The following is a 135,057-nucleotide window of genomic DNA, read 5'->3' as shown; positions in this document are numbered from 1 at the left end:
ATTAAACGCGATGAGTGGTAATGGTGAGACTCGGATATCTCCGAGGATCTGGAAGCTTGACACGGAAAAGGCGAACATGTCATGCTTCTCGACGGCCTCGAAAAGACCAGATGGCCGCCCGGAATGAGCCCAAACGGCTCGGTGGCGCCCTCTGGAAATTTTCCCGATAAGCCCTGCCAGTGCGGTGCGACTTTGTCTGTATAAGCCATCGCCGCAAGCTGCGAGGCGTTCGGACTTTCCGTACACGGCTTTTCGAACGCTGTTTCCGACGGGAATTCTTCCCTTCCGGAGGGCGAGCGACTCAACGATTATTATGCTCGGCCTGCAGATCTCGTTGAGGAGGAGAGGTCGTATTCGACGCAAATGTTCGTCGCTCGCTTCTCAGGATCTGTTCAACGATGACGTTGACGGCGGCAACAAACTTGGGCTGGGACTAGCGAGCCGTCCAAGCACTTAGTTGAGGAGGCTGCATATGCATGACTTGCCATCTGTGAGAGGGAAGACTGCCGCAAGGCGGTCGGCTGCTCCCATAGGCCAAGGTTACTGGACCACTATTGCTCAGCCGGCACGTTCCATTATGGCGTGCGCTCGCTCTCAAGCACAAGCGCGACTCAACCCACGACTCACTTAAGAGTTCCAGCGTCAGCAGCTAGCGGTGTTTTGCGTCAAAGACTTGCATTTATGTCTTTCTCCCACTGCCGACACCATCATCAGTGAAGCCGCTAGCGGTGCTGCGGAACGTCAGGCCAGTGGGTCATCATGCAAGCGGCGCGAAATTTCCCCGAAATATTCCTTTCTCGGGCCCGAGGGAGACATCCGCTCCAAGCGTACCCGGACAAACCGATGCGCGGCGCGTTCAAGCACGGGGTCGGCTGGTTTCCTGTTACGACGGTATCACTAGTTACGGTGGGCAGGGCTTGACCACGTCAATGGCCATGGCTCAATGGAAATATCGGGACGCTTCGGGTCAGTGAAAGACTTTTGGCTCGTGGCCAGATCACGTCTTTCCCGGAAAGCATTAGGCCTCTATGAGGCATGTCGTGCATTACGGCTAAGTATTCTTTTACATAAAAGAAGCGAGCGAGAGAGCGAGCCAGCGAGTGAGCTAGCTAGCTCGCGAGACGACTGACCAGCGAGGCCAGCGAAGCAACCGGAGTGCGAAAGCGTTCCGTCGACGACCGCGCATCCTCGCCTCGACAACGTGACGAACGGGTCCGCCGAATTCAGTCGGTCAATCAAAAAATTAAAAATGTGTGACTCCCCATCGGGCTAGGAAATGGAATTATATTGATCCCCATCGAGCCGACCCGAGCCCCTTGCGTTCTTCGTCGCTGAGATAAACGGATATAAGGAATATGGCGGCGATATTCCCGACTGAACATTATCTGCATACCTTCTCCTTCGACATCGGAGGGCTCATTGACGTAGAGGCCTGAAAAGACTTCGGTGCTTTTGTCTCCGATTTCGATAGCCTTGATCTCTTCGACATCCCTGACGCTCCGGGAAAGCGATCGTGGAACCCTTCCACGTCCGCGACGATTGGGTCGACTTCCATCGCAAGCAGGCGGCTGAAAGAGGCAGTGCGATTTCTGAATATTGACTCGTTCCGCAGGAGGTGTCATCTTCGGCACCAGAACGGAAAAGAATCAGATGAACTCACGATGTCGTCGCAGCCTCCGGACGGTTTGTGGCAGAGTCTCACATGGCACTGGTAGTAAACCGACTTCGTGTAGGGGAACTTGTGAGCGAGGAATGTGGACGTCGCTTTCGTTGCTGCCTCGCTGTACTCGAATCCAGGCATGATTTCGCGATCGATCGGGCACCTTGGTTTGAGGATTTATTTTCAATATTTGAAAGTAGGAAGGTTCAGAGTTTCGGGTACTCCATAAGCAGTCGAAACCCAGTCCGAAATTCGGAGCCCGCGAGCGTACCCTTCATTGTTGACTAGCGGCTGAGCTCCCCAGCTCAATCCATCCCGGACAACGCAGTTCGTGACTCGGATTCCGTAGGTTGCTGAGCGAGGAAACGAAAGTAAATACGGCTAGTGATAAACTGAACCGGAGTTCGCTCCGTCGCTCCTGGAGCTTTGACAAGCGAACTGTATCGTAAGTCTATCTATAGGAGGCTCGAGAAGAGAAAAGTCGTCCTGTCGAGCTCACAAAGTGACGAAAACATCGAATTTCCTCTGGATCTCTCCTTTCTCCTTTGTTGCGACGCCACAGCTGGGCTTTTTGATTCAATGGCAGGACAGATACAAAATAGCGACGTCCCGAAATCGAATTACACTCGACTCCGGTTTAGAAGCAAGACTCAGGGAAGAAGTATCTCGTCGACGGCCGATTTCGAAATTGAAATCATCCTGCTCCGTTCAGTGGCATTCTTCAAAAATAGCTTTCAATGACGACGGAGGCGGTAACGGCGCGGCGTCGGCGGCGTTATCTCCGTTAGTGCGTTCATCCGACATTGCCATTCATTCATTCGTCCTCTCATCCTCCACATGCCGCGTGGTGGAGGGGATTTCTTTCATTTCCTAATGCAACCCTCGCAGAACTCCCATACTTGATTCAGACTCTAGATGGGCCGAAATTCCGCATGCTCGTCCTTTCGTTGTATCGATCATCGGCCCGGCTCAATCGAATTTCAGTCCTTGAAGCTTGTTTCGTGCGACATCGACGCTCGTCGACAATAACGATTTCTTAGTAGGTCAGTCGAGGATCCAGACTGGTGGAGGGGAAGAAGCTTATTCACACTCACGATTAGGCTCGATGGCGATGGAAAGCGTCAAGGGATCGCCGATCTTGACATTTTCCGCGATGACTTCGCGCTCCGAATTCCCGACATAAATTTTCATATGGACATCCGGTCGAACCTTCTTATCGACTGACGTTTCCTCTAAAGTGCTGCAAACGGAAATCAATTTCTCAATAGCACCATTGAGAGCCGCGTTCGGAACGAATCCTCCTACGTGCGATCCAAGGGACGAGCATTCGATGTCGCTGCTGGTGAGGGTCGTCGTCTAGAGCCAAGGTGGCTCGGTGACACGTTTGGATTCTATCGACGAACGACGACGGGACTCGGCATCGATGATAGCCCCCGTCAACATAAGAGGCGCACGAAAATTCCACGGAAACTACAAGGACTACTCACGTATGGTTGTGGGTGCTCTGATATTTGCAGCGAACGTGGAAACCTTTGCCTTGGTTCGTTACGACTTTCTTGTGAGGCTCCACGATGACTGTGTTGAAATACTCGATGCCCCCACGGACATCTGTGCTCATCGTATTACAACTCCTCAGGGGTAATTTGTAAACCTTCGGGGAAATCGAAACCAATATTAAATATTCCTGACGATGATGAACCTCCTCGCGGAGAGAAAAATCCACGGCCGATGGGGTGTCGTCGTGCGTCCGATCCCGTGTAGTATCGGTGGCTTGCGACGTGTGTCGCGCTCAGTCAGACTAATTGAAAATCAATACTTGCTAAAAACGTCCGGACAGCGGCTTGAAGCGTTGTCAATCGAGTGAGCTAGCGCATGGCAGAGGGAAAAAAGCACTTACAAGATTCCCTCCGACATTGTTATACTGGGCCATGCAGGAAGAGTTCGTCGAGAGTCCTTTGGGATAGATCATTCCATTGAAGTTTCGCGCCCCTCGCAATTGGATTGTGATCGCGTCGGGGTCACATTCCACTTCGATGTCTTTCGTTTTTTGTGCAGGATCATGCGTTTTCAGGGCAGTTTCTACGAACAGCGAGGGCTCTTCGGTCACCAGGACGTTTTGGAAACAGCTTGCGGCAGTCACCTAAAATCGAAACTTCCATCAACTCGAGTTCGACCGACTGGTTCATTCAATTCTCTATGTGCAGACCATTCCCGTCGGAGTCGCATCTTGGGCAAGCAGATATAACACAAAACACTTTTCGATTCGGGAGATAAAGGAGAAGAACGAAACGCTCCAGGGCTCCAAGGAGAAAAAGCAGGTCAAAGACCATTGAAAACCAATACCTACAACGCGGAGGAAGGAGGAGGGAGAGACGAGAATTTCATTTAGAAACAATGTCTGAGTCGAACGTTCCGCTTCTCTCTTTTTTCTCCGAGAGAGCCCCGACCTCGCTTGGGACTCGACTTCGTGCAAGCGCAGAGTATTTTGCCATCGGAGCTACCGACGGGAAAGCGGTGGGTCAGATTTTTCTCAAGATGAATTTCGCGGATGTCTTCAGTAATAGGAATGTCGATCCTTCGAATTCGCATTCCAACGGGAGTAGGGGGCGTTGAAGGACAAATTCGAGACGTTGTGCCTCTTTGGCCTCGTCCCTTCCGGGATCCGATCGAGAAATTGTTGCGCGTACAGACTCGCATGCAGACGGCGAGGAGACGAGCAGCAAGTTGGGAATGGCGGCAAAAGAAAGTTGTGCCTATGGATGCTCCGTTGATTTGGCACGACACGCGGTGTGGCTTTTAAGGTCGGCCCGTCAGGCAGGTCTGTGATGTGAGATGGGACGTGACTTTGCCGACGGAGCTTCGGGAACAGTTAGAAAGAGGACGACAAATCGTTGTAGCAAGAAGACCTTTCCCAGCGATGCGGCGCGAAAGGCTCACGGCTTTCCTCTCGCGTGCCCTGGCCGGACTACCTCTTCGTTGGATCGACCTCGCAGGAAGAGGAACATCCCGAATGACCTAGACCATCGGAATCGGCGGCAGATTTCGACAAAGAGCTCGCTTCGAGTCGCAGTAAGCTCTGGAATCGTCTGAGCTCGTTACCAACTCCAGAAAATATTCGGATCGATTAGCAAAAGAATCCCATGATTCCGAATATGCGGGCGAATCATCTGGCGCTCTAGTCTCGGGCTCAGAAGAATGTCGCGTGGGTTCGAGAGCGAGTCCGTGCTCTCACGTCACCAGATAGAGTTGCGACGGTGATTTCTCGATTTTTCCGCGCTTTCCGAGGCGTGACCGTCAGATAAGGCCGAGGGTTCTCCCACGATTCGCTCTGCGCAAGTAAAGTCTCGACAACTGAGCGTTCCGTCCGGTCAGATCGCTGCCCCTTCACAAGGATGGCCCGCGTTCATAAATTAAACATCGCCCAGAGTCAGCTCCGGCCATTCATTTGCCATCGCGGCGGATGGGAACTTTCGATCGATGATAAGCTCATGGCCTGACGGTATTCGTTGAAATAATGGTTTCGGGCGCAAGGGCTGCCCGTCGGACCACTCAGGCAGCGACGCCGCGCCGCGTTGACCACTTTATTGCTGCGCTAAACATGTCCAGAAAGAGCTGATTTGGGAAGTTTGCGACCGAGCTTCTTGCGGACTCAGCGGGTGCCCCAGTGCCTTTTCGCTATGAGTTCCCGAACCACATCCTCGCGCGATTTTTTTAATCTTCAGCATTTACATGAGTGGACTTGGTCTTGACGATTCCAGCTGAGGGTCACGATTTGCGAGAATGATAAACTTTCCGGCTCATTCCTTACATGTTATGTGTAATCTTGCCCTCCATATTCGACACAAGCCGAATTGCCGATCTCCGATCAGGCTGTGCTCCACACCGAGGGGGCAAACTCGGGGTCGACATGCAATCAGGATTTTTATGCGCTAACGTCGTGTTATGGTCAGTCCATTGGGCCCTTTTCTCTCGAGAAATATTTCAGAGATTCTATTCGCATCTCCACGCCGGCTACCTGGGGAGCTCTCGAATTCCCTTAGCACCCAACCCCTGAACTATCCGATCTCCATGGGTCCGTACAGCACATGGATTCATTTAAGTGTTACAAACGTATGCCGATCGCCTCCGTAGCTGAGAATCGACTCGTATTGAACGTTCTAATTTGATTCGTATCTTCATATTTTGGCTCGACCTTGCGACGGGGCTTCTTCCGACTTGAATCCGAACACTGTTTCGACTCGAGTAGGAGAATGCTTCCACGGCGAAGGGGTAGAAGATCCTCGAGCTCGGAAGAGTCCGATGGTGCCCTTCCACTCCTTGGCACGAGCGTCATGCTGGAGAGCGGTACGATGGACAGGGAAATCCCAGAATCCCACGTTCCGCGCAGAGACTGAGGCTGAATATCGGATATTACAGGTGCCGCGTCTCGGACTGTGGAATCCCGGAGCCGAGCTCATTGCCGAGCAGGTGATCTCCATCCTGTCATAGAGCGTTTGAAGTTTTCAATCATGTGTCAATAGTCATGAGAATGTAATGGTTCGATCCTCATTGGAATCTAGCGCCAGCTGACTTCTCATTCAGTGGAGTTATGACTGTTGTGATGGCACTTCAAGAAGTATTCTTAGTCAAGGTCGGGACGAGGAGGCGTGGGCTGGGCCAAAACGACGACTTTTCGGAGTTTCTTTCGAACCATCGGACTTGCTCCCAGAAAATGGTCACGTCATCGAGTACCAGATGGAGCGTCGGCATTCGTCAGAGAAACGCCGATCCCCTCCGGCGAGCGCTCAAGGAGAGTGAGCTCATAGGTGGCCGCCACCAAGTGCTACAGAGGTTGATATGTATGAGCCGCTGCGCGGGCCCTCCGTCCACGATGGATTTCCACTAGAAAATTTCGAGATACACACTGAAGACCATCGCATTTTAATTCAGCCTCGACCTGAGCCTCCCTGCGACTCATTCCCCTGGAACCTTGAACTCCCGATAGAAAAGGTGACGGCTTCACATTTGACGTCCCGAAACAAGCGGGGGCAGCGTTGCGTGGCCTGATCATCGCGGCTCTATGATACATTAGGACTGAGGACCGAACCATAGTCCTGAGAGTTCCGCAAGGCCACCTCTTCTCCCGCTGGTGTGCTTTTCGTTTACCGGGGGTATCAACAAGTCTCGGAACTTCCGAATCGAGCGTTGAGCAACCGGGGAGACATCGCTTGTCGCGAGCGTACCCAACCTCTGCCAAACTTCCCTAGGCTGTCCGCGAGTTCTATGATATAGCTGCCTATCAAGCCCAATAAACGGGCTGCCTCCGCGGTCGATGCCGTCACCGATTATGATCGGCACTCCCGCATGCTTGGATAATCATCATCTTCGATGTACGCACGTTGACTTCTCCTTGGAGAATCACGGGAAGGGATCGAACACCGTGATAACACTCCCTCCGACTCGAATCAGCTCCGCGATTCCATGGCATGAGCAAAATCGAATTCACGGATGTGGGGAAAGCGCGCATCCTGAATCCGGACTGGATGAACTTCCGCGCCTCTCTCTGAGTCGGCCCTCGAGGAATCTGGTTGGGACACAAGCGCTCATCCTACACCTTGGCGCAGTCTCTCAATGCACCCGCTCGTGTCCGCTGTATGAGAACTCCGATTTGCTGTTATTTTTGTTTTCTGATAAACCCACGCACCTCACCGAAGTCTTCGTCGCTGACTACAGCCTTGAGGAGAAAACCCGCGCAAATTCCGCGCTTTCCGCGTAGCCACACAGACACTGAGTCAACGCTTCCCTGTAGAAGGTTGCGTGCTATGCGCTAGTATTCTACGCGAGTGAATGATTGGTGCCGATGGGTTCGAGAGAAGTTCTCAGGTTTCCGGGGAGCCCAAGCACAGCTCCAGCAGATGATGTCCGGGATTGTTGAAGACCCTTTCCGGAGGGCTTCGAGCCGGCGACTCGCTCAGTACTACGGAGTCCCCGATCTCGAGAGCTCAAAGCCAACATCTAGCGCGGAGACCTGATTTAGGAATTGAATTGGCGATAGAGGCTCGATCCGAGATCCTTGCCGCTTGCCACCGAATCTCGACGAATCCGGGAGTCCGACGCTCAAGGAAAGTTTCTCGAACTCGGGCAAACCGTAAAGATGCCTATCGTACTCGTAGTGGTACTCCGTGGTTCCGGGAATTTTCCCGAAATTCAGGCGTCGAGCTCGGGCACTTTCACGACACGATCCGTATCCGGAGGTACTCAGATAAACCTACCACTGTCAGTAACACCACCGGCCACATGGCTGCTGGTTCTTCGGAGTTGAGCGGGGTATCCTTTGTCGAGTATTGTTATGACACGGTTGCTCTGAGAACTAGACACTTGCACCCATCGACTTCGCACCGCCAACTGGTCCCTTGCCGACTCGCTTTGCTGTCCCGTAGACACCACATCCCACAGAAATCAGCCTCCACTCGCGCGGATCCAGCGGCTTCGATGTTCCCAACGGAGAGGGCTACTTTCCGTCGCTACGCTGCATGCAAGAACATACGAGCGGTCTTCGTAAAGCCTGTCGCTGCATCCCATGCAGCGCCGGCTTGCAAGGCAGGAAGAAGGAACAACCTTGGCAAGGCAGTGGCGAATTCTGTTTCAGAGCATGAGTTGGCACTTATCGATTTCGATCCTTCGATCGTTACGTCAAAGTCCACCGAGTCAAACGCAATGCCGAAGAGTATCGCCTCAACAGTCGCACAGACCCCTGATAGAGCTGTAACAGTGTGCCGAATGTGGTCCGTGACGTAGCACAGGCATGTCGCCGTGGTATTTTTGAGGGGTGGCGTACCGCTGACGATTTTCTGTTCGGTAAAGGTTCGCGGCGCTGAAAGCGGCAATGCATGGCCCTAGGTCACTTTTTATAGCTCCTCGGAACAGTAAAAGAGAGAACCACCTCTTCGACGGTATTTACTGGGTGTTCCTCGCGAATTCTTCCGCCTTCACTCGAGCTACCGCTAGTAATCTTGCGAAACTTTCGATCCAATTCCATCGCTGGAAGGGTCTGCTTCTAATTTCTCAACCACGGATTCCAGACTTCCGATGAAAGTTACTTCATGGGAGCATGGTGTCCGAGTGTAATTCCTATTCTGAACTCAGGATGAAGGCTCGACGCTGAAACAAGCGCTAAAATAATTTTTCCGATATCAAGCTTCGGATACTTGTCAAAGGAGATCTTCTGTGCTCCAATGCTAGCACGTCATCTTGTGGCACCTACGCGAAGTCAAGCGCAAGCCGGCGAAGGACCAGTACGGACACTTTCATGAAATTTTACTCATGAAGCTCATTGACGGGCTGAATGAGTCAGCGAATGCAGCTCAAGAGTCGCTTAGCAAGCGGGCGATCCCTTTATCGTGTCGAAACAGTTGCGAGTTCTCGAGGAGCTTTTCTTCCCAGAGTATAGCGCTTCTGGGTTCGTCTCGTATCTTCGGAAGCTTCGTCGGAGCTAATGGCGATCCGGAATCGTCTGAATCACCCAAGCACGAACCTAGCGGCACCCGATGACTCTTCCAACTCATCTGTATCAAACGGTTGATCCAGAAAATACAAATGAAGTGAATTAAACTATCATTGATTTTGTAGCAGAAGCTCACATTGGCTGACGCCGGTGATATCGTGGAACCACGAAAAGTTTCCGCAGAAAAAACGACCCGCTATGTGCCGCCAGAATACAGAGTTTCGAAGCGGTTCCGTCTCTTCCTCTCCCTTTCGACACCCACGGTCTCGATCCAGGTCGTACCGATGTATCAGACAAGACGAGCACTCCCGGACTCGGAGCCGGATCCCGCGACGCTCACCGGAAGTTCCAAGTATGAATCGCGTTACTCATTTGTGGGGCAATCGAATTGACGGTGGGCGCTCAATGACGGATTGTGCGGAATGGCCGACTCCGTCTCTAAGCGGGGCATTCCAGCCACGCGCTCCATCTACGATCGGAATGTGGACATGCATAAGAGGATATTCGTCCGAGATGGCAGGAGGAGTATTCTCAGCTTAATCTGACGTTTAAAATTACAGAGAAAAGCCGTTGGGTTTAAATAAAGAGACAAGGATCGCAGCTTTATGCACGACATACTGTGACAGCCATCACGACTTATTTCGTAGCGGTGGGTTTCTCTTTGGTTTTTGTTTTCTTTCTGTTTTTACAAGAATGCACTTGTGAGTGTCTCTGAGAGTTGAGTGTTCGAGAACCACACTCTCAACTGAGTGCCATGGGGAAGTGATCCTGACTGGCAGGCGAGCTAGAAGGTCTTTCGAATGCACCTTTCGAATGATCGAACGCCTCGTCCTCACGATCCAGAAAGGGCGAATCAGGAGCCAACAGTCGCTTCGGAAGCACTAACGATTGCGGCATAGGTGGAGAAGGGACCAGAGGGACTGTCACCGATGCAGATGAGAGATGCTGAAAACGAAAATAATCGGCGTGAGGAAGCTGCTCCATACCCATGGGGGAAGGAGAGGTTATTCGCACGACCGAGAATAGATACAGTCATAGTCATAGTCATAGTCATAGAGTATCATCAAAGCGAGAGGTTTAGAATACTTATACAGAATACAGAATAAACATACAGAATTCACAGGTTTGGGATGCGAGAGGTCTGGGTTTCGTCTGTTAGGTAAAGTTTGCTCACGAGTTTCTCCAGCTTTCTCTCTCGAATTCCGCCACTTCATCCGACGATTTTGGAACCAGATCTTCACCTGCAAAGTCGAGTTAATCTCAGCTCTCGATCGAGCATGATACAATCTCGGGAATTGAGGGCCAATCACTAACATCCGCCGATCCATGAAGATCTGCACCGGAACGAACAAAAAATTCCGACTCGGGATCCGCGAAGTCTCATTGTCGGTATCGATGAATTTTTGAGACTTGCCTGCGAATCCTTAAGTCCTAGCTTTTCGGCGAGCTTCCTCCGATCAGGCTTCGAAATATACTTTTGTATTTGAAACCGTCTTTCTAAACCTGAACGCTGAGCGTCAGAGAATACTGCGCGTCTCATCATTCCTCTTCGAGGTTTACCCCGAGACGCTGTCCAGGGAAACGCCGAAGGAGACATTACGAACGGATTCCCACCTGAAACATAACGGAATGTCGAATTTTCCGGATCTCCTCGTTACCGGTGTGGAGACGAGATAAGTTACATTCAATATCTCGATCGTATATGCTCTAAGCTTTCGTGAGGAGATCGATCGACCGATGATCTTGGGAAAGGATCGTGGCGACTTTGGGATAGGTCAATGTTCGGTTCAAAAGAGATATTCTCACCAGTGGTTGACACGGGACTCCGGAGACCTCCCGAGGAAGCACCTTGCATCATATTCGTCATGTAATAAATATTGTCGAAACAGGGCACGATATCTGGAAGAAAAGAGCGAACCTTTTGACTGCAATTCGGAGAAATCCATTCCCTAACCGTCTCGAAGGAGATTTCGAGTCGAATTGAGGGCGACAGAAAAAGCCGGAAAACCGAAGTCGCGAGGAAGACCGTGATCTCTCACTTAGCGTGCAGAGCTTCGGCAGATTCCCGTAGGTACCCACTCGTGAAAATATCCGGCCTGTTTGATCGATGTCAATGCCGAAGGAGAGCAATATTTCGCTGCGGTTTGGGTGAGGCAGCTGCCGAAAGCAATATCTCCGAACACACGGTTGCGAAGCTCACTGCGGTCGGTTGCTTGCTTGCTCGGCTAGCTCGCTGGCTGCCTATGAATGAGCTGCGGTTGTGGCGTCAACGAGCTTATGATGAGCTCAATGGGTTTTCGATACCACCCCATGTACGTAGGCTCTCCGCTACGGTCTGCTCGCTTCTTCCGAATTTCGAAGACTCTGCCGCCCTACTTACCGCCTTCCGTCGACTTTTCCCGTCGTCGTCTATGAAGTGAATCGCTTCTCGGAATCTCTACATCCGTCAATCCCTCGTCATCTCTTCGAAGTACCGCAATCTCGAGCCGCGCATCTGCGACGACTCCTTTTTTCTCCCGTTCAATTGTCTATCGCTCTTCTCATTCAGGCGCTCCAAAGGGTATCGTAAGTTTTTTGTGGGCGATGTCTGGAGTCAGCAAGCCACAGAATCAAATAGCACTTTAGGCCTCATCATATCTTCCTCAACAGGACCGAAAAAGCGGACGGAGGCGAATCTTGAGGGGGCCTAATCCTTTTCTGATTGTTCTGCTTTTAGAAACTTTGTGCGCCTCAAGCTAGTCGGTCCAGATTATTATAGATAGTTCGACAGCCTTCTGCCGAAAGTCCCCCGTTTTTGTAAGCTTCTGTTCGAGCCTCCCCGGAACGACCCAAAATATTGCGCAGATTTCTGCAAGCAATGTCGCGACGCCCGATCCCGGTCCGCCGCAGGTGCTCGTTGGCGGCAAAACGGGAGTTAGTTAGATCTCTCCCTCGTTTTTTCCGTAGTGCCCGCTCTTTGCACCCCTCGCCTGTGTGCTTGCTCCCCCATCCGGGTGGTTGAACGAGCTGCCAAAGCTAGCAGGAGCTCATTCTGCGGCTGCTGTGAGCTCGAAGAGTAGCACGGGGGAGGGAGGAGCAGAACGAGGAGATCTAGGGGCACGGGAAACCATTAACCTCTGCCGAGCTGTCAGAAGCAGCAGCAGAGCCAGGTTCACCATAAATAGTCGAGGAACCTTCTTTTGCTTTGAATCCGCGCCCGCGTGTCAGAGCGATGTTTTCGGAGAAGCAATTGAAGAATCGATCGGTCTTCTCCGAACACCCGGCTTCCGGAATTTCGGGACTCCGCCGCTGAGAACTCGACTCATATTGTGGCCATTCGGAAAAATGGAATATGCGAGCCTACGTACAGTGGCGAAGAGGATAAGAATGAGGAGCTGTTCCGTAGATCTCGGGAAAATTATTCATCGGAGCTGTTTAATCTCATATATGGAGTGAGGAGTGGAGTTATTCTTCCCGTTCCTCTGCCGCTCCCTCCGGCTGCCGTGGTCGCGTGATCGAATGATTTGACAATGGTGTACTAAAAAACACACTCAACCACCACCACAAGCCGCGAGTTGTGTCGAGTGAGTCAGGGAATAATTTACGTAAGTATTCGCTATTCAATCCGACATGCTACAGCTGTTGGCATCTGCTATAGACTCTTTGGTTTAGCGGTTGTGGTGCCAGACTCGGTGGTGATGGTGGAGGCCAGGTTACGTAAGTAGAGAGGCACGTCGTCACAGCTGGCGAAGAGCAGCCGGAGCAGGATCTGCATTTCTATGGGAGGACATCTTCTTTGAAAATCGCCCGCCCGCCTGCCCGCCAGCCAGCTCGCTCGCTCGCTTGATCACCGAGCGGGGGTGAGAGGGAGCGCATTGTCAACGCGAAGACCAATACGCATCTCCGAACCGAGAGCTGGAAAATCTTGGCCGCTTTTCCTCGTCCGCGCGAGATGAATCAATTGCGCCAGAATGTCTGGACCTCATATGTCACCGACGGAGTCAACAGCTGGAGGTTCCGGCCAGTGGAGAATGAAGCTCGGCTAGAACGGGATCCTCGAACCTCAGCCGAGGTGTCGTCCCAAAATCGACGTAAAATTCGGAAAGCGTTCTCGGAGGAGGGACCGAAGTCTGATTTTATAGTTTTCCCGGAAAATCGTTCGAGGGGATTGTACAAATATTCTCGGAACCGGAGCCGTCCCGTGCAGGGCCCGTTTCCAGCAGTTGGGGATCGGCCCGGCGGCAAAGACTCGTAGCGAATTCAGAACCGATTGGCTGCCTTATCGAGTCCAGTGTTCCGCGGGCGCGGTCGGATTCAGGCAAGGTGGTTGTGGAGCTTGGGGGCGAGCGAGATCAGAAGCCGCTCAGAGAGCAGCGAGCGGAAAGCTCGCGAGCCTCCGTGGTGTAGAAAGGTAGAAGAGGAGAGCGCTTGCTCGCTCGCTCGCTTGTATATTAAGCACTTCAGTCACAGCTGTGGCGAGTTAATGACTTGCGGAGCTGATAGCGAGCGAGCAAGTCGCGTTCGTTATGTGGCGTTATGAGCTGCATGCTTGTCTGCGGCGCTGGAGGAGGCTACCCGCTTCAGCTGCCTCTTTCCAGACTCAAATTTTGCGGAGCTTCCCCCAGCCTGTCAAAAGTAGGTACTTCTCGAGCTCTGCGTCGACCAATAGGCCGAGCGAATAATTTTCCTTCCACGGAGAGTTCTTGACAGGAAGCAGAGTCAACTTTGTCCCTCGAACATTCTCCGGAATTTGTCGCAGTAGAAGAATTATCATCCGCCGAGTTACTTATTGCCAGTGAGCGCAAGGCCTCATTGTCGGCGTTTCTGAGGCCACTCAGCGAACGCTCCGAATAAAAGAAAATCTCATCAAATCTGTGTTGTCACAAGGCGAATGACTTTCGGATGAGTTCTACCGAAGAAGAAAGCCTAGCGGCGACGATGACGTTAAGCGCTGCTTGTTGCCGTAAGAAAAATCACTTTGTTCCTCTTATAAACGTTTTGACCGAGGGCGACAGGATGGCGCCTCCGTTCCATTCCTCTCTTCTGTGCTCTTTTGGGGCCGGTCGTTCTCGACCGACGTTGGAGCTCGTACGAGTTGGTGGAATGAATCCTCGCGGGAATTTTCCGTCCCCCAGATCATCTCGAAAGGTCCGAAGCAGATATTCCGTCTGCTTCTGCTTGCCGGAGTTGGAGTTGCTGATCCGGAAAGATCCGAACCAGGAGAGTCGGATCCTGCTTCCTCGAACACTGTTGAGCTCGTAGCGAAATCACCACTCGCTTCAGACCACGGACGCCAGAGAAGAACAAATGTGTTGGAAGCGAAAAACCAGCCATAAATGTAGGTACTACCGAGCGAATTTCGTCTACACTCTTCACCTACAAACTAGCGTATCAGCTGTTTCCCTCCGTGGCGAGATTGTTTTATTGCTAATCTCTTATTGCCTACGGAGCGGATCTGACGCATTTGCTGAGCTCCTATAAAGCACCTACAAAGCCTCTACAATTGCCTGCAACAGCCCTCAGCGATTGTTCTCTAGCTGGCGGTCGAGCTCCGCCTACGTGCCATGAATTTCTCTAATGGGCTCTGGTCGATTCCGCCATTCAATCAATCCGAAATCCGGAACCTTCTCGCCACAATTGAAATAATTATCGCTGACGACATGGGGTTCGGATGGTCCGAGAAAGCACAGCTTGGCGTCGGTTCGTAGGACGAATAGATGTGTCGATGGGATTCTTTGTTCCCGATACGAATTGATCGCCATCCACACTTCGGATAATATCGTTTTTCTTTTTCTCTCGTCGCTTCTCGAATCCGATACGGTCGCAGTCTCAAACAAAGGATTTGGAATGCGAAAGCTTATCCTCTATTTTGAAGCGATGGTGATGGCAATCATCACTAAGATCGCTTTCGCCGGACGGCGGATCGAAGCGCCGCGCCGCCGGTGTCGACGGCGAGGCTGGAACGGCAATACATTGGAAACATCTATCCCTCTAGCTAAGTATGTCTGGCTAGCGAGCCGGTCGTATCGTTGGCTGGCTCATGTCATTCGATATTCTGACGCTGGTGTGGTTGCCACAGAAAGGGGTAAAGTGGTGGCGCCATCGAGACGCCTATGTTGAAAGAAGACCACCGGAGGAGTCCAGTTTGATGCTTTTGCTTCTGCGGCGATCTAGAGTGATTTGAGAATTTCACATGGCTACATCGAATGCCGTTTTTAATGGAGTACTCGGTCCGTACATCATCTTTATCATGGCTCGAATTCCTGAAAGTCACGGAATCGGAACACAGGACGGTGGCGGAGCGAACTCAGACGAGGTATCATCGATCCCAAATTAAGGAAGATGAGAATGAAGCGGAAGGATCGTTGGAGTCATGGATCTGGATAACAGGATCTAATCGAGAAATTTGAAATTCTCTCGACGGATCAATCTCGGGATCATCATCTTTTGTCATAAATCCGACCTGAGGCGACGTCCGGAGTCTCTGCCAACCCATGAAGGTCCATTGTGACCCAAACACGAATCAGCGGGACTCGACTACTGTAATTGTTTCAGTGACAAATCGTTTTACACCGCTCTGCTGCTGGAGTTGTGCGGAGCTATCGACGACTTGTTCTTCGTCACTCTGTTTGAGGTTCTCTATCAAATCGAATCATTCCTTGCTCCATTCTTTCCCTCCTATTGCTCATTCGTATGGCGTACCACGGTCTCCGTCGACAACAGCTGTTACCCCGCCCCACGTCTTGTCTCATTCGCGCTCCCTCTGCTCATGCGTCGCAGCCAACCCGTGTGCCTGCCCGCAACCTCACAGCGCTTCTCCCAATCATTTCTTGCCCGGTAGCCGTTTCCCCCTTGCTTCTATGAATGTTGCTCTTTCGACTCGGGACTTTCAAGTTCCCCTTTAGACATCTGGAGCGAATTCGAATTCGCTTCATCTGAGGGCGCACGGAAAATCCATCTCCGCAGACATGGGCGAACACCGACATAGAAGGGATCGACCTGAGAGTGGAAAAGGTATAAAAACAAATGTTCCGGATTAATTGCCCCTTGACATGAATGACTCGGGTCGCGACGGTGTCGACAAATCATATCGGATGACGTCTCGACGAATGCTGCCGAAAAACAACACCGGTCCGACCTCCTTTTTTTGAGGCTCGACGCGACGATTCGGGTTCCGTTCAACGAGTCAGACTCGTGTTCTTTGAGTCAGAAGCAGTCGAATCTACCATTCGCTGCAAAAGGTTTTCCTAACAGAGAAATAAAAACTGATTCCCTTCCGAGCGGAGAAGAGGCATGAGAAAAATGACGGCATTATAAGTTGGAAACGCCGGTGGTCTCGAGGATCGACGTTCGGAAATCGGTCCGGAATGGCAGCGATTTGTGTCGTTTCAGAGACCAGCAACTGAACCCTCAGATTTCGAGTCGACAAGAACATTTCGCCGCAAAGCAGCAGCAGCAGTAACGATCCGAAGGGGGTCGATAAGGATACCGGAATCCATGATGAAGCGAAGAGCTGTCGCGAACATTTGTTCCATCGATCCGTTTAGAGATTTCCATCGATGAGGGGCTCTCGTTACTTCTGCCCACAGTGACTAGAATCCTGCCTTTAAATTGTCTACCGTCACGCAACTTCTGATCGTTCCTCAACGTATTCGGAGAAGTCAGAGAGCCAGACGAAATGGAGAGCGAGTCAGAGCAAAGAATGGATAATATCTTCCCTCTTTTCCGTTTACGCACTTCCACGCTCGATGCGCGCAGCGAGCAAGCAATAAAAACCTCCGTCATCGGGTTTCATCGAGATGATAAGTCACGGCAAGGAATGCTTGTAGCTCGTCTAGGGTTTCCCGTTTCATGAATGTGTTGTTGCTTTCCGTTTCTATCGTACGAATCCGACATGAACTCGGAAGAGACCGAACAGAACTCGCGAGACTAGTCGCTACGCGTCCTGAAAATTCCCCCGAGCTCCCTTTGTCGATTCCGGAGCCGACTGCGCTGATCATCGAGATGAGGAACTCATCGCACTCCCGACTCCAATATCCATGACGAAGTTCTCCCTTACTCTCCCGCGAGCCTTGACCAGACCAAGAATTCCCAGCTGCCCGCATTCGGTTCCCTCGGGTTCCTTCGAGCCATCTCCATGTTGGCGCGCTTTCTGACAACACGGGACTAATAATTGTAAGAGGTCGACTCGGTCAGATCCGGCTCATCGCGATTGATCCTGATCAATCGATGCGCACGAACCGGATAGTTCATTTGCATTCCGATTGGCGCCTTCGTCCGCAGAAGCTGTATATTCCTCGCGGCCAACCTATCGGACAGTCTCACGGAAATCTCAAGGGTAGACCCCGAGAAGCCGTGACAGACTCGCATCCTCTCGACAGATGAACGTCCCTACGAGCCGACTTCAAGACGCTCTCGCACATCGACGGCCCCGCCGATTCCACTGATCGAGCACGTCGAGTCCGTTCCTCTAAGATAGCGATTGATTTCTTGCTTCGACAAAAAATAGGTTCCCTTGTGTTCATTCAAGAGAAGAGCGAATGTGGCTCATTGTCGGGGCAGTAGTCTCTTCAGGGGGAGCTCTCTTCAACCTGTGCACTTCCGGAGGATTTGAGCGCGTAGTCCAAGCTCCCTGTGAAACCCATGCTGATTGCCCACTCGTCCTCAGCGTGAAAACAATCAACACATCATTGGTCCGAGCTGACATCCACCCGATTTTCAGCGGCGGAACCGATCCGGGTCGAGCATCTCTCGAAACTTGCTTCGTCAAACACGTGGAACAGAAGCACGGATTGCAGGTTGAGGATGAACAGATCGACAGCCTCCGGTTTTTGGCAACGGAAGCGTTTGTTCAACTCCCAGAATTATCTAAAGTGGAGGATTGTCAGAATGGCTCGAAGGGTGAGGAGGATATTCCGTACGTCCAATTGTTCCAACCAGAGTTCGAGCACTCGAGATCCTCTCTATTCACCGCCTTATATGCACCAAGCTGCCTAGCGGGCCGAAGTTTTCGCTGACCGTGCCGCAGAAGGTTTTCCTTCCCGAGAAACCACTCGACGTCTCGATTGCTGCGCTGACTCAAACACGGTGGAGTATCCAGATTCGTTGATGATGATGATGATGATAGTATTCAATGGCGTCAGCAGTCAGGGAAGCAATCGTTTACCGGATGGAATTCGGTGCTCACACCATTCGAGAGAGAAGGCATTTAGGTTCAACCTCTTGCTCAGAGTGAATTCGCCCCATCGTTAGTGTGCGGGCCAACTGACCGAGCGAGAAGCCAGCTGTCGACTAAACGTTTAGACACAGAACAACACTCGACAACGATCTTTCGACTAGAGCTTTGGGTGCTTGCCGTTTATTTATGCTTGTTCTTGATTTCTCCATAAACTGTTCGATAGAGAAACCATGTTGTTGGCAACGACGACGGCAACGAACAGTAATCGAGTGGGCTCAGATCTCGGTACACGTTCGTTGTTCCTTGAGGGTTTTTCTTTGTTTTTCCCTTGCTCTATTGATCTCGTCCAAACGACTATTCCCTCGATGGCTTTGCTTTATGAGTCTGCCAACGAGCGAACGACCATGGGAGAGATTTTTTCCTCCGAAGCGAGACACTGTGGAAGGAGCGGTTGCTCTTTCGAGAGTAATGAGAGAGTCCTGCCTCCGTGACAGACAAATGAGCTTTAAACAGTTTTTGCCGTCGCTCGTTCTTCGCTTCGCGCGCTTTATCAAAAGATACGGAGCCGCTCACTCTCGGAACTGAGAACCATAACAATAATTCTTTCGCCGACAGTGTTCCAGCCCGCGACGAGATTCCCTAACGAGTATTGGCGATTAAGATGGTTTTTCCAGTATCTCCATTATCGCCTGGATGTCGAAGATCGATGCAGTTTTCCGTGCACGGCTTACAGCCAGGAGTAGTATGAATGCGGCAGGAGGATGTGGACATTCCCCGAGCTGCGAGGTCGAGCAGATTCTGATGGAGTGGGAAATCGTGGAGCGACTCAGGTTCAATCCCGAATCTCCGACTCTCTACTTCACTCAAGATGACCTTGAACTTACTTCGCCTTCACAGTGTCGCTCTCAGGCATAAGGAAGATACGATGTCGATTTCCTGAATGGAATCCTCTTCTCCCCGAAATTCCTCGATCGTTAGTCTTCATCCCCGGAAGATAAGGGGAGCCAAGATTGCGCGAAAGACACGGATGCGGATTTATTTAGAGAGCATAAGTGTGCGAGTTCACATGCGAGGCTGCCCAGGGAAGAGCGAGTCGCGGAAACAGGAGCTGCAGATCGTTTCTGGGATCTTGTTTGATCTGGTGTTTATCTCATTGCTGAATGAATCTGTCTGTCGACTAGAAGATCGATTCGCACCGCCTTCCGATCGCTTTCAGACATCCTTCTTGTGTCGCTCGTTACCTCTCGCACCCGCTATGACCCGAGTTTTCGATCCATCTATCGTTCCGGCTTCGCTCGATCGTTCGGCAGCAAATCTGAAGCGCGTACAATCGATCTCTGACAGTTTAGGCAAAGGAAAACAGGCCGAGCGAAGAGTATACACGCTCGTCTCCTCTTCTGCCTAATTTCCAGAATCGAGTCGTCAACTCCCTAGTGCATAGACTTCTACGCCAGCTCTTACAAGCTGTGTATATTTACGAGAGACACATCCGACACACGAATGACCATGACTTTCTCGAGTCTCAGAACGAACCACCATCCATATCTACGAGAATTTGACCTTTCGCGTTCATTGGGAGCGATTCGAGTAGCAGTCACCAAACAATAACAATGAAGGCTTCTCATAGCGCGATGCTGTCTATAAGTCTATCTACTCTGCGAATGACAATTCCTCCATTGTCAGCCGCGGCTAGAGTGACCGGGTGGTAGTGGTCAGCGGTGAGTTGTACATATGTGCCTGTGAGTGCTTGTTCGCTCATTAGTAGATCGAGTATACGATCAATGAGCCGACAGAGCAATTTCACAAAGGGTCAGAGCGATGCTCCCCTGGGCTCCGATTGTAGGACCAGCTGCTCCCGAAGCGAGCAGTTCACTGGAACTCCCCGGTTCCCCTTGAGAATCAACAGCTTTCCACGGGGAGACCTCGTGCGAATCCGAAAATCCGGCGGGGAACTCGGAGCCCGCGACAGTTTGGCCGACTCAGTTCGCTGACGTAATCTGACGGGTTGTGTGGGAGCTCGCGTGAATCTTCGGCAGGTGTCGTCATCCAGATGGATCAGATATTCCCTCCAGCCCTCGGTCAGTGAATAATCGCAGTCTCACATCTGCCAACTCCGGCCCACATATCGCTCGGATGTCCATCGAGTTTTTTCTTGCGAAGAAGGCGGCAAACAATAATGAATACTACGGGGCCAGCCGTCACGAGTTGATGGGCACCACGAGCCCAGTCACCTGCCCAGTCCAGCATTCGGCGATATGCAATGGAATACACTCTTTATACATAGTGCAATTGCTGTCTGTCACACGAAGGACTGCTGCCGCAGCTGCCCTTCCTGGCACGAGGCAACTCGGCTTGCCATTCCCGCTAGCTAGCTTGCATGCATGTACGATCCCGCGTGTCGGAGAGTGTGCTCAGTGGCGCGCTCGCTCTCGGCTCCCATAGACGTTCATGGACTGGTGTCAAGTGCAGATGTCTCCGATGGAGGGAGCGACACACGAGCGCTCTGTACTTGAAAGCCGCTAGCTTGATATAATTGGATTCACTGGGGGAGATTGTTTTGAATCAATCTGGTTCGCCCAGTCAGCCTGCCGAGGCTCAACCATGCGCCAAAATCGTCGCTGCTCCACCATCGTCTTCCGTTTCGCCCTCGTTCTACAACTTGCGCCATCGACAGGACAGGGCTCACGGCGACCGTTCACGCGTTTCGAATGAATGAATGGATGGACCATGTGATCGAATGCCTGTCGTGGAGGAATATTTCCCTCTGGACGCGGTCCTTGGATCCATCGGAACTTGCCGAGTCCTAATTTTCCATTCCCGTATCTTTTGTGGATGCCGGAACGAGTGCTATCTCGATCGAGTCTATTGGGGATATAATCCTGACGCCTAAAAGTCCCGAACCTTTCGGCGATAGTCAAGTCTGAGTGAGGGGCTGCTTCGTGCCTCATACGCTCAGATGATCAGCGTTCCACATGCCCGTGCTTAACGGCTGTGCTCGGCGAAGTAGGCTCCTGATGTATGCATAAGCAAGCTGTCAACAGCGGCGAGCACTGCCGCTCCATTGCCGCTGCGACCACCGTTGCACCAAATGTGGATAATCAGTTCCAGGATACGGTATGAATACATATCGAACGGATGAACACATCCTCCTCCGAATATTCATCCCCCGCGCGCTGTCGTCGTCTAGCGCTGCCTCAGCCGTCTCGAGTGGAGTCTGGTCCAGGTCTCGCGAGGGGGTCTTCCCCCCGCGCGTCTTCCCGTACCGAAACCAATTTTTTCTTCAATCCACGCGCAATCAGAAAGCGTTCCGCGTGGTGAACCCCAAAACTTCTCGCTTATCAGAACGTTCGACCCGCGGTAGTGTTTCAGATTTAACAGATTTGAATCGGCCCTCTCGATATAGATGTACTCGGTCGAAGCTGTCGGGAAGGGGTAGAATCACTGTAATCATGAGGAGTCGCAAGGATGAAGGAATGTATGTACCTAAGAGCGATGCCCTACGTACCTACCCACTCACTCACTCACTCACTCAATCGGTATGCTCCGAAATCGGGATGCTCCGAAATCGGCAACCCTCCTCGTTCCATGATACCAACCCCGAATTCATCGGTGGACCTACTGAGCGAATATCATCGCTGATCGCAGGATTCAATAATCATGGGACAGAAGACTGTTTCGATTCACAATCAGCAAACGGGATCTGCCATTCGCTCCTCCGCAGGACCAGGCGGATCGAGCTCCGGAACGAACCAACGAAGCCGAGTGTGCGCATGATCGCGAGGTAGGTCGGATTGGCTCGTGGATCGGTGGGCGACCGACCGGCCATCGGAGCGACTGATCGACCAAGCGAACAAGTGACTGACTTTTGACAGAGCGACGGTTATCAAATGAACCCCCTCGTTCGATGTCGGACGAAGTGAAACAGTGGATAGCGAAACCAGTTCACCCTCTGGAGCCGCTCGCTGCTCAACCGGGGAGATGATACAAGTGTGAAACGTGTTGCCACCTTGGCGGCAGCTGTAGCTCACTTCGTTCGCTCACTTAGCCTGTCGCACTTAGAGAACAAGCTCATATAGAGCGATAATGTGCTCGACGAAGGCCGAAGCGATCGAGTTAGTGAGCCCCGACCATTCGTGCACCAATCGGTGCACAAAACGACTCTCCGAGCAATCTGTTCTCGCATCAGTGTCCAGGCTAGAGTTCACCTTCAAAAGCCTGGGTTTCGGCTCCGGTATTCCGTTCACATCGCATCCAGCTACGGAGCTTCCGTGAAACTTTTCGTACGGTTTTCGTGATCCGCGAGCTTGGGAAAAACTGCAATTCGATATAGGCATGATTCACTCACCTCCGGGGGGGAACGGACACAGGGGTTGAATCGGGAGCTCAAAGGGTGAGGGACTCCGTTCCGCTTTCGGAAAGTCGTTCCTTTCGAGGATTGCATCGATACTGAAGTTCAAAGGCTTCGGTGGCGGCGTTTCTTCAGCTTCTGTTTTAGTTTGCGTGGACGACTCGTTCCTGTGGTGTTCGAGAATACGAGCCATCGAGAACATGGTCGCCCTCCGCAACTCGATTGGTTCCGTCTGATGAAGGTGACGATGATGATGGTGTTTGAGCTCCAGGGGCTCCTCGACATCGACGCTATCGCTATCGGAACTTGCGTCCACATCTGTCATCGTTATTGCACGTCTTTTGCACGTCTCCCACTTTTCCGCACTCTCACTTGAACACCTGCGGCCACCGACCGGGAACAACGGGGTTGTTCTGGACGCGCGCGCGGAACTTCCCAGCTGACCCTGCTACCGATGGGTCGAGTTATAGAAGGACGATTTCAGAGGTTCAGAATGAAGAACCGAACTTCTTCTCCGATCTCTTTCTAGTTCTTCGGCTGCCACCAGACTATTGCACAGTCAGAAGGTTCCTTCCTCCTCCCGTTCCGCTTTGCCGAATGCAGCGGTTACGCTTGCGGTCAGTTTATGGGAGATGAGATGGCGGAGTTGGCCGTGGTCGTCGCTCGGACAGGAGTCCGGTGAGGGTCACATGCCGGATGACGACGACGATTTGAACTCGTTCGAATTGTCTGTTCCTCCTCTATCCGACTGCACTGGATAGGAAAATGGCTCTCTGTGGCACTGTTTGCGCGGTTGAAACGACGATTAGCGCTCGCGAGAGACTCGAAAGCGAGAGGATGGAAGTCCCGCCCGTGGGTGGAGCCATAGGGACCCACAGAGGAGACAACATGTCTGTATTATGTATTAATATGCTCCCTCTCAACGGCCCCCTCCGACGGGTTGGCTGGTTCCCTCGCTCGCTGCCCTGCAGCCTGCACACTCGTTCGAGAGGAGAACCTGACGAGGCGAAAATCTTGACGCGCGTCGACAACCCCCGGAAGTAGTTCCATCAAGCTAAACGGTGGCCCTCTAGCGGAGCAAAACGACTTCGGCTCGGCTGGGGTTCCGGTCGACTCGGAGCGCTCGTATCTCCATATAATATTATGATCCCTGTATGCTTCTCTCGGCCGTGTCCAAAAGCGGCGGCGGCCACGGCGACGACGCACGGCTCACGGCGAGTGAGCGCATGTGTATTTTCAGAGGTTGATCATATCAGCGCCTGCGGAGAACTCAAGCTCCCGAGCTTGTTCCCGCCGCTACCCCACCGGGCCTTCCCTGAGGGCTCGCAGATGCTGCTGCCGCCGCCGCCACCACCACCATTGTGTTTAATAGTTAATAGAGCGAGCGAGAGAGGAAGAGAGGGATGGCGACAACAACGACAATGACGGCTGACACGGCGGGCCGGCCGATAATATTGTCCTCGTCATCTTGTCGTCGTTGTTGTTGTCGCCGCCACCGCCAGTACCGCTGCCGGGAACGGTATTCGGGTCCACCGCACAAAATCAATCATGGCGACGCGGCGACTCTTGGGGGTCTTCACAACACGTGTAGTGACCACGGAGGAGAGTGGGTAGCCGCAAATAACGACACGCGCAAGAGAAAACAATTAGCACGCGTCGCTCATCCATTCATCGACCGATTTCTCACCTGCCAGCCGTAACCGTTTCTCTGTTTTCTCCAATAACAGTCATATTGTCTGCTCGGGTGATCCACGGCCACAGAGCAACATCCAGCCGAGTTGACGCACCTTTTCTCGACTCGATCCTTTTGACTATAATCGAGTGCCTGGCGCTCTGTTTTTTCACTGATCGACCGGAGCACCCGCCGCTGTAGCTACTGACAAGAAAAATACCGAGGAAAAACGTTCTGGTGCACATGAGTGCTTTTCGCCTGAATCGTTCACGAGGTGAGCGTGTAGAACGAGTTCAGAAATCCTATTCTCTCCGCTCATGATTCCTCTGGAGGACAGATCCTGAGTAGAAAGACTAATGGCTCGGGCCGGGTGGTCTCGGATCGTTTGTACCAGATAGGATTCCGAAAACTCTCTTGGAAAAACAATGACCCGTCAATGCTCGCTACCAGGTCGCGGATCGTGGAGCGTCGTTCCGCCATGGTCAGGAATTTTCCCATGATTGAGCGCTCCCTGGAAACATTGTTGTTTTGCTCTCGAGCCCGAATGGATTTCCTCAAATTGTGGTCGCATTAATTCGCAGAAAGCCCTCTGTCTGACTTTATGACGGTGGGAATGTTTATCTGATGCTCGATCGGCTGGGAGCGTGTAAGGGTGCCGAATACAATGAACCGATAACCTCGTGAGACCCAGGCATATTGATCTGACTGTATATTCCTCTTTTCCCCCGAAACTGCGACGATTTTCCGGTGGGTTCGAAGCCTTCCCCGCCCCGTAGGCAGCCAGAGCCATGATCAGCTCGTGACGATCTCTAGAGTCTTTTCTTTGCGAATCTCAGAGAAATCTTCATCTGTGAGTTCTTGAGTCCACTGCGGGATTCCCAGACGAACGTCGCCGGAGGATGAGAGAAGCGAGAGTTGCAGGACTCTGCGTGTCCCGAGGCAGCAAGTCCAATAATTGCGAAGGGAGACTCCAGGACTCTCGAATCGACAAGAGTTTGCGCAGCGAAATCACCGTGCTGCAAACGACAGCTTTGTGGCCAATTGACGGATGACTGGGTGTTGCTATAGGTTTCGATGGCCGCTTCTCTCGATTTGCTCTGTTTGGTCCTGGAGCTGCTCGAATTGCTCAAGTTGTACCAGCTCATACGGGCCGTGTGTACAAGCTATGTCTCGGACTCTCTCTTTTTCCGGGACGGTGAGCTCGCCGTTCTACTCCTTCGAAGCAGTTCCTCGAGGAGGGGAATAACGGCAACGTTCCAGGGTTCTCATCGAATAAAATGTTTTACCCCATGCTCTCGCGCCTAGCAGAGCTTCACTCTGTCACATTCGCCTCAGGTGCGCTCAGCGATCGACTCCGGGTCGCCAGTTTTCGAGGGTTGCCCGATTCCATGATCCGATATGTGTAGGTCCCCGAGCTCGCGCTCTCGAGACCCGCGGGTGACATTCCATTGGCTCGTATCGAGCTCTAAGGAGGATCTCCCATCATACCCTCAATCAGGGCAGTCACTTTTTTCTCCAAATTTTCCGCGGTCGGGGAAAACTCGACCCGAAATTCCTGTCGGGCCCATCATCGGCGGCCGTCACGGATCTCGAGAGGAACAAATCAATAGTTTTATTCAGCTCACTCAATCAAGCAAGCATGGATAGATGACCAATGAATCCGGAGTGGCCGAGTTGTTGTTGTCCGATGAAATTTTAGAAGCCACATGTTGCTCTTTAGGCCGAAAACTCCAGAAACGCCGGTTTGTGGAGTTCACATACGGTTCTTCGACCGCGCGCGACGTATTGGCGCCTCACGGCATCGCTGAACGTGTCGATTGCTAGCTTTCTAACCGGGGAACTGTTCGGCTCTCGGGCCGGTTTCTAGTTCGATGGTCAATTCGTTTCGAAGCCAGTTCGTTTCCTTCTGTCATTCCGTCTCGGTGGCGGGCGCGCCGCCTGTCTGACTGGTTGTTATCCGAGACAGCGTCTGCTCCAACCGAGGAATTCCCGCCCGAGTCGTGGACTTGCTCTACGGTTGGCTCGGAATTTCGATGCGAAAATTCCAGGCGGTTGTTCTCGGCTCGTCTTCATTCATATGTGCCTCGCGGCGACCACGAAACAGGCTCGCCTATGCGCTATTCCATCGAAGGAGCAGAAAGTTGTTGCGCTTTGAGGCGAGCCGCCCAATTATTCCTCGTGGAGGACATCGCCGATTTCAGTATTCCTCCACGGCTCGGACCCCCGACACGAATTCAAGAAAAATGATTTATCTAGATCGGGGTCGATTATGCAGGACGAGGATCATCGTAGGAGAATATCATCGAGGTTTCGAAAAGGATCGAAGCAGAGTCGAGTACTGCAGGGTCCTTGGGTAGCTATGCCCCTAACGGCATGCTGATGATGTCTTATTGGTTCGGGAACAGAACGATGAAAGAGAGATGAAGAAGCTTGAAGTATCTCATCTGTTCGATTCTCGCCGCGACCGACGGTTGAAGCTGGTGGTGGTGGTTCTTCTTTTCCGTCTTATTTCTCGGCTTTGAATGCTGAATGGCTGGAGAAGTGGTCCCCTCTGTGATCTGCTTCAATTCTGTCCATTGAATCGTCGTCTCAGCTGTCACCCGCAGAATTGCTCTCGACTTCTTTCTCATCGTGGTCGTTGTCGTCGTCGTCTTCGTCTCGGTAGTCGTCATCCTCGTCGTTTTCCTCTCAGCCAGACGTTCTTCTAGGAAGCATCTTCTCTGACTGGGAGCCCAAGTGATCCCTATTAAGGCGATCACGGCCTTCCTCTACGGAGGAGGGCCGTAATCGTGAAACATCCCGTCCTGAGGAAGCTTTCTCCCGTAGAAGTCGCCTCCTAGCCCTTGCAATGGAACCGGGAAGAACTCCCGAGGATATACAATCCTGCGTAGATCAGCGCCGGGCTCCTCTGCGGAGCATGGAGGGAATCAGAATTCAGAGCGTGACCTCTCCTTCGTCAATCTGTGCGGAGTAATCTGCCCCGTCCAACTATCTCCATTTAGTGAAGAAAAAGTCCACAGACTATCGCAGAACTCCAATTTATCGCTGAAAAGGTCAGGGGAGCGCTCAGAGAGACTCCGGGGGAGCAATCGATTCCGATGCGAAGTTTGATAGCCAATCAGGGCTATCTATACAAGGAGCGGATCGTTCCCCCCCACAATGATTCAATTGAGTCCTGGTAATTGTTCTCCGCCTCGAACAGCCGGGGCAGCGGGCCAAAGCACGACGGCCACGCCTCCGCTCTCGTCGTCCGCCGCCACCGCCGTATCATCATCTCCTTTTCCACAGAGTGTTGAGAGAACAATTTATTCATCTATTAACATTAGAATCAGGCCCAATTTGATAATCGTTGAACCTATTATCCGAATAATGGAGCACTTCCTCTCGGAGCGGTGCCTCCTTTGATGAGCTGCTTTAATGAGCTCTGACAAGAAATCATGTTCGCTCGGATAGCTCGCAGATTCCAACCCTCGATTAATCTCGTCCGGCGTGCCCCAATCCCTGAGTACCGGTCGCTCTCTCAGCTGGAAAACCGAGTAGTCAGAAATCACTCCAAGCAACGGCAGGCGTTTATATTGCGCGAGGTGAATTATATCCCCCATTCAGAGGGGATCAAAACGACGCTTTTCGCACCTAGTCGGTGGAGAGGAACGCGTTCGTTACACCGTTCAATTGGGAGGTATTTCGCGCGAACTCGGAATAGAGTCAGCATGGCGATGCAAAACAGGACGTGAGAAAGGCATTGAGCTGAGTTAACCATCTCGAGTTCGTCGAGTGCGTCGTTCTTTTCGTATGGATCTCCCCTTGCGCCCTGTCCCTTTACTCAGCCATTCTGAGGTTTCCTGCGGTGGAGTGGCGTCATCTGGCGCTGACATATGCACCCACCCCTGCGGTCCCTTTTGCCCCTCCCTCTCGGTCTCTCTCCTAGTGTTCCCCTGCCCGCCCGCTTGCCCGCCTGCTATCCGCCAGTTGGGATTCTCCCTCCTCTTGTGCACCCCCACCCTCCCACATAGAGTGGAGGAGAGCTTTTAAGAAACGATTAAAGTGTTCCTCCGTTGGTTGCTCTCGACGGCGATGACGACAACAACGACGATGACGACAGCGACAGTTCCCTTTCCTTGCCCGGAGAAGAGAGACGAGGCACCGAGAAGAGGGAAAGGACTTAAGGGCCTCCCATTTCTCCAATTCCGGTCTCGTTTCCCACCCGATGAGCCCACGATGGCGGGCCAGCCCTCATGCCTTCCTTACTTGCTCGCTTGCGGAAAACGCCCAGTCAATTGAACGGTCGAAACGAGAGGTCATAGGTGAAATGGAAAACGAACGGAGAAGACGACAAAATGCAAACGATGCCGTCCGAGCTCGCTCTACACTGCACGTCCGCCCGCCCGCCTGCCTGCCCGACCATTTTGCGCGAGCAGCCGGCCGCCGAGCCGGCGGGACGCGGCCAACCGGGCCGCCCACCTGCCTGTTCAACCGTTTGGACGGCAATTTTCTTGCCCGGGGCTCTCAGCTATACGCACGACGATTTATGGCAGGCTACAGAATCTGGCTTGCACTCATGGTCTGAGCAAGTCCATTTTTCAAAAAGCGCCAATAGCAGCTCGCGTCCGGGTGCGGAATCAACTCGCTCCTCAGCAGTCTCAACCACTGCCGTGCGCTTGTGTGCGCGACGGCTCGGGACGGAATTGCCTCCACCTTCGCACTCGCACACGAATCGTAATATTGGTCCGCGGCGGTCAGGACCTGTCACAGCTCCGAATTCGCCTTTGCATACTGCAGAATGCACTCTCCCGGCAGTGCATCAGGGTCTGTCCGCTCCATTCCGTTTTTCGGGATGATTCATGGCCAACAGAAAGTCTGAATTGACTCCGAACGATAAGAGTCTACGTTTTTCCCTCGGAGAAATGGGGAGCCTTCAGCTCACTTGGACTACATCTTAATCTTTTTCGCAATCACCGTGGCTTATCGTGCGTCATTTTGATCACTCCTGGGATCAAGTGCTGGAAACAGATGGAACGAACATCATTCAATCGACGTGAAGCGACAGAACGTTCAAGATTCCGTCGACGTTTTCCTCCGGGACCTTGCGCAGCCAAGATTTGTTCTGCTGTCGCGATGACCTGATAGGGATCGATCGCGCCGAAGTCCACGTACTACAATGTACCACCTTCGCCATATCCGACTCTGCGCCACACCCGGATCAAAATCTGGCGAGAACCCGTCAGATTTGAGCGACTTCTCTTCGTTTTGCATACCAAACGTATTCCGAGCGGGAACTACATACATATGTGGTGAATTAGATGCTTCCCCCAAGGAGTATATTTTCGTGCTTTCGTTATTTCTCCTGCTTTCCAGCACGGTCGATGCGCGTCAGGTCGTTTGCACGTCTTTGGGTCAACCCAGAAAAATGGAACGACGCTCACGACAGTAGCGAGAAGTGAATTATTGTCCTGCGATCGCAGCTCTTTGTCTCGGAGGCTATCCGAAAGTGATTATGCTAATTTGAGTTCGAGTTCCCCCGAAGCCAGGGGGCGAACAATGCGCAGCTCGAACAGATTTTGACGATGGACTTATCCGCATAAATTCACGAGGTGTGGTTTTCCAGTCCATGAATTGTATTCAGGTCCCCTTCATTCTCATTTCTCCCAGAACTCCTCCTCGGAGTGACGATGGAAGCCCCGATACATCTTTTCACTGCAGTGGGGAAACAAAATTTTGAACCCTTCGTCCCCGGAAATTCCTCAGCCGTGGATCGTGGCTCTCCGCAGAACATGATGGCTCTAAATGGGGCAAACCTCACGGAAAATTCAGTCGAATAGAAAGCTCTGGAATAAGCTTCGAGGATTCTGAGCAGTGAGCTTCGCTCCCAAGGAGACGTCGCTTGGCAGACTTCTTACCGCACCAAGAGAAAACATGAAAATTCTGGGGCAGTGCGGGTCGAGACCTTGATCCCCTTATGCTTTGAGCATCGCGGCTGCATCAGAAGCGAAGAAAATACTGAAAATACGTATTCATGGATCGTGCAATCAGCGATGGGTGAGCCGATCACATGCGAGAGCACGAGTTAATCAGAATAAAGTATTTAGACAGTTACATAGTTGGGGCTCTGAATATCTTGCAATTAGCAACTAACACCTCGCATAATCCGAGATAATTAATCCATCTGCATATAATCGAGCTTCTAGGAACGTGATCGACTCCGTTTATTATTGGGACTGGTGAGGAAACCGATGAACATTCCGCCGTTCAACTAGTCCTCCCGATATTCGATCAAGATTACATCTAGTTTCGCATCATCCGCAGCAGCTCTAGTCCTCCAGAGGAACACTTCATGATGATCGCCATCAATCTAGTTTACATAAGCCAAGATTCTTGTGGTGGGGTGAGCTTGCAGGAAAGTCCGCCAGCGAGCGAACGCGCGAGATCTGCTCGGTTCGTTTCTTTCTTCGTTCAATAAGTGTCATATGGAGGTGACGGCCCAATTATCCCCTTCCCAGACCCTCGCTCCGCTCGCGCGGCTGCCACAGAGTCCCCGATTCTCCGGCTCGGGTCCTCCGTCGGTGGCTCCTCGAGCAGCCTCTCCCTCCTCTTTTCACGAGGAAAAAAGAGGAGAAGGAGCGCCTCACACGTGACAAGCGGTGAAATTGAAACTACCGGAGCCTTAGTGGTTCGCTGATTGCTTCACTACCTCGATGCTTACTGATGCTTACTTAGTGCTTCGACGACTGACGAGATCCTCCCGCCGCCGCTTGTCGAGACCACGAAATGAGCGACTGACTTCATGAACGATCGATTCAGGCGTGTTGTTGTCGCATCAATGAGCCTTGTTGGTGGCTCTAATCGTGTTTCCCTCCGAAGACCCGGGGAAACTGGATTCCGTTGAATGTATTCCAAATAGATGAACAAGTGAAAACCTCGCTCCATGGGTGACGTTTCTTGGGTCAGCAGAGCTCCCACAATCTCTCGTGGGAGTCGGCTGTGTCCCAGTTAGAGCAGACAGCGAGCCCGATGTGAGCCAATATCAGAAATTATATCGCCCAACCAGAAATCAAGGAGAGATGTCTGCTGCATCACGCCAGAATATCCCGCAACCGATGCTCCATAAATAATTTGTCAATGAAACCAAATAAACAAATCGTTCCTTAAATTATCCGCATTCACATCTGAATCGGGAAACTCGACCTTCACGGCCCCACTTCGTACCTATGCAGAGCCGGTACCGTACCAGACGATCCAGCTGGATCATCATCGAAACACTATTTGTATCGTATTCAATGCCGTTAATGAAGCATCGATAGGTCATCTGCGATCCGAAGATCAGAGCTCGCATCGGAAATTGATGGTTTTGGAACCACTCTGATCCTTTCGATTACCTACAATATCTGATCTCGATTTCCAGCTTAGCGAGCAGAAAATATAGCAATGGGGGGTCAGTGGGCATGAGATTCTTTCCTTGTTCTATTCGTTAGATCGGACTCGAATGGGGGCGATGGAACCGAATTCCGAGCGTGCACTGGAGGATGCTCATGCTGCACGAGCACAGCTCGAAAAAATGTCCCCCGCGAAAAATCGGAATGCATGAACCTGAACGAGGATCTCAGGGAGGGGGGATGTTATCTCATTCCGAGTACGAACCCAGCCTTCAACAGCTGCAGAAGGGGGAAGAATTTAACCGTTGCAGAAACCCAGGACGAGGGTCGGCGGCAGGTACAGCTATCGCTGGAAACAAACATGGAGAAGTCCGAATCGCTATTTCGAATACCTCGCTCGACAAAGCTCATTCCATCTCTGCCAAAAGCATCCACTCATTTAGCTATGTGTCTCGCTTCCCGAGCTGCAGTCAATGCTCGGTCTCCCCACAGCGCCCTGAGCCCGAAAAACGGTCAAACTCTGGGGTCCGATTCGGTTTCTCCATGGAGAATCCCATGGCAGCCAGCCGGCGAACTTCACCGTACTGTACGGCACGGGCCCCAATGTCAGATCCTGGACGCAGATTCCGAATGTCTACTAGCTCCCTCACTGAAGATATGAAATGCGCTTCCTGCAAGCCTTTTCCGAAGCTCGGTCACGATTTTCCGGAGAAATTAGTTATCCTTTCGGTGCTACCCGCTCCAAATCATCTCTTCGACACGGATCAGTGGAATCCAGAGCTCATTGCAAGGCATTAATACAAGAGAGTGGCGAGCAGCGGAGTCGAAACTCAATCAGCGAGAGGGTGATCAAACCCTAAATCCTCGTTCCAAGAGGGTTGAGTTTTCGCGAGTAAACCACTGCTGCCATTGATGGTTTCAGATCCTTCCTTCCTTCCTTGTTCTGTGAACACATCTCTCAGAATGCATTCACTCACTCTTTTGACGCGGTCGTCCCGCTCTCGTTTGCAATGAGCGAGTGTGACGGCGAACGGCTGATCTTGACACATTAGCCTAAGGCTGCTGTTACAATCATAAGCCGCTCCGGTAGTCTTTGCTTGATTGGCCCCTTGTTGGAACATTTTCACCCCTTCAGCTCTCATTCAGCGGTCCGAATAAAATTAGTGCATGTCGGCGTGGCGTGAAAACGAGCAAACGACCGAGCGACCGAGTGAAAACGGAAGACCATTTCAAATGCATACATCGCCGGCTGACGATTAATTAATCCGAGAAACTTTCGTTGAGCTAGCGACTGAGTACGGGCGGGACAAAGAAAAAATGAGCTAGGAGTCATACGCATGAAAATCGCTCCGCTTGAGTTGAGAACCGAAAGCTTGGAATAAAACTTAATCAAGGTCTACCGATGGCCTGCTCGTTTTCGACTCGGGGAGAGGAAGAAACCCCTCGTTCGGGTCGGAGTCAGCCGGACACCCTCACGCACATAATATCCTTGAATGAAGAGCAAAGAGCTCGCTTTCCTTGGTGTGCCAAAGATGGATGCCCAAGCGATGGCTAAGATCAGGAACACAATCTGATCTCTTGGAATTCCGAAACCGAGAGCTCAAAGGCCCTTCGGATTCCGGCGTAATTCTGATCGTGATAATTGATCAGAACTATCAAACTCGCCGCTCATTCGCAGGGTTTGATTGCAGGGATGGCACGAGAGATGTCAGACGGCATTGAGCGGCTTGCGCACAGTATTGTCGGGTCTTATAATAATTAATGCGATCGGTTCTGTTGTACGTAGTAGTAGTACTCCCACCACCACCTTTGTCGATGATGTGGGCAGTGATGGTGATTTAGGACGTGAGGTAATCTTGACCCCAGAAGGTCTATTTACAATCTCATCAATTCACAGAATATGTAGTTTCAATGTCAGCTATTTAAACAGTGTCTGACCGGGGCCGACAAGAGGGCGAGAGACCGAGCGTACCAGACTGCTGCCGCGTACAGCGGATCGGGGAGCGCCCACCACTGTGACCCCAATGACTGCGCGATACGCGCCATTTTCGTCGACAACGGTCCTTTATACCGCTGACCCACGATTCCTTTATTCAAAGGACTTTTATCCGAAGCTAAGTGTCTTCTTCGCATGTTCGGCCTTGTAGTCGTGGGAGCCGGAGTTTGTTTCGTTGAGCTCAAATGTCCGCTGTGAGAGGGATTCGATGTTCGCGAGCGATCTCCTGAGTTTTTGACGACCTAGTCGGGTCCGATCTCGCGAAGGTCGGCAGTTCGGAGAGTGGGGAATACAAGGATCAGGGTGATCATGTGAATGGCCTACCTTCCGTCTTCCCGAAACTTCATTCCGAAAGCGTCGAGGTTCGACAGTCCAGAAATAGATAGTCTGTCGCGACGAGATGACCCGACTAGAGACAACGAGCAGCCATGACCCCAGAAAGTAAACAGTCGTCTGATCCAGTTTCGGGGGGCTTCGAGGAAGGGCTCCATCAAGACAACTTTCTTGACGATGACATTACACCTTAAGGCCATCGTGAACAGGAATACGTCGATCCTGCTAAAGACGATAGAGTTAGACATTGGGAATGATTCACCGTAACGGTCGAACTTCCCGGCTGCTCACGAGAGTGGTCCGCCTGGAGCATCCCGGGCCGCTAAATGCTTTCACCGTGATCCCGTTGCTTCCGAAAATCACATCAGACGAGACAGCCCGCTTCAATCCGTTTTCCCACGCTAATCACAGTCTTGTGGCGCGAATGAGCGCTTTCACGCAACGGGGGAAGAACATGAAAAACGTTTCTTATTCTGTGACCACTTCATTTCTGACATCCACGACCTCGGCGTGAAGTCTCGTCGAAATGAGATCCAGGAGCCTGACAGCGAAAATGAGATAAAGAAGGTCTCGGTGACTGAGCAACACACAAAATGTATAAGCACGGTAAAATGACAAACTAAAAAGTAACCATGCAATCTGTCTTCGGAGATATCTCCGGACATGATCCCCCAGCCGAAAATGCCCAATTAGATTCCGTCGAGGAGTCGTGGCTCTCCGGACTTGAACATGTTTACGATATCTCCACACAATGGAGCAGAATCGGGCAGGGAGGGGCGACTTGCTGAAAAAAACTAAAGATGAAAAAGGATACTCCGGGCAGAGACAACAGTTTCTCCTCGATCTTATAAACCGTAGTACCGCCTCTACTGAGACAGGCAGCCCTCAAACTTAAGGCGCGCAGCCGCCGGGCACATGAATCCAGAGCGCTCCATGGAAATCCTCGCAGTTTTATTGCCTACAACTGCTAAACCAGCTAAGTATGATCCAAGCCGCGTGCCCGCGAATCATGAGGCGGAGCAAAAATCGTCTTAGAAGTCTCTGGGTTCTAGCCTTCGATGATGATCGGTACTTAATTCTCGTGTGCATATGACTCGCGCCAGTCAAATTAGCCCGCGAAGGAGCATGATCGGTTTTCTACACTGAATCCTTGGGGGTCCGCTGGTTCTTGGGTCTAATCGAAAGTGATGAGCCGTATTGTTCACCAGATCAAGCCATCTAAGCCGTTGTATCCAACGGCTGAACACACATTGTCGCCCATCAGGCTACCTTCAGAGCAGATCCCTTGCCCTAAAGGCCTTCAGAAGATCTGGACCCGGGGCGCGAGGGCAACTGATATAACCCGGCGCTATTCTGGACAGCATCGTACAACACACTCTTCGCAAGCTGTGAGGTGAGCTGTGTGTTCAGAACCAACAGGATCGTCGAAGCAAAAGTTGGCGCTCCGGAGTCTCGGTTTGAGGGCACAAGTGAACGTGAAGGGCATTCGAAAATGAAGTTCAGCCGAGCCGCGGTGTTGACGGTTTTGCTCATCCTCGGAGTATTCGTCCAGGATTCTTCGCAGTTCAAGAAGAAGAAGCTGAAGCTTCTCCTTGGAGGAGCCCTCGTCGGTGGGGCTGTTGGAGGTGTTCTCGGAGCCGCTCTCGCCAAACATCACCACCATCCAAAGATTTGGATTGTGAAGCACCACGAGCCGTGAGTCTGACGTCCGTCGAGTCGCTTCAGAGAAAACATCGAGAGACGGGATTTTCAAAAGTTTCATCCCCATTATTTTCTTTAGAGCATCGAGAAAGGAGTCGATCAGGCCCGGTCCTGTCGGGTTATGACGACGGCTCTAATTCTCGTCGGACAACTCGCCGAGTAGATTATCGCGGGAATCTCATTATTTTTCTTCCATCCTCAGGATCTGGGTCGTGAAGGATCACGGATGGCACGGCGGCTGGGACAACGGATGGCACAGCGGAGGAGGATGGGAATCCGGATGGGATTCTGGATGGTGGTGAAACTAGACTCGCGTGCGTTCTGCGTGAAACAGGAGGTTTCGGAGCTTATCGTTGAATCGCTGTATATTCCTGCTCTTACTTTCATTTTGTAAGTCGACATCGCTCACCAATTGTAAATAAATCGTTTATACACTGAAGAACCTCTGCTCATTCCCATTTTCTGCGCATACCCACACTCTGTGAATGCACCCGCATTCTGGTTTTTCGGAATCGTAATATCTCACGATCCATTGGGACATCAGCGATTACCATGTGCCGCTCAATCGCAGGAGACGTCTCCCCGCAGTGACTCCGTAGGAAGGGAGATACGATGTTACATTCGGATAGTGTCCCGTAAGAGGTGAACGCGGAATGAATCTCATTCTCGTGGGGAAACTACGCATTGTTCGAAGCACTTTCCCGATTTTAATCAATTGTCAATTACGCTCAGGTCTGAGTTACAACAGGAGAGAGTAACGGGAGCGGGATTGTCGATAGCTTACGGAGAAGGTGACCACCACTATCTCGAATGGCCTACCTCCAAGGTTACACACACTCAATAGGCTTATGTCAGAGTCATGATTAAGAAAGCTAGTGATTGTTGCATCTACAGATTATAGAGACATCACGAAACCTCCACTGGTGGCGACCTACGGTCCCGTTGAAGCGAGCGACGCGGTCTATATCTTGTTATGAAAGCCGGAAGACAAAAACCGACAACTTCACCTTCGATTTAGGATGAACGACCATCGTACCGCGCCGTGAGACTAGGCAGACCTAGGAACATCTCATTCCGGCAGGGAAGGAGATTCCCGGGAAGGAGGTTTTCGAAATCAAGGAGGAACTTCCGGGACATCGTCCCATTCTAGCGCCCGGCTTCCCGGAGGCGGATGGCGATATATGCTCACCGTCTCCTCTGTCAGCACTGGATGATCTGAGCAAAAAATATTGATCCACCATGCTGTGGCAAGGCATCATTTTGAGCCTTCAGCTATCCGCGGAAATCCACATTCAAAACCCGACTCCGTCATATGAAATCCCGTATCAACCCTCCATGCGAGACACTGAGCTACACTGGGACACCCGGAGACGGAAAGTTGGCAAAGAAAGTGAAGGATGGACGAGATCGATTGTCAGGTTTGCTCCTCCCGATGGAAAGACACCAGAATCATTCTGGGCGTTCAAATTCGATATATGGAGAAAGCAGTCGCACGGACTCCTTGGCTCCAGGAGGATTCGCCGTCCTAAGGTAATTCATTTCGCTGAAATATTACAGATATCAGTATTCTATGGAGACGGACTATCGCAATGTTTCCAAATAGCTCGGATAGCGGTTGTCGCACCTCAACGTGCCAAACTCCAACGATAATATGTACTGGGGAGTAATATATACGGAAACTGATACACATGGAAAGTGTGTATCATCACAGTACAGCTGATGCGTGCTGATACATAAATTAACCAATCTCAATATTTACACGTTGACAATCGTCAAATTGTTCATTCTCATAGTGAGTGAAGGATAATAAATCAATGAAAGTGGGCAAATGACAGAGAAGTACCACTAATTAAACAGGTACAAAATATGGGACAATATCATTGACATAGAGCTCCACAACTGGACAGCAATTCCCCCCATAGACTTTCATAGAGTTTTTCATTACGAATCCCCTTTCCCGAATTAGGTAGGAGCGGATCAGTCCATAAGCGCTTCTTTGCGCACATCTGATGGTCAAGGGCCGCTCTTCGGGACATTGGAAAGCCACTGCAGCTGGCTCATAATTATTATTGATATATGCAAGCTTTCGAATGATACAAATAACTGGGGTTATTACAGTTACCACAAACGCATGTTCCTGAGGAGCCGCTCGTCTGACAGATTACGTGGTGACACTCGTGCGTTGAGGATTTGACTATCACGTCACGGTTCAATCGGGGGTCGCTTCGCCCAAGCATCGTTCGTCATCGCCGGCGAGCGGAATAAGTTATGGTCGATCTCACCGATTTGTTCTCGACGTGTGCAATGTTGTTGGTGCAGGCTGCTGTCGTCGTCTCCAATCATTCCTCCTGGTTCCGGCTCCCCTCGACAAAGCGGAGGCCCCCGATCAACAGGTTTATCCGTCGGTTGAATGTGTTCGGGTGCACCCGAAGCACCCTCTTCACAAAATGTACCTATCCATAATGAATGATGACGCAGCAACCAAAGATTGATATTTGCCCTGAGTTCCGTACGCCCGAGTTCCGTATCGCACATCGTCTGGTAATACCCTCGTGCTAATCTGTCGGGGAAGAAGCGGAGTCCCAGAGCATGAAGTTCCCATTCTACCGGAGAGCTCGGAGAAATCGCGCTTCGACTGTCTCAACCTGGACGAGACAAAAATGCAAAACGAATGAGCGCTTCGGCGAATCCTACAGTCTGTCAATTTGGATCCGAAGATCGTTTCTCTAGACTCATTCCTCTATACATATTCTGAACGGATATATCATTCCTCATGTAATTGGCTCTCACTTCCGTACCTTGAACTCATACAACAAGCGAAATCGATGACCAACATCCTAGCAGATGATTGCAAGGTCGGGCAGTCTTGAAGATTCGATGGCAATCCGCGAAAGTAAGTATTCGATGATCTTCTAGGCCAACAGCGGTAGGAAGAATCGAACACTTTTTTCCAATGATGGCCTACGCACCTCATCAAAAGCACTCGTATCTTGGGAAAAGTGACTCAAAGGAGCCCTAGTTTCCCTGGGCTGTCAATTGCGATGTCAAATATTGGCTTGAAGCCGGCCAAGGGACAAAAGAGTCTTTTTGATCCGGGGCGCGTGGCTTACGACTCAGAAGCGCGTGGAGTCACGCTTTCGCGTCGTCTCTCAGTTTACAACGGATAAATTGCTCGACTTGTGAAACTTTCAGTCGTATCAAATCCCGTGAGACACGTATCATTCAAACAAGGTCGTCGATGGTTCTTCATCTTGTCCGATATCTCCGCCGTATGTGATTCAGGTTGAGTTTGATGGATCACCTTCAATTGAACTCGGTCTACTTTCCGCGGAAACCGTCGAGGATCGACGGCGATTCGATCAAGCGTACATTAAATCGCTGGTTCATCGCTGCTAAAGAGTTGACCATTTGGATGTGACCGGCAGCATCTTAGCTTTTGACGCGAGGCTGCTGAACGCGCGAAGCAGTTGAACAAACGAGTCCCCTATTCTCCACTGAGCATCGATGCTAGAGGGGGAGCGCATCGCGGAAATCCTATCCGTAGCAGCGGCCAGCCTGTCGATAGATCGAGATTTTCCCCTCACGATCAGCATGACCCCGTGAGCCCATCGATTTCGAATTTCGGTGACGCCATCGAATAATTCGAAACGAATGGGCCGTTTCCGAACAGCAAAACTCAAAATCGATGCATCATTGGCTGAAAATAATATGAATGATATTCATACTTAAGAACAATACCTGGCCGAAACGACCTTGAACACGATTTTCTATCAGACTCATTGAGGGGCAGACAGATCGCGGGCTCATCGCAGAAATTTTGTTGAATATTGATGCGACAACACTCATTCACAGCACGCCGAGAATATTCAATATGTCGATGCTCATCACACAGCATAACTTATCGGACGCGTCAATTGCGGTGGACCGCTTCACGGTGATGATCAGAAATTTATTCTACTAAGCCCGAATGAAGCAAGAGTAGGTACGAAGTAAGTCACAATGAAACACGACCATAAGTGAGCAGGGTCAACCGACATGGGTCTGATGATTGTGGGTCACTCAGGAATGCGCACGGAGGTATGTCTGACAAGCTATTTTCAGCATGCGGTCCAAGAATGCTCATCAAAAAGCTCATTGCAGGGTTTTGGAACCTCCAGAAAAAACAAATCCATCCCGAGACCGTTTAATGATCTTTACGTGTCAAGTCCGTTACGTGAAGATAAATGAAGCAATAAGAGAAGGTTCGCGTTTCTTGACCGGAGGTACGTATCTGTCTCTTTCCCCAGAAAATCAGGTTCTCGAAACATTTGAATCAGCCGCACTCCGAGGAAAACGTGAATCGAGCGATTCTCCTGAGCGGATCTCATTCGAACCCCGGAATGAATGCCCCAGGAAGGGTCGTGGAAACTCCCATGCAAGAAAGGAAGAGTTCATGAGATTCTGCAGCCGTCGGCGCAGTGCAGCGACTCTCACAGCTTTCTTGGTGATCGATGACACGGTTCTTGACCATTCCGGATTACGTATTGTGATAGTGTTTGATGAGGTGTAACGACGTCGCAGCTTCAGAAGACCGAATTCTTTTCATTTGACGGCTGTGGGCTTGTCCAATTGTGAGTGACCTCCCGCCCGTCAGAAAAAAGGAAACCCCGGCGCCGAACCTTCTACCCGCAGGCCAGATCATGGCGCGGTGCTGTTCCAGGCTTAATCTGAGCTATCCTTTGCTGAGCTTCTCCGGTCTTTCACGGCTTCGATGGGAATTGATTTCTCACAAATCGTCGCAGTGTTTTGTAACAGGCTCTCACGGACGCGATACCGAAGACTGGAATTGATATTTCAGCCTTCAGCTTTTGATGATTTTCCATTCCCACTGGATGCTTCCTGTGCTCGTCCGCGGTGTTGGCTCCGCAAAGAGACTCGCAATGTACATACCTCCATGTGTCTGTAGAACAGTCCTTATCCGTCTATCGCATGGAGACAGAGCACCCCGGCCTCTTCGATTGCGGCCTCCCATCGGGCCCAGGGATGTGGAAGGTTCCTTCGAGGGGACCTTCCCGCGGAACCCCCCTCGTCTCCGTGACCATATTTCGCTATTTGAATCTTCGACTCATCACAAGACCCGCAGACGGAGTAACCCAATATGGGTTCGGCCCAAAATCTCCTCGGGCCCCAATGAATGTGCGGCCCGATGCGATCAAGACTCGCAATCAGAGCCCTTCCCTCGCGAGAAAAACCTATCGTACGGTAGGGAGAACTTCCGGCGATCCGCCGAACCAGGGGACCTGTGCATGGAAGGATGCGACCGAGGAACGCAGGATATCCCCCGGGAAAACTTGGTCGGAGGCGAAATTAGCCCGCCCGATCGCCGTCACTCTGGATGCCATTACTTTGCTGCACAAACATAAACTGGATGATCCATGAGCTCTTCAGACGCTTGAATTCAGGGTCTCCGGAAAGAGATTTGTGTGCGGAAGAGGATTCGGAGGATTGGACGATGAAGGCACGAGATAGCAGGAGATGGCAAACCTTCCCCCATCATTAACGAACGCACCGACGGATTCCAGAGGAGTGTTACGTTGTATCGGAGATGATTCGATCACATTCTGGCACAGATGTTGGAAATCGAGCAGAAGATTTTCAAGCCGCTGCTCGTGAAACTCACTGACTGGAAGGCTTCAGTGCTCAAGGCGATGATTACCGGGAACTTCTCACGCAAAACATGATATTTTTCCAGCATTCAAGCTCATTCTCGCCTGTGGAATGAACTTGAGTGCTGCTTTCGCTTCGGATCGAAGTCATTGAGTACGAAAATAGGGACGTCATCTGATCATCGATTAGGGCCGGTCTCAGGTCCATTGTTGAAAAAAATATATACGCAACCGAAGAATCGTTCATTGTATTCTGTGCGAACGAAGTTTGACTTTGTATCAACGGTAGCGGTCAAGATCGTAAAACCTCCGCTGAAGGAGAAAATTCGAAAATCGAGTGAAAGTTTCGTTGGGAGGAGCGAAACGTGAGACCGCGATAGGTATCGTGGGTCGGACACGCTAGTAATATGTTCGGTCATCGTTTCCTACAATGTTCGGCGGCTTCATGCGGAACTCGAAAAAGATCCCCCTCCATGGAGAAAAAAAAACGCGCAGGTAGTGTCGACGCCTTTTACCGTAATATTGCGTGAAAACGTCTATTCCTCATCCAACCCCGAAATCTTAGTTTTCCTACAGCTGCAGTGAAATGACATCGAGTACATACCTTTAGCCTTTCCTTGAATTGCGTGTACCTTGATTTTATCTAAGAAGGGGAGTGCTGCACAAGTAGCACGTCGATCGAACTGAAACTTTGGTCATAGAATCCCCGCCCCGAGAGAAGTTCAACCCTAAGAGGTAATTCGCGTATGGCCACCTTGAAGGTGTTTAAATCAATGATTATCGAGAATTCGCCCTCAAGCATTGACTGTATGAGAAAACTGGGGAAGACTATGGACACCTCGTAGGCTTGAACTTCTCTCGGGGCGAAATTCTATGACCAAAGTTTCAGCCCCATCGGCGCCTTGCGTGTTCAGCACTCCCCTTCAAGTAAGCGATGTCATTCTATTGACGTTAAAAACCGTCGATTCGAGTATGACCTCAAGTCCCATGAATGCCTCCAATACATGTAGTTGGTGTTCAATCGAATTTATGTAGCCGTGCTCGATCCTCTCGGTTGAGAGTTCTTCTGACCTTCGTGATCCAACAATCGGGGGCTTCAGTGAAGTTTTAGGCCGAAGGTCTCGACAGAACGCGGAGGGTGATTAAAGCCTCCCAGATTCCAGATAGAACCGCTTCAAGAGTGTGGCCAGTGAGAGTTAATCCAAGCGGATTCTCGAGGAAAGGGAACAGCGTGGAATGAGGATGCCTCCAGAGGTCGGAGACGCTCATGATTCGGACTTGGATTTGTATCCATTCGAGTGGAAGCGATTATATCGGAGCATTCGACATGATTCGACTGTTCAGTGTTTATTAGTGAGGCCGCTCCGGAACTCCGCTGAATCGGCGGCTTGGAAAATCGGGGTATCGGGGTCGAAGCGACTCAATGGAAAGCTCCTCAACGATAGTATCGTCGTTCGCGACCGCAAAATGTTCGTGAACCGCTCTTATGCGGAGGCTGAGCTCACGTTGTCTGTATATTCGGAAGGGAGCGATTCTGATTGTTCCTTGAGAGAGTTCCCTCCACTGTTGAGTCGTGCGACTCGGTAGGAATTCGAGATTGGAATAATCTCAAAAAACGTGCATGGCGACTTCGATCTGATCTCCATCAATCTAAGGGAATTGTCCCCTTGATCGACTGTTCCTGCCCAATAGGTTGTATTCCGCCGGTCGAGCCCATCTGAATCTTCGCTACTTTTCTCAAATATATCGCACAAGCTCGATAGTTTCAGAGGAAATCCTGTATTTTTACACTGTCCGGGAGTATTCCAGGAGCATCCAGAATCGCTCCCAGAAAGCTTCAAAATCGCCAGGCATAACCACGGAAAATGAATGGCAGATACCTCCGTAAATTCTCTTCCCATCGGTGCATTCAACGATTGGATCCGTTCTGAACAACACGAGTTATCAGGTCGCAAAGTGCCTCGAATTTCGTTGCATGGGGGACATTGATTCTACCCCCTGAGTGGAATTAAAGACGTGTTCACGTCGAAATTCGCGTCAGGGATGAACATTGGGGAGCTCTATTTTCATCCACAGAAGCTTGGGAGCGGCACGCTCGGGGAAAGGCGGACTTTCGGTGATTGTCATCGATTCCATCATAATGACAATAGCTCCTGTATTCGTACAAGGGGGTTACACGATGCGAATTGCAACGGAATATGATGTTCCGGAAGTGAGTCAATCAGTCGACCCCGCTTGGAGTCCCATCGGGAAGGACCCATTGTCGGCTCAGCCGTCGTCTCCCTGCGCCTCGGTGGAAATGCTCCGAGATGAAGATGCTCCCGCCCCACCGTAACGAACTCGGTTCAGGCTCCTCAATCTTGATGGGATTCCTCTGAAGCCTCTGCGAAAGCATTGCGGGGAAACACTCGTGCATTACGGAGAATTGTGCGATAATTTCTGTGATGCGGGATGGCAGCCGGCACTTGGCGAATCAGCGCGCGGCGCAGAGATGGGTATGAATGACCGCCGCCATGAGCTGAATTCCGGCAAGCATTTGCTCAGGATGTCACTCCCAGCGAAAGACGCCCTCCCTCTTTGTCCCGTCTTTGCTCCCCAGTGCAGATCCCTGGCTGCCAGAGTTTCGGGCTATAGAAGCGATAACATTCCGAACGCCGGCCCCAGAATTATTCTGAAGGTCGCGCGGCTTGAGATGGCGAATGCTGGACCCTAGCAGAAAGCTTAAGCGAAGGAGTCCTCGCGTTTACCGCGATCGTGACGGTAAATCCGCCAAGTCGCTCCAGATCGACTTGGGACTCGGGGATAAGCGCGGATCGATGGAACTCGGCCTCCGTTTATTACGTCGCTCCTCTTACTCAATGGCTCGAAGGCTCACACACTTGGAGACCCCCCGCGAATAATTACTTCTATGTCGAGCGAATAGTTTTTCAGAGGGTGACTCCCATCCAATACAATGAATTTGAGGTTCTCCGGGCTCACAACTGGCCGCGCTAGGAACATTTGCACACGATCCGTGTATTCAAGGCAGTGGCAGGCTGGGAGTCTTTCACGGCATTTTTCCCGGAAATTTCGGCAGATATCAACCCCCATTAACTTCCTCCGGAGGACTGCCAGAGAATACCGGGGAAATTCACGGCATTCGGCGCGACCGCGCCAACTTCCCAGACCCAAGGGTAAGTCTCAGACAGGAAAAAACCTACTCCGTGCGGAACCGTTTATTTCAAGCAGATCATGCCTCGGAGTATCAATCAATCACCTGTACGGTATCGGTCGCGGCATGAGTCTTCCCCACGGTGAGATTTGAATTGGAGGACACAGCGGTCAGAGGAAGGATCCACACCGCTCATTCGCAATAGTTATGAATCCCAAGTATTATAACACTATAACTATCTATGGCAGCATAACGCCGGGACTTCTATTTCACCCTGTCACTGTATGTGTCACCCTGTGAGAGCGGAGCTGCTCGGATAAGACCATGCTCGGGAAATATAATGCTGGGCGCGCGATTCTGGTCTGCTTCAGCTGATGCTCATACCTGCGGAAATTAAAATTCTATCCCCAGCTTTTCGTTTTGTGCGATTTAGAAAACTTCTGAAATTTTACGTGATCATCATCATGGTATTTCCCTAGTGTCAACCACTGACCTGGGAAATCTTTACTGCGGTCTGCAAATCCCAATGAGCTCCTCAGGATTATTATGGATCAGATCTTCAAGGGATCGACAGCCGTGTCGTCCAGCTTGGAGAGGAGCGATAAGCATCCTTAAAGAGCTAAGTTGATCAAAAGCACTGCTCCCTATATCCTGCATCTTTCACGTGTAACGTCAAGGCGATACGCGTTTTGGAGACGTCGTCTGATCATGTCTTCCTCGTTTCCGTGTACACTGCGCCAAGTTCCGATCGGTTTGCCGGAGCAGGTTTCCGCCATTCACGCACCTCACACAGCATGTATAGTTTTCAATTCGTTGTTGAATGAGATGTCGATCTCACCTCTGCAGCGCGGAATCACAGTGTCGCCTCGGGGATTGCATAAGCTTTTCGATGCTCTCGGCGAAAGTCATCAGCTTCTACCGAAAGCCTGGCTGCTGTGAAGCCTCTGCTTTTTCAACGACGTGGTACGGGTTCTCTGTTGCAACGGCAATGATGAGGGTCATGCCCAACCGAATTCCGATTCTTCCACGAGGTTTTTCGAGGCCGAAGCCCTAGTCAACTGAAACTGTCATGAGCAGCGTTGCGTCTGATCCGGCCATTAAAAAAACTGAGCACTGAAGGACTGGCCGTAGTTCTAGAAGACGAGCGCTGGATTTGAATAAACTCAGTGCAGAGCATATTCCTGGCGGAATAAAAAATTCCATAGCAATAGGGACCGCCGCCCATCGGATCTTCAGATCTCAACTAGACGATTCCCCGCGAAGAGAGCACTCTCAGGCCGATGAATTCGCTATGAATGAAACATGAAACTTGAAGGGTGAGATACCATTTCTTATTTTCAGTATTTTCTCGCCAAAGATAAGATGTCAGAGAGAATACTCGATGGTCGTTACGACAATAAATTATATATTTAATGCTTACAAAAGGAAGCTAACATCACTTTGTCTACTATATGCTCAGTCTCTCATCCGACTGCTCTAAATACTCTTGGAGAATCCGATTCTTCCGGAGCATCCGCCAACGAACGGAATCGTTTGTGGTTCAACCTGACGGTTTTCTCATGCTCCCGACGACACCGCTCTTTCCAATTACGGAATCAATTATGCATCTATTTCTCCACGGAACGAGTCGACTCAATTGTGGTTGTCACGCTTCAGGAGAAGTTCACATTCAATTCATTTTTGACTAGTGCTGGAAGAGTCGTCTTGCGGAGATTTGCTGCCATTCGGAAATCGAAGTTATCCGCCTCAGAGACGTAATCAGAGCCGGCGTCGCTGCCGTACAATGAGCAGAAGCCCGCTACGGTTCTGAAACTATTTCGAACGACGGTGCAGCTTTTACAAGTAAGTAGCTCAACCGCGAGTCGATTCATCGAGCCGAGGCGGGCGAATCATAGAAATGGTTCTCGGAGAGGTACGCGGAAAAGAGAGAAGACTCTTACTCTCACCTTGATTATATCTCAAGCATAATTATAATGAGCATAGCTGCTGCATATGGCAGCACGGGTCTACAATTGCAGTACGAACCGTTCATATTACACATCAGACACGTATGCGGCAGAATTCAACTTCCCCTCCATGGTGCACAATCGGAGTAAGGAGGCGTGTTGCGGCAGCAGAAACAGCGGGCCATGGCAACAAGTACCAGATGGCGATGCCGAGTGAAGGCCATGCGTGAGATTGATTGACAGCTTAACTTCTTGTAGTCGACGACTTGGCGGAAATCAGAGGTGCAAAGTCAGGACGAGTCAGCCAACGAAATCACAATTAAAGGAGCGCTCGGTAGGACTTTCTCGACACGGCGGAAGGAAAATGATCCAGCGATGCGGTTCCGCCGAGAGTACATTGCAACTCCTTTCGGAACGCATATGAGGCTTATGAACAATGTGTCGAATGCTTTCGATCCCCACGGAGCGCTCGGCATTTGAAGCTGCTTACAGTTCACAGCGTCAAGATGCTCAGGCATTGTTCAACCCATGAATTCACACTTATCTGGTCGTCCTGGACATGAGCTTGGAGAATGACTTGGGGAAGCTTCACCCGAATATTCAATAATGATCGAATCGTTGATGAAAGAACTATTTCTATTGAACCACGATAGAAAGATGAGTGGAAGAAAAGTAATGATAATGATAAGAAAAAGATGAAATAGTAGAACAATATCACCTACTATGAAACAAGGTAAAGCCGGGATATGGAGGGTGATTGAACTTCGAGGCGTCACGGAAGTAAGTACTAAGCTCGATGAACTGCCACCTTCCATCGAGCTCAACCAGCATATCGGGTTGAGCTTGAGCTGCCCGCACTGGACGAATTCTCGGGAAAAGCGTTCAGTTCGATCCTCTCAATAGTCGCGTTGGGAGAATCACGGCCGAACGGTTGCTGTCTCGGAAACGCTTCGTGCTCGATCACAGACAAACAAAGATGAGAAATGAGGGAACGCGCGGAATCAGGTCGAAAAGCACGACTTCCCCCAGGGAGCGGAAGGAGCGGAGCTTAACTTTTTCTTCGAACAGGGCCAAGGTTTCCAGGAGGCGGTCGAGATCTTTCCTTCAGCCTCATGAAGTACAAATCTTGGGCGCGGCAGGAGGCTCCGCACGTCCTTCCCCTCTCCTTAAGCGTCCGAAAAACGATCTTGAGGGGTACTCGATATTGAGTATTGAATAAGAGCAGCGCACACGACGCGATACAATAAACTGATATTCTGCAGTCAAAAATGAGGATTCTCACAAGGCGCTTTCAGTGGGCGCGGGGTGAGTGGCATCACTCCCATTGTCGTAGTAGTCGTAGTAATAATACTGTCGTACGGGTGGTAGTATCGAGCTCGAGGCATGCTGGAATGAATGGTTGATGATGGTTAGCGTCGGACCCATCTGAAGGGCCCGGGAGGCGAAATTCGCATTCGACAGGAGATCCCACGGGAACATTTGCTTATTGCAAAAGCGAGAGATCACTCTACCTGGGAACTTCGCTCTGAGGCCGTTTCGTCGACATCGCTATCGTAGTCTTGATCCTTCGGGAAAGGAATTGTCCGTAACATAGCCAATTGGTCTTCCATCGTCAACTGGGTTTCATCTTCCGTCGTGGGAGAATCTGAGGAGCACGAGGCCAACCAGCCAACTCCACGAGGTGAGTTTCTCCGATCCTCGTCGCTAGGAGGATCAAAAGAGACTCGGACTTTCTTGCCCGGTGAACTATTCCCACTACCGTCCTTGAGGACTGAAGTCGCTGCAGTGAAAGCCGAATCGTCGGTCGCTTCGCCGATGTCCTCGCCCAGTTTTGACGCTGGAGCGCTGCTTGAAACTTCAGCTTCTTGTTGTAAATACTGAAAGCAGGGAGGAATCCTCTTCAAACCGGTCATCCAGGTAAGCAGGTCGGATCGGACAAGAAAGGAGAGTCGGACGGAAAATTGAACGGGAAATCGAACGGAAAATTGAACGGAAAATTGAACGGAAAATCGAACGAAGACATGCCATCAGCACATGGAGAACCCTCGAAGGCAGAGCATCGAGGAGATCCTAGATCGGCAGCGCTTGAGTTGCAGCCCCGGAACTTATCACAAAAAACGGTTTCCTCAAAGTCGTGTCCACCCCCGCTATCGAAGGAAGTCGACTTGTTGAAGCGGTATTGAACGATTGAAAATTAAGCACGGAAATAAAATGCTCAGCAAGCCACGTCACATGAAAGCGGCTGAGTGAGTCTCAGGGCGGATCCAGATCTTGCCCGCGCTTCAAACAAACAGGTGGATTTACTCACGAGTGGAACGTCGCACTTCTCCGTGACCTGCTGGTCGGAATGCGCACGTTCTATCACAGATGACCGTTTGCCCTGCGGGTCTCCGACGCAGAAGCCGGAGACAGAGCTCACTTCGCTCAGGGTTTCGGGCGAAGCGAGTGGAGCTCCTCGGGGGTTTGGCGCCGGGAAAGAGAGACCGAGGGAACTGATGGAGCTCGCGGGCCGCGGAGCCTCCGTCACCACCTTGACTCTTTGCATGGCACGCACCCGCTCCGCAATGTGCTCTTCGTTTTCCATAGGAGCTAGGGGATCGAGCACGAGCGGCTCGCCATGGATAGCCATGAGAACCTCGTTCCTGGCTGGAACAGCACGTTTCGGTTTCGTTGGGCCACTTTTTGTGAGGAGTTTCCTCAGCGCCTCCAATACTTTGTCTGGCATATGGTCCTGAATCATAGACGGTGAGACTAGAACTTTGTCGAAGTTTCGCGGATCCGTCCACAACGCTTGATATACAGGCTCTTCATCTGAGCCAAAACCTATTTTCCTGCAAAATACAAGGGAAGAGTTGATTCCCCTCTCCATCAGCAGCGAACGATGACATTGCCTATTTGATTGAATCGATACCTCATGTATGACAATTGATTCATGGGTTTCTCCTCTTCCAAGAGGAAGCACTCACCTCCATATACTTTTCTCTGAGCGCACAGACGTGTCTGAGGTATCGTAATTGGCTAAATTATTTTTAGGGTGAGATCGGATTATGTGGATGATTCTTCCCGGCGGGAAAAGGGGTTCGGAACAGTTGAGGGTGATATTCGACTCGGAATGCCGAAGACCGCTTCGCTCGTGTAGCATATGAGCCGCTAACTGATCTTCTTTGACCGAATCTCGTCCGCAACAAGAACAACACATCATTCCACCCATGATAATCTTCCACTGGAATCGGCGTCGAACAGTTAGACCCACGAGCCGTAGAAACTCTCTATCAGACATCGACCGCTTTCAGGAATCACGAGCGCGTAGGAGGTGTTTGAAAACAGTGATATTTTCAATACCCGGGTAGCTCCACCGGAAGAGGCTCATATCGATTCGGTGACGAGTAGGTACTTTACCTTAGGATCATCACTATGGCTAATAGCATTCATGAGATCACTCCTCAGAGCGTCTATCTGATGGAGTCCTATCCGGGGCACGACATCTTTGCCGAGCACGACTGAAGTAATGAAGCTTTTCGTTGCCTCGACTGCTGCTATACTCAGAGTGCCCCCCGGGGGTGAATACGCGTAACACACGAGATTAGGATAGGTTTTCTTCAGAAGAATCGACAGAATGGCCGCCGTCCCGGCGCCGAGGGAATGGCCGACAAGCACGAGGTCATAAGTCGACGTCCCACGGTCCTGAAAAGAGGAAAGTTAAGCAAGAGCGAGCAAGCCATTCCGAAGCCTGTTTCGCAAAGCAGCTACGTCAACGCTCTCCTCCTCGTCTCACATCAGCTGCCCCTGACCCTGTTACGCGCCAGGTTTCTTTCCGACCTCTGTTCCCTTCACCTTGCGTTTTCCCGGACGGCAAGCGACCATCATCATCATCGTCATTCGACAATTCCGCCACCACATCGTGAGGGGATGCGAATTCAGAACCGAGAGAATCTCAAGCCGCCTGGGTTGCGCTGCCTTGCGGAACCACGAGTTTATATTTTTCTCGAGCTGAGTTCGTGGCTCGGTACGTACCGAGCTGTAGCTGAAGGCGTAATTTAGGAGACCGTCTTCAATCAGCTTGCTTTTGATGTATTGGGCAGCTTTTACCATGCCTTTGTGTCCTATCCAATCCGGACGCGGGGATTCTATCGGTAATTCTTCTCCATCGGCATTCAAATCCGTGAGTACGTCCTGCAGTGAGAGAGTTCCCCTGATGCTCACGACCACCGTGCGCCGTTCATGGTCCAGTGAGATCAGAAACGGGGTCTCGTTAACCTGAAACATCGGTTGAACAGCGTACCAGTCAAATGTGTTCGGCGCTCGACCTCCATGCTGGGAGCGGGATCGGATGCTATTCGCGATGAGCTCAATTATTCACTGAATTCATTCGGCTTGATCCGCTCTGAAACTCACATTGACGTGATAGCTGACGTAAATGACTTGCACGTTGGGGTTGTTCTTCATGAGCATCTGATCGACAGCGGCGAAGTTGCATAGGCAACAGTTGTCCTCGATGACAATTGAACGATTGGAGCTCTCGGAATCTCGTTTCCTCAAACAGCAAAGGCATCGGAGCTGTCCCAGAAACGAGCATGCACAAGCTCTACCAACCCCGTTCGTCATGAGGTACATTGGCCAGCCGTAAACGCCCAGAGCGAATTCCATATAGTGGGTGATGGCTTCAATCTCTTCGCAGACCTCAGGTTCATTAACATCTAGGAAATGTGTCTGAGAGGTAATAGGGACTCCTGACAAAAACTGATACGTGTCGTTCTCAATTTGTTCTTGGATAGTTTCACGTTGCAAGCGTTGATATTTTCTCAGGAGAACTAAACCTGCTGCGACATCCGAACCCGAAACGTTCAGGTCCCTATGGTGTAGCAGCGACAGGGGAGCATCGAGGACGAACGGAAGCAGCGGGGGGAGAAAACATTTTTTAGAGTGGGGCGACATCTTCACATCAGCCGGAACACACTGTCTGACCGAACGGATTATCTTTCAAGGTGGGGATAAACACCGATCACAGGATGGCGTTTCATTGATACGATTCCAGTGTCCAATCGCTGGAACTGTATCTTGCTTACTAACCTGAAGAGATTTGAGAGAACCCGTGCGATCTCCATGAAGGAGTTGCCGTACTTCTCTGGCCTTGTGGAACAGCATCTTAGCGGGTCGCATGCTTTCGTCAGCGAATTTCTGTACTCTTTCAGTGCTAAGAAGAAACCCTCCGAGAAACAACAGAGAAGCCCTGGGAATGAACGGAACGATTCCTGTCAAATTCATGGCACTAGGGAGATCCCCAGCGTCGGTCCCATTGACGGTTTCCACCACGAATCAGGCTCATATATGCATTTATATTTCGACATCTTGGGTCATGAATCTTGTATGCGCTGCAGGATGAGCTCCGGTTACATCGAGTGAAGAAACCGCCTTCGCGTTTCATGCTCGTTTGTCCCAGCCTGAGCGCAAACGATTCAGAAACAAGGAGTCCTCGCTTTCCTTTCCGAAGTCTCTCTCCGAAGAAAACGACCGCAGACAGATCTCGCCGCATACAAAGATTGAGAGCGAATTACAAATCTCATTAGGCTAGGGGACCCAGAACGACCGCCCAAGTCACGATGAGGCTATATCGCGCGACCGTTTCGGAAGTTGAGTTTTCGCTCCGATCAGCGGCGAGCGACTCACTCAGCACTCGGGAGGAGGTGAAATCAAGCACCGAACAGTGCCGACGCCGTTGACGCGCTAGCTAGATCTCCGAGTATATCTAATTTGGAATTGGAAACGGAAGGAGGGGATTGAGCTCTGTCGCGTGATCAAAATTCCAGGATGGATGCGTACTTGGCGTTACTGGCGTCTCACAGAATTTCTGGCCCCGATCAGATAGCTAGAGGTAGATGAACGATGATACCGTGAGGAGTATCGGCGGAAGTTCTATGTTGCACGGATCGCTGATCAGATGAGGCAGATACTCATCGCTCTGCGCGGAATACCGGCTTCGTCAACATAAGCAAAGAAATGAGTTGCGTCTTCGTGGGAGAGAATGTAGAGAATGAGTGAGAGTCCGGATCGGAAGGGACGAATTGAATCGAGTGATCTCGCCGATCCGATCCCCTGAGACTTGCACAAGTAAGCAAGCTGCGCTCGAACTGGAAAGCTCTGCTCGAGAGACTTCCTCTGTCGTACTCATTATCCTCAGGAAGCATCGCCAGAGGAAGTATTGAACTCGCTGATCTCTCTCCGGGAGGAAGTTTCCGAGAATCGACATCTTCACCGCATACGTGTAATATATTTCTCGTAATGAAGCGAGAGCAAATCCCACGTGCGAATAATAAGGACGAATTATAAATCCCACGACCGAACTATCGGATTATCGACCTCCTAATCATCGTGAATCGCTAGTCTGCCACCTCGTCACATTCCGCCGGGGAATCATGTTCTCTGACACCGAGGGAGATGGATTCTCCTCAATAGAGTAGAGAGCGGGCGGGAGGGAATGAGCAGGAATGTTGACACCGAATCTCAACGAGAGCTCAATGAGTTGCCGCGCCGCGGCATCGCGTGGGACGTCGTCTCTCAGAGATTCCGACAGGAAACAGGATACTGTCAAAGGAACTTACTTGAGCGAGTATCCTGTTCTATTTGACTCATCCTCCGCTGTACCCTCTGTCCTCTTCCCGATCCACTCGAAGTCTTACGCCCATCTGGAAAGAGAAAATCATGAATCAGCAATCGATCTCGATTTTTGCTGGTCCAATGGATGCAAACAATTAGGCCATGAAATCCGAGGAATCTCTCTCGAGGACTTATTCCATCCTGTCGGACTCCCCTGGGAGAAATGAGTCGCGCCTTTCCCTCCAGGTCGGTCATTCAGAATAGAAAACCGATTACGTAGGTGTGCCGAGAGCCTTAGGCTGCGTCGCGTGCATGTCGAGCAAGAAATCATGAGGAAAAAGAGCCTCAGATTCAGGCATTTCATAAGCGTGTCTGAAGTGTACGGTAGACACGGAACGTAATGTTCAGAAAGCTCTTCGAAGAGCAAGCGTGGGAGTTTCGACGGTAAGTTCTCCGCTCGATGCGTTATCCAGTCATGCCCTCAAATATCGTGACAGGCTCTGTCAGGCCGTGAGATTCTCAACCGATACATGTGGCGAACCTTGTGAATTTAGCTCGTATAAATATTCCTGCGAGTACCCGAATTTCTCCCGCTGTGTACGGCAGCGGCGAAGTTTCCTTTTGACACCCACGCTCGTCGTCGGAGAACTTCCAGCGGACCTGCGGCGGATTTCAAGCGTACGTGACGAATATAGTCTGATATTCTTCTCCCATGTCTCGCCTGTTTCGCAAACTCATATGATGCCCGAACTCTCTACGAAAGGAAGCCGGCGCTTCCTTCGTCACCTCGGAAATGAACTGGAGGAGAGCCACCGGAATCGGAAAAAAAATCCCTCATCGAATAAGAATGCCTTCCGCTTTAGGAATTCCCGAACATCTCCCGTCTGTTTCCAAGATTTACAGCCGTACAATCGACGGCCGATGATTGACCTTTACGACCGGCGGCACCATCTCTCAAAAGCTAAGCCCTGTGATCTGTTTGTCTACGACCACGAGCATAAAATGTCATAAGCTCGAATATGGACTGCTCTGACAGGCAAAAGAACACACGCAGCGGTTGCTTTGCGAGGAGCCCTCTCTCAACCGTAACTCGAGAAGATTTATAACCTAGCGATTTTTCCCACGGACACTCTCATCTTTTCCCCAGCGGACGACGGTCTTGAATCTCCCGCCTACCCACAAATACGATTCTCTTCCAGCGAGACACTGACTACTTGAGTCTTACACGCTCACAGATGGAGATGGATGAGTGAGGTGTCACATATTAATATTTCCAACTCGGTCTTGCCGAAGGCATCCCGGCTCGATTAATGCCCGGCTCGCGGACTTTCGTCCCTACGGCGCCTGTCCCTCCGACCGACGACACTTCACAGAAAACCAATGACAGTGAACCAGCTTCAAGACCAGCGAAGCCGCGGATCATCTCGCCCCAGTGAAACACGGCGGAAAAACGACTTGAGCGCTCTTCTCAGACGAAAACTCGCGGAGCTTCCGGAACATAAAGATCAGACGATGTCAGATTGCGAATGAGAAAGCATCTTACTTGGCTCTTTATCCTTCGAGTCGGTGCGCGCTTCAGCCGGAGCATTTTTCACTTCCTGTACTTGACGTTTCACAAATTTCAGAAGAGGTTCTCCTTTGGCGCCTCCGACGATTGCCGAGACCATTTCAAACGGTCTACCGACTAGCGTACGGATTGACAAACAGATCGAGGAACCTTCCCGATATCGGCCTGACGTGATGACGGACAAACACCGATAGAATTCCAGAAAAAATGAGGATTCACTTGGCTCCCCGGCGGCTTTTCTGCATCACGCTACGCTCATATCGTCTTCTTCTTCTTCCTCTGAATGTTTATGTGTGTGCATCCCTCAGCATCTGTGAGTAGTATTCGTCCGCTCGCTTGCCTGCGCGCCCGCCTAACTCTCGAGTTCTGCCTTGATGCAAGGGTTTGTGAGACTTGCTTCGGTTGTCTGTCGCTGACGGGGAATTCGCTCAAGGAAAGACGAGACAAACATCGAACGACAGATGAGGTAGCTTCACAATAGTCTCTCAATCAAAATATCACAGAGTCCGACGGCGCCGCGCACCGCCGTGTCTTTCCGGATGCGGGGTTTATCTGTCACCTCGGCTGTCCTCAATAATTACAGCATCAGTTGAAGTTCCGTCTCGGAGAGGATACTCAATAGATTCCTCGTGCATCGGAAACAATTATAGCGGGCGGAATCGCTGCCGACAAGAAAAGCAACTGCACGGAGGAAACGAGTCAGCCGAAACGTCTTCTTCATTTGGTTCCTTGAGGAAACTCCGTTCCGACGAGCGGCTTTCCAGTCGGAGGGACCGATGTTGTAACAACCTCGGAGCCGAATTTCACTGACGGCACACCGTCAACCCGCACAGGCCAGACGCCTGTTTCACATCTAGTCGTAGATTCACATAAACACATTCGGCAAAAGGCCAATGCCGGCGACCAGCGCGTAACTCCATGACCGAGGGCTGAACAGCCCGCGTCTCAGCTGTTGGTGGCTGTTCAAAGTCCGCAATAAACGACTAGAAGAGCATTAGCACATTTCTGAATGACGCTCTTATCAACAGGTGAGCCAACAGGCGCCTTTTGCGAAACAACGCCAGTACCGATTCGGATCGCGATGCTCGTCTGAGATTAATACTTTTTCTGAGAGCATCCGTATCTGAATCGGCCAGAAACGAGTCTCACCGCAGAGATCTTCCAACATGGAGAGGGCGGTGGAAGGATTGTGATCGGTCGGTCCGACCTACCGAACGACCGACCGACTGTCCGTCCGTCTGTCGTTCCTTCGTTCGTTTTCTGCGCCTACGAATTGTGATCGGATTCACTAGTGCGATTGGGACGGACTTCTTATCCTCATAGACCACAACTGCAGACCCATGTTGCTAAAAGAGAAACTGACGATTGAGATAAAAAATTCCCATGGGGAATAGTGAGGGTTCTGGAAAGACCCGGGTCATCCTCCACGCCATTTTCAGTAAGGACAACTGTCCGCGGAAATCGGAAGCCACATCGGAAGCCTCGGCCTATGCAGTACTCATAAACTCATCGATCTTCCCCGAGGACATCAGGCGATGTCCGGGAAGCCTGACCACGATCGTATTCTGCTATGAGATATTACCCAGGCGAAGGTCGGGGGCAGTTGACTTGGGGAGCTCGCTTGTAAGATGGAGTGAGACTCCTATAAAACGGCATGCAAACGAGATTAGCGACTAAATTGGTTCGGTCGGAAGCCTCACGCTACTCTCACCAGAGTCGAGTCGAGTTGTCGACGACTTCGACTCGATCTCGGAGTCGTCTAAAATAACTCATCGGGACCAATGGATTGCCCAACGTCGCTCCTTTCTGGAGCGTTTCTGCTGATCGGGTGCTGGGAGCCGACATCCACACTCAGCATCCGGCACAGCTCGATTCTAAAGGCCAACCCTTCGAGTCGACCCGATCTCGAGTCGGTGTGCGGGTTGAAACAGATTGACTCATCGGATCCTACGCTCTATCTCCCCCACGCTCGCCGGTGGTTTTACTTGTCGTCTCCTCCGACTGAGTAGCGGCAGTCGCAGGTCATTCGCATGCACTCGATGTTAGAATAACACGACCTTGGAGTAGACATGTCAACCCCGATCCTAGGTAGACTGAGTGCTGAATTCTGCGCGAATGAGATCCGGCGCGAGTGAAAGTTATCGCCGTAATCCCAACTGGGTGTTCTAACACGATTCGGAAAATCCTTTCGTCTCCTTATCGAGAAGAAGCCCGGGCTAGCTGTCGATTCAGCTGCATTTTCGAATCGCGCATCCCCGAACCGATGAGGAGGCTCGTTTCGAATAAATATGCCGCCAAACGAATGCTCCTTATGGGGCTTTGATCGTAGCTCGATTCAAAGCCGGTCGGTATCGTCTCCAGCGCAGTCGTTCGAGGACTGCTTACGTTACAAGCCTCCCGTTGCTGTAATTAACTCCGAGCCACCGAAAGTGCGCGATGCTGGGATGTGGGGCTTAATTCACGAGCGAATGAGACCGTATCCATTCAGATGCATTAGAGAATTGGTCATACCCGCCGGAGTCGGCCAGGAACAGCTGGAAAACAAGGCGAGAAGCCTCGAATTCTCAATTCCATAAACAACGGATTTTCATTCCTCGCGGGAATAGGCCAACGAACGCTCATACGCGATGAACGCGGCCATCTGTGGCAGCCTTCCGATCCAAAGATTCCGCGAATTCCGACTCAGAAACTCATTTTGATGGCGTCATGACCACAGCAGAACGGCTACTGGATGATTTTCCCTGTTCAGCAGTCTCTCGGGAACCGATTGTCCGACGAATAAGAGAGTCCGAATACGCTGATACGGCGAGCAGCGTCCTCAAGAGGATCGAATATGTTCGGAAAAGACTTCCTGAAAGCCGCGACAGCCTGACGGCAGTCTCGATTCGAAAGGTCTCGGCTCCCGAAGGACCTTTGTCGGCTTGAGCGCGAGGACCGCCGCGGCTCCCGAGTTCTACCCAGAATAACTTTACCGGGAAAGGTGCCCCAAGACCGCGCTTGACTCATCTCGTCTATCTTTTGGAATATTTTCTTCACTGGCTGACAGCGCACCAATCCGATGAACACGGGTCGCATATCCGAAAACGAACGATGGGCAAAACAATAGCTCGCCAATAGGAAAACCGACTGCCCTTAAAAGCGACAAAGCAGCTCCACAAGCGCTCAGTCCTCCATCGACAGGAGACTCTCTCGGATGAACTTTTGATCCGAGCAGCATATGGAGCGGTGGGGCATCGCGGCGGTACAGTACTTTAGGAGGAACCGAAAAAAAATAGGAAGTCGAGTCGCCTCCCGCGGAAGCCAAGCGGAAAATATGGAAACTTATAATCGAAGTCTGAGACTCACCCCTTGCCGACCCCAGCTTGGCTGTTGTGGTCGGACGCTGTTTGCCAACCTCTATGTGGTGTCCATTGTAGTCTACAATGTTCTACATGACGGCCCGCCACCGCGCGCTCACACCACACACCCAGACATTCTACTGTTTACGTCAAAATCGGAGGAGCCTAGATGTGGAGGCCATCCCGAGGAAGCGCGGCGCTAGATGCACCACGGAGCCAGAGAACGAGCCGCGCCAAAATACGTCCGAGGCAGCAATGGGCGAAGCTATGATGATTTTTCAGAGTTCGTGAGGTTCGAGCCGCGACGGATCCCGATCAATCGCCGACGATACCTTTGACGTCTGAGCTTTACGGCGCGATCCGCGGGCGAAAATGACGCGCGGTGGGACGCTACTGAGGAGCGAGAGACGGGTACACTCGCGCAGCTGTGACTAAGAGTTTGAGTCACTCCGAATCCTGATGGAGCCGAGGTGCTGGAGCTCACGAGCGACACGTGACTTCGAGGACGCCCATTTGTTCTTAATCCCCTCCATTCGTTTCTCCTCCAGCTCGAGTTAGCTGCTGCGCCCATTCGTAAGTGAAATGGAGTTGTAACGCTTCACCTAATGATTCTGTGGTCGTAAGACAAATACCCCTGTATCGATTGCCGGAGAAAGTGCAATCGAATATCTTTCGCTCGGTCGAATCTGTGTCCGTTCTTCTGACTATTCTGGCGATAAATTGAGCCACACAGATACCGTAAATATTCCAGTACAAGCCCCTCTCCGATAGTAGCCCGTCTCCAATAGAAGCCCCTGGGCGGAATTCTCGAATCTGATAGAAATCTGCGAGTTGTTCGCTCGTAAAGGAAAGGAGAGTAGGGAATTCGATCACGGCATTGATGGTGGGAGAGAGCTTCGAAGAAAAAGCCGGACATTGCTTGAACAGAGTGAGCCCAATTCTCCTCGGAGCCCTGGAGAAAACCAGCTTCTCAGGACCCCCTCGATGGGAAATATTCAGAACTCGACGGATTGATGTCGACCATCCGCAAAGGAATCATGATTTCATCCCGTTCCTTCTGCACGGTCGTTTGTCAGATGTATTTGCCTGAAAATCCAAGAACATTCCTGCAGTCCTTCGGTGATCTCCGTCTGTATTCGTTCTGCTCCACATCTTTTGGAGATCTTTGGTCGCGATTCTCGTGCTTGAATCCCCGCGACACAGGGAGACTTAGACCACGGAGGAAACACTCTTGCGTACTCAATACTCCACGAGTACAGCATACGTATCCCAAATCCAGATTCTGAATCCATGGGGTCCGCTGGAAGTTACGGTCCGCGAGACAAGTTCAAAACCGGACCCTCCTCAGGGACGGAAATTCGAAGGCCGGAAGACTCATCTCTTCCTTACTCGGATCGGCGGCAAATGCCTCACAGGTTCCACATTGTCGGGGCTTCATTGGTATAATTCAAACGAAATCTGACCGTCCGAGGTGAGCGACGCGAACCTGGAAGCGATTGGGTATCTCTATCCTGATACCGCGGGCAATCTCCCCGATGAAATAATTTTCGTCGCAGTTCGAAACAAATGGACCATTTTGTAATCTCAGAAAGAACACGATATCCCCGCTGTAAGACATACCGGGACACTTTGTGGGAGTAATGCTCCATCGAAGCCTTTGCGCCGAAGCCGATATGCATGATGATGTCCTCCCATCGTGAGTCCCACTCGGTCAGAGCTTTCGGGCTTTGTGGATAACTCCATTATTCTCATCGGGCTATCGAGAGGATCACATTCTTTGCAACAAATTTCCAACTAATCGCCAAATGGTGTCTTGAGTCTGTCTCTCACGGGATATCATCGGAAACTTCACTGCTTATCACACCCAAGATGGTCCCGTCCGCGGATGCAAACTTCCTTCACAGCAAAAGTTAAAAGTCAGTCCCCTAAGACAGGCCTTCTCCCCTGCCAGAGAGCATCGCATGCGGATCCAAAACGAGCCTCTCTGCCAAAAGAGGAATCCAAGCGCCAAAATGGAAGCCTATAATTGCGCATTCCACTTGATGAAATATTCCATGGCTGTCGTCCGAGCATCAGGATCGCGTGCTCCCGATACCAGAGCGCGAGTAAGTTTCCCCTTTTGACCCTCAGAACCCCGTTGATATCTCGACTCTTGGGCTGTCGGGAGTCGCCTCATGGAAGTCCTCTGAATAGAAGTGATCTCAATCCTCCTGAGCTGCGCCGATTTCGGACGAATTCGGGAAAAGTATCTGACGAACTGGGGATCCGTCTGGTTCGCACGGGATCACCATCTACGGAGAACGTTCGGTTTCTCATTCTCAGGGAAAGTTTCTCGAAGCGATATCTCCCTTTTCCGCGATCCTACTGGTTCTCTCTCCTCCTCTCGTAGAGAGCTCCGCCATGGATCGCTTGGAGATACGACGGGAAACGCGCGGGACCCATAGGACTCAGGAAGAGGTGACGCCCGAGGCGGGAACAGAAGCTTTTTTTTGTGATTCATTCGCGGCGCTTCTGATGACTCCAGTAAAGCGGGTCATCGCATAATGGCTTCCCCGACTCGGACTTGGGCCACCGCGAAGAGGGGATTGTCGTCGAGATTGCATATCTTCAATTCGTCTGTACATGATCGGAAGAACGAACCCGCCACCTCTAATTCATAATCTAAGTCATAATGATCGGCTGTTCAGACGAAAGCAAGGCCAACTGCCGCCTTTTGAGCCGCTGCTAGATATGCTCGGGATACGAGCCGAGCTTCGTTCATCCGAGCCTCTCGCCACGGCTCTCCATTGAACTCCCCTGAGTGATTCACGTTTCTTTTTCCTCACAACGAGCGCGGCCGGACAGTTAGATTAATCGGGGAACTTTTGCGTTGCTCTTCTGCTCGCTTCGAAGTGTCGGAAGCTCGGGGGCAAAATACCTGCCAGGCTCAACACGTTGAGTGCTCCATTACAGCAGAGATTCAATTCGCTTCGTAAAAGCCCTGAGGACGTTCCCGACGGAAATCAAGAAGTCGAGCTGGTCGTGGCAGAATCTCTTCTCCAGACCATCAGAAAATTCAATAAAGCGGACACGATTGCCGTCGAAGGATCCGATTCGCTGTCCGAATCAGATTGTCAGGACGAACTTTGTACTCCTATTCGATCGTTGATTTGGGAGCGGACGAGAATCTCCGATTATTATTATAGACACACCACTCTACGGCTGTGATCGCCAAAACTGAGTGAAAATCCGGTATACGACTCGTGCGCAGCTTTTCCGCCGTCAGCTCAGACCCGAACGGGGTCCCCGACGGCGGAAGCGGTCCATGAGAGCTTTCTCGAGCACGAGGTGCGGACAAGTCATGAGTAGAGCTCGGAAGTTCAGGCACTCAAAAATCTCAGAAATGGCAGGCGGAAAGGCACTGAAAACCCTCGAAAAAGGCACCGAAACTAGGCAAAATAGGCGTTATAGGCGGGGAAACAACGGCATCGAAGCGTCAATCAGGGTCGTATCGTGAGAATTTCATGTGGTAACAAGGATTCCCATCGGTGAGTAATCGACGCCGATCTGATACGAGCATTTAACGAGGACGAATTTTCTTTGCGCGCTCTGGCGGAGCATCGGAGCTTGTCGAGAGCAAGATGTGCTCCTGGAAACTAGCCGACGTCATCTTCGCCGACCTCATCTCATCACCGTTCTCAATAAGAAACCCTCAGTTTTCCCCGAAATCCTCGGAATTCGGCCCCTCATAAGCTCGAAAAGGCACTCTAGGCACGAAAGAAATGAAACAGGCATTCTACATCAAAAAATGCCGAAAAAAGCAGATAAAGGCATTTAAGGCATAATGCCTGAACTTCCGAGCTCTAGTCATGAGATTCGAAATCCTATCGGAAATCTGATCGCGTGGAAGAACCAATGGACCCTCGATTCAAAGCAAGGAGTTGACAGGAGGCACCAGCTAACGGCCTGCCATAGAGTCGACCATTCGAGTTGGGCCCAAACTCCTTTCGTACTATAGAACTGTTTGAGTTGAAATCATGGAATTATAAACACTCAGATCTGACACTGATGCATGGATCCGCTCCTTGCGGAACGCGGAATTTCGAGAATCATCAGGACCACTCGGAAGGAGACATCGCATGACTCGGCACGACCATAGCTCCGAACGTAGACACGAGGTCAATCCATGCCCGGCGGCCGATGATCGGGAGCGAAGATCATTGCTCCGAATATTTACATACGCAGCTCCCGGTCAACATCAGGGATCCGTAAGCCCGACCTCCGTGAATTTCCCGATAGAAGCCCGTGCTTCTATATTTCAAACCTGCTTCCGGGTATTCATATGAGTTTCCGGTCTCATGAATAACTCCCATGAGGAGCGTGAAGCCACTTACAGCGTGGGGGCTCGAGGCGAGAAATGATCGCCGAGAAGCTACGTAGCTGCATGACCTATTCGAGGATAGCATATGCTGCAGCAGTCCGGCTCCACAACAATAACTGCAAGCTCCGTCAGACGAGTACTCTCCGTGGAGGGAGCGGCTTCCCGGAGCAGGACGAATTTCGACATCCTCCACGGAGATTCCGAAACTCAAGTATTCCAGATCATCCGTTATTTATTCGATTTCAGACGCCAGCGTCTAATACTTTATAATAATAGCTTCCTCATTTAAGCGGACTCGGAACAATATTACGCTAGGAAATTTGTTCTTCCTGCCCTCTGAAGCGAACTACGTCTAAATTCTGTTTTCGAAGATGTCTCAGCTGAAGAGAACGTCTCTCCGACATTTCTTGAATTTCGTCACACACTCGTCTTGATTTCTGCTCCGACCCTCCGCGTTTCTCTTCTGACGGACCTCGTTCTCCCCGGCCTGGTCACCGCTTGAGATCTGTATCGCCTCTCGAGTCAGCTGACAAATGTACATTGCCCTGCGATAATGAAGAAGTCGGGTTATGGCTCCGACGTGCCCGGCAGTCGATTTGGACACTCGTGAAGACCATATGAAGCGAATATCTCCGAGTTTCCACTCACTTGCAATCGTTCGAGGCGCTTGGCCACTCGGTGACAATGTTTTTCGCGATCTTGAATCCTTTGCCGAGCGTATCAGAAGTAGCCATTCTCAGAAGTGTATCGGGCAAGTCGAACTCGTTTCCTCCCTCTACGGTACCATCATCGCTTCTCCGTTTGATGCCGAGGAAACCATTCACGAAATTCGAAACGGGGCTCCGATGTGGCGGCCCGTGATGGTGATACGAATGGTAATGGTCTGAAGAACGCAGGTGCCCTACCGTATTGATGGTATTGAAACTAGATCACTCAACCGATTCTTCGGGCTGAACATATACAAATTTTCCTACTTGAATCTTGAAATCGCACTTACTGAACAATTGTAGCATCGCCGGTAGCACCGACAACGAGTAGATGAGTGCTGCGAACATGACGGTGCTCATACCGCCGTACCACGGCCATCCGCCCCAGGGTCCGACGGGACCACCCCAGCCGGGGATGATCTGACGGTTGTCGAGGACGACTTGACCCTCCTGCTTCGCTGCTTCTGTAATCGAGATCGAACGAATAATTTGAGGCTGACTCTGAAGCGCGGGTCTCTCGAGGCTTCAGAAGAGACTGCGGCGTCATCATGGAAAGAGCGAGTAAAATCCGAATCGCGTATCCAACCAACTTTTCTTGAGTTCACTCGAAGCTTCGGCGCCAGTTACCACCAGTCTGAAGAACACAAGGACCGCGAGTCCGTAGACAAGAAGCAGTTTATTCGACGCCATGTGCACGCCCATCGTTGGCACAAGTGACACAGCGAGATTGAAGACAGATTTTGGGGAGTGCCGAGTTCAGGCTCGCCTTTTTACTCGGGAAAATCCCCCTTACTACTGGAAAGAGGGGAAAACTTCCGCTGCTTAGATGGCACGGCGAGATAAACACATTGTAGTCCACAGAAGGAGCAACGAAAATCACCAAAACCATCAAGCGGCTATCGTGCCGGACTGCCTCCTCTGATTTTGAGCCTGGTGTTCTCGGTTTGAAATTCTGAGAATTCATTTTACAATCCCTCAAAGCCTGATCTCGAGACGTCCATAAGGAAGAGGGAATCCTTGATCGCCGCACTCCATCCCCAAGCGCCGAATCATCGGGCGATTTCCATATGTAACTTGCCGATGATGGCGTGACTCGGCGAGTCTCTCATCCGGTTCCTTCATTAATAAGCAACCAATATGTTCGGGAGTTGTAGTCATCAATGGTGAAGAGCTTTCTTCTCGCCCCATCTGCAATCAGACGACAGCCACAAGCGAGCACTCACATTTTTACAGATCCCTACAATAGCTGCCAGCTACAGTCTGTTTCGCGTCAACAATGCCACGAGTTTCTCCGTGGGATGATCTCGCTGATGAATCTGAGTGATGATTTCATTAGATGCCATCTTCTTCCCCTGCTGCTCCCCTCGCGCGCATCCGGCTCCGAGCAACGCGTGGCTCGGAATCCTACGCGAAGGACTCATTGTCAAATCAACAAATGGCGAATGCGACATGGTGTCATTTATAAAATATCAGCACTATCATTTATTGAATAGTCCGGACATATATTCTCATAGGCCTATGTCTCCGGAGTGAATAACTTAGTTGCGTTCGTCTGTCGATCAATAAGAATGTTTCAATAATGTACAAATGGCTCCATCTCATTCGCTGGAGATGGGGAGGAGGCAGACGATAGAGCTCAGAGCTTTGTCGGGGCTTCCACTTTTATTTCCTTCAAGCCCGTGGAGGCGTCGATTTTCTTGTTGAGCGAAAAGCCGTTGCTCGCTTTGGTTTTGCTCGTTTCCGTTCGTTTGTTCCACATCATCGAGTCGATCTGCGCAGTCGGAGATTCAACGAACATGTACAAGACCAGAGCGAGACAAATGCTGATGAGCCAGTTGCCAAAGCCAACCCGTAGCTGCGAGGGGGGAATTTCCCATTAGTTGTCAATTGGATCATAGTTGAAGTTCATCCAATCTGCGAGTCTCAGAGCGGTGTGTCGTCGAAATCCAGTATCTGAATCCATGCAGTGATTCCAAGACGTCCACTAACCAGAATCATGTGGGAGAATTGAGCTGGCGCAGAGGCAGCTCCCATGAAGTAGAGCATGACTGGCACATGGACGAGATACGTTCCGAACGACAGTCGACCAAGAATCACGAGGGGCTTGCTTGACAGCAAATCCGACATGCATTCTAGAAGGGAAGCGTCACTCCCTTATAATCTGCGTCCTACATTCTATCAGAGACGATTATCAATTATCGTATTGATACAGATCTTCGACCGCTACCTATCTGAACTCACGCAAGTTGCCAGTGGCCATGAGGAAGACCAGACAGCAACAGGCCATGCTCCAAAGTAATCTGTTGGCGCCAGCGTATAAGAGATCGAAAGCATGAGGGACTGAGACGTCACTGTAAAAGAGCATCGGGAATTCGATGACGAGGAACGCGATCAAAAGACTCAGTGAAACGGACAGCAGCCGGACGATCTGAAAAGTTTCCATTGAAATAATGAGAATGCTCGACAAGTCTTTCGAGATGAAGACTCTCAGCTTCCCTCTGACTCTTCAGTTATTGTGGATCTCAGAGGTCGGTTCAGAATATGCCCTTTATCTGTGCATGAATCCTGACTTGAGCCGAGCTAGCTCAACTCGGAGTAAGGCGACTTACTGGACTCAGCTTCAGGTCTGGATTTTTGTGAACGAGTACAGCTGTGAGTATTCCGCATACGAAGTCCGCCAAATGAGCAGCGGTTCTCGTGTATATCAAATGGATGAATTCGTAGAACAGCCTGCGGTGGAATGATGACCATATTGATTAAAGGTTATAGCAATATCGCGTATCAACCGTCTGACGGGATCTATAGGATATTGAGTTTTCTCATCTAGCTGAATCCAATTTCGGGGGCATTGTTCTCACATCCAGTCGGCGGTGAATAAGCCAAATGATGGCAGGTTTTCAGCTTCGGTCCTGTAAACGGTCCAGCTGCAGCCGAGGAGCATACAGACTATCCAGAACGAAGTTACAGCCCGAGGATGCCTTGAACAAGGAGAATTCTAATTGCGACTGATCTCAGCTATACGGTGCCGATCTGATCCACTCGAAACCACGAGCATAAGAACAGGTGCAGCTCACGGTCGACCGCTGATACGAGCAACTCACCGAATGTATAGAAGAACGAAAGGCGTCAGGGCAATGAACATTTGCATGTCAGCGGATAGGAACCAGTAATGGAAGAGACACTGTAAAATCATCCTTAGTGAGTATTCTGACCGTGAGAGAGCACAAAAAGTTCTCAGAGTCAGATCAGACTCCTGGGGACGGGGCGGGGGTCCTGAGTCCACAATGATGACAGACCCCCGCACGACCTATATACTCAAGCATTGGGGACATGAGACATGAGCTCGTTGGTTCCCAGAAGCTCCTCTCTGGATCAGCGCCTAATCACGTCCTGTCGTCGGGAGCTTATCTTTCTGCATCATACGGGAGGAGCAGCGCCGTGAATAGGCGATGTGGCGCCAGGGACAGATGCCAGAATGGCCGCCCCAGGAACGAGATTTTCCCCGAATTCTAGGATTCACCGACTTTCCCCGAGTTTTTCTGTTCCGCCGACCGCCGTCTTGCGTCAGTTCCCCCCTTCCCCGAAAGCGGCGGAAACTTCTGTGGGGAATCCCCCATTCGGACGCCAGAATCAAGATTTGGTGGATAAAAGAGGGACCCGGGACGGGCCGCATCCCTGCCCCTTCCTCCCCCGATAAATGCCGTCGCAGAGAAACGACTCGCGCTGGGAACCACATGAGAGGGGAGGTCCATGAAGATGTGAGAAGATTTTTGGAACTCGATCCTTCTTTTGAGAGGCTTGATAGACGAACCATTTTGTCGAGTGTTGCGAAGGTATTCGAATAGGTCAAGACTCTCCACCAGTCTGTGTAGCAAGCGGACGTGTACATCGTGAAGAAATGATTCGTATAAACCCCGTGCACAATAGATGGAAGAATCAAAGTCATCAAGACGACGAGAATCGCAGGAATCGTCAACCGAACGTATCGTCTGAATACGGCAACGACGTATAGCGCGAAGCCAGAGTGCGCTTTTTGCCGAGCAACCAAGCTGTAGAACAGCATGAAACCGCTGGAAAATAAAACTCAGGATTATACACGGATCCTCCGAATCAGGAAACCGCCATCCGGACCTTCACAAATGACCCTGCCATAGGAAACGAACCTCAGCGAAAAGAACGTAGACACGCTCAAGAATCCACCCGTCGATACAATCTGTCCATAGAATGTCTGTATGGTGACGAAAGCTTCCTTTAGGGTATCTGTAAGAGATTCAGGTTCAATGATCTACCTCGCATAATCCCTCTCCCGCTTTTACACATTTGGTGAAATAGAGGAACAGGCACGAGCTGTGGCGTAGCCCCCGTATTATCTTCATACCCCGTGTTGGGTTAGCGAGCGGAGTACGAACGCCCCCTCTGCCTTGAAGATTGACCGACATTGACCGCCCCATCCGTGAAAAGATCGTTGCTACGCCAGTGCTCACCAGGAGCCGCCTGGCTCGCATTATTTCACTGCCTGACACATTCGCCCAACGGAATAAAATTATCCGAATACTCACAAGTCGCTTGGGGATCGTTCATGAAGTAGGTATGACCAAGTACTACCCAGAACGCCATCAATGCGCGGATGCCTCCCACAAACGCCAGATTCTTATCCTTAGGCGCGACAGATTTAGTGAGATGATAGTATCCCGTTTGGAGTGCGAAGACGCCGCTCCATTTCACTGGAAATTCAAGCGACACAAGTTAGAACAATTATGAGTCAAGAGAAATCAAGGGAGCTCCCACTTCGCCGTAGACGGCTTCACCGCCGGAAAGTTTGTGAAGCACGGGGTGAAGCCGACATGCTGGAAGCGCTTCCGACAAGTCGGTATGTGCTCATTGACACATCTCGGGTTGTCCGAAACTCATTCGGGATCACAGAACAGACAGTCTGCTGACTGATTTCCGTGATATGTCAACAAGCATCTGAATTACGGGCGTGGACAACCGATCGCTTTTCTGAAGGCCCATGTGGGTCTCGACCGTTTTCGTGCCGTGTGAGAACGAAATTACAAAAGTCCAGAAAAAACTTATAAGCTTGAAATATCGAACAATGTCGAGAGCGACCATCAGGCCGGACCGGTATTTTCGCGTTCACATGACACTGGACGCGCCTTTGGCTGACGTCCTCTTCGTCATCCGGTCGCGCAAGAGTTGAGGATCGATGGGGAAACTTCGTCTGCACAGGAGACCGTCCGCGATCGACGTCCTGACGTCACAACACCCTCGCTTGTTCTTCGATGTGATCGCGGTATACGTGCGGTCGAGAACGCAGCGGACCACAGAACAACAAGTTCTCCAGAGCTCCCAGGTGAATTTATTGCTCTTAGGAATCCGACGACGTAGATCGACGGTGCGGCGGTGGAAAGTCTCCGACGACGCTTCTCGCCTCCTTTGGCCGCTCGAGACGATTGAAATTATTGTACAGGTCGCTCAACCCTTCGGTCAACCGGAAGTTGTGGGACCGATAGCGCTCGTGGCTCATCCTAAAGTGGGTACGACCGCTAATCGGCTGGCGGTAGAAATTATTGGCATCGGAGCACGACCATTTTTCCTTGTCGCATGAATTGTAAAGCAATCTGACGACTCAGTCGTCGGTCTCGCGGCTCGAAATTCTGTCGATACTTAAATTCCGTCGGGAGGAAGCGAGCTTACCGGAATCGAACTGCGGGACACATCTTAAAATTCCGCAAAACAAGCCGAGTCCGATGAGGATGAACGCCGTTGTGCTGGAAAGAAAGTAGGAGCTGAGCGCATTGGCGGGGACGCAAAAACAGAAAATTTCATCAAGGAGCTCACGGAGAAATTTCTGAGGCTTGACCGATCGTCAACAAGGAGTTTCACTTTACTTTCCCTGAGCGATTCCCAGGAATCGTAAATATTGAGCGGAGGAAAATTCAGAGCGATCTGGGGGTTGAGACATTCCTGGTCCGTCAAATCTTCAAATATTGCCCTTACCAAGCCACGTAGTAGATCGAATCTCTCTCGTATTCACTCTCCAATGTCTGGCAACCGTCGACCCTAATCCCCATCTCGTACTTAGCCGTTGCTGTAAGTATTCAATTTTTTTAATCATAAGGCTGTCAGCGAAATCGAGCAGCAATAATTACGCTCGAGGGCCCCAATTCCCCCTATCCAAGCTCTGCTTCCGGATCAGTGACAATCAGACCGATTGCTACGGTCTTTTAAAAAAAGGAGGAACCAATGCAACGATTCCGCGAAATGACTACTTATTGACGACGAGCCGTCCCACTCCCGACATTTCACGTCTTCTGAGCCGCGAGACAGAAACTGTCCGTGTCGTTTCTCCTCGTAAGAGGCAAATCGTTTGGAGGTACCGCAGAGCCCGGGAACCTCACCGAGGGGGTGAAACGCGAGGTGATGGGGCTTTGGTAGAGCTTTCCCGATACGACTCAGAAATTTTGATTAGTATCTACATTTAGAATAACTCGGGACCCGGGCCGGTAGTTCTCCCCCGATCCCGATCGAAAACGACATCGCGATAGGGGAGGGGTACGTCGCTGCATGGCGCTGTCGCTGACGACGGGAGCGGAAATTCGAAGAGAATCGCTTTCCAGTACATCGACCGCGAGAGACGGCGACGAAAGAAACGAGGTGAAGAATGAAGCTTGCGTAACATTGTCGACTCCAGCGTATTACACAGCATGTCCAAGGGAAAGAACCGGATCTGTCTCTACGGTTTTTCTTCTGATGAACGACCTCTTCTGTATGGGTCATGTGTCATGTCCTCAGCGTGTTGATGAAATGTTCTGTGAACGATTCAAAGGAAGGAGGGATGAACTCACCGAGGGACGCGATCGCAGCAATCTCATCGCCGTCGCATGTAGACGGTACACAAATTCCGAAATGAGACCGGATCGACAAATGGTCATAGTTGATATTCTTCGTGACTCTCGTGCCAGGCTGTAAAGCAGAACAATTCGCTGAATCACGGAGCTCGTCGCAGGACGATGAGCTCAATATCGACTCCCAGGCGGAGAGCTTGTCAAGAAGCGGTCCCGACAGCTCGTCGGAGCATCTGGGGAAGAACCCCGATGTCCGGTTGTCCGATCCCTGAGAGACGTCCGAGGGTCACAAGTGCTCGTATCTCGGCTCGAATGTTGACGAGAGCGTCCGCATCCGGGTCGGTTTTCACAGAACTCACGCCCGGATCCTGATGGTGAGCTCTTCCGATGCCGGTGACGGAACGCTCGCGTAGGAATTTCCCGAATGTCTGTCAGAACCCATAGAGCGGAAGCAATCGATCCGGAGGATCGTTCATCCGAAGAAGAGACGCTTCGAGAGGGATCCGTTTGCTGACAGATCCCACGTCCAGAGCTATCCGTGACTGGTTGATGCAGAGGCCTTAGCCCGAAATCTCTGATATAAGGAGTTGGTACTGTTGCTCGAATGGCACGGGAGAAATTCTGCACAGTTACTGCTCGATGCGAGAGCCCTGAAGGGATCCGACTGCGTGAATGAACCACATGCATCGCTAGGTCTAGATCAGCAAGGGGAAACTCACGGCCAGATCTCCGTTCTCGATCGTGAAATTAAGGAACGTCTGCAGCAAATCCTGATGCGGGTCTATCAGAAGTGTGCAATACTGTCCCTGGAAGCTGTTCTCTCCGCTGGGAGATTTCGCGGTCACGCATTGCCTGTAGTGTCCAGGGGCTCCCATCGTACCGTACAGAGGGGCGACAGGGAACACCCCATTGCTCGTGAGAACTGCATAGTTCAGAAAGGAGAGAAGATTTTTTTCGTCAGCGTCACGATTGTTCCCGGAATCTCTCTATTCTTTCGGAATCCAAGATTTCGAGACGAGAATCTGAACGCTTCTGCGAGAATTGACGACTGCCTCTGGGCACAAATCGGAACTCGTGAACTCACACTTCACAGCCCATGCTTTCCCTTCTCTTGTTGAAGACAGCAATTTTAACAAAGCACCGGAGCACTCGGACCGCACGTCCGCCGTGAAGAGCGCCTCCTGGACCACGGGCAAGAACTGTCTCATCAAGGCTTGGTTCACATCTTTGAAATCACTGAATATGTCTTGCCATTTACAGGACCCGAGGCCTGCTGACAAGATCAATATGAGTAGGCAGCTCGAGTGGAGTACTCTGAGACCCGACATCGTGGAATGATAGTGTCGCTTCTGGAGCCCACATGAAGTGTTCGTCTGTCTTTGTCCATTCGCTTCCCCCACTGTTCACCCTCCTCTATGATGACGTAATTGCGCACGTAGCTTCTCAGCTCCACTCAGATCAATCGGAAACGGCCGTCGAAGAAAGGGAACAACGGACATCTCATTGCCCTTGAAAGCTCGCTGGCTTTTCTCTCAATCTACAACAGCCTCCTCCCGCCACGCCGCAAGTTCAGGAACTCTCCGATTTGACCGAAGAGCATCTAACCTAGGAGGATGAATTCCGGATCAGGACCCGGAATGTTATGTAAACTCCTCGAGCGAGCAAAAAGTCCCAGTTCAGTGAACTGCCTGATGAGATGAATGTAAATATCCGTGGATATTTACGTGGATATTCTGCCGGGGAAAGGCAGATCGAGGGAGCCGCGGAGCTCTTCAGGACTTCTTTACCCGCCCCTCGAACGCTTCAAAGGGATCCAGACATTTTGCAGCGAATTCGAATAAGTGCACGAAGGTGCCTACCGTGCAACTCGGAATGGGTAGAACTCCGGAGTATCAGAAACACACGAAGTGCCCTGTATCGAGTACCGATCACGTCCGCATCCTTTGGCTCGTGATGCCCGTGACGAAAGCATGCGTGGAGCCACGAGGTGCGATAGGCTCCTGAGATTTCGTCATTCAGACAAGATGTCATGGAGACGTTTCTCTCTCTGAAATTCCATCTTGTCCGAACTGAGTAGAACTGTGGAGGTACTGAGGAAAACCCGATAGGAATCCTCGAGTTCCGTCGACGGTTTAGTTGCTTCAGGGAAGCTTTAATATCCGGTTGTTTCGGCAGACATATTTTTCGTCAAGATTTCCTTCGATAGCATCAACCTTCGTAAGAGATCCGTCACGGATCACCTCAGTCGGCAAAAACTTCCGACTCGCCTGTCGGAGCCGGAGTTTACGTTTTTGCCCCGGAAAAACCTCATATATGAGAAATAATTTCGTCAATTCCGATATTGACAGGCGCACAAAATCAGACGTAAACAATCGGACCAGAAGACTGTGCTGCCTCACCCCGTGATATAAAGTCAATCATTCGAAGCTGCTTCAACTCCCAGCTAGACGAATGCTGTCGTGAAGCGCGTGAATCGTTACGCTCAATCGAATTGGATATATGTGGTGTGATCGCGAGTTTTCCGAACGGGATAAATGCTCCAGAGAAGATGAAGATTTCGAAAGATTTTTCCCGGTGAATGGGATTCTGATCACGATCACAGAAAGCGCAATGAACCTCAAGTCCGAACTCTCTTGTCCTCCCGGTTGCGGTTGCGGGACATTGATCGCGCTTCGCGTCCTTGATTTCCGCTGTGTATTAAGTGTTCCGCGGAGCGAACCCCACAAAAAATCGGTAGGAGTCGAATACGATGATGCAGGCTGTGCCCTCCCGATGGGATATTCCGACATGGACACGCTCTTACGCGAGTCCGGAATGAATCGATTATCGAGCAAATACCTTCGTGTACCCGAACTACCATTTGCGGAGGAGCAGCGACTTCCAACCGGTCTGGATGCCTTCCGTAGACCGTTCCAGATTCCGGAGCTATGTTGTTGACGTCCCGAGGAAGCTCATTTTACCTCCGCCTGGGTACGGGCGACCATCTGAACTCTTCTTCAGCGAGCTGATGTCGGAGGGAGAAGGCGTCCCGATTTGATGTCCCGAGCCGTCCCAGCCGCACACGCTGATCGATATATCTCGTGAAAACCATATTCATCAAGAGCGGTAAGTCAGGAGGATATCTAAAAGCGCGGTGATCGCCAATACCAGTGGAGATATTGATTGTAAGATTGACAGGAAGTGGAGCATCAATCGTCCTCCTAGAACTCTCAACGGCCTCGCTCCAGATATTCGACTTGAGGACGACGACAGTAAACCCCGCAATGATGAGGAATTCGGACGGGGCGGCGGTTTCCTTCACAAAACCAAATGCCGCCGATATCCCAATGCTATTCGGGTCGTGGGAGGGGAGCTTCCGATCGATTATGAGAAATCAAGGAGAAGGCAAAAGCCCGGGTTGAAAACAAGCGTCGTTGGACCGATGCGGATCACGGGAGCTCTCTCCGGTTTCGGCTCACACGCTCCGAGCGCCGCAGAAATCGACTCGGGGAAAATACCAGAAAACTGGATATCCGGCCCTCGCAAAAATAAATTGGGGTGACCGGATTTCCTCGTGTGACCACGTCAATGGAATAAACACAAGATCCTTACCGTATCTTCGGATGCCTCAAATCCGTTTCGAGTCTTTCATCATCTCCTGTTCTATGATCGCACAAAGAAAATTAGAGGAAGGAAACGACAAGGGTGGAATGGCGTGATAGCGTCTAACGAATCTGTGTAGAACTGAAGCCCCTTCTACATTCATAAACTCGATCCTCAAGAGGACCTCACGGCTTAAAAAGTGATCTTCTTCATTCGCAAAATGTTTCCCTCCTCGACACTAGTATACGAACGAAGTTTTATCCCGAAGTTCCCAAGCGACGCCTGCGAATTCCGCCATTCCTTCCAGGGGTCGAGGCAATTTATTCCCTGTGGCTTGCTGTACTCGTTCATCTTCATTTTCCGATTGTTGCACCGCTATCTTTTTGTCGTTTATATTTTCAATTAGGTACGTAATTAACTATTTTTTTCCGTGAATCCGAACTCCGACAGCCGGGAATAGGCTCCGAACTCATCCGCTAAGGTGCATCCGCCATTCTCCGACGGCTGCATTGAGAATCACGAGGATTACAGATAGGCTCTGGCCACCCGAGGCGGCGAACGTTTTCGTCACAGGACCTCGGACACCATCCCGTGAGATTCGATCAAGAAGGGAGACGATCATTGCATCGGTTGTCCAAAGAGACGAAGAGGAGATTCCACAAGAGCTGATATACGAGGATCGGAGGTCCTGCAGCCTCGAAATCACAGGGGAAAGAGTGGACCAAGCTCACGGGGGATAGGGACATTTGGGAAGATTTCGAGCATGTGATTCTAGAGTTTTACAGCTCCCGCGTCGGCGTTCTGAATTGGTGAAATGCAAGGCGTGTGATGGTGATGTATCTCCTAAAAAAAAACATAAGTCGGGGACCGGGCATCGAATTCAGAGCGGAGCCTGCGAACCGACCGAGATCGATTCAAGTCCGCGCGAATACCAGAGAGCTTGAAAAGAGGAAGGAAAGAAAGAGGAAGGAAACTATAAACATCCACAGGCTCGACCTGAGAAACTCCGTCGCAGCCTGAAATCTATCTTGGAAGACATGTCCCGCGCCGATCCCTCAGAAAGGTGTGTACGGGGCGCACGCAGCAATAATATATGATTTCACTCCGCAATTCGGCGACTAGTTCCAGAAACTAGGTTCTGCGGAGAAAGAAGAGCGGAAACTGGTGTGAATATTGCAACCTCTACCCGGAAAACGTACCCCGGGGGGAAGGTGGGTGGGAGTCCATGCCCCCCCCCCCAGATTTTCAATCGTAATGCTGAAATATAAGAGCGGATCGCCGTTTTGGGCCTTTCTCCGCCTCCCACAAGTGGGGTACGTCCCTGAAAATTTTCAAGTACGCCCCTGCCAGCACCGTATACGGTGGCCGACGATCCGGGGGAGCTGCTGCCCCGAATCTCCATAATCCGCAGTGTTCGCATCGAAACTCGATTATGAAAGATCACTTCCGGAGGCGACACTCATTGACTCAAAATTATTGGAACGAACCCTCGAGAAACGTTCCTGTGGATAAGGAGCAGAAATAATTCCTTATCAGGAAACTCTCTTTGATCCCATCGTAATTTTTGTTCGGAAATTTTGGCACTGCAACGTCATCAGCAGGCGGACGTCAAAGGTACGTTGGCACGGAAAACAAGCGTCATGGAGAATTTTCATTTCTCAAGCTCAGGATTCTTCTGTCTGAGATCGACGAACTCAGAAAAAAAAACATGCGTTCTTAGTTCTCAAGCGTCATTCTAAGTGTCGCATTACTTCACAGTCCGCATCCCAGGAATTCGTAATCGGAATGACCGAGTGCGGCGGGAAGCGGCTCCTCTGCGGAGCCTCCAGCTACTGTGTTTACATATACTAGGAGTCTCTCCCGCACTCTCGGTCCGTGCGTTCCGAATGTTGGGTTGGCGCTAAAGAATACCTATCCAAGATCGAACGCTCGAAGAATTCCAGTCATTGCAGGAGAAGGTGATACCGTCGACCACTGCGTTTCACTCTCCCGTCCTGAGAGTACCGGAAGTCAATCTTTCCATCAGGCGCGGTTTTTCCCTCGGAATGAATTTTCCCTTGAAAGCAAGTGGCCAGGTCTGTCCAAACAATGAAATTGCTCTATAGCGAAATTCGACATTCGCTCTTTAAAACATTGCTCAAGGAATTTCATAAGCTCATTCATTGCGAGCTCATTATGTTCGTTCCCTTATTGTTTTTCTTGCTTCTGAGTCTCCGCCAGGGCTGCAAGGCTTTGAATGGCCACACCTATACCATCGAGTATAAGATGTCTAATTCACCTGATTTCAATTTTTGCGGTAAGGTTTTTGACGGAAGCTCACCATTCATAAGCTTGGAAATAAGTGAATAATTGAACTCAGACATCATTCGAGCCCGAACTCTAAGAACTCAGACCAAAGTCTACAGCCTGGATGCTATAAGGCCTGTCATCGACTGCTTCATGAAGGGGCTACCCGAGAAGGTGAGTAGGAATCCAAAACACACGCAACCTTCAACATTTTGTGGTTCATCCTGAGAGACTCCATGAGGTATCGCCTTCGAGACAAGGAGACATTCATTCAAAGACATGTCGTTTCTTTCAAAGTTTTCAAAAGAATTCAATGATGCGGTCATAGAGCTTTTCGGCGGACAGCCCCTAGTTGAGAGCTTGAGGATGATATGTCGGAGCAACGGAGACGACGGCAATATGTTGGTGAGAAACGACCCTTGAATTTCCTTAAACGAAACGAGCTCGGCCGAATATCGGCAGAGCTGCAAGGGGCTCCATTGGGGTGGGGGGAGGGGCTGATTGTTCTCGTGGAAGATTCTAGAAATGACTTTCTAACTCATGACGTCTCGACCCTAAGTTCAACACTTGGGTCACCGAGCTGGAGGATGATGTTCGTCCCCGAGCGCGTCTGGCAGCGTGGAATTGCTACGAAGAGTTCGAAGACATGTTGATCAAAGACATCAGTTAAGAGGACCAATGATGACGATTCGGACGGTTCATCCTTCGTCGTTCCTGTCACTCCTGATCGGAATGGCTCCCCTGATAGCGGATCCAAAAATAAAGTTCGATCTCTGATGCCTGACTGGTGCCGAGAGGATACCCCCATATTTTCCTTGGAGACTAAGCTCGTGAGGAACCCTCGGAGCAAAGCAACTTCAACAGTCATCTCCGGGGCGGCTGGGACCCTCACTGCGCGTCGCGGAGGAGAACCCTTTCGCTGCGCATCGATCAGGTTCGATGAAATTGACGACTCGAATAATTGGAAGCCATACCAATGATTTATTTCCCCTGGAAAGCTTCTTCACCACGAGATTAGGAGAGTGATTCAGCGACGGTTGGATCTTTCAAAACTCGATCCAAATAAGATGCTACATTAGGTAAAGATCCTTCAGCCCAGAAGTGGTGTTGTAGCCCGAGTTTCTTGATGCGGTAGAGTAGGACCGCCAAGGATATATCGGCCAGCGTCAAGTGGTCGAAAAAAATCCACTTGCCTTGACCTGGAAGGAAACATTGAGACATTCCATCAACATCCACGGGGTATAGTGGATATGTGGGACCCGATATGGGTTGAAACCACATCATTGCGAAAATCTCAGTCTCTCTCATCTTACTCCGGCTGAGATGATCCTCGATACGTTCGAGAACTTCGCGAGTGCTTTTCAGTTCCGCCAGAAACACGTTCTCATCCTTTAGCAGGGCACCGCCAGTGGATATTTTCGTCAGCTTGTAAGTATATGATTCTTTGTACGGAGGCTTTGCAACCGCCAGCTTCTCCCTGATGCATTCAGTCATTTTATCCACGAATGCTGAAAAATATTCAATAGCAATGACCTATCTCAGTTTGGGCTCTCAAGATAACTCGGCGGACGTCAGCATTCGAATCATGGCAAGGGAGATGACTGGCTTAAGGATTCTTAGGTATTTGTTCGACAATGCAGGCCACTGCTTCCAGAAATTCAGGCGCGTTTCACGGGACAGCATCAAAGTACTCATCATGCCAAAACAAAGGGACTGGATGTGTTTATACTGGCTTCGACGAGCTGATAGATATGACTCTAGGCGTGGAGAGATGGGTATCGTTGGGAAGTTTTTTTCTCCTGAAAATCTTTCGCGCTGGAGGTCTCTAGGTTTACTACGGGTGGATCGAACGAGAAATTTTGACAACACAGAAGCCCGCTGACCTCGTCGACCTTTCGACTCTTCATCGCTCAGCGTCGAGTTTTCCGTATGCTGAGGGTGGAACGCCGCTCCGAAGGTGAGCACGAAGGTTTTCACGCTGCATATCAGTTGATTCACTTCAGCGACAGATCTCCCGACAGGCGTCACGGGATTCGGAATCAGTTTCTCGTCAGACCCTGCGAACGGATACGGCGAATCCCCGTAGGTATTTCGGGAGTAGCTTTTGGCGCCACTCGCTGGCCGATCGCCACCTATTGGCGCTCGACCGGCACCGTGACGTGACACTCGAGAAGCTCTAGTCACGCGTGCTCTTTTTTACAACTCAGCTCTTAGGCGGTTCCCGTTTCAATCGAAGTGATATATTTATACGTAGTTGCAACGAGTATGATGTATAGAACAGCGACTATGCGGGTCGGGGGAAATCCTTCCTCCGGAAAACTCACTGCGGGTGTCGTATCTGTCGTTGAGGTGCTGAATGATATCCGCCGAGTCTGTGAGCACGAGGTCCCCATCCTTCAATGTGGGAACTTCGCCTTTAGGGTTCAGGTCGAGGAACCAAGGTTCGAGTTGCTCCCCGTCGAACAAATTCACCAATCGACTCTCGTACGTCAGGTTGAGATACTTCAGGGCCAACACAACTTTTTGGGAGTATGACGAAGGAAGCGCGTGATACAGAATCAGACCCCGTGATGAAGACATCTAAATGCGGGAAAAGGCGTCAGAAGACTCGAAAACCTCTCCTCTTCACCCATGTCCCGAACTACCGTCTCCCACATCCTACCTTCATTCCTGGAACCTGTCTGCCACCGGAAGAGAGGCCTTGAACCAGGAGCACCGCGTAGCTTTCGAACGGTGTCTCTCGGCACAGCCTAAGCTCACGGGAGGTTTCCTCGACACGGAGCGGCCGAAGCGCCGATTGTAGCCGCTACGTTCTCATAACAAGTCAACGTCAATCCACCTCTCCAGGAAGAGAGAACATATGCACCGCACAGTCGACTCGGCGCCGATGAGGAGACGATCTTTGGAGGGCACGATTCCTCCCGACGGTGTTTCAGCCGCTAGGGTACGGCCGGACGAAGTATTCGTTTCACGCTCGAGCCATTGTATCGAGAGCATTTCGTTTTCTTCGGTGAGAATTCCGTATTCGGTCGCGCTCCCGATATCGTTGCGTTGCTTAGCGACAAGTGGCGTGATGATGAGACCGCACCAGAATTGAACGATTTGTGTTGAGCCGGACGTTCACTTCGCTTGCTGGGAATCCGGCCAGCGATCAATTCGCACCATGCTGATACCCGGCGTCGATCAGAGCGCTCAGCATGGAGGATACAAGTCATCAATCGAGGTCCGGAGCGCACAATACAGGGATCGATCCTCCGGGCGAAGAATTTGAGGGAAAGCAAGCTGCGATGGTAGTTAGAATGATGAAGCCACGAGAAATTCCCATACCATCCACATACAGGTCTGCAAGTCGTTTATGCAAAATGCATCGAATCGACTCATTTTTCCCAGCTGTTCTAGAGAAGGCAAAGAGTACTCACTACCCAAAGGACCATCGCTCCGGCATTCAGGCGAGGAAGAAGAACGTGAGGGCCTGTCAAGAATCGACTTCTTCATCTTCTTCCCCCGTGTTTACCCAAAAGTCCGTGTACGGTGGTGGGAGGCTATCACGGCCACCTGGTAGGATCCGCATCCTCTAGCTCGGAGAAGGAGCAACCGATTCGACCATGAGCTCCCCCGAGTCCGGCCGCGCTGCGTCTTGTGATGAATCTTGGAATACTTCAATGCAGCGGTCAAAATAATAGAGCCATTCTCGAAAAGAGTCTTCATCAGAGTGACCATCAACGCGCTACGGTGCAAGTCTCTAGCTAGGGCTGCCTGTTCCCGACTGGAATAGACTCAGTCAGACCGAAGCGAAGAGCCGGCGCAGCGAAGGAGACGTTCCCATGGAACATCAGATATATATGTACAACATCTCTATGAGACGGAGCACACGACGTGCTGATGCGCGATTGTGCGGCTTAACGCACCTCTCTGGTTCCGAATGCTTCATTGTGGGCCAAGCAACATACATATGAATGATACATACCGTGAAATCTCGTCGCAACGAATACCTCTACCGTGAATTTTCCGTAGAGCGAACACTTTTCTTCCCCCAGCAGCAATGTCCCTCAAGACCTGGCGTTCGAAGTACCGGGACTGGTGGGGCGCTCGTGACTCAAGCATGGATACAGCGGTCCACCGAGTTATTTGGTGGACCATTGCCTAGATCGAGAAGCATTGCTCGGGAGGACAATTGCTCCGAAAACCGATCAGAAGAGCTTTCTATCACGTCTTGAGGCCGTCTAGCGGAATTTTCTGTACCCATCATCAGAATGTCACGAATTGAGGACTCTCGAGTCTCCGGAGATCATCCAGTCTGATACCGCAGTACATGGAGGCAGCCGCTTTCCACGTCGAAATGGAGGAAATTCCATGCGAGACTCGGTCCTTCGTCTCTGAGATGGCACCTGCTCGAGTCGTCCTGAGACAGAACGATCCGTTTCCGTGAGATATTAACCGATAGATGTTTATTGCATCGAAAATTACTAACCAGTAAGGCTCATTCATCGTAACATTCCTTGCTAATCAATACTGAAGCGAAGAGCCTAAAGATCAGTGATTGCAAATCAGATCCATGTCTCTATGTACATCCATCATCAACTCCCCGCTGCCGCTTTTATTCGTTGTCTTGCGTTCAGTCAATCAATTTTCTTACGTCACTCTCTTTCGTGAAATGTCGTCGAAATGGTCGGGATTATTAATCTCCTCGCGTCATCGCCGCCTTGCCCGACCATCGACGTCTACATCGACGTCTTCGTAATACTGAACATGGCGATTGACCAGAGTCATTATGTGTAGATATGAGAATTCTTATTGTAAAACACGGTACCGCGGTGGTACCAACGCCTCAAATGGGACGGGTCCTCGGGGATCACCATTCAGAGAGTACATCATCGTTCGGATGAACGCTTCAATCTGGTTCCTAATTCAAATTTCCTGTCGAAGACATAGAGGCTCCTAATGCGATTTAGTCTCATTCTAGAAAACAGTGATATGGCCATCATCGTTCTGAACTTCGCATAGCTATTGGATGATGACAGAATAATGCTGCACGAACAGTTAAATATAGAAATAGTATCAGCAATGACATGTAATATCGTCCTGTGGGATCGTACCAACCACACGATCAAGTTTCCCACGCTCGCGGAAATTGAAATCTGAGACTCTCAGAGGGATACAGAGAGCGGAAAACTAGATATCGCGCTTCCAGGAGGGGTCGCAGAGAGATTCTCGTCCCGTTCCCTCATTCATCGGGATACAGGATCATAATCGATTTGGTCCGATGCGGGCGTTTACCCGAGTAGGTACTCAATAGTTTGCTGAGATTCATGACTTCTCCAAATGGCGGCGCGGCGGTCACACGACGCCCAACAGAGACTCGATGAACTACAATTTTTTTTCTCGTCAATAGAGGCACTTCGTATGGAAGGCAACAATCGAAGGAACACTGTCGGCTTGAGCTCTTTGCAGCAGCGAGCTGAATCCGAACAGGAACTTACAGGTTGAGAATACCTCTTGTTGCTGAAGTTGTGTGGTTCCTATTTTCAGGAGAATAACATACGATGTAATTATGGCGCTCTACACAAGACTCGTTTTTTTCCCTATCTAATCGCTACTACATACTCAAAAAGAAGTTTTTCTTGCGATGGCTCAACTAAGCTGAGCTGGCACTTAAAATGAACTACGTTGCCGTCGGCGACTCCAAAACCCTAAATTGTTGGAGGTATTTTAGCCTGAGTGAGTTCTTCCTAGAGGAGGTCTTCGACAATTGAGGATGTCCTTCGCTCGATGAGACTCGAGACGATCCTGAGATTCTTGCACACGGAGTATTTGCAGTGCACGCCAAGCAGCATATTAGAAAATCGGGTGTTCCGATCGTGCTTAATTCAAGGCGTGCTAAGGCACTATTGCACTTTGAGACGGGCGGCGGCGTTGCGGTGCCTCACATGGAAACCGATCCGATTTTCGGGAATTTCTTCTCAGAAGTGAGGAATGAATACTGTAATGATCTATTCGCAACGAACGGACTAGTCGAATTCGATCACTTGTGGAACGGACGGATCGCTGCTCAGATCCATGTTCTTCTCATGGCGTTTCTCGTGAGACTTGAGATGATCTTTGCGATGAGTTCGGTAGGTGCAGTACCTGGAACAGGCGCGCGACCCGTTATTACATCCGGGAATCAAACCCTGAAGCCAACTGAGCATGGATTAGATACGCCCGATGAAAGCGAGCGCGAGGACCGCTCACGTACCTGCACGGCCATTGCTTTTCGGGCACTTGGTGGCGCGTGTTCACGTGCCGTTGCACGTTGGCTCGGTTGTTGGAAGTGTACGAGCACTCAGGGCACGGGTACACATTGACCCGAGAGCCGACGGCTGAGGTCAGCGCTAAATTCTGAGGAGATTCTCCTTTTCCGATTTGATGGTGAGAGAGAAAAAGCCAGTTAGACAAGGGTGACGGGCTGCTGCATTCGGTGGAGGCGGGAAGAAATCCGTCGGAGATCGGACGGATTTAGAAACCGTCGCGAACGTGAATCGATTCGTCAAGTTATCCATTGAATGGACCTAATCTCGCTTTCAAGTGAGGGGTCGGCTGTACGTCACCAGAGAATGCAAGGAGCAGATAGACCGTCTATCGATTCCCAGATAATAAGCTGGGAATCGATAGACTCGCATTGTCTCGTCCCCGGTGACATGGGATGTGAAACTCACTTGTTCCCGGGGAAGGCACGCGTTCGAAATCTCCGCGGTCGACCGAAGGATTTGAGAAGTTCCTGATCAGAGCGGCCTGGCTCAAGAGGTCTATATTGAGTTTTTGCATCGATGAGAATCCTTTCAATAACAAATCCATGGCGCCTGAAAGAGAGCAGGTGGGCGATTGAAAAGTCGGAAATCCCTCACTGATTCCGTAAAATGCGCACGACGCTGTGTTTGAGCGGCAAGGAAGACATCGAGAGGGGAAGCGTGTTTATTGTCAAATTTTCCACGTGACGCGCTTCTCGACAGGGTGATCTCGGACTTCGCGTGATTATTCAAGCCCGCGAATGACCCGACGCTCGCGAATGAGCCGCCACTGCTGAAGGAGGCAAATGGCCAGCGAGCCAACCAACCGAGCAGTTAGCCACCAAGCTAGCCAAGCAGGAGTGGAGCAGGCCACATGGTAAGGATCCGAGCGGAAACCATCTGCAAGAAGAGCAAGCGTTTGGAAAAGTCCGACAGATGATTCGATACGAGAAAAAAAACCGCATGGAATGAGCGCGAGTGAGGACGCTTGAACGGCCTTGACTGTTCCAAGCAAATCAGCACTTCGCGGTAATTGGACACAGTCGAGCAATTCGGTTCTCACGGTAGCAGACTTCATTTCTGTTAGAAATTCCCACGCTCCTCAAAACAACTTCACTCGCGCGACCGGAGTGGTCGTGCGCTAACGGGTTCCTTTTGACGCTCGCTCCAGCTGATTGCTCTCGAAGATCCGGTTGTGGGAAACAGTAGTAGGCTTAACTCACGACCTCCATCTTGGGAGTTTCCCAGCTTCTTCCCAGCCCCGCAATGCCGACCAGGTGCATGTGCGAGATGATCGCTAATCGACGCGCTCACGATGTCCGTTGTTGAGCACACGTAAACGACATCACAGACGGGGGTTCGGGTTTTAGCCTTGGGAATGGAGATCTGGGAGCGTCGTGAGTGCACTGCAGTAGTCGTGTTTATATTTGTAGCCAACGACAGCTTCGGCTCCACGTTGGGCTCACGAGGAGCGCTTTGGAGCGGCCGCTGCACCTATGCTCTGATTGCGGAGCGGGTGACGAAGTCCTCACGGCTCGGCGTCACGGAATCCGAGCCGGATATCTTCGTGACCGATAAGGTGTGTGGAAGGCGCTTCCCGAGGTCCTGATCGCCTGCTCGATTAGAGATCGAGCGTTCTGGATCGCATGAAGTTCCTGTGGCAGTGCCTCGAAGTCGTGAGTGAATCTCCGTGAGCTGCGCCACCCCCTTCGAAACAGAAAGTCGGGCCTCATCCCGAAGCAAGTCGCAGCGAATCGATAAGAAGGAGAGAGGATGTCTCATTCTTATTGGTAGCCCTGCCCCTATGGCGGATTGTGGGGGAGCGCGAAACTCGCTCACGGGATTCCATCCGCGATGATCCCTTGAATGGGAGTCCTGATTTGCCACGAAGACATTCGATGTCTTCGTGGCGAGGAGGAGAGCGCGGGAGATTCACTCGGGCAAAACTCTCCCGGTATCATCGTGGACCGGGGCGAGTTGTTCCCTCGGGGGATATGGACGGACACAACTGTTCGCTTCGATGAGCTCCTGGGCGTGAGCTGTGTGTTTTGGCTCACGGCTCATGGGACTCGTAAATGCGGCATTTAATCTTGATCGACGAAGCCGCCGGCCGCCCTCCTTCGTTAGGTATGGACCCTACTTTTTGTAATGAGAGAACTCTGTCCAGCTCTGCCGCCGTCTGGTCGGTCCTCGAGGGAAGAACTTATCTTCGGCATCTTCGGGAAGCTCGTTCGGACGACGTGTAAGCCATGGACTGCCGCATGGGAATCGTGCGAAATTTTCAGGTCTTGCCAGAAGGTACCCTTGACCGGTAGCTTGCCTCCGAGATTTCTGCGTCCGAAGATCTCGGGTGATTTGCTCGGGATCGACTCTGGTAGAGGGTATTTCGCGCTGTGCGAAACGAAAAGCAGGCTTTCCCTCGGCACGGTTAGAGAGCTCACGATCACAAGGCTCGCTCTCCGGCCCAGAGCCCACCCGCGAGCTATAATCGTCTTAGGTTCATGATGATCTCATCTTCGCGCCAGACCCGCCGCTTCATTTGCGTTTGTCGCCACGATCATTCAATGTTTCTGCAGACCACGCGGCTCCCTGAAACCTCTAAAAGTCCCGGCGCGCCCTTCTAAAACCCTATCAAGCTCTTGGGCGGAGATCCGCCGCCGGTGCTGGCTCGATCCGCTGATTTTCGAATGCGCAATCCCCGATTTCGCATTCCGTCAGACCGAAAACCTAGCGGAGTCGCTGAGCGGACTCCACGGAGGCAACAAGCGAGAATCAGTGTGGAAAAGCGAACGACCCGTCCCAATGCGGTTAGGCGCTGGGTACATGGGGTGAAAACTGAATGAACTAGGATTTCATGTGAACCCTCGGGGCATGTTGTCCCCCTATCACTTCATTTGAGACGCTTCCCTCACAAGTCGAATTCATGGAAACGTGAGTGAATTCCACCACCGTGAATCTCTTAATGGAGACCCGGGCTTAAGTATTTCCGAATCTCTTCGGCGGAGAGCTTCTATTCGAGAGGGGTTCCTATCGGAGGGGATCTCGAGATATTTCGGAAAGGATTTAGCCTCGGGAAACGATGACGGAAATGTGGGGGGGGAGCGTGTACTCGGTGCAGAGTTTGGCAACTGGCTTTCCACAAGAGCAATAGTCTCGATTGAAAATGTGTCAGCTCATTTTTCACGATGTTCATTCTATCCAATTTGATGTCTACGAATCGAGGCGGGGCCCTGCATTCCAGAGGGCCTCTTGATTGCTTCAAAGCCTCTAGGAGGGGGGCTACTATGGGGGAAGGGCCGCCCGCTGGGAGACTTAGGGTATTTAGGTGATCTGGCGAGGATTCGTTAGCAAGCGTCAGATTCGGGGCCGGAAGGTCTGAACGATAGCTCTGGAGTCTGGGGGTCGCTCGAGGACTTCGCTGAACCCTTTCTCGGTCAGATATCGACACATATTTCGAAGGACCCCCGACACGCCGCCGAGAGAGGGAGGTCATTCGGGCTCGAAGATCTAGACGGAAGGAAATACTACCACAACTCTGGGGTAGATGGTATCAATTAATCTCATCAGAGAATTCATATTTAGGACCTAAATTATTAGAGCTGAATGAGTACTCCGATTCTGCAGTGGGGTTGATCCTCTCCGTCATATGTAGGTACTATCGAAGAATCTTGTGAGGCGTGTGGGATAAATTATGAGGGAGGCTGAAGCTCTCCAGGAATCCGAAAGAATGCGGCCGGTGTGACGGGGATCCTTGGGACTTGAGCGGATGTCAGCTCGCTCGACATTTGAGTGAAGGTCGAGGTTGCGCACGCGGTATCAAGGAAGACTTCGGGAGACGTCGTGTGATCCTCTTGGAGGACTCTTCTGTCGGAACCTAGAGTTTTGAACCTTGCGGAAGCGCCAGCCTTTACCCCGAATCTGGTGTCAAAGAGTCTGTCGGCGCTGGGGCTATTTGGAACACTTAATGTTCTTCTACCGCAATCGGCAGAACCCTGCGTGGCGGAAGCGCCCGTACAATGCCGAAATTCTCTCGATAACGGGACGGATACGGCTCGTTAATTCCCCCCCCCTTCCCCCCATTTATTCGGTCGGATTGATGTCTTATCCCTGCGAACCGTCCAAATTTTCGACCGTACATGATCAGAGAAGAAGATTCCCCGGCCAATCCTTCTCCCAAATTGGTTGCGCCTTACGCTCTGAAAGAGCTCGGAGTCGTATATTCGGAGCTGTAATCGATTCATTCGCATGAGACTCACCGGCTTCATAAGTGTCCGCAGCCGCATCTCAGACCGCCCGCTCTCGAGCAAGGTGAACAATCCATCCATGTGAACGAGAATGTTTGCGAACCAGGAGAGTTGCCTCTCCCACCATCGAGCAACAACGCGCGAGCGAGTGGCGGATAACATTGATTCGATATTCCCATAACAATTTAATTGACATCGTTCCGGTATGAGATATGATTGAGCGACGAAATTCCCAGAAAACATAATCTTTGGTGACCCGTTCTCTTGGAACGAGATGGAACGCCTGCTGGCCGAACAGCATCGAGCGATTGCAGCAGTTGAGCAATCTCTGCAAGAATTCGAATCTATTGAAGAGAACTACAAACAGCTGCTCGAAAGGTGAGTTCGAAGACGCTGCTCCGCAATTCGATCGGGAAGCTTAGAGTGCTGAAGTACCCATATTGCGTGGGGGCATTCATTCTGCTCCTTGGGAATAGGATTTTCATCGAGTGTCTGATGCGCAAACCTTTCTTGCAGGCTCGAAAATTTACCGAAGAAAATTCGGCACGATGTCACGGTACCGCTCAACTCGGTGGGATTCTTCCGAGGAGAGCTCGTCCACACAAACGAAATCACGGTCCTCTTGTCGTCCGAGTATCTCGTGCAGGTTTCGGCTACGAAGGCTGCGGAGATCGCGTCCAGGAGAATCGATGAATGTCGACAACGCCAGGCAAAAGCTCGGGAGGAAATCAAACACTTCGAGGAGTGGAAAAACTTCACGCAGCGCGATATAGAAGAGAAGACAACCGCCGTTGACATCAAAGAGGACTTCGACGAAGTCAGGGAAGCGGAGTGGCGCGAGGAGCATGCCAAGAGGTAGTACTTCTCGTCACGATTTATTTCCATTCGACCGGAGCCCCCCCGCTCCCGTCACAATCGACGCCACTCACCCACCGGTCGCCGACATTCAATCCGCTTCCAGAGTTCGAGAGGAGCGTACTCGGGAGCGCAAGGCCATGCGACATGCGGTGGACGATGCCTCCTTGCTGCAGCGGCTCGAGGAACTGGAGATTCAAGAGGAGCTCGAAAAGTATGGTCGGAAAGTCGAGAACCCTCCGCCAACATCGGATCATCGAGATGCGCTCCCCATCTGGGAAAGGTTTGTGAATAGCTCGTGGATAGATGACCGATTCCCCGGTAGGCGTCCACGATGGAGGATGTCATTTCCTCGGAAGGAGTGAATTTGCTGAATTCGACTCCGAAACCAGACAGTATTTTCCCCCTATCCTCAGTGAAGACAAAGGCAGCTCACCCCCTGGGGACGAGGACGAGCCAAGCACGTCGGGCGGACCGAGGAGCATTTTGAAAAGAACCACATCGAGCGGCAGCCTCAAATCTGTTCGCTTCGATCATCATGAGGATGAAGAGAAACCCATTGACAGTGACGATAATGACGAGCCGGATCCGGAGTCGGATGAGGCCGAGCCCGACGCTTTCACCGGACTCATCATCGAGAGAGATGTGACGGGGAAAGTCGTGCAAACTGTGGGCGGAGAGCCGAGAAAACAATCGCGATTCAAAGCTTCTAGACGATGACGATTTACCAAAACGATGTACATTTCGATGTTTCCACGCTGTTCACATGTGAATAAATGTTTTCCTTGACATGAAATCGTGTTCATGAGGGCATACATGATATCCATCGCAGTCGAATGAGGAGCCATCGAACTTCATAACGTACGAGAAAAACTCTCAGATATTTTATTCTTCTAAAACTCCCACAGACTCCCTCATGCCTATCTAGAGCTTCTTCTGGTGGGGATTAATCGGCGTACCCGTCAACTCTTCCAGCTGTCTCTCCAACGCCTCCAACTCGAGATCGGGGATCTGCCGAATTTCTAGATGCTCCGGTCCGTGCAGATGGATATTCACCGTGACTCCTACCGCCAAGTTCTTCTGCACTAGATCGATGAAAGTACCCAGAAGGAATCCCGGCACCATTGCGATTTGGACGTTGCGTTCGTAGATCGGCAAATCATAGCTTTTGTCGACGGTTGTCGACTGCGGTTTGAAGGTTTGCACCCTGAAGCTTCGTAGAGGTGTCGGCCAAGCCTCACTGAGAGTCAAATTGAGTTTTGAGACCAATTTGAGCACTCGACGTGCCTGTCGTTCCAAGACGGGGAAGTCGTAGCCTTTCAATTGAACGTTGATCAGGCCCTCGTGAACCGGTACGGGTGGTTTCAGTAATTTCAGATAGTCTGGATCAACTGTTTTCAGGTCTCGGGCGTAGTTTCTCTTCTGCGGGCTGTTCATCAGAGTTCGGACAGCACGCCGCATCATGACGGAAGAAGCTCGGCGAATCGCGTCGCTGCAGAACCGATTAGAATATCGCTTTGGTTTTTTTCTATGCTGCGCGTTCCACATCAATCCTCTCTCGGTGTGGAGAAAGCTCGACCATGAGCACTCGATGGAGGGAATTCGATGGCCTCCATCAAGAGAACACCCGTCTGCGGGTCGCCCGCAAAATCAAAGGAGAAGAAGTTGTAATTACTCCGGTGTCCCGACCGGAGACGCGGATTTCCAGAGAGTCGACTAGCTCCTACGCTTGAGAATGAGCGTACCGTAGGACCGCTCGGCGGTCAGTCCTCAGTCAGCGATATCTACCCCGGGAAGCTACACACCCCGGTAGTCGATCTTCTGTGTCGCGCTTTCAGTCATTCTCTGTTGTGATGATGAGTAGTAGGCTCTCTCTCTCACCGCTGCTGCCGCTGCTGCTGACGACAGGAGACGACGACGACTGCTTTTCGCTCACTCGTTCCTTCTGTGTGTTCGATCGCTGTTCGGAGGCGGAAGTGAACCCGAAATTCAGTATTCTGAAGACCTGGTAGTCCCTCGCGATGGATGTGACCGGTACGTTTGCAAAAGGAGACGCATTCCTGAGAGAGTTCTCTCTCATTCTGACGAACAACGGCTTGAAAGCTCACTGTGGGTCGTTTCCCGGCCGGGGCCTGGGATCATCTGTCAATCGTGCACTCGGGGGGGAGTCAAGCACTGGACTCGGCAGAGAGAGAATGTGAATCCATAGCGCAAGAACTAGCCTCTAGGGATCTTCAATCAAGAGGGGAAGTCGCGAAACGCGGGATCCCGAAAGCGGCCTGTGCGAATGAAAACGCAGACGGTCGACGATGCTCTTAATTATATCATCAATGACTGCTCTTGATTCCTGTAACTCAGCGGATTGGATTGCTCCTGCCTGAGTAGGTCAGGAAAGTCGGATGATAGCTCAGGGAGTCGCCTCTCGCGAGCGAACTTGGAGTTTTTCTTCATCACGGAATCGTTCCATGTTCTCTCTGATAGAAAGCGAAACCTGCGAGTCAGGGGACTTGTGCAGGAACACCTGTGTTCTATGCAGTTTCGCGATCGGTGCACACGTGAGGGTACCGTGCGCGGATCGCTGGGAGGATACTGTGCTCGTCTCCTATCCGAGATGGACCCACCTAATCAGGTCGGAGGAGCAAAGATAAATCGTATAGTCCGCGTTCCCTAGAGGCATTGAAGGAAGCCGTCTAGGATTTTGACGGCTACGACGACTCACGAGCTCGCTAGCGGAATCCAGGACACGGTTTTCGAATCCGAGAGCATGTCCGAGCTTACCGTTCTGCGAGACTTCTGGAGGGAGAGCCAACGGGATCTCTAAGCAGGAATGAACTTTATTTCAGAGGCGAGGGCATTCCTGAAGAAATGTCGTGACGAGAACGATCGGCAGTCTTCGAAAATTGTTGATGTTTACAGAGATGTCCTGAGCGATTCCATGAAGTCCCTCGGTGACGAACGTGAGTGGATTTCCGGGCGAATCGCGGGTATCGTCTGTTCGAGAGATTGGATGGACCTCTTCCTCATGATGCCCTAAATATTTCAGGATGGGTCGTCTATGAGCAAGTCGCACTCGCATCGTTTGACACTCGAGACTGGGAAGTATCGAAAGTAAGTTTCATTCGGAAGAGCTCAACCCAGAACTCACTCGATCTGAGCTCCGAAATCATTGAGCTCGTGGGGAGTTGCGCTCCCGGGGGTTCCCGCTGGAGAGTCTCACCGAGAAATCCCTTGCAGCAATGCCTCCAGCAACTCAGTCATCAGTATCCGGGCAGTCATCGGATCAGGAAATTGAAAGCGATGCAATTAGAAGCGTTGGGCGCGTACACGGACGCGGAGAAAATCTACGATGCCTTACTGGCTGAAGATGAGGCCAACTCTTCGGTTCACAAACGAAAGATAGCCATACTGAAGGCCCAAGAGCTTATCCCAGAAGCAATCGAAAAACTGTGTGAATACTTGAAAAAGTAGGTGTTTCGATTCCCTTGGCCGAGCCCCCGGCCCGCATCCGCAGCTGAGAACCAGACGGACAGAATGGTCGATTCCACGTATTTATCGACAGCTCGAGATCACTCAATAATCAGTCATCTCTCTGAAGATTCCAGAGTGACCAAGAAGCTTGGTTGGAGTTGAGCAATCTCTACATTGAAGAAAACGACTTCCCCAAAGCAGCGTTCTGCATGGAAGAACTTTTGTTGACGTCCCCTCATAACCATCTGTATCATCAGCGATATGCGGAACTTCAGTATCTGATCGGGACCGTGGACAGCGTTGAACTGGCGCGTGCCTATTTCGCACAAGCTTTGAAATTCAATCCTCAAAACAAGGAAGCGTTATTCGGTTTCTGTAGCGCGGCGCAGTGGCTCGCCTCATCGACCAAATTAGCATCGCAGAAGAAGAAAGATAATCAGAAATACCTGACGTGGGCCATTGATCAAATTAAAACTCTGTACCAGGTGAGTAGCTGCGCCATGTGTATCGGACACGGATAGCGGGCAGGTCCGAAAGGAAGTCATCCGAGACGATTCCTCCGCGAAGCGACAGCCGATCCGGGCGACGCACTACACAATTTATCAAGACTCTCAAAATCAGATTGCGCTTTTCAGAAAGAAATCGGTGCCCTCGAAGGCAAGGATGTGGCCGTTGAGGATCTCATGGCGAAACTTAGCATAAAAGCTGCGCCTGAGGACGAGGTCGAAGCGAACGGGGAGCAGAAGAAAGCTGATTAATTTTTCCAGAGTTTTCCTAGACTCGTCTGTGCAGTTTTAATATATAATTAAGATTATGTGAAAACCATTCAACATCCCATTACTCCACATGTTTCATGGAATTTCGGAGAAAGAAACGAAAATACTTCATGGAAAGTGTCCTTTGTCTAGCGGATACTCTGAGAGTCATTTGAGCTTCACCGTTAGTGGGTTGTATTAGGTTGGTTCGTAGAAGAACGATGAGAACAAGCACGATGCCCTTGTTTTTCACCGATTTCATACATCGTCCATGACTAATTTCCCTAAATACGATTCGAGACTTTCGCGTAAATTCCAAGATATTGGCGGAGTCTTCTCCATGTGGAGCTGCAATGCTGTGTCGAAACTCGTCGATGTCGCTAAGCTATCCCTCGGATGGTATTCTTCGATGAGCAAGCCGTTGAGTTTCACAGTCTTTAGATTTTTACATTTTTCCAGGAATTCTATTAGAAATTCTATCGTCACCTTCTGCTTCACGCAATTGCTTAGATCGAGTTCTTTCAGACTAGTTTGACGAAGCACTCCCTCTAACGTCCGGAGTCCGTTCTCTCCGAGAGGATTGCAGGACAGGTCTACCTTCGAAACCGTGCCTTGATCTAGGATGTCGTTTATACAAGAGGTGTCAGTGATGTTGCACGAAGAAACTATCAAAGATTTCAAGGATCTCAGTCGAGGAACGAGGCTCCGGAGGAGGTTAACGAAGAAATTATCAGCGGAATTGAAACTCAGATCCAACTCCTCGAGTTCCATGCTGGCAAATTTCGCGAAAACATCCAGGAACTGTTTTCCGCTGAGACCAGAGCCAGCGAGGGAAAGAAACTTCAAATTTTTCAGTCGGGCGAACGCCTCACTCAGCTGCTGACACGCGTTCGTATCCAGATGTACGAAGAGCATTTTGAGGGTGTGCAGATGTGTTTCGTGCTTTAAAACTATGAACAGCTCCTGGGGAACCTTCATGTGATCGAGCTCCAACTTGCCGAACGTGGTGGCGATCTGACATCTTTGTAGAAGTTTTTTCGACAACGCCTTGCCTGTGAGCTTGATTTTGATTCTCTCTTCGAGGGCCGGGACGTTCCAAGCAGCGACTATTCCTTTCAGCACAGGAATACCCTGAACACAGACGATTGGGTCAGACGAACATAAAAGAGCGCCATCCTCGAGAGCTATGTTCACCACCGGCCGGGTTCCCTCGATCGCCTGGTACCGCTCCGCGGCTTGCTGCTCGAGGTAACCGATGGTGAGTTCGGAAAAATCCCTCGGCAGCGGAATCGAGAGCAATCTCTCCTCCACTCTGACCCTGACTAGGTGAACAGACGCGAGGCCGAAACCGGAGACGCTCGAAGACGAAGACTTTTCCGATATCGTGCTATTACCGGTGTCTCGATCCGCAATGTTTGCATCCTTGTCCTTCAGTGTTGTGTCTGAAACGTCAACATCAATTACAGTGTCGTCACGGCCCCGGTTTTTCGTTGGGGTGCTGCACATCAATGTCCTTTCGAAGGCGTCTTTGATTGTGTCGTTCGCTCCGTTTGAATCGTCGCTCATGTTCTGGATGGCTGACAGGATCGTGGGTTGCCGCTTGCGTTTCGGTGAAGGAGTTCGACAGCGATAATTTGATGCGGACGGCTCTCCGTCGCGTTCGGAACTCGGCTCTCGGACACGTTTACTTCTCACTACGATGGAATCCAAATTCCTCTGTTTCTTTCTCTTTCGACCCTTCGTCGAGACGACATCCTCTTCGATCATGATAGCGTCGGCCGGTCCGGCGGATTTGTCGTCGTTGTTCACGGTCAGAAAAGGCGACGGCGTCGTAATGTGTTGGAAACGCCGTTTGACCATGTTCTTGAGATGGCGTACTTCGGCATCGGCGGCTTGAAGTCTCTCCCGAATAGCTACGTCGAGGAGAAAAATTCTTAGGACCGAAAGATCTGAAAACTCCAGAGAACCCTCAGAGGGACTCGGGCCGCATAGGATAATCCCAATGAAACACTTACATATGTACACTTCGTCCTGGGTTTCTGACACCTCCAAAAGATCGAAAGCTGTCTGTCCCCGTATGGTCAGGGCCTTCGCATTAGCTCGATGATCCAGAAGATAAGATACGATCAGATAGTGGCCATCGGCTGCCGCAGAATGAAGCGGGGTGATCCTGGAAGCAGTTGGTTTCATGAAGCGCGCAGGAGTCGCACTCTTCGGATTGAGCTCGGAGTGAACGGATTACCTCCAAGGGTGGATCGATAGTCTACCGAGGGAAAAGAGCTACACCCACCTGTGAGAGAAGTCCTTGCTCTCTTTGTTCACGACGGCTCCAGCTTCCACCAGAAGCTTCACTATTTCAAAGAATCCATGGTTTGCCGCGTCGTGAAGACAAGAGAAACCGCCGTTGTCAACGGAATTCACATCGAAGCCTGGAACATGTCGGATAAGTCTACCACAGAGGAGGTGGCGGAATCTTCAGAGAGGAGCTCGCTCGATGTAGGTACGGGGCAAAGGGGATCTCGTATTCTGCCGCTGAGAATCGTAGCTCGGATGCCAACCTTGGCCGATGAGTTTCTGAACCGCGGCTAGATTGCCTTTGATGCACTCCTGCTGCAGCAAAGTTTCGCCTCGTTCGTTCTTCTTTTCGGTGATCCGCCTTGATCCGGTCCGAGCCTTCGTGGCTCGCTCCTCCGTGTCGGAAGTCACCTCGACAGATAAATCCGACAAATCGACCGAAGTATCACGATTCGATTCTTCTGTCATCGATGTTTCGGAGTCGGTCGATTGTCCTCCATCCAATTGCTTTTCAAGTGACTCGAAGTTCGGAATCTCGAGATTCTCTGAAAACCACGCTCTCCTTGAGACAGGAATCGACAGAAGCATGAGCAAACATCCACCGGGAGAATCAGCGAGTGCTCCGGAGCTTGTCAGGCGTCACAACGAGCTCAAGACGAGCTGATCCGAACCTATTTCCGCCCTTAGCTCCTTCAATCTCTCGAGGACGTTTTTCTTGACGAATCGCTTCGTGCACCGTTCCGCGCATTCCGATGCTTTCCTCGAGAAGTCGATGATCCTCTCGAGCTGCGGAGGTTCCCGTATGCAGTTGATCAATGATAGATACAGATTGCTCAATTCCTCGAATTCGTCCTCGTGTCGGTATTGGAGCTCCCTGAGGTACCATTCCTCTGCTTTGACGAAGTCTGAGAGGTCGCTGTAAGTTTCAGCAATCGATCCACAGATAGCAGCGTATCTGCGTAGGGACGAAGCGAAGAAAATGAATGTGAGATCGACACGGACGATATCGGAATACTGTTCCAATGGAACGAGCTCGGGAGAGGCGATTGATTCGCCGTCAAATTTCATAAATACTCCGATCTACATCACCGAGCACCGTCGACCTTCACATACCGTTTACACTTAGCGGCGAAGGGGGCTTCGATCTTTCTGTAAGACCGTATAGCTGCTCCGAGGAATCCGAACCTCACTAAGGTGTCTCCCACTTTCTCGTGGAGCTCGTTGACGTCACCGTCTCCGTCCTGGAGCTTGCGATCCCATCTTTCGAGGCGAACAGCGTCCTTCAAATTGCTTACCAAACTGAAGTAGAATCGGGGTGTCGAAAAAAAGCCCGAAGGGCGCGTAGGTCATGCCTGCTCCGAACGCCTTGAAGATATTCATTCGGATAATTCGGGAAGAACGTGAAGGTAAGAACCAGCACCCACCAATTTTTTTCAGTTCGTCAAGTGACTTAGCGTAAACCCGCGCGTGATTGAGCGCTCTTCGGCCTTCTCTCCATCGACCACCCGATAGATTCCCGAGTCCAAGGAGCATGTACGATTCCGCTCTTCGCGAAGAGCTCTTCGTCTGCCGAGCTATGCTCAGAGCTTTCTGCGCTGCATCGATAGCTTCAGTGGATCGCTCCATCTTCGAATTGAGCTCCGATAATTCGCAGTAAGTGTTGTAGAGATCGCCCAGGGAATCTTTCTCGAGTTTCGTTCCGGAAAGCTGCGGAGAAAAAACAAAAAAACTCCAACTCGATAACTACATGATTGTGATCTTGGTATTATTTGATGTTTCGGGCTCGCGTGGGAATTACCTGTTTCAGAGTGTAAACGGCACGCTCGAGATGTTTGAGAACTTCACTCTTCCCACCGTTCACTTTCCTTTGGGCCGCCAGGGCCAGGTTGTACAACAAACGGCCGCGCATTAGCCGAGCTTCTTCTAATCCGAGCTGTTCATCTTTTTCGAACTTCATCGCCAAGTATAGTGCTGAATTATAGAACTGCGTGGCCTTGTCCAATGCACCTGGGTCGAATGCCGAACAGCTGATTAGAGTTCTTCCAGTGCATGGAACTTACGATCGAGAGATCGAGTTCGATCGAATGAAATTAAACAGGAAGGGATTTCGTCGGCAGCCACCTTTTGTTCCATCGATGTCGAACTTGGCGACATAAACCCTTCCGAGTGTGGTGAAAGCTCGCTGCTTCTCGAGTTCGCACTCGTTCTGGCACAGCTTCAGATACATTTTCACATGACGTAAAGCCAAGTCAGGGTCTCGTAATTCCAAATAAGCCTCACCGATGAATCTGAGACAGAGATACCAAATTAGGTACACGGAGTCGGATAGGGAATAGGGACTCACTCTTCCGACACGCGACTCGAGTGGCCGAAGACGACACAGCTCCACGGGAGTCACGAAACGACGCCTTCAACGATGGAGTATAATTTCAGAGAAAAAAACGAAAATCCGTGTCGCTCACCGATGACATCGAGCCAGTTCCAGCGTATCATGGAGTTTCTCCAAAACCTCAAGTAGTTCGGTCCGAACTTCGACGAGACGGTCCCAAGATCTCTGATCGGCAAGGTAGCAAGCGAGTTCCTCGAGAGCCAGGGCCAACTCCCGCTGGTTTCCCCGCTGTCTCGCATTCTGACAAGTTTTCTCCAACTTCCGACATATGTTCGACATACGGTCCTCTGCTCCTGTACCACAAAGCCGGAAGTTGGACGAAAGTGAAAAAAAAACGCCTCGGCACTCGGACACGAGTCGATTTTCCCAGAGGGATGTTCAGGCACCGTTTCCTCTCGAGGCTGCGGATGGAGTGCCGAGGAGCTTGAATCACGAAGCCATGGAGAGAATCGTCGAAGGAGCAGTGGACTCGGTCTCGCGACACGACGATTCATCAGAGGCACCAAACCTCTCCACAATGAAAACATTGGGCCAGGTTCGCGCCTTTGAGCTCTCACAGCTCGCAGCCGCATTCAGAGGCCGGCTCTCGGGAACTCGTCTCGACTAGGATGCCGTGAATGTTTCTCGTCATATTTCCGTGATGGAACTTTACCATTCGCTTCCGAGCCCCGTCGCATACGAGAGACGGGAGGACTCTGAGAGATTTCCATCGGATATCCGAGTCCGTTTCGTGTCGGAGCTCAGCACTGCTTTTGTCGGCTACTCTTAGCGCAGAGTGTGAAGGTCGATCAGTTCACCCAGAGGAACTTCTCGGAGTCTCTCGTTTGAATCCTCTAGCCTAGTCTCGAATTCCAGAAGAATGAACAAGTTCCAAAGAATCTCGGCGCCCATTTCCAGGGCTCTGAGTCGGCACATGTCCCAAATGCGGACTGTGACCCTCATTCCCGGCGACGGCATCGGTCCCGAGATTTCGGCATCAGTCCAGAAAATCTTCGAGACGGCTGGAGTTCCAATTCAGTGGGAGGTCGAGGATGTCACCCCGGTAAGTTCTGACTGTCTCGTTGCCTGCGATACAGCGTCGAAGCTCCGGTGGGTCCCGCGTCGACGAGATGTCCTGTCGTTCTTTCCATGGAACGCGTGCTTGGTGGAAAGGGATTCGTCGCGATTTTCCGGCAAGGGAAAATTCATCTCCTTCAACGATCTTCAGTCGGAGGATCGGAGGCGACGAGACGTAGAAGTCCCCTCGCACTACGATGCTTGACGATTTTATCCATTTCGCAGGTTCGCGGACCCAACGGTCGTTTCGGTATACCTCAGCGCGCGATCGATTCTGTGAACAAAAACAAAATTGGTCTCAAGGGTCCCTTGGCCACCCCGATCGGAAAAGGACATCGTTCACTGAATCTGGCGCTCCGACAGGAATTCAATCTGTACGCTAACGTGAGACCCTGCCGCTCGATCGAAGGATACGAAACACCCTATAAAGACGTCGATGTGGTTACCATTCGAGAAAACACAGAAGGTGAATATTCCGGAATCGAACACGAAATCGTTCCCGGAGTTGTCCAGTCGATCAAGTTGATCACGGAACCGGCGTCAAACAAAATCGCTCGTTACGCTTTCGAGTACGCCAAAGCAAACGGTCGCTCACAAGTAACGGCCGTGCACAAAGCCAACATCATGCGGATGTCGGACGGTCTCTTCCTTCAGTGCTGCCGAGACGCTGCCGAAGCCAACCCCGATATCAAGTACAATGAAATGTACCTCGACACGCTCTGCCTCAACATGGTGCAGGACCCGGCGAAGTTCGACGTACTCGTCATGCCGAACCTTTACGGTGACATCCTCTCGGATCTGTGCGCCGGTCTGATCGGAGGTCTCGGAGTCACTCCATCGGGGAACATCGGAACCGACGGCGCTATTTTCGAGTCTGTCCACGGAACCGCACCGGATATCGCGGGACAGAACAAAGCCAACCCAACGGCGCTCCTCCTGTCCGCCATCATGATGCTGCGCTACATGAATCTCAACGAGTTCGCCGATCGAATTGAGAGAGCCACATTTGACACAATCAAGGAAGGTCGACACCTGACAGCTGATCTGGGAGGGAAGGGCACCTGCTCGGACTACACAAATGAGATCTGCAGCAAAGTCTCTGCTTGATAGATGAATGAATCCGGCGGAAGTATCAAATGCGAGCACTTCGACGAGGCCCCGGTCTCCGGAAACGAGTGTCTTTCTTGATCAGCGGATGTTATTAGTTTTTAACTTAATATAAATCATCAGTCAAGTATGGCTTGGAGTCTACAAGTGCCGAATGGGTGTAAAGTCTTAATTTATGAGCGCGGTTCTTCTGGAAAAGACGTAGGATGTAAAATAAACTCGGTCGAAGGATCAGGAACTTCTTTTCCCGCCGGTCGGGAGCTCTCTCAAATACCTGCTGCTTAGAAAATCCAACCTACCCCGATCGCTCCTTCTCGGTGTCAACTCCCTTTGCTCCGCGACCGGAGACATCGCGGGCCCCCATCGGGTCTTTCATACTCCGACGGCCAGAGAATCTCCAAGAGACCAAAAGGGAATCACAAAGACTTCCGGGAGTCAACGGCATCGACCCGTTTCGAATCATGATTGGAAGCGCTGGATTGGCTCGGTGTATCGAAACTGGTGCATTTATTCATTGACAGGACATAGTACAAATCTGGGTCAGATCCCTATATACAAATGTCATTTACAATTGTATCCGTCTTAATGACTGCATTAGCGCCAGTTCACTTGGCACTGAGAGTGAGAAACGAGTTTTGAGTGGTAGACACGTACCTCTCCGAACTTCAGTCGGTTTGTTTTAGGCCGCACTTCCTCCGGAATTCCTGTCCTCTTTCGTGGAACCATTTATTGGAAACCCATTTTGAGCCTGCCAGGACCGGGCATGCCGCATGTCTAGTAAGAATATCTCCTTCGCCGCTCCTATGAAGATTCCACCAGAAGGCGGCGCTTCCTTTCTCCGGCCATACAGTCAAGCCAAGCCTTGGGAACACTGTGGCTCCCCCAGCTTTCACGTCCGACATGTAATTGATCCAGGTGGCGATCCGGTTGCCGGTCCCGAGTTGTTTGAAAGCGTCTTTCTCGTCTCTCCTCGCGAAGTCGAAATGAGCTTCGTAGTGTCCTCCGATTCCGTAGTTGACCACTTGCAGCTCTTCGGCAGTGAGATGAGTCAATCCGGTCAGATACTCGAAGCGGAACGAGAGCCGCTCGACAACTTCATGGTCGTGGTTTTTCAGCCAGGCGCTTTTGCTGATGCGATAATTGGCGACCTCGAGCTCTCCTGAAAAGAGATACGGTTCGAGCTCGATTCCCCCCTCGATGAATTGAGCAAGGAGGCAACGTTGTCATTCTATGAGATCGGAGGCAACCTACCGGATTTGGCATTCTGCACGGTGGCTCGCTTCAGTCTCGGAGCGCTCAACTCGATGACTGTCTGGATCTCGTCATCGCTCATGATATCGTGGAACAGGGCGAGGTAGGGCCTCTCGTGGATGACTTCGAGTTTGCTTGGCTGAAGAATCATGTACGGATGATTGTTGTGGAAGTACGTGCAGTGAAGATTCTTCCTGAGGAAGGGCTTCTCCACAGGTTCTCCTCGACAGAGGCGCTCGTACATAATCCGCTCATCAGAGAGCGAGTCCTGACGTTTGATATGCGTTTCGACCGGTGCCTCCTTCGTATCGCCCCGACCTTCCCCGGATTGGTTCTTTCCAAGCTCGCTCAGATAATATCTAGAAAGAATGCGGGGAGTCAGCACAAAAGAAACCCTACGCCTCCTACGAAGTGTCATACACGTCGCGCGCTCACTCAGTCCTTGGCGAGAAGCGATCAGTACATCAGCGAATCGTTAATCGAGCTTCGAAACGATAAAGATTAGGAGCACGTGCCCGGAGCGATTCGCTTGACCTCTCTTATTGAGACTCTAATACCATTGCTACAATGGTAAAATTAAAAAATCGGTAAACAGTTCAATTAATATTTAAGTTATTGATGCAATTCGAACGATGGTAAAATAGGAAAAAAATTCAATTCCATTCATGAGAATGGAATTTGGGTAGATGATGCCAAGCGAATTTTCGAGCACCACGGCCGGGGGCGGAGCATCGACGCCTCGAGGTGCTCCTCGTGAAGAAATCAGCGAAATCCCGCATCATATGCTCAGGAAACTGTACGGAATGGTAAGCGGCCAATCGCGCGGAAGAGTTCACCAGGGAGCTCATTGAGGCGAGGGAACCGGTCCGCCCCTCGGTATCTATTCAATTGTTTTCTCACGCGTCCATGGATCTCGCCGCTCACTATGCCACGTAGTTTAGTGAAGACGATGCGGCACCGTCCATAGCCAGGAACGGCACTAGCTTACGGGGTCCAGATAATGAATTCCGATGACGGAAATCTCGACTAGCTCGACTCTTAAAATTCTAACCTTTTGTTGCCGCTGGCCCTGGGGTGATCCGGCCGTTTCGACAGGAGATCATCAGTGAGTTTGAGAGCGTGCCGGAGATTACCGAGCCTGAAGGTCGCGAACGCCAAATACTCCAAAATGTCAACCTCTACCTCGGCAGGATTGTACTGCGTGGTGTTGAGCCTCTCCAGGGCTTCCTGCATCCAGAGCACGGTGTGATAGAAGTCCTCCTTCACGTACGATTGACGGCCGAGCTCGAAGCAGTCGTCGGCGAGCAGCCGCGGTGATTCATTAGCACCCGGTGCAATAACTCCGTTGGCCATTTGACTCGTGTCCAGCGCGTAGACGTCCTGGAGCCTGAGGAGAGCCACGGCCGCACCGTCGAGGTCCTCGTCGTCCGGGAAGCGTACCTCATCGGTGAGGTTCCGAATGACATCAGAGGACTTCGGGTGGAAAATCATCGATTTGACGACGTTGAAATCTGCCGATAGTTTCTTGACGAGTAGAAACGCGTTGACCGGGTTCATGACGAAGCCCGAGTCTCGCTCGGCCATTTTCCAGAGACCCTCCAGATCGTTCTTCAGATGCTTGACTCGTTCCAGTCTCGCATTCTCGGCTTGGATGTACTGCTCGAGGGCCGAGACTGTTTCGCGTTCGGTGACGAGAAGCTTTTCCAGGTTCACGGTTGCCGTGAAGAACTCTGCGGCACACACCGTGCACACGGCTGCGAGGATCGACCAGCGCATGTTCTGGAACACGAGGAACTGCTGAGTTCGCGAATCCCGTTGCGACAACGCTTCACCGACACGCGTAATAAAGAATGACAATGTGGAAGGATCCGCTATCGCATGCCGGTGCCTCTAGGGAAGGGGCGAAAAAGAATCTCTTCCAGATGCTCAGCGAAATGAGAAGAAAACGCGAGAGGCGATAACGTGCCCGGAGCGAGAACAAATTGATAATTCCGCATCAAATATAAAATACGCGGGATCCGACGCACGTACAGTGCATCGCTCCCTCAGCGAAGAGGCCCCCTGACACTGTCGTCGTCTGGAAGTACCTAGTCGTGACTGTTCTTCATCGAATGTTTCCGATATCCTATATCCGAGGCTTGCTGATCTCGACATGGAAGTTTGCGCGTACGATAAGAGCAACGAAAGAGAGAGGGAGGAACTTACGCCTAGAGACCCGTTCAAGGTATTTCCCAGCCTCTCCTCAGGCAGCAGCGTCTGTAGGCGACAGTTTGGACGTACTCATGTACGATTCCTCCGAGTCCACGCTCCTCTCTCTGGGAGGCCTGTCCACATTTTCCTTAACGGGATGAGTCGCGCGGCGCGAGTGGCTCGCGAGATGAATGAACCGTCGGCGCCGTAGATCAATGTCCCTCCTGCGATAGAGCTCGGACGAATCGCAACTCGCCGGCGAATCCGTTCTCCGTCGATGCTGATCGAAAACTCTCTTCCTTTCGGTAGAGAGCCCATGGACGCTCCTCCTCCGCTTACTCCTCGTCCCGTAGGAAGTCGCATGACGGTCTCGTCGACGCATCATCTAAACATCATCTGGTTTCCATCGAGGTCCATCGAACGTCATCAAGAGGGGACCGCAGATAAACGAAGAAGGTCGTCGTATCCGAAGTTGACTCTAGCACTGAGGGTTTCTCGTTTTCCCCTTCTTCTTCTTCTGCACCGTCATGGGTAACCTTATGGGGAATCTCAAAACAGTGGACGGTTACTGGGGTCTTCAAGATGTTCCGTACGATCCGGATGCGAAAACGTACCCGAGACCGATGAAGATAACCCGCGATCCAATGGAAGGCTTTCCGAGAGGACGGAAACCGAGAGGTGAGAGATCGATCGGACAGGATTGTTGGATATATCAGATTCAGCTGTCTGTGACAGAATTCATTTGGAAGCGGTTGTTAGCCACATCTTGGCGTTTTCGGAGTTATGATGGTCGCGCCACGTACATCGGAGTCAATTCCTTTTGACTTATCGCATTCATACATATGATATCGAGCACATTCGTTCCCGCATATCCTACATCAACATTTATCGTTTGCTTCGTGGCGAACCGTCTTCTCGCAAAAGCGTTGATGACAGAATTCTGAGAGTCTCGTCTTCGATTTGTAGTTGCAGTCGCCACCGAAGAGGAAATGATCAGCGCCAAAATCGAACCGAGGAGACGTGACTACTGCGCTCACAAGTTGATCGATTTCAAGACTTGCAGATATACTAAATATCCCTTCGTTGCGTTATGTGCCCCCGAAAAGCACGAGTGGGAGCAGTGTGTCTATGATGAGTGAGTTTCACCCCTGAACGAGCTTGGCCGGTGGAGAACGGTGTTGTCGATATCAAGTTGTTTTGTGCCGAAGCCAACAATTCTCGCAGCCTCAACGGCCTAACGAAGTTCTCCATTCCAGCTACATAATCAGACTGAAGGAAGTAGAACGAGAGATCAGACTGCAAGAACGGGACGCCGCCAGGGCGGCAGCGGCGGCCGGCGTGGCCGCTTAGATAGGGAATATGTTATAGTGCGAGAGAGAGGCTTCGACCAATAAAATGGAGTGTAAATTGTTCCTGGACGCTCTTCAATGCGATCGGCGAAGCTCCTCGCTAGCTCCTCCCGAGCCCGGTCCGAAGAAGGATCCCAAGCAGCTTGGAAAACTTAACAAATTTATTGTCCCGACGTTCCGAACAATCCAGTTTGCGATATTGTACGTACAAATTTATATCTACATAGCTCGCCGTTGGTATTGCAAATCATGAGGCCGTTGTTCGTCGGCTTTCAGTGCTTCAGTGGTAGGTAGAGTGTAAGGAATTCGCGAGTATCCTGGGCGTTGGCTCACTGAGAAGATAGTCTGTCGGTGGAGTCCACTGCCCAGAGTCTGACAGAAGAATCTGAGCCTCTTCTTTATCCCAATGCGGCCGATATACAGTCCGGCCCCCATAGGCCCGTACAGTGGAATGAGGTGTATTTTTCCGTGACAATCGATCGGAGCTGTACTCAGTCAATGTAACCATTATAAAGCAGAGACTTCAGAAAAAACTTTTAGGACAGTTACAAGAATGGGAATGGCTCCCTTCACAGAAGAAACCAATCTCCAACATAGAGTCCTTGCCCAAAGGAGTCCACCGATCTGGTACAGCTAGAAAATATTTCGACATGGCTGATTGGAAACGCGTTTTGTACATTGAAGGCCAAATGACCGTGGGACTCTTGCCGGAGAGAGCGGATTTGAAAACCATCTCAGCTTTCTTGTCCCACGTGAACTGGCGGACGTAATCTATGATGCCCACGACAAACTCGTTCTTTTCGGTGTCGATTCCTACCAGCAGCGAGTAATCCATCACTTTGCACTCTGCCAGAAAACTTGAGTCGTTGTTGATGGCGTTCAGGAGTACTTTCTTCGAATGCTGCCTGATGTACATGGGGTTCTCGCACATTTGTTTCATGAAATTCTCGTCCAGGAGGACGACGTCGTCCCTCTCTATGTCGTCAACTAGACGATTCTGCTCCGAGCCCTTCAGGTCGAACTTGAGGTTGATGTTCCGCTCGTAGAACAGGTTCTCCATCACGAGCAGGTCCATTTTGCACTGGTTGTTGGTCACGGAGTTCGTATAGCCGATTCGATAGACTCCGACGATTTTGCCGAGGACCGTTGGATGTTTCCTCTTGGATGCGCGAGAAATGTACTCGAAGTACTTGATGCCGAAATCCTGACGGAAACACTCCATTTCGGAACGACTCATCTCCTTGAGGATGAAACGATCGTCGAGCGTCTTGCAGAAAATCGACCCACTCTTACCCCCCTGAGCCTCCCACGGGATACATCTGGCCAGCGAGTAGAGAAATCTTTCTTCACCCGCCGGAAACAGCAGACTCCGAACTTTACGGAATTGTTCAGCGTAGTAGATTCGACAGAAATACCTCGAAGAAGCGTCTTGGAACTGGATGTCGATGTGCAGCTGAGCTTGTTCGGGTTTCGAAGTGCTGTACGGCAACGTGAAGTTGTTCAGCTCGAGGACGTCGATCGTTTTGTTCGGGGAGCTCTCTTGCAGATGGGCCATGATGCTGCTCAGCTGGGCTCGAACCCTGAGTGAGCCGCTCTGGTACTCGCTCGAGGCCAACGATGCCGCAATGATCGACGAGGGCTCGGTGTCGTAAACCGCTATGGGCGGCTCCATGCCCAAATTCAAATTGTAATGTTCCGTGGCCGGGAACGGACTAGAGATCAATGCGGTGGCGCTGGTGTTGAGGAATTGCTGGAAAATTGTTTTCACGGTCCCTCGCTTCTCCTGCTTGGCGTCGACGCTGACGGTGAGCTCTTCGCTGATCATGGGCGCGAGTTTTTCTTCGGCGGTCGATTGTGACCGCGAATCATCGGTCGAGATCGAGTCTTTCGTCAGACTTGACGCCGCGCTGGCACTCTTACTGCGCAGCTCTTGGTTTTCGAGAAGCTTCATCGGATCGCATATGACCTCGTTCTGATCGACGTTATCGTTGTCCAGCGGACCCGCGACCCCCGTTTCCACAGGGGCTTTGGAGACGCTCTCGCTCCTGGTGATCTTCTCTTCTTTCTTGCGCGCGTTTTCGAAGTTCGTCAACAAGTTGTTCCAGGTCAAAACCCCATCTGCGATGTGGTTTTTGAGCCTTACGAGACTATTGTAGATCGGCCAGCAATTCTCCTCCGCGCTGTCTTCGCTGACAGGCATTGTGAGTTGTACGTTGAGCTTTTCAATGTACTCCTTGCTCTTGGCCCTCTGTTCCTTGTGGATTTCGAGCATTTGCGTGAGCCAGACTTCGTGTTTCGTAGCGATCACCTGATCCTTGATGCCCATGAGCACCTGGAGTACGGTCTGATAGAACTCGCTAGATTTCTCCGACAGGCCTCGGATCTCGTCGCTGACCTTCGATATGCTCAGCTCCTGTTTTTTTATACGGATCATTGTCGGAGGGAGCACTATCTCCCGGATGGAAATCGGGACGTACTTGAAACAAGCCACTAGGTGCCCTGTCGAGAAGTATTGAACGTGGTTGTGGTGGATCGAATGGCCGCACGGCGTCGCTTGAGACCCGCGACATGTGTACGCGGCGCCGTGGAATCGTAATTCCAGGTACTTGGCGAAAGACATGTTGTAGGCCTCCTTCGACATGGACTCCACTTTCGACATGTAGCGGCATTTCCGGCAGAAGGTCCACATGAATATGTCGTTTTGAGGTAGAAATATCTTATCCATCTTGCACGTGTTCAGAACGATGCTGCCCTCGTCGTGGACAAACTTGCGGTCGTGTTGGAGCATTTCCAGACCGCATTGACAGCTGTAGCCCGGCTGTAAACAGTATCGTTCGAGGTAGCGTCCGAGAGTGATATCGTAATTTGCGTAGAAATCCATCTTGATGAAGCCGGGGTCCATGCAGAATCCCGGCGCGTTTTTCGATAGACTCGAATAGATGAAAAACAAAACAACCATCTGTTGGTGATTGTACGGCGAGAAGCAATCCTGCTCCACGGGAACCTGCTGCTTAGAGACGGTCGTGCCAATTTGCTTGGTTTCTTGGTTCTTGAGATTTTTATGATCCTCATCATCGCCAATGCATTTTGCGCAGCTCTTCTTGATCCGACCGCCTCTCGCTCGATAATCGGCCAGGAGCGCGCGGAATCGCTTGTTGTCTCGGAGTCGGCCTTTGCCAAGCGGAGTCGCCGGCAGCGACAGAAACGGGTGCGGTTCGAGTATTTCGATATCGGATCGTTTGCTCCATGCTTCGATATCGTGAATATTCGGCGGTGTGGGTTCTAGTTTCGTGAGTGGAACATGTGTCGTCATGGGAACGCGTAATTTCTCCGAAGTGTACAACTCTTCCGGGAGGTACTGTCGCAGTTCGCACGCCGCCCCGGCAGGAGTCTCCATGTACGGGGGGTTGACTTTGACGAACGGCGACACGGACAGAAGCGTGTTTTTTAAAATATTCCTAAATTGTGCGTGCGTATAATAACGTTCTCCATTCTGAGGCTCCTCAACGACGACCGGGGAGCTTATGATCGGGAACGTCTCCGGGTCGGTGCTTCTCAACGGGTCGGAGTTGTCCTCGACCGCTTCGGGCTCGAGCTCTCTGGTTTCCACGACCGAGCTCTGCGACATCGGTGCCGGGGGCGTGTTGGATTGACTTTCGACGTAATCATCCTGTTGGGAGACGTCGTCTTCGTCAACCATGTTGCCACTGATGGGAGGGACGGCGACCTCATTCAGGAGGAAGGCTCTCTCGAGTTTCCAATTATAGCTCATGAAAATCATGAATTTTAGAACTTTTTTCAGTTTCGATAGCTCGGAAAGGTTGCCGCCCCTCAGCAGAACCGAACAACCGAGGCTCACAGGACAGCCCGAGAAGGTCGCGATCGATTTCGTTTGCGTAGAGCTGATATCGAACATTTCCACCGAGAAGCGCTCGCAGGTTCCGAGAGTGGGAGATCCGAGAGCGTCGAGTCCAGGGACCAGAGAGGAACCCGTCAAGTGCGCTATCCGTTCCATGACGGACTTTTTCGAGTTGGTGATGAGTGACACGTTGAAGTCCCGGATTCGTTCTCGGACCAGCCAAGACACGCTCTTCTCTACGACGAGAACATCCGGCTGATAGGCTTTGACTTTCGCGATTGCGTACTTCACATAGTCCTGTTCCTGCATCACAATCGGTTCGAGGGTGTCGATTTTCGATTCGTTCCTCTGATAGGTAATCGCGCCCTGCAGGATGAGCACTTTTGGATTTTCGATCGAGCTCCGCATGTCCTTGTGAACGAGGTTCTTGCTGAAGGTCGTACCCCAGACGATAGAGGTGTCTTTCTTGGTCCCTCCGGGGACTTTCTTCACGTGAACGAAGCTTCGGATGTCGTTGTTGTTCGGCGGGGGCACAACGGTGGACGCCACACGGTTGACTATCGGGATGATGACCTCGGCCCAACTCGAGTTCAGACCGTTCGAGGCGAGCTGCTGGTTGAGCATCTCTTTCTCCATGTGGCCGTACTGGGAATCCAAGCACATTCTGATCTCGTTGAGCTCTGCTTCGGGAATTCTCTTTTCGTCCGGCTGGCTGTTCTGCTCTGTTGAGGCTAAGAACACTTCATCGACCGCACCGTCGACGCCGACCACTCTCTCTCCATCGGCAAGGTCCCACGCACCGTAGCTGTTAACTTGCTCAACTTCTCCTTGCAATTGGGCGCGCGAAACGGCCGCGGAATTACGCTGCACGTCCAGTTCCACGTGGTTGGTGGAAACTTTTGGAGCGATCCTGTCGGGGCGAGACGCATCGATCCAATCCTTGGACAGTTGTTCCTCGGACGAGCTCCGGGAGTCCTGCGCGATTTCAGACACCCATAGCGGGTCTGCGTTGTCGCCTTCTTTCTCAGTCGTTGGACCGGCGCTCAAGCCGACAGGTCGATAGAGTATGGTCGCATCGACGAATTGAGTGACGCTCGGCTGACCGACCGTCTCCAGAAGACCCGCATCGATCAATCGTTGACCGATGGCGGTCGCTGCCCGACGGTCGGTCCTGAACTCTGCCTGAATCCACGTCACGAGACTGGTCCCGGTCGCCGTATTCGGGTAGCTGAGCTCTTGGAATCGATGGTTTTGGAAAGGAAAGACATCGAGAGTTCTCTTCCACACTCTATTGACATCGAGGCTCTCTTTCACATCCGTTTCCTCAGCGATGTCGTGTTCCACAACAACGACGTAGCTGGGGTCGTGGGGCCAGAGAGCCTCCTCCCGGAAAGACACCGAATCCCGTCGGCTCGGGTCCACGGTCGCAGTCTCGGTCGCTCTCCCGGTGTTCTTCGATCTGTAAGAAACGGCATTCGTGAGCGAGGAACTCGACAAAACTCCGTGGCAGGGTTCTCGAGGAGCCCTGGGAGCGTGAGCACACGTAGAGATCGGGCCACCGGCTGGCTCGAAGCCGAGCTTACCGGAGGTAGTTGAGAATGTCAGCGGCACAGTATTGGCACACACGGAGATCGATGTCGTCCTTGTGTTTCTTGATCATATCCAGATTGCAGCAGTTGGCACAAAATATCCTGCCGCATATCCGACAATGATGTCGTCGCTTGAACGTCGTGAACTTCGCCCCGCACTCGTAGCACTCTTTACAGTTGCTGTCGGGCATCCAGAATTGCTTGAAAGCTGAGTCACTCAAGTCGGAAGACGAAACTTTTCCACCCTGATCGAGGATTGAAGTAATCCTCTGCAGTATCGTATGCTTCGCCTCCGCAATCGAATCTTGATCATCTTTCTGCGGCGACGTTTCCCCGACGATTGTGCTGGCCGCTTTGTAAAGCAACTGACTAGCCATGTTGAGGGTTGAGGTTTTCGGGGGCTCGACTTCGCTGGCTGCGGCTGGGAGTGGAGCGAATTCGCTCAGAGAGTTCACACAGTCCAACTTCCGGCCTTTCGCACGCCATTCGTAATGCTCCAGGTCGCTTTGGCTCGTCATTCTGATCAGTCGCGTCGCGGAAGACAGCGTCCGCCACCGATAATTTAAGGAACTTCACGTCTCATCATACTCGGTATTCGAATCCAACCCGTGACAGTCAGCCAGCTGATTCAACAAGAGAGCCTGCCATACAAAAAAAAATGATAATAACAACACACAACAGAGCGGTGTTAAAATAGTCATTATCCGTCTGCTACAGCCGGATGACACCCACACACACAAGTCCCCGCCACCGTGAGCCCGTCGGCGTCGGCAACGGAATAAACGTTTCCTATGCTGTCCCACTGTAAAACGTCGTCGTGTCGGAGAGGGGCTGAATGATCTCGAGATTCTACCTTTACCCGTTTCCGTGTCTAGATCATCGCTGTGTAGTCGGTAGTCGGATGGGATCGGTTTGAGAGGAGAGTGCGGTTCAGCCGCAGTATTCGATGGACATAATCGAGAAGCAGCAGCAGCGTCGTCGTCTTGTTTGGGGGAGCGCAATAACAAAAACAATTCCTGAAAAAAACTTCAGCGTGCAGGGGAGAAGATACCAGGAGCAAACAGATTCCTGTCGAGGACGCAATAGAGATCTGTGTCTCGTTCCGGATTTCCGTGCACCCAACAGCGAGCCGCCGAGCTCAGAGCGGCGCGCCATGAGTTCGTCCTCGAAGCGAGATGTTGTCTATCTATGGGATCCGGACGTCGGCAACTTCCACTACGGACCCGGTCATCCGATGAAACCACAACGAATTGCAGTGACTCACAGTCTGGTGTTGAATTATGGACTCCACAGAAAAATGCGGATCTACCGCCCGTACCGAGCGAACCCTCATGACATGTGCAAGTTCCATAGCGAGGAATATGTGAATTTCCTGCAGCGGATAACGCCGCAGAACATGGAATCTTTCGATAAGAAAGAAACGCTATTCAACGTTGGTGATGATTGTCCAGTCTTTTCGGGACTCTACGACTTTTGTTCTTTATACACCGGTGCTTCGATAGACGGTAAGCTATCAAACTTTAGACTTTGGGTACGATTTCGGATCCGTCAAAAAAATCAAGCATTCGGCGCCATCCTCTCCCCGGCTACCAAGGCGGAACATATCGAGAATACTATCGACGGCGAATCCGAACTTCTCCTCTGTATTGTGGAACGACTGGTTCTCACGTAGAATTTTTTCTCCAGGAGCGTGGCGATTGAACAACAGAACCTGCGATATAGCCATAAACTGGTCCGGTGGACTTCACCACGCCAAGAAGTTCGAGGCATCAGGCTTCTGTTACATAAACGACATCGTGGTTGCTATCTTGGAGCTGCTTAAAACCTACGCTCGCGTTCTATACATCGACATCGATGTTCATCATGGCGATGGGGTACAAGAAGCGTTTTATCTGACAGACCGAGTGATGACAGTCTCGTTGCACAAATATGGCGCTTACTTCTTCCCTGGGACGGGAGATATGTACGAAGTCGGCGCGGAATCCGGGAAATATTACGCTCTAAACGTGCCTCTGAAAGAGGGTAGGTCGCAACTCTGGAATGCCACATCGTCTCTCACTTTGTCCGTCGTCCTTCGTGGAAGATGGCTCCGGAATACAGAATATACCCAGACGCTGGAATTTTCAACTTCGGCGGGTTTCCGAACGTTTTTTTCCCATTTTGCAGGTATCGACGATGCGTCCTACTTCCAAGTTTTCAAGACAGTTATCTCTTCTGTGATCGACCATTATCGGCCCGGAGCCGTCGTTTTACAATGCGGAGCTGATTCACTCGCTGGAGACCGACTCGGATGCTTCAATCTGTCGATCAAAGGACACGGAGACTGTGTGAAATTCGTCAGAGATCTCAACATTCCGCTGCTCGTGTTGGGCGGTGGGGGATACACCCTCCGCAACGTCGCTCGAGCCTGGACCAACGAAACCGCGATTTTGGTCAATGAGCAGGTCTCGCCTGAAATACCTTACAATGAATATTTGGAATTCTTCGCGCCGGATTTCTCCTTGTTCCCCGATGTGATCACACGACAGGAGAACGCGAATTCGAAGCAGTATCTCGAAGCAATCCTCAAGTGAGTCTCTCAGGAGCCATTAATGGCGTGGAAATGTTTTTTCCCTATTTAGGAACAGCTCCCCGAGAGATACTTCTAGGAATCTTCCGTGCAGTTTCCACGTCTAAGAACACGGTATTCTACATTTTCAGATACACCACCGAAAACCTTCGATGTTTGGAACACGCACCGTCCGTCCAAATGCAGGATGTGCCGCCTGATATCGTGGACCTAGCAGACGTTGACGAAGACCCCCTCATTGAAAACAGTAAAGAGCATCCAGCGGAGTTTTACGATTGAGCACACTGCGAATCTGGATTCTGCGAAATACGGATGCCTTCATCATCGGGCAGCGGACACCGAGAAAGAATCGTTTCTGATCGCGGGCCGTGTGGTGTGAAAAGCATCGGAAGTCTCCGAGTACTTATGTTACCACTCGTTGGTACTCATATCGCGATACGATCACGGTCTATGTTTCCGATGTGTCTCGACGTCCTCCTCGGAATTCCTCCGACGCCAGAGATCCACGTCCGGTTTCTAAGTTGGACCATCTGGTAGGAACTTGGCTGGGATTCGAAGCAAGACCAAGACGACCACCTCTGTCAATGAATTTCTAGTTTCAGCAGACATTTCTCTTTGTGTGCCTTTGTCCTGCGGTCTCTGTATATTTTTGTGGATTTTTCTGGTCCTGAAATCGATTTTATATCTGTACATATATGAGAAAATGTTGTAGATTCACCCGCTATCGCTCCGTGGGGCATGATATGAGTCAGGAGATCTCCAGACCGTTACCCTTAGAACATGATGGGGATTCTCCCCAAGTGAAAGAGACCCGCGATTAGACCGAGAGAAGAATAAATGACGAAATTCACTAGCTCGTAGCTGATCATGGAGTCGTTTTGATCATATGACGTCTATGAGCGCCGCCCAAGCCACCCGGTTCTATCGAAAGAATGACCGGCGCGCTTTGGACAGAGAAATTCCGCATGGACTCGATCGGGATTCAGAGCAGTCATGTCTCCCGAGCCCACCTCCAGGAACGTCCAAGCTCATCCCGATTACGCAAACGCAGCTTCCCAGGTTTTTCGCTCAAAATCGAGAGGAAAGACTCGCTGTCGCACGAAAAATTCTCAAGCATTTATACAAGGTTCACCGTGGAAGATGAACAGCTAAGCACCAAGCGTCAACATGATACGATCGCCCCCTCGGGACCATTTCTAAAACAGATGCGGGAGCTTCCCGAGATACATAAATTTCTCGAGAGCGTCCAGAAAATCGCCTCGTCATGGGACACCATTTCTGGGAAAGGCTAACGACAGCACGTGGCGTCTATTTCGAGGTTGACTTGAGACTATTCTTCCGCGGTTGGACGGCTGCGCTGTTGACAGAGTACATTTGCAGGAGTTCCTGTTGGCACGCATCACAAACTCGCACTGGTTTCCCGCCTCGGATCAGTGGCATGCTTCCTTCACTGCACTGACCGCAGAATATTTGGCCGCATTTCCGGCAATGGTGTCTCCGACGGGAAACGCTGAACGTTTTCTCGCAAGCCGTGCAGACTTCAGCCTCTTTATCGTCTTGCCAGGTACTGATGCCTGACGAGGGAGACCACTCTTAAGGCCTCATTGTCGCAGATAGGAAAGCGGAGCGAAGCCCGATATTATTCTGAGCCGGGAGCGAATAGTATTAGAAAAAGCTTACTGTTGTTGGCCTTTTCCTTGAGCTCTTCTTTTTGGATTTGGACGTCGCAAAGCTTGGCGCCCATCTCTTCGAGAGTCTTGTCCAAATCATCGCACTTCCTTCGATACGATTCATATTGTTTGACTTGAGACTTCAAGAGCGCCACCTGCAGATTGAGCGGGAAGACGATTCATATTCATGTTCGACACGGGTTCGAGCCCGAAACCTAATAAGGCTGGCAATACCGCACCTCCTCAGCGAGCTGCTCAATCCTGTCTCCTTGTTGGCGATTGGTCCCTTGCAATTGTTTCCTCCATTCGCGTTCGATCTTCAAATCACTCTCGAGTGTCATTACTTGCTGTTTACAATCGCTGAGATCTTCTTGAGCGTCTCGTGACTGCCGATGCTCCATCTCGATCAGGAGCAATTGTGATTCCAGCTCATTCGAGCGCACCGCAGCCTTGAGGAATTGAGAAAGCCTTCCGAATTTTTTCTCGAAGAGTTTGGGGAAATATTTTAGAATGTTCATGCCAGTATTTCCGATCCAGTTCATCTCGACCGAATCAGAAATGATGCATTCATGATACTCACGTCGTCCCGTTCTTTCTCTACGGAAGTCAACTTTTGTTGAAGGTTGTCTTTCTCGAGACTGGCAGCCTGTGAATGGAAAAGCATCATATTGCGATGAGTGATGAGTGATGAGGTTCCCGAGCCGAATTCGGGGAACAAAGACCGCGGAGGATTGCTGACACCGAGAGGAAATACGGGTTACGGATAGACATGATGATGAGCAAGCGCAGACGACGTGGAGTCAGTCAGTCATTAGCGCGCGGAAGTCGACGGCATTGAGTTTCGTCGTTCAAGAACTGCAGGACCCTAGGTCACATAACGATGCATTGATTCGGAACCACCAATGCGATTATCCGAGCTTGCCTCAAGGCTTCGAGGCAGCCCGTAACGACGACAAACCTGTAATTTTTCGAACAGCTTCAGGTTGATTTTTTTCACGTCATGCAATTGTTGTGCTAGGTCGTCTGCGGTGTCGATTGAGTGACATTTCGCCTTCAGTTCATCGTTCTCCTTGCGGAGGTTCTCGACATTCGTCGTCAACTGTTTATTGAGCTCTTCTGTATAGTTCTTCTGATCCAGAACTTTCTGAAACTCGTCGGGAGAGGAGTTTTTCGATTCAGTCCTCCTGCGGTAGGAGAAGTCGTTTAGCGAGCGACATCACGAATTCGGCTAGATTTATCCCGTTGATCGGAGTCGGGAGCAGCAGGTTTCGGAACTTACTCGTCGAACATAGAGTAAACATCCCTTCGGAGGTAAGGTTCGAAGTTCACGGTGGTATCGATTGAATCTAGATTTTCGTCCTTCAGGCAAAAGTTGAAATCAACGACATTGACACCGACTAGAAGTCCGCAGAGCAGAGCGAACTCATCGTTTCTCAGCAGAGCCGACTCGTGATATAACTGGAACGTGATAGCATCGATCATTCGAGAGGATGGGTATTCATTGCTTTCAGAACAATAAATTAGGATATGTTCCATGGCTCGAAGCATCACCTGTGACAAGAGGTCCATGTCGATCATTTTCGAAACGTAATCGGCGAGCTGTTTTTGCATCAGAGCCAAGCGAATCCAAGCTCTGCATTTCCCTCTGTAGCTCTGTATCGTTGGTATGTGTCGAGCGTTCTCAGCCGTTTTCTCTGCGCCAGGGATAGACTCCAAGAGATTCCACAGGGATTTCTCAGAGGCATCGGAAGACGGCAGGAGCCCAGGTATCATCGAACGTTTACCCGAAGCTGCAAGGTCAGGGAGAATCCATTGAAGTTTTTCCCACGGTCATCCAACCTAGGCTCGACCACGGGGGAATCTACCTCTGATTTGGTGCCGAAGAACCGTCTCAATCAGATTGAGGAAGTTTTGGAGGTGGACGCAATCTCCACTGATTTCGCGCCTATCACTCTGTAGAGCCGAGTCGAGCAAATCTCGGACGCAAAGTTTCACTAGACTGATGAGATTTCGTCGTTCGACGAGTGTGTTGTTCATGATGGAAACTCCGGAGACGACCGCGTGATCCTTTGAGCCAATCACGGGTCCGTACACCCGTCCCGGATCAGAGCGATGACAGCGGACTCCGGTCACGACCTCAGACTCGACATTTAAGATGCAGGGCCCCCCTTCAGTCCTGACGCTGATAGTAGCTGTATCGTCTGGAGTCTGGAGCTTGACACCGCCCCGCTCTCGCCGTATTAAGGAAGAAAGACTCAGTCAAAGGATTTGGCATCCGTGCGGTTTATCCGAACACTGGATGTCGGTCATCACGGATTCGGCTCCCAGTCAGAACTGTGCTGTCATCGAACGGCACTGTCTTTTTCCGAAACCATTTTGATGTTCACCACTTTTGTCGACGGCGGATATGAATCCGAACCAGGATCGAACGCAGCGAACGTTTAGTCTATATCCTCCTCTTAAGCGGCCGCAACTAGCAACAGCTAGCTAGCAGCACGTCAACAAAGAACCATCGAGTCCGACGACAGATCTCGATGGAGACATTTGATGGTGAGCGCCAAATTGAATACTCATCCATCGACGTCAGACCGAATGGCCGCTTCCGGAAAGAATGAATATGAAGACTCTTAATGGTTCACCATCTGGTCCGTCCGAACCGACAGGGAATCGGACTCTGACTCGGGCTCGAAAGGAGCTGGTCCGTCATCTGGGCTTTCCTTCGTCTCAATTTCGTCCGCGTCTGAGGCGAATACGAAGCGCTGTCGAGCTTATCCCTCAATTGTGAAGCTTCGGCTCGAAAAGCTCTCCCAGAGGCGGAACCACCATGACCAGAGCAGCTAATCGTGAAAATACTCTTGAACGCAGACATATGGGATAAGGCGAGCCTGGGGAAAATATGGAGGGAATGAGGTGACGGGAATAGGAAGAGGAGGGGGGAGATCAGAACCGTAAGAAGAACTTCCTTGACAGGTCTCACGAGAAACCCCCCAGGAGACCATCGAAGGCGACTTGATATACCGATGGCTCCGGCATCCGAGGGAGGGAGAGAAGGAGGGCCGAAATGTTTGAATTACAGATGAAATCCTTCCATGGAACGAATGCTCACACCTTTGGGGATGAGCTCCGTAATCGGAGATCGACGATGCGTCTATAGGGCGACCGCTTTATCATTCGGAGCCCCGGTACCATCCTCGAGACCATCGAATCATTGAGTAATGAGTGAGAGCACGAGGCACGAGGAATACTCGCCATTGACTCTCATCATATTAAACTACTCATCCTCGATATATAAATTGCGTCCTCGATCAGTATGTCTATCATAAGACGGCGCCCGCGTAGGAAAGGTTTCAGCCCCTCCCCCCAAAAATATCCTGCGTACACCCCTGGCTGGGCATGAGCGATTTTCTCCAAGTTTCCTGACTGGAGGAGTTCTCGGGGCCTGTTTCACAATCAGAAATATGAAGGCTCTCGCAGACCGGGACCCGCTGGAGTCGCGTCGCGAACAAAGTCTTACTGGAGAGTCGAAATCGGCGGAATGAGCCCGAGAGCGGCGCAGTCTTTCACGCTGCTCTTCGTCACTTGACCGCGGAGCAAGGTGGCGGAAGGGGGTGTTCGTCTCGTCTGCAGGATCGCGAATCCCTGAGACGCGCACGCGCTCAATCGACGATCTTTTAGCGCTTTGTCCACTAGCCGCTCTCAAGAACAGTGCACGGCGCCAGCCTTTTCATTTTGGGAAGCTTGAAATCGTGGATTCCGTTTTTTCCGCCGTGAAAGTCTGATGGACCTGGATTCAAGTTTTCTTCGCCTAGATCGCGGAGTCGACCTCGACGCTTATTTTTATGGTCTAGTTATTCTTGGGTGGACCACACAGCCTGACTTTAAGGTCCTTGTCGGCACCAGCGAGGTTGTGCTCCCGTGCATGGACCTTGGAGAGCGAATGTATATCGCCGAACCTATTGATCTCCCGGCAGCCGGGATCGAAATCGGCTCATCCAGCGTTCGAGCAGCGACGCTGCCGCCCCCACGAAGTACCGCCGCAAGTACGATGCGCGCTGAGCGCTCGACCGCCTCAACGGCTGAGCTTAGAAATTCGGGGAGATATCCATGATACGAGTTCTCCTCCTGATCGTGCCCGAGCTCCTTAATTGGTGATCATAGATTAGTTGATTACGGAACGACTGACGGGCATCAGCGTCCTAAGGGAGGGGGGCCAGAGTTGAATTCCTCGGGCGCGGAATGACCGCAGCGCCTGCAGCGCGCAAAAACTGAGCCCTACAACCATCTGAGTCCGCCAGACCCCTTTTTGCGAGTTCCCCTGACTCTCTATCGGCAGAAAATTGGTGCGCCGAAGAAAATGAATCGCGGTCCGCGGTCTCTCGAGAAACCTCAATGGCGAGACACCGTGAAGCTGAACCCCGAGAGCGCAGCATCGCGAATTCCTCATACCCACCATAAGGGTTGAAATGAGATTTCACGATCTCTTGGGTTGCTCCCATAGCAGAATACCGCGATTACCAAGATTCAAAATAAGGGCCCCTGACTAATTCTATCAGCAGGAAACCGTGGTTTACAATCCTGAAAAAGCAGGATGTCTTCTGAATGAGCGTATTCAATTGGTTTTCGGTCCATATCCGATCAGGTCGCTGACCGGATCCTCCTACAGACGACTTTTATTTATACCGGGATATAGGAAGCTGATAAATGTACATAGCTATCGGTCCATTTGTGATGACTGAAGGCGAGGCTATCGTAGCTAATCCCTCCTTGCCGACCGGAGTCTCGTCAAAGACTCAGGCTCTTCAGGGCACACGAGACCAGCGTTTACGGCTACATAAGCACCATTCATTATCAATCAGGTCAGTCTTCCTGAGGAAATTTCAAGCCAGGGACCGATCCGTTCGGGGTCGAAGCTTGTGCGGATCCGGGCCATAGGTTCCAACCTCGACCGGAAAGCCCCACTAAGCAAGGTGAATGATTTGACGCCCGGTATGATGGTGCGACATTTGCCGCACGATCCCAAGCGGTTCTGCGCTGATCTGAAAGATGTGAATCACCAATTGATTCGCCTCTTCGAGCGTCGAGCCGGTGTTCGCGATGCTACAATCAGGCTCACATATTTCAGGTCCGAGCCGGACATCGGCACACCGAGGAAAAGGTTGATCCTTATCAATGCCTCCGCACCGGACAACAATCGGCAAAGCGACTCGAATCTCACCGATTGAGTTCCGGACCCTTGTTCGTGTGATCCGCCGAGGCCGCTGCCAAGCTTCCCTGATAATCATGACTCTAATCGTGAGACAGTGACGTGAGCTGGATTTTCCTTGGCGGGGGCAAAAATCTTGAGCGAAATCTTTCACCGAGGAAAGCAAGAGCGCACTCAATTTGGAAGCTTCCGAGTGTATTCCTCGTGGAATATCATGCGGAGTCGAGAAATCGAGATCCTCGTCCTACTCCAGCGCCATACTCATCTGCTCTTTCAAGAATTCAAATCACGAATGGATTAGGTGTTGAAGTCGTCGGATTGATGATGTTCCGGGACACTCTCAATAAGCATGCTCGAGACCGCGGATTCAGCCTCCCCAGTATCTCTTGCGCCCACATGCTCTGACGCGCCTGTCGAATAGATATTCTTGCATGCAAGGCACGCTTGCCCGCATTCGTGCCAGGCACGATTGAAGTTCGGGGCGGGGTGGAATCTATCAATCCTAATCGGATGGCGGATGGATTTCTCTTTTGGTCGGTCCTAGAGGAGGAGTACCTCTGGGAGTCTAAAATCACGTAGCTCTCAGAGATCGGTCACTTCGGGGGTCCGCCAACCCCCTTTTTCTCTGCAATCATGAGCTCGATTCCGTTTCATCCCTCGCTTATTATCGCAAGGTATGAAGACTCATCCGGCTCATGGGAAGAGCTACTTGAGGAGCCGAAGAAGCTTCTCCGTTGCCATACTCCGGTCGCGGCATGGAGTGAAAGGACGGCGGGATACTGACCGGAGGTGTATTCCTCGTTCCATAAGTCGAGGACTCTGTGCTACGTTGATCTCAATCGAGGGATTTCCCATCGGCGAATCTCGATTGTAGCCAGCGGTTTCCTTTGTCACGACGTCTTTCGGGACGGGGAGAATAATTCGCCAGTAGTCTCACCGAACCTTTTCGGCGATAGATAATCGGAGTTATTAGAGGAGAAGCGACATTCGACCGTGGTTTCTCATCCGAGGGCAAGAGTAAACCATCTCTGGCGGCGATCTCCGTTTGCAGCTCAGATCTGAGCATTGAGATGTCTGGGAATACATACTCCTCCGAACTTACGGGCATTGACTTTTTCGATAATGTTTGTCACAAAGAGCCTAATCACACTTGATACACACAGTGGCTTGTTTCGGCAATTTTCAAGATTAACTCGATCGCCGCGAAATTAGGCTCGGATTATATGCAGGAGAAAGAATGTTTTATCATGTGGGTTTCCAGATTTCTCCCGCGCGGCGATCTTTCCGGAATGGGAGAACCAGTAAGATAGATACCACTCGCCGTGATGGTTTCTCCGCATCCTCATCGTCTCGTGAGATGAGAGTGGGTGCAGTTTCAGCTCTTGCAATATGCGCATGAAGCTGTGTTTTTCATCGGCTATCCTAGAATAGTTCGTGGAGTCACGTCAATTGATTTCGAGCTCGCTAAACCGAAAACGGAATGATTCTCCAGCTCGCCGCGAGCCGAGTGTCCGAGAGGGCCCGTCGCCCACGAGACACGCTCTCTCTAGATTGGATGTTCTCGCACATCGTACATGGGTATCCTCCAGTCGTCGATTCGATATCCTAGTTCAGCTGCTGGGCGGATCAGTACCGATACGGAAGCTGATTCTGAACTATGAGCGTCACAGGATCACCGGAATCTCCATTGACGAAAAGCTCATGAGCTCGGATATTTAGAAAGAGCAAAACTTGAGAGAGAGTAGCGCAGAGAACTCGAAGTGAGAGCGCTTTCGCGCCGCTGAATCGCGTGGGAGAGGGGGAGCGCCGCCATCTTGTTCTCATTCCTTGTTGTGTTGTTGTGTTGAAGTAGGAAGAAAGAGCCTGCTACTTGAAGCGATATCACAGTGCTCGGACGAGAAAGAGAGATTGCCAATCGGGAAGCCTCTTGGCTGCTCTGTGGTAGGAGTTCTCGTTAGCGTCGAGCATAGTCCGTGGAAAACCATCGAAGGTGAGTACCCGAGCTGGGGGATGACCTGAGTTTGCGAAGCTTTCATGCTTCCGGTGATCTTATAAATGATTGTGAACTCTATTCGCCTTTCGTAAACGTGCACTGCTCATTGCCAATATGGAATTCCGGAACGCCACGAGGCTCAATCGGGAATCCCGAACCTCCGAATCGACGAGAATCACATTCCAGCCGAGAGCAACTGGCCGCACAGCTTTAGCTTGGAGTTCCGTGCGATATCAGACGAATCCTTGTCGTGATGGAATATCCGAACGGCTCGTAGAGAATTCCTCGCTCTGAAATCGGATGTTTGTCGATCGAGTCTCGACGATTTCGCACGAGTACCGCGTACACGTGGGGCGAGCGCGAATCTTCTTCCAAACGAGGCATGAGGAAAGCGATCGCAGGATGGTCGATGCACGAGGATTGCGGATATCGAGGCGGCACCCGTCGTCGAGTCGATGGCGATGAGCAGAGCCGAACTCTCGACGCGCTCCTGCTCCTCAGCGATTGCATGGTCTAGCTCCTTTGATAAAACGGCTCGTTTCCATCCTGGTTCAGTCCACTGTTCCTCCACCGCTCTCCGTTACCAAAACGAAGCCGATCCCCGGAGTTCGACTCAATGTGATGAGATATCCATGAGTCGTGGGGAAAACGGGAGAGTCTCGAGCGGGTGGGATCGCTCCGAAGTTTATCACCCGAGATCAATAGACTCCAGATTATTATCGCTCAACGATGAGGCTCTCGAGTCAAAATGCGAAACAAGAGGTACCTATTCCGTATCACGATTTCTGAGAACGCCAGCGTCTTGTCAGGTTTCTCCGCCGAGCGTGTTCTCCGCCTTGACCGACCTCTGCTGTCGAGTAGGAATACTCTCCTGTGCGAGAAGTCCGATCTCCATAACCTCAGTCCGGAAGGTGGATCCAGAGGTGAATCCGTCGACAGAAGCTCCGCTACTCGAATCGTAAAGCTCCACTTCTCCGTCACGTAGCGAATTCCGGTCCTAGGACCCGGCGAATGGTTGGGAGACCAGAGCCTCGGGAAGCGTCGTATCGTCTTGGAGAATTCGAGAATAAATATTTTACCATTCTAGGTTGCAAGCGATTTGCCGCAGCTTCAAAAGCATTAGTGCATACGACCAAGGCACCATCCTACCTCGTATCGAGCAGGTGTCCCCGCGACCGTGGAGCACAATGACACAGCAGGTGGACGCAGTCGTCAGCGACGAGATCGTCGGTGACACGTACGTCGTCAGGAAGAAAGTAGACGAACTTTCGCTCGACGAAATCAAGTGCGAGCTCGAAAAACGCAATCTGGACTTCAGTGGAGACGATTACGCTATTCTCCACGAACGTTTGACCGACTCTATGATCGAGGAGGGTTTGGAGCCGACGACTTTCGAGTTCGAGCTCGAGGCTGAGGACGAAGACGAGGAAGAGGAGGACGAACCCATCGTCGTCAAGGAGCACCAGGACGACAGCAAGCCGACCGAGACGAAACACGAAACGAGCAAAACCACGGCTGCGTCGTCGAACAATTCGGTTCCAGTAAAGGAAGCCGCCAGCGCGGCCGTTCCGACGAAAAAAGAAGACAAGAAGCCCAGCGGACAAACCCAGCAAGCGGTCCCGCAGTACAAAGAAGTCCCCGGGAACCACATTTGGGTCAGCGGACTGTCGTCGCGTTGCAAGGCCGCCGATCTGAAGAAATTCTTCACCAGGTACGCTAATGTCGGCTCGGCGAAAATCGTTGCGAACGCGCGCACGAACAGCGCCCACTGCTACGGTTACATCACGGTGGAGAGCGCGAGCGACCTCCAGAAATGCGTTGAGAAAATGCATTGCACTCGTTTCGAGGGGAACTTCATCGAGGTCGAAGTTTGTAAACTAGCGCCCGCCGACCAGTTACGCAAGGTCGAGATGAAGAACCGCGAAAGACTCGCTCAACAAAAGGAGGAGTTCCGAAAACGTAAGGCCGAACGTCGACAGAAAATCGAAGAGGAGACCCATAAGCGAGAGGAGGCTCGGAAAGTCGAAGACAGCAAACGGAAGGAATCGGAGAGGAAGAAAAACGACGACTCGCACAAAGTCCGTGACTCGAAGCGAGATTTCAAGAAAGACGACCGCAGACCCGTTCCCGATCGACGGAGGTCCCGCTCGCCGATCAGCAGTAGACGAAGACCGGAAGCGCCTCCGCGGCGGCCTCCGTCCGGACCCCCGCCCCGAAGGTTCGCCAGATCGGATCCCCCACGGAGACGAAGTCCACCGATTCGCGGTCATCGCACCCGGTCCCGTAGTCCTTCGCCTTTCGGACATTCAGCTCCGGCTCCTTTCTTACACGGACCGCCGTCGATAATGGAACGCCCGCCGATGAGGATCATGGATCGCAGACTTGAAGCAGAACGCATCGAGGTCGAACGACGTCAACGGGCCGAGACAGAAGCTTTGGAACGAGAGAAGCGACAGCTGCGTCTGGAAAGAGAGCGTCTAGAGCGAGAGAAGCTCGAGCTCATCCGCCTCGAGCGGGAACGAGTGAAAAAGGAGATGGAGGAGGTGGCCGCTCGTAAGGAAGTGGCCGAGAGGCGGCGGCAGGAAGAATTGCATCGTCAACAGCAGCAGCAGCAACAACAGGAAGAGGAGCAACGAAAACGCGAAGAGGCTCGCATCGAGCTGGAGCGCAGGCCGAGGGAGTCCGTCAGGCAGTCATCGCAACACGTGGGTCATGTGGATCCCACGATGGAGCTCTACGATCCCAGAGTCCCTCTCGCCGAAGAGTACAACAGGAGTCAGGTCGACGCGAAATTCAGCGGGCGCTTGGGACCGGCTCTGCAGCGGGAACCGGTCCAGATGCGTCACGACGACCGGCGACGCGACGATCGCCGAAGAGAGCCGCCGCTCGTCACCAGTCCCCGCATCGAACGTCGCATGCCAGCGTACTTGGAACCGTGGGGCGCGCAGGAGATCAAGACCCGAGGAGACTACTTGGATCAGTCGAGGAGTGAGAGCTTGCCATCGAAACGTCAGCGATCGAGGTCACCGCAGAGATCGAACGGAGCTTACAACCAAATCCCATCGGCGGATTATCGAGGTCAGGCGACCATGAACGCAGCGGACTCTTGGAGGGGCCAGCAGACGTCGGCTACGAGTGCGAGCTCTTACATGGATAATCGGAGAGCTTCGGCTGTTCCGCGGCCGATAGATCAAGCCGCGTCGGCTCCCCATTGGACGTTGCCAGCCCGGGTTGCCTTCCCGCCGGCCTACGCTCAACAAGAGTCGAGCAGAGGATTCCTGGGTGGTGGTGGTAGTAGTGGTGGTGGTGGCGGCGGCTCCTCGTCATCCGGATTCGGGATGTCTTCATCGTCAGGATACCGACGCTATTAGGAACTTCATTCACACAGCTGATGAGGTCTCCGTGTATCATTGCAATGGACGGTATGCTCTCTAATTAGCTACATGGAATTTATCTAATTGTAAGATAATTGTAAGATCGGTGTCATGGAATATTTTTTTATCTGACTCATCCATCGAAGAGAGAACATCGAGCATTCATACGGGGGCAGAGGCTAACGAGCGTGATCATCGGCTGAAAAGTCAGAACATAGGTTTGATCGAGACTACCATGCAAGAGGCCTCGCAGCGCGTGGGACCCTCATAGATATCCTTCACGAATAGTCCAGCCGAATAGTGAACGCGAATTCAGTATCAGGGAGTCGTGAGGATTTCTGATTTCATCTCACCGTTGCTCAATTCTCGATTTCATTTTGTTTTTACAGGTAAGACAGCCGGTCAACCATCGTCTGATATTTCTGAGACTGCCTGTTGGCCATAGAGAAAGTCCGCCGCCTATCATTCAATTAGTTGCCCCCATACAGAAGACGGCTCAACGTCACGCATCTCACATAATTGTGTCGCATATTTTCCGAGCTCTCAGTAGGAGCCCGAACAACACAGGAGCAATATCGTTGTATTCTCCCCGTCCGGCAGAATCATATAGGAGATGGTGAAATTAATAAAACATTGATCTACTTACGATACGAGTCATCTTGCTCTGCATGATCTTCTTCTTTGTAAAGTACGAAGTTCATGTTTCACCTCACGAATCCGAAAGACAGTGGCGGCGCCAGGAAAATTGTCTATAGCGAATGGGAAACGGAGCTGGCCTCATCTCCCATGTCCTTTCCCCATTGACAATTTCCCGGGCTCCGCCACTGCAGGGAGATCTTATGAAGGACGCTAGAAATCTCGCGATACGGACCTCGGCGGAGATTAGGAGAAGGTTGGAGCGTTTCGATATTTCCGCGAATCATGCAAATTGGCATTTTATTGAATTTTCCGAAATAAAAACTCGGCTCGATCAACGGAGGAATGATGTGTCTGAGAACCCGATTCGACTCGGAGTGAGCCGAAGGGACGAGAGGCACCCTCCGCCTCGAGTTCACCGGGGAAGAAAGACCACAAGTCGTAAAATGGGCTCTTGGTCGCTTGTTGCGGCTTCCTGCAGAAGAGAACGGTCCGTCAGAGTTGGATCGGGGAAACCGGGGATCCGGGAAACCGAAATCGGGGACATATGCGGACCTAGGGAAAACCCCCGCTTGGTCGTTCCGTCGAAAAGCCGCTTCTTTACAGGATTGGTGGGCAAGATACCGTATAGACATGCCGTTAGCTTGCCCTGACAAATCACCGTGTCGACTGCAAGCGAGCAGACAGGACGACAGAATGGCCTGACGGGAGCCGAAAACGTAGCAGTATGGGGACGGCAGCGCATGCGCAAGCTCTCCCGCTCCATGACCCTTCCAAGTATGGCGGCTTCTCAATAGTACTGGTGGTATCGCATTGCATGTCCATGTGAACAGCTAAAATCAAAAAGCGTGGACGAGTTCAGATAGAAGTCTACGCGGGATGTTGAAGGAGAGTTGACCGGCGCGGAGAGACAGACCATGAACCGGTTATGGCCTCTGGCCGCCCTTATGGTCGTGGTCACATCAGGTAGGTTCCTCCACTCACTCACAGACGGACATTCGACAGCGACTTCGAAAATATAGGCCTCAGCCTCTTGGCAGGATCCGAGACCTGGCGACGAAACTGCTCGCTCTCGATCTTTCACTCTGATTCCTAGAAACTTCAAGTGCTCGTTGTTGGCAGAGGTCGGGACCAGAGCAGAATTCGTCTCGTTCGATTGTGAAGGTCCGATTAGGATTAGCGCAATCCCGAGGGGTCTTATCAGGGGGAAGAAAATCTCCAGACCAACAGGTCACTCTGGTTGCCAGAGCCTGGAGTCCCTCAGTGGGGAACTCTTGTCGTGAGCCATTCGATACAGACGCCCATCTGACTATTTCTAGACTCTCGACTGAAGATCGAGCCCCGCAGTCCAAGGTCGCAAGCCTGTCTTGTCGCTTGGAACCGTTCCCCGCTAGGCGGGGAGAAGCGAATTCTCGACAAGTAGTTCTAAGCACGTCGATCCGCCACGGTTCAAAACCGATCGCAGCTGGAACTGGGGACGAAGCCCAGAAAAAAGTAGCCCATCGAATGCATTCGGAGAGGGAGATTATCTCTTGCGAACCCGGACCTTGACGAGCTCCGATATCGGGTCATAGGAGGCGTAGAAGCTCGCTCAGAACTTCGTGAAACCCTTAGCGGTGGACAAATCTCCCCAGATCCCAACAGCCCGGGAGCTGATCCGGACCTTCCGATAACCCCAATATCACGCACCAGACACATCAAGCAGATCGAGGAATGATCGTCATAGCTGAATCGGGGACAGGTCCATGTACTAGGGCGGTATTCGATTTCTAGGCGTGTTCAGTGCACCACCGAAAGGAGCCGACGGAAAATTACATAAGACGTCGACTATCGGCGACAATGTGATCCTCGAGTGTCCGTTCGAGTATCCAAACGATACTCCGGTACCGTATTTGGTGCAATGGCACAAGGACGACCACAGGATACCAATATACATTTGGTGAGCCTCTCGAACTTTCGCTCGCGGACTTTGTCAGGCGAAGATCTCGGAAATCGAAAACATCACGGAATTCCATATTTTCCTCGAGTTCATGCATTCTCCTCGATCCCCAAGGTACGAAAGCTATCCACCTCATGCGTCGGACGAGTACAAGGACAGAGTTTCCCTGTCCGACAAAACTTCATTGAACCTCACCAGTGTACGGGTCAGCGATAAAGGCTGGTATGAGTGCACAGTTTTTTTCATCAATCGCGAAGAAGCCAAGAACGGCTCGTGGATCTACCTCGATGTTCTGGCCCCGCCTCATTTCAAAACAAAGCCACCGGAGACGGTGTTCGTCCGCGAGGGCGAAACGATCGTCCTACAGTGCAAAGCTCAAGGTAGGTGGAAGGCCAGCCAAGAAACTAATCAGGAAATTCTCATGAGCGCGACGCAATGTCTCGGTGGGCAAGCCATGCGTGACGGTCAGAATCAGCGTAAAAACTTCTCCCGATCATTTTTCTCCCGCGATCTCAACGTCAGGTACTCCCACGCCAACGGTGACGTGGCAGAAGGAACACGTTCCCATCGAGGCCACGAGAGAGGATGGAAACGTACAAATCACAGAGCATCAATTGAGAATCTCGAACATAAAGGAGAGCGATACAGGAAGCTATCAGTGCGTTGCGCGCAACTCTCAGGGCGCCATGGAAGTCCGGTCCCGAGTGATGATCGCCGGCCCGGCAAGAATCAACACGAAGCCATCAAACATCACTGTCACAGAGAACAATGTTGCCGAGCTCAAGTGCGAAGCGCAAGCGCAGCCGGCGAACTTCACCCACAAATGGCTTTACAACAACGTCGAGATCTCCGGACTCACCTGGCTAAAAACGAGGACCATGGAGCGGCAGGATGGAGCCCTTTTCATCACTCAAACCCATGCCGACGACTCCGGCTTGTACACGTGCGTGGTTTCCAATGGTGAGTCGAGCGTAGCCGAGCGTGAATAGGAACTATTAGAACATGTAACACCCACGTACGTCCCGAGTAGTATTCCCTCGTCGACGCAGGATCGATCAGATCGCGGTCAGAACTCTTTGACGAATCGGACACAAGGGATTGCCGACCGTTTCGTCATGATGAAGATTCGGCTTCTTCCGTCTCTCTCTCTCTCTTTCTCTCGCTCGCTCGGCATTCTACTCACTCCTGGCTTCTCTCACGAAACAATTCCAGGGATCGGTGAACCTGAAAGCGCTTCAGCCTACGTAAACATCGAGTTCCCGGCGAAAGTGAACTTCACGCCGAACTTCCAATATATGCCGTTACACCTGCCCGGCATGGTCAAGTGTTTCATAGTGTCGAATCCGCCTCTACAGTTCGTAACCTGGTTCAAAGATAAGAAACCATTCGAGCCGAGCAATATGAACGGGGTCAGAGTATTGGCCAATGGAACACTTCATTTCGACAACGTCTCGAAAGAGCATGAGGTGAGCACTTTGAAGTTCAGCAGCGTTCCTGAAAGCTTTGAGAATTTTTTTCGTTAGAAAATCGAACGCTCAAAAAAACTCGGAAGCTAGGGAAATACCTGACCACAGTCCGGCGTTACTCTTCTGCATCCGAAGCATGCCCGCCGAAAATTGGGATACGCATACGAGTCCACTAGTCAATCGCGGAACGTGCCAATCATTCCAGGGATCGTATATGTGCTCTCCATTCAACATACATGGGACGGGGGGCGCATCGAAGCTCATGGAAGTCCTGGTTCGAGAGCCTCCTGTGTTCTCAGTGAAGCCAAAAGAGATATACCAACAGCCGAAAAATGGAGATATCACATTCGTGTGCGAAGGCAAAGGTCAACCCATGCCCACGATCAACTGGCGGAGAGCGGACGGGAAACCTTTGCCCAAGCAGCGCTTCTCGATCAGTCAAGGTAGTTTGTCCGAGGCTTCTGAACGATCGTCAATTTGTAGCGACGATTTTGGCCTCCTTCAGTTCCTCGATCCTCAGTCTCTCCCTCGAGCTCTCTCTCTCCCCCGCATCTCGTCCGGGTCACCTTAATGTTAACTGAGACGGTTGAGTAGAGCGCGTCTCGATCCCGACCCAAATATTATTTATTCGGAGCCCCGTAGACCACCCAACAGACTTCGAGAATCACCGATTATGCATAGCTGCGGAGAGCTCCCCGACCAGTCATCGACCGTATTTACCGAATTTCCTGTATTAGAAGGACATGCCCGTATATTTTCTGATCCCCTCGAACCTCGTCCGTCTATTCAAGGGTGCCCTACGATAAGAGGGTGCCCGAGAATTTTTCAACCAGTCCAGGGCTGTACGCTCTCCCATAGATGCGCATACTGAAGCGTGTCCTTCCGATAGAGAATGCCCGTAGGTGTTCGGGCTGAAAGAAAAGGAAAGAAAATACGGCAATTCTATTATACGTCGAACATGACAAAGGATGATACGGGGTCAATGACTCGGTGGGAGAGGCGGGGATGTGCAGCGAAATGGGACCGAGATTCGAGAATGTCCTTGATTCCAGTCCACCTAATCCCATCTCGAAATAGAAATCTCCCTCATCGCGATCTGGAGTAATGTTCGTGAACTTATCAATTACAGAAATCGTGAAAACTGTGTCTTCGGGGAACCTGACCCTTAAGAGTATTCAAAAGGAAGATCACGGCCATTACGAATGTATACTTCAAAACGAGGTTGCAACCCTAGTCACGTCGAGTCTCCTCCTCGTCGAAAGTACCACTCCCCACGCTCCGACCAACGTCTCAGTGATTACCGATAGCTCCTCAGCGACTGTGAGTTGGTTGCCCGGCTTCGACGGAGGACACGAGCAGAGCTACGTCTTGTGGTACAGACTCGAGGTCAAAGCCGAAGACAAGGAACTAGAATGGCGCACAATCCGGGTGCATCCAACCAACGTCACCAGCATAACGATCCACAATCTCCAACCCGAGACCACATACGAATTCCAAGTTCAATCTCGTAATGAGGTCGGCGACGGTTTCTTCAGCGAACGAGTCCTCGCCAATACTGCCAGTGAGTCTGCCACCGAGATTACTCGTTCATATCTTACCTATCTCGCTGCTTCCGGCGGTCCGAATTTATTTGTCAGGAGCCCGCACCCCCCTTCCTCCCCACAGCTCAAACGGTGAAGAGGATTGAGGCAATAAGTCGTTCAATACTCAAGCTCTGTCATTCGATTCACAGAACCAGGGGAAAATCACGGAGCAACGGAAGACTTTGTAGCCACTCATGCTCCCACCGCTACACAAACCGATAACAGAGAAACTTCCGCTGCAGTCCCCGAAGAGGTTTCTGAGCCCACCTGGCACGTAGCTTTCAGCTCGGAGCCCCCCTCTCCCACCCCAGACGTGCCATTACACGTGAACATTCTTCCGCCGACGGAGGTCGGCAAAGAGCTCTTGGTCAGCTGGAAGGTTCCTCCTCCTTCGAACCACTCTGCTCCGCTGACTCATTTCAACGTAGAATACAAACAGGATATCAGCCACGCGTGGACCAAATCGGCGCACAACGTACACGCCGACCCTAATCAGAGTCTCATGCAATATCACAGTGAGTTATCGAAGCTCTAATGCGACCCGTTCGCCCCTCGTCTATCTCTCCGATCAGGACGTTCGAACCTGACAGCTGATTACTCCAGAGAACAGCTGCCGGGAATGGGGGCGATAGACAGTTTTCTACGACAGAAAAATTAAATCTTCCAGTGAATGAGTATCCTCGGGAGGCGAAAGTACTTCTGGTCCGAGTGGTTGCTTACTCCAGTCTCGGGACCACAAACGCCTCACCGCTCTTAAACGTCACAGTCCGAAATGATACAGGTCATCTGTCGCAGAAATATCGGAGAGACCGGGCCATAATTTCGGGTAAGACCGCCTTTCCCGTCGTTGCGCTTTGACCGCAATCGCAAATGACGCCGCTGGGTTCTCCGCGAATCCTAGCTCAAGTTCACCGATCGAAACTTCCAGGAGTGATGGGCGGAATCCTGTTCTTCTTCGTCGCAATCATTTTGTCGGTGTGCGCGGTGAAAATCTGCAACAAGAGACGCCGTCGTAAGGCCGAAAAGACCTATATGATGGTGACGTGCGGTTCGCTCTCTTCGCAACAGCAATCCCAACAGCAGCAACAGCAGCAGAATTCTTACCAGTCACACCAGCAGCAGAACTCCGTACAACAATCATCGAGAGGAGGCATGAACAGTCTCGAATGCACTCACGGCTCGCACGGGACGATTACGATAAAGAGGTAGAGTATGGCCTGCACCCGCTGTCCACGCATGCCGATCGACTGACGTCGAGGCCGACAACGGGTGTTCGAGGCTATAGGCGAAACTCCTCTCATCTCCACTACTATAACTACTGAACTACCAAGGTACAAATTGAATGCCATCCGGCCATAGCCACTGGTACGCTGCCCCGAGAAGCCGGCACAACAGAATGTCATTCTCCCGGACTGTCCAATCTCGGCGGCACATTGCTAGACGTATAGAACATGAGAATGCTTGAGTGTTGTCCGAACCGAGTCTGTCGGTCCGCAAAGTCTGTTTGTATCTTAGTTAGCGTACACTCACACAATCACCAACTCACACGGAGACACCTACCTTCTATCGGTTCACAACACTGAATCAGCGGCACAGCACTTGCTTGGAGGAAGACGCATGATAATTGACCGATTCCCAATCTCGACGAAGAGGACGACACGAACAGCGAACGAGACGGAGTATACCGATCATGGGTTGACCGGATGGAAAACCGGTCGTTCTCTGATAGCCGCTCAGGCGAAAGGGGTCTGTTCTCGAAGCCGTTCCCGAGTGAGACGCACCGGCAGCGCGACTTCGAAGGAATCCCCGATCAGTTTCATTTTCCGAATTCCACAGCCAACACCAACTCGGTCGATATAGTGATGGAAGCACGACAATGTTGCTATCCGAGATTGCGCCGAGGGGACCATTGGAAGGCAGGAGGGCGAGAGAACGAGGCTTCGGCTCGGTTCGACTCGTTGCGCCGAAACGCATTGGGTAGTCAAAAATGGCCAACCCCTCACCCGAAACGATGGGAGTCCAAGGAAGTCCGTCTGCTCAGCGAACCCTCTGTCTTTCCCAGAGCTCCGCAAGGCCTCACGAAGCCCGTCATACTCCGTTCTTCCGGGTTGGAGACACACTTACTCAGCAGAACGAGCCCCCACACTCGACACAGTCGGTTGTAGATAATTTTCTCTCTATAAAACAGACAGAAAGACGAAAAGACAGACGGGCCTCGAAGGTCTGTTAGTTCAGCCAGTATATGTCGAGTCGCAATCATCAATCCCGGGCCGGCATTCATGCCGCAGCCGTCTATGCCGGCGGCTGCCGTCGCGTCGTTATCACCGCCGTGGAGCCGGATTGGAGTCGTCTCCGAGCGCGTTTTCTTTTATCGATTCATACGGCGTTCAGACACGGCAATCCCGTCACGGCGTTGACTGACCCTTCTGCTCAAGTTTTCTAGATTCAAATATCAAATCCATGAAAAAGATAACACCAACACCTCACCTATTTCTCCACCACTGAATGATTGCAACGATCGGGATCATCCTGTGCTCACGACTCACGAGTCGCCCGAAAATTTGCATGAGCTCTAGATATGCATGACTCCATTCTTGATCTGGAGTTACGGACGCAAGTTTTTGGGGATCATTGAATTCCTCTCCGGTCGCTGTCGTTCCGCAGAAACAGCGTCGCCGGAGGTAGAATCGATTTCGAGGTTGCGCTCGGGTAGAAAGCAAGGTGAAATTGTAGGAATCGACATATTCTCCTCGGGGGGGAATCGATCGATTCTTTTGCTCATTGTGACGCAGGAACTTTGGAGTCGAGCTTCTGCACTAGCGATTGCGGGTTTCGGGTAGTAGGCCAGGTTGCCCGAATTGTACAGAGAGATCGACGTATGGACAGAATGATGATGACGATGATACCAATGATGCACTTTTGTCGCTAGTCTTGTTGCTTCGAGCTGATATAGTCTATGTTAATTCTATTGTGGCTGCCGCAAATCTTGTCAACTGGGCAGACATCCGTCGGGAAGGGTATGACAGCCGTCGAGCGTTGCAACGGCCATGAAAAAAAGTGGGCAATGGAAACCACCAGGACGTCAGACTATCTCCACGTTTGTCGTATTAATTCCCGTCATCATAGTGTGTTCTGTGCTTCTGGCGTATTCTTACGTTGTTCGATGAGACTCAATCGATGATGAGGCAATAGATCATGAGGCCTACCTGGCAATCACCGACTGAATGTTATATACAACGCCCATTTGTTCATTTAGCGGGCCATCGATTCAGCTTTTATTCGTTCAAATTCATCCATGCATTTCTTCCATCAATCCCCAACCCCCTCCTTCACGACTCCCAGGTGCCCGAGAGTGACAGACAGGGCCTAAAATTGGAATATTACGCGTTAGGGCAATATCATCAGTAGTCAGTATCTGAGCGATAACATCAAACACTGTATTTTTATCGATTACTAGATAATGATGCAGTACTGTTGAGGTGCATTTTAGTTTAGGCAGATTGGAGTCTACTTAGAGGACGCTCATCTCTCAATTGAATACTCCGGGGTCCCTTCATGCACTGTAAATAGTCCAGCTCAAACTCAGGGTAAATCAGAAAATTGCGGGAGAATGCTAGATTCAAGCCTAGCGAGCCTTCGCGGCGATAAGCGACTAATCCACAGCAGCACAGTCGGGGAAGCGTGCTCGAGCGCGGGGCTCCGACCCGGGCTCAGGAGTAAATACTCAGGAAAAAGCTGAGAATCATCTCTGTTGGACATCTATCTTCAATGACCTTAGGTCGATGATATGTCGATGCAAGCAGACCTGTCCAGTGTCACGGCCAAAACGGACAGCTCACATTAGAATCGCGGCCGCGACTCATCAGTCGGAATGTCTCATGACTTGTGGACGGATAGAGCTCATGCTAGGAACAATAAGCTAAGCTTGTTTCAACCCCTGATCCGTTAAGGACGCAGTTAGACTCAAAGGAGTGGGAACATGTTTGCAACAAATGATATAGGAGACAGAACAGACAGGAGCAGAGAAGTATGATGAACTCCAGACTCCGCAGATAGGGGATTCACTCTGAATGTACAAAAGTAGTGGACAGAACAAAGCGAGAATTCTCACTGTAATGGGCGGCGATGATCAATTCACTCAAGGAAATCCAATCCAATTTTAAATATGTACAGTTGTCTACCACAGAAATTTGTGGTGCAGGAGTGGTTCGGCGTTCCATCTGGGAGGCGCCAAAGCTATCAATAAACAGTTGCCATATTATGAACTATGACGCGGAAAAAGCGCGCAGTTTTTCGGGCCGCTAGGATACCCCGAGGTGAAGGAGCTGGGCGGTAACTCCGAAGAGCTAAAGATTCTGAATGAGTGGACTACAAAATGAAATGAATGGAATTGTACCAGTGAGTACGCGGCGAGCGAGTATATGAACCAGTTCATTCAAGTCGATAGTAGCCCGATGAATCTGCTCGTGCTCAAATCTGTAGCGCCTTGGATACGCCACCCGGGACGGAACCAGGATTCCCGGATGCATCACGACTGTTTTCCCCTCACATGAAACGCTGATCCGGGAGTTCCCGACGCCCTCTCTCGATCGACTTGTCCCGATTCCGTCCTCTCGAGAGAAAGACACGTAAAAGTCCTCGTCCTTCATCCCTGAGGAACCTCCTCAGGTAAGCTGGATCTACGTAATTCATTCGAGAGATCTAGACGTAGAAGTCGAGGCTAACCCTGCGGAGATAAGAGCCGGATACGAGGGCAGTCACTGACGGTGGCTCTCTGGCGCGCTAATTTTGGATCGCGAGCTTGCGTCGGGTCCGGAAATTAGGAAACGGATTGCGAACCCAAAAAGGTCGCTGAACCCCACGCTAGACGTACCGAGCCCCGGAGCGAACTTCGGGTTTGCCTTGTTGGTGGAATTCTCCTTTGTGTTCGAAGTTCTCTCGAATATCGTGGGATGCAACATGCAGAGAATTTGACAATTACTCATTTCCCCCGCAGTAGCAACATTGCGGATCGAGATTAAATTGGAGAGTACTGCTCCCCGTTTCCCCGCTTTTCCGTATCCCCGCTTTCCCGTTTCCCCGCTTTCCCGTTTCCCCACTTTCCCGTTTCCCCGCTTCCCCGTTTCCCCGCTTTCCCGTATCCCCGCTTCCCCGTTGCCCCGCTTCCCCACTTCCCCGTTTCCCTGCTTTCCCATTCTCCTGCTTCCCCATTTTGCTGCTTCCCCGTTCCCCCGCTTCCCCACTTTCCCGTTTCCCCACTTCCCCGTGTCCCCGCTTTCCCGTACCCTCGCTTTTATTCCATGTGTTCTACGGAAAATCTATACCCTTCAAGGCTACAGCAATTTTCAGTGAGATTCATTAGTGAAGAGACAGAGGCCAATGATGACGGCAACCTCCGATAGCCTTCTTAGGAGCTCCCGAAAATCCACCTCCTCATGGTGATCGGGCCAGCCGATAAGAAATCCTGCGATCGGTTCAGGCTTTTGTGAATTTTGTGAATTTCAATTTTTTTTAGAGTTTTCGTATTTTCGTGGGTGGACAACTCGAATAATTTTTTTAAGGTAGAAGGACTCGTCGCATCGGAGAACTGACCCCCCTATAACCACCGCTGGAACCCCCCGAACACGCTCCTAAATTTTCACGACGATCGGTTCGGCCATTTTCGAGTCTATAGGGTACCCCGGACATACAAACAGACAGACAAACAGACATACGTTTTTATATATATAGAAGATAGATAGATAGATCTTATGATTTATAATGTCTTGTTTGTCTTGGAGCGAGCTGCGCCTAGCGCGCATGTACTCCCCTCCGAAGGGACCGAGAAGCAGGTGGATGACATTGGCTCCCTGAAGCCGCTACGCTCAGACAGCAGGAAACCGGCGTACTCGGCGGGAGACTTCAATGAATTGCAGCCTCCTCATCGACAACGCTAGCCCGGAACCCTCCAAAGAAGCTCCCGGGGATTTGGGGCTCACGATTCACGATATGCTCTCCGATAGACCAGCCGTCGTAGCCAAGTAGGAAGGATTGAGGAAACCGAGTAGCTCAACACGCTGAGAGATGCGAACTCAGAGGACATCAGCGATGGAGAGATTTTCGGAGTCCTGAGTCGCAAACCGAACGGCAATGTCGATCACAGAGCTTCCGGAGATGATTTCGTATCCTGGCTTTGTCGTGCCGTTGAGAACCCAGCATTCAAAGTCC

The 135,057-nt window shown here is 51.3% G+C and overlaps 20 protein-coding genes across 21 annotated transcripts in view; 8 read left to right on the top strand and 12 right to left on the bottom strand.

The window, feature by feature from the left end:
* LOC100897994 (cuticlin-1-like) overlaps window positions 1-9,773 on the bottom strand; it is an 11,728-nt gene extending 1,955 nt beyond the window's left edge. Inside the window, exons 1-7 of the mRNA XM_029112155.1 lie at window positions 9,762-9,773; window positions 3,558-3,800; window positions 3,148-3,311; window positions 2,755-2,900; window positions 1,932-2,013; window positions 1,661-1,823; window positions 1,394-1,568 (exon numbers count right to left, since the gene is read on the bottom strand). Coding sequence (XP_028967988.1) covers window positions 1,394-1,568; window positions 1,661-1,823; window positions 1,932-2,013; window positions 2,755-2,900; window positions 3,148-3,311; window positions 3,558-3,800; window positions 9,762-9,773 — 985 coding nt within the window. The remainder of the gene's footprint in view (window positions 1-1,393; window positions 1,569-1,660; window positions 1,824-1,931; window positions 2,014-2,754; window positions 2,901-3,147; window positions 3,312-3,557; window positions 3,801-9,761) is intronic.
* A 111-nt stretch (window positions 9,774-9,884) lies between these two features.
* Window positions 9,885-22,973, bottom strand: LOC100897849 (homeobox protein DBX1). Its single transcript, XM_003745805.1, has 5 exons — window positions 22,646-22,973; window positions 10,950-11,042; window positions 10,558-10,757; window positions 10,256-10,384; window positions 9,885-10,088 (listed from the first exon to the last, which is right to left on the bottom strand). The coding sequence occupies exons 1-5, from the start codon at window positions 22,971-22,973 to the stop codon at window positions 9,885-9,887; spliced, it is 954 nt and encodes a 317-aa protein (XP_003745853.1).
* Window positions 22,974-35,390: 12,417 nt separating this feature from the next.
* LOC100909232 (uncharacterized) lies at window positions 35,391-36,098 on the top strand. Its single transcript, XM_003745719.2, has 2 exons — window positions 35,391-35,714; window positions 35,923-36,098. The coding sequence occupies exons 1-2, from the start codon at window positions 35,512-35,514 to the stop codon at window positions 36,020-36,022; spliced, it is 303 nt and encodes a 100-aa protein (XP_003745767.1). The 5' UTR covers window positions 35,391-35,511; the 3' UTR covers window positions 36,023-36,098.
* Window positions 36,099-47,460: 11,362 nt separating this feature from the next.
* On the bottom strand, window positions 47,461-54,723 carry LOC100897705 (sn1-specific diacylglycerol lipase alpha). Its single transcript, XM_029112154.1, has 10 exons — window positions 54,600-54,723; window positions 53,062-53,145; window positions 51,533-51,692; window positions 50,858-51,314; window positions 50,477-50,719; window positions 49,862-50,146; window positions 49,429-49,685; window positions 48,771-49,293; window positions 47,974-48,339; window positions 47,461-47,848 (listed from the first exon to the last, which is right to left on the bottom strand). The coding sequence occupies exons 1-10, from the start codon at window positions 54,721-54,723 to the stop codon at window positions 47,741-47,743; spliced, it is 2,607 nt and encodes an 868-aa protein (XP_028967987.1). The 3' UTR covers window positions 47,461-47,740.
* Window positions 54,724-62,697: 7,974 nt separating this feature from the next.
* On the bottom strand, window positions 62,698-63,730 carry LOC114828350 (uncharacterized). The gene is made up of 4 exons (XM_029112153.1): window positions 63,619-63,730; window positions 63,319-63,492; window positions 62,970-63,204; window positions 62,698-62,866 (listed from the first exon to the last, which is right to left on the bottom strand). The coding sequence occupies exons 1-4, from the start codon at window positions 63,728-63,730 to the stop codon at window positions 62,698-62,700; spliced, it is 690 nt and encodes a 229-aa protein (XP_028967986.1).
* Window positions 63,731-64,664: 934 nt separating this feature from the next.
* LOC100897410 (nose resistant to fluoxetine protein 6-like) lies at window positions 64,665-71,204 on the bottom strand. Its single transcript, XM_003745802.1, has 14 exons — window positions 70,961-71,204; window positions 70,596-70,798; window positions 69,877-69,994; window positions 69,029-69,119; window positions 68,726-68,799; window positions 67,588-67,752; window positions 67,192-67,288; window positions 66,840-67,098; window positions 66,130-66,209; window positions 65,887-66,006; window positions 65,638-65,758; window positions 65,270-65,456; window positions 65,018-65,160; window positions 64,665-64,883 (listed from the first exon to the last, which is right to left on the bottom strand). The coding sequence occupies exons 1-14, from the start codon at window positions 71,202-71,204 to the stop codon at window positions 64,665-64,667; spliced, it is 2,121 nt and encodes a 706-aa protein (XP_003745850.1).
* Window positions 71,205-76,705: 5,501 nt separating this feature from the next.
* On the bottom strand, window positions 76,706-78,537 carry Gdap1 (ganglioside induced differentiation associated protein 1). The gene is made up of 5 exons (XM_003745718.1): window positions 78,407-78,537; window positions 78,069-78,324; window positions 77,628-77,801; window positions 77,058-77,252; window positions 76,706-76,943 (listed from the first exon to the last, which is right to left on the bottom strand). The coding sequence occupies exons 1-5, from the start codon at window positions 78,410-78,412 to the stop codon at window positions 76,759-76,761; spliced, it is 816 nt and encodes a 271-aa protein (XP_003745766.1). The 5' UTR covers window positions 78,413-78,537; the 3' UTR covers window positions 76,706-76,758.
* A 2,872-nt stretch (window positions 78,538-81,409) lies between these two features.
* LOC100908944 (zinc finger and BTB domain-containing protein 8B) lies at window positions 81,410-82,568 on the bottom strand. The gene is made up of 3 exons (XM_003745717.2): window positions 82,440-82,568; window positions 81,980-82,136; window positions 81,410-81,870 (listed from the first exon to the last, which is right to left on the bottom strand). Exons 1-3 carry the CDS (start codon window positions 82,546-82,548, stop codon window positions 81,753-81,755), a joined length of 384 nt encoding a protein of 127 aa, XP_003745765.1. The 5' UTR covers window positions 82,549-82,568; the 3' UTR covers window positions 81,410-81,752.
* A 3,813-nt stretch (window positions 82,569-86,381) lies between these two features.
* LOC100897268 (unconventional prefoldin RPB5 interactor) lies at window positions 86,382-87,829 on the top strand. The gene is made up of 4 exons (XM_003745801.1): window positions 86,382-86,632; window positions 86,771-87,109; window positions 87,216-87,392; window positions 87,526-87,829. The coding sequence occupies exons 1-4, from the start codon at window positions 86,529-86,531 to the stop codon at window positions 87,827-87,829; spliced, it is 924 nt and encodes a 307-aa protein (XP_003745849.1). The 5' UTR covers window positions 86,382-86,528.
* Window positions 87,830-87,965: 136 nt separating this feature from the next.
* On the bottom strand, window positions 87,966-89,027 carry mRpL48 (mitochondrial ribosomal protein L48; the record flags this gene model as incomplete). Its single annotated transcript, XM_003745800.2, has 2 exons — window positions 87,966-88,500; window positions 88,991-89,027. Coding segments are annotated over 2 exons (504 nt in total), but the record flags the coding sequence as incomplete, so codon positions are not given.
* Window positions 89,004-91,450, top strand: LOC100908804 (ER membrane protein complex subunit 2). Of its 2 annotated transcripts, XM_003745716.1 has the most exons (6): window positions 89,004-89,143; window positions 89,953-90,066; window positions 90,153-90,217; window positions 90,344-90,573; window positions 90,705-91,062; window positions 91,213-91,450. In XM_003745716.1, the coding sequence occupies exons 1-6, from the start codon at window positions 89,131-89,133 to the stop codon at window positions 91,333-91,335; spliced, it is 903 nt and encodes a 300-aa protein (XP_003745764.1). In that variant the 5' UTR covers window positions 89,004-89,130; the 3' UTR covers window positions 91,336-91,450. The 2 variants fall into 2 exon arrangements, with proteins under 2 accessions (XP_003745764.1, XP_028968041.1); XM_029112208.1 differs by lacking the exon at window positions 89,004-89,143 and having other exon boundaries at window positions 89,937-90,066.
* A 140-nt stretch (window positions 91,451-91,590) lies between these two features.
* On the bottom strand, window positions 91,591-96,295 carry LOC100909233 (tonsoku-like protein). The gene is made up of 9 exons (XM_003745799.1): window positions 96,090-96,295; window positions 95,749-95,915; window positions 95,426-95,634; window positions 94,741-94,907; window positions 94,299-94,582; window positions 93,891-94,172; window positions 93,623-93,761; window positions 93,348-93,502; window positions 91,591-93,245 (listed from the first exon to the last, which is right to left on the bottom strand). The coding sequence occupies exons 1-9, from the start codon at window positions 96,293-96,295 to the stop codon at window positions 91,591-91,593; spliced, it is 3,264 nt and encodes a 1,087-aa protein (XP_003745847.1).
* A 466-nt stretch (window positions 96,296-96,761) lies between these two features.
* Idh3a (isocitrate dehydrogenase [NAD] subunit alpha, mitochondrial) lies at window positions 96,762-98,446 on the top strand. The gene is made up of 2 exons (XM_003745714.2): window positions 96,762-97,058; window positions 97,298-98,446. Exons 1-2 carry the CDS (start codon window positions 96,876-96,878, stop codon window positions 98,177-98,179), a joined length of 1,065 nt encoding a protein of 354 aa, XP_003745762.1. The 5' UTR covers window positions 96,762-96,875; the 3' UTR covers window positions 98,180-98,446.
* Window positions 98,447-98,670: 224 nt separating this feature from the next.
* On the bottom strand, window positions 98,671-101,842 carry PH4alphaEFB (prolyl 4-hydroxylase subunit alpha-1). The gene is made up of 4 exons (XM_003745712.2): window positions 101,636-101,842; window positions 100,482-101,209; window positions 99,431-99,789; window positions 98,671-99,338 (listed from the first exon to the last, which is right to left on the bottom strand). Exons 2-4 carry the CDS (start codon window positions 101,204-101,206, stop codon window positions 98,845-98,847), a joined length of 1,578 nt encoding a protein of 525 aa, XP_003745760.1. The 5' UTR covers window positions 101,207-101,209; window positions 101,636-101,842; the 3' UTR covers window positions 98,671-98,844.
* Window positions 101,843-102,042: 200 nt separating this feature from the next.
* On the top strand, window positions 102,043-103,032 carry ND-B18 (NADH dehydrogenase (ubiquinone) B18 subunit). Its single transcript, XM_003745715.1, has 3 exons — window positions 102,043-102,298; window positions 102,587-102,755; window positions 102,877-103,032. Exons 1-3 carry the CDS (start codon window positions 102,148-102,150, stop codon window positions 102,968-102,970), a joined length of 414 nt encoding a protein of 137 aa, XP_003745763.1. The 5' UTR covers window positions 102,043-102,147; the 3' UTR covers window positions 102,971-103,032.
* Window positions 103,033-103,492: 460 nt separating this feature from the next.
* Window positions 103,493-108,935, bottom strand: fab1 (1-phosphatidylinositol 3-phosphate 5-kinase fab1). The gene is made up of 2 exons (XM_029112151.1): window positions 108,412-108,935; window positions 103,493-108,287 (listed from the first exon to the last, which is right to left on the bottom strand). Exons 1-2 carry the CDS (start codon window positions 108,933-108,935, stop codon window positions 103,493-103,495), a joined length of 5,319 nt encoding a protein of 1,772 aa, XP_028967984.1.
* A 506-nt stretch (window positions 108,936-109,441) lies between these two features.
* On the top strand, window positions 109,442-111,409 carry HDAC3 (histone deacetylase 3). Its single transcript, XM_003745713.1, has 4 exons — window positions 109,442-109,922; window positions 110,104-110,439; window positions 110,584-110,986; window positions 111,118-111,409. The coding sequence occupies exons 1-4, from the start codon at window positions 109,571-109,573 to the stop codon at window positions 111,263-111,265; spliced, it is 1,239 nt and encodes a 412-aa protein (XP_003745761.1). The 5' UTR covers window positions 109,442-109,570; the 3' UTR covers window positions 111,266-111,409.
* A 682-nt stretch (window positions 111,410-112,091) lies between these two features.
* Window positions 112,092-114,748, bottom strand: LOC100908945 (RUN and FYVE domain-containing protein 1). The gene is made up of 8 exons (XM_003745797.2): window positions 114,522-114,748; window positions 114,208-114,446; window positions 113,936-114,114; window positions 113,615-113,840; window positions 113,237-113,302; window positions 112,896-113,105; window positions 112,667-112,811; window positions 112,092-112,560 (listed from the first exon to the last, which is right to left on the bottom strand). Exons 1-8 carry the CDS (start codon window positions 114,691-114,693, stop codon window positions 112,295-112,297), a joined length of 1,503 nt encoding a protein of 500 aa, XP_003745845.1. The 5' UTR covers window positions 114,694-114,748; the 3' UTR covers window positions 112,092-112,294.
* A 6,291-nt stretch (window positions 114,749-121,039) lies between these two features.
* Window positions 121,040-123,223, top strand: LOC108864547 (SAFB-like transcription modulator). The gene has a single exon (XM_029112150.1). The coding sequence runs from the start codon at window positions 121,040-121,042 to the stop codon at window positions 123,221-123,223; it is 2,184 nt and encodes a 727-aa protein (XP_028967983.1).
* A 1,436-nt stretch (window positions 123,224-124,659) lies between these two features.
* On the top strand, window positions 124,660-130,059 carry LOC100908663 (protein turtle). The gene is made up of 10 exons (XM_029112205.1): window positions 124,660-124,828; window positions 125,636-125,801; window positions 125,916-126,181; window positions 126,324-126,761; window positions 127,014-127,267; window positions 127,473-127,710; window positions 128,397-128,828; window positions 129,000-129,365; window positions 129,518-129,676; window positions 129,779-130,059. The coding sequence occupies exons 1-10, from the start codon at window positions 124,780-124,782 to the stop codon at window positions 130,057-130,059; spliced, it is 2,649 nt and encodes an 882-aa protein (XP_028968038.1). The 5' UTR covers window positions 124,660-124,779.
* Window positions 130,060-135,057: the final 4,998 nt, after the last annotated feature.

This window comes from Galendromus occidentalis, unplaced genomic scaffold, assembly GCF_000255335.2.
Source record: "Galendromus occidentalis unplaced genomic scaffold, Mocc_1.1 scf7180000077485, whole genome shotgun sequence".
NCBI classification, from domain to species: Eukaryota; Metazoa; Arthropoda; class Arachnida; order Mesostigmata; family Phytoseiidae; genus Galendromus; species Galendromus occidentalis.
The sequence above is the reverse complement of the archived record's forward strand: the minus strand, read 5'-3'. Positions and strand labels throughout refer to the sequence as shown.

Coding starts and splice junctions, on each gene's coding strand:
- LOC100897849 (XM_003745805.1), bottom strand. CDS start 22,973: ATGACAGATGTGGACGCAAGTTCCGATAGCGATAGCGTCGATGTCGAG. Junction 11,043..22,645: donor GTGTCCGTTCCCCCCCGGAG/GTGAGTGAATCA, acceptor CTTTTCTTCCAG/ATATCGTGCCCTGTTTCGAC. Junction 10,758..10,949: donor GAGTCCCGTGTCAACCACTG/GTGAGAATATCT, acceptor GTTATGTTTCAG/GTGGGAATCCGTTCGTAATG.
- LOC100909232 (XM_003745719.2), top strand. CDS start 35,512: ATGAAGTTCAGCCGAGCCGCGGTGTTGACGGTTTTGCTCATCCTCGGA. Junction 35,715..35,922: donor ATTGTGAAGCACCACGAGCC/GTGAGTCTGACG, acceptor TTCCATCCTCAG/GATCTGGGTCGTGAAGGATC.
- LOC100897705 (XM_029112154.1), bottom strand. CDS start 54,723: ATGGTCTCGGCAATCGTCGGAGGCGCCAAAGGAGAACCTCTTCTGAAA. Junction 49,294..49,428: donor TCAGAGAAAAGTATATGGAG/GTGAGTGCTTCC, acceptor TGTATTTTGCAG/GAAAATAGGTTTTGGCTCAG. Junction 48,340..48,770: donor AGAAGTGCGACGTTCCACTC/GTGAGTAAATCC, acceptor CCCTGCTTTCAG/TATTTACAACAAGAAGCTGA.
- LOC114828350 (XM_029112153.1), bottom strand. CDS start 63,730: ATGGGCGTGCACATGGCGTCGAATAAACTGCTTCTTGTCTACGGACTC. Junction 63,493..63,618: donor TTCGAGTGAACTCAAGAAAA/GTTGGTTGGATA, acceptor TCTCGATTACAG/AAGCAGCGAAGCAGGAGGGT. Junction 62,867..62,969: donor AGCGCCTCGAACGATTGCAA/GTGAGTGGAAAC, acceptor TCATTATCGCAG/GGCAATGTACATTTGTCAGC.
- LOC100897410 (XM_003745802.1), bottom strand. CDS start 71,204: ATGTCGGGTCTCAGAGTACTCCACTCGAGCTGCCTACTCATATTGATC. Junction 68,800..69,028: donor TCGATCTACTACGTGGCTTG/GTAAGGGCAATA, acceptor CTTTCTTTCCAG/CACAACGGCGTTCATCCTCA. Junction 65,161..65,269: donor CATGGCCACTGGCAACTTGC/GTGAGTTCAGAT, acceptor CTTCCCTTCTAG/AATGCATGTCGGATTTGCTG.
- Gdap1 (XM_003745718.1), bottom strand. Junction 77,802..78,068: donor CGACAGATACGACACCCGCA/GTGAGTTTTCCG, acceptor ATCCGTTCGCAG/GGTCTGACGAGAAACTGATT. Junction 76,944..77,057: donor CGAGGATCATCTCAGCCGGA/GTAAGATGAGAG, acceptor GTTTCCTTCCAG/GTCAAGGCAAGTGGATTTTT.
- LOC100908944 (XM_003745717.2), bottom strand. CDS start 82,548: ATGCAAAAACTCAATATAGACCTCTTGAGCCAGGCCGCTCTGATCAGG. Junction 82,137..82,439: donor CGTGCCTTCCCCGGGAACAA/GTGAGTTTCACA, acceptor AAATCGGAAAAG/GAGAATCTCCTCAGAATTTA. Junction 81,871..81,979: donor GAAAAGCAATGGCCGTGCAG/GTACGTGAGCGG, acceptor CGCCTGTTCCAG/GTACTGCACCTACCGAACTC.
- LOC100897268 (XM_003745801.1), top strand. CDS start 86,529: ATGGAACGCCTGCTGGCCGAACAGCATCGAGCGATTGCAGCAGTTGAG. Junction 86,633..86,770: donor TACAAACAGCTGCTCGAAAG/GTGAGTTCGAAG, acceptor CCTTTCTTGCAG/GCTCGAAAATTTACCGAAGA. Junction 87,110..87,215: donor CGCGAGGAGCATGCCAAGAG/GTAGTACTTCTC, acceptor ATCCGCTTCCAG/AGTTCGAGAGGAGCGTACTC.
- LOC100908804 (XM_029112208.1), top strand. CDS start 89,937: ATGAACTTTATTTCAGAGGCGAGGGCATTCCTGAAGAAATGTCGTGAC. Junction 90,067..90,152: donor GAAGTCCCTCGGTGACGAAC/GTGAGTGGATTT, acceptor TAAATATTTCAG/GATGGGTCGTCTATGAGCAA. Junction 91,063..91,212: donor AAATTAAAACTCTGTACCAG/GTGAGTAGCTGC, acceptor TGCGCTTTTCAG/AAAGAAATCGGTGCCCTCGA.
- LOC100909233 (XM_003745799.1), bottom strand. CDS start 96,295: ATGTCGAACATATGTCGGAAGTTGGAGAAAACTTGTCAGAATGCGAGA. Junction 94,173..94,298: donor GGAGCTAAGGGCGGAAATAG/GTTCGGATCAGC, acceptor CGTGGTTTTCAG/AGAATCTCGAGATTCCGAAC. Junction 93,246..93,347: donor CCAGGACGAAGTGTACATAT/GTAAGTGTTTCA, acceptor TCCTCGACGTAG/CTATTCGGGAGAGACTTCAA.
- Idh3a (XM_003745714.2), top strand. CDS start 96,876: ATGAACAAGTTCCAAAGAATCTCGGCGCCCATTTCCAGGGCTCTGAGT. Junction 97,059..97,297: donor AGGTCGAGGATGTCACCCCG/GTAAGTTCTGAC, acceptor TCCATTTCGCAG/GTTCGCGGACCCAACGGTCG.
- PH4alphaEFB (XM_003745712.2), bottom strand. CDS start 101,206: ATGCGCTGGTCGATCCTCGCAGCCGTGTGCACGGTGTGTGCCGCAGAG. Junction 99,790..100,481: donor AGGGCCAGCGGCAACAAAAG/GTTAGAATTTTA, acceptor CATTCTTTCTAG/ATATTATCTGAGCGAGCTTG. Junction 99,339..99,430: donor CGTGCAGAATGCCAAATCCG/GTAGGTTGCCTC, acceptor ATCTCTTTTCAG/GAGAGCTCGAGGTCGCCAAT.
- ND-B18 (XM_003745715.1), top strand. CDS start 102,148: ATGGGTAACCTTATGGGGAATCTCAAAACAGTGGACGGTTACTGGGGT. Junction 102,299..102,586: donor GAGAGGACGGAAACCGAGAG/GTGAGAGATCGA, acceptor TTCGATTTGTAG/TTGCAGTCGCCACCGAAGAG. Junction 102,756..102,876: donor GAGCAGTGTGTCTATGATGA/GTGAGTTTCACC, acceptor TCTCCATTCCAG/CTACATAATCAGACTGAAGG.
- fab1 (XM_029112151.1), bottom strand. CDS start 108,935: ATGACGAGCCAAAGCGACCTGGAGCATTACGAATGGCGTGCGAAAGGC. Junction 108,288..108,411: donor GACATTCTCAACTACCTCCG/GTAAGCTCGGCT, acceptor CGTTTCTTACAG/ATCGAAGAACACCGGGAGAG.
- HDAC3 (XM_003745713.1), top strand. CDS start 109,571: ATGAGTTCGTCCTCGAAGCGAGATGTTGTCTATCTATGGGATCCGGAC. Junction 109,923..110,103: donor CACCGGTGCTTCGATAGACG/GTAAGCTATCAA, acceptor TTTTTTCTCCAG/GAGCGTGGCGATTGAACAAC. Junction 110,987..111,117: donor TATCTCGAAGCAATCCTCAA/GTGAGTCTCTCA, acceptor CTACATTTTCAG/ATACACCACCGAAAACCTTC.
- LOC100908945 (XM_003745797.2), bottom strand. CDS start 114,693: ATGAACAACACACTCGTCGAACGACGAAATCTCATCAGTCTAGTGAAA. Junction 113,841..113,935: donor GTTTACTCTATGTTCGACGA/GTAAGTTCCGAA, acceptor CTCCTACCGCAG/GAGGACTGAATCGAAAAACT. Junction 113,106..113,236: donor TAGAGAAAGAACGGGACGAC/GTGAGTATCATG, acceptor CAATTCCTCAAG/GCTGCGGTGCGCTCGAATGA.
- LOC108864547 (XM_029112150.1), top strand. CDS start 121,040: ATGACACAGCAGGTGGACGCAGTCGTCAGCGACGAGATCGTCGGTGAC.
- LOC100908663 (XM_029112205.1), top strand. CDS start 124,780: ATGAACCGGTTATGGCCTCTGGCCGCCCTTATGGTCGTGGTCACATCA. Junction 126,182..126,323: donor CCTACAGTGCAAAGCTCAAG/GTAGGTGGAAGG, acceptor TCTCAACGTCAG/GTACTCCCACGCCAACGGTG. Junction 127,711..128,396: donor GCGCTTCTCGATCAGTCAAG/GTAGTTTGTCCG, acceptor TATCAATTACAG/AAATCGTGAAAACTGTGTCT.